This window comes from Crinia signifera, chromosome 7 (genome assembly GCF_055691185.1).
Source record: "Crinia signifera chromosome 7, ASM5569118v1, whole genome shotgun sequence".
In the NCBI taxonomy this organism is placed as follows: domain Eukaryota; kingdom Metazoa; phylum Chordata; class Amphibia; order Anura; family Myobatrachidae; genus Crinia; species Crinia signifera.
The window spans coordinates 192,114,658-192,231,661 of record NC_139223.1 but is presented as its reverse complement, the minus strand read 5'-3'; the positions used below and the strand labels follow the sequence as shown (position 1 = coordinate 192,231,661).

Below are 117,004 nucleotides of genomic sequence, written 5' to 3'. Positions count from 1 at the left end.
CGAGCCACCGTGCCCAAAGCATTGCGAGCGAAGCGAGGGGCCGATTCTCATTGCCAACTGTGTCCATGTCGACTGTGTCGACATTCGGGTAAAAAAACAGTGAAAAACCCATGTCGACCTTATGACCAGTCGCCCTTCCTCATGTTGACCTTTATGCAAATTCGACCTTAAGTCATGTCGACCTTGGCCCATGTTGACCTTAAGTCAGGTCGACCTTCCAGCCAGTCGACCTAGTGGGGTCGACCTAATGACTGTAGACCTATGTGTGGTCTGACAGATGTACCGATTCCATACATACAGTATAATGTGTTCCTAATTCAGAAAGTATTTGAGTCTACTATACCCAGGTGAAAAAGCCCTGTATTATACAGGCTACGTGACCTCATTATGGGGGAATTTACTAAGATGTGTATTCTACTTCACATGTGATGTTGCTATGGGCAACCAATCCGATCCTGTCAACTATAGCAGGGATGGGGAACCTTCGGCCCTCCGGCTGTTGTTGAACTACATATATCAGCATGCCCTGCAACAGTTGTAGCATGGCCACATAGCAAACCTGTAACAAGGCATGCTTAGATGTGTAGTCCCACAACAGCTGGAGGGCCGAAGGTTCCCCATCCCTGTTCTAGAGGGTGCTAAATAAGAAGTAGATTCTGATTGGTTGCCCATAGCAACATCACATGTGAAGTAGAATACACATCTTAGTAAATTTCCCCCTAAACCTTTTATAATTTATGGTTTCACTGGAAGTAATAAACTCAGTCGATCCTGTATTAAATGACACTACCCAGCCCCGGCATTTACAAGGACTATGGGGCAGTTGTGTACTGCTGACCCTTAATTGAACTTATATTGTCCCAAGCATGGTTAGGAAACATGTCCCCCTACCTGGCAATGTCACTAGCGACTAGGCTGTTCATAAGCTAAAGATTGGTTCTGTCCGCAGAATCTTCACCACCACTGTGTGTAGAAGGCAATGCCGGGACTTTCATATTTATAAGAAAAGGGGTTAAATCCAATCATGCAGGCAGCAATGTCATTATCAGTACTTGCTAAATTTCCCATAATATAGTTCACAATGTTATCTACAAATATCGCACAATAAGCATATACGCCTATATCTGTAACTAGCCACGCCCATAGGGTGGAGCATGACACGCCCCCTTAACATCATGACTTTTTCACATTTTTATGGTGTCAATGTCAGCACATGAGCACATGGACCCCCATATAGTGTACCACTTAGCTTGCCATGTACAGATCCTGATGGGACAAATGGATGCACTGTCCAATAGGAGAGGATGAGTAGAGCAGGGGCTGTCCTTGCTAATAAGGGAATTTTTCACATAGGGTTTTACTCCGTGAGGAGTTGGTGTGTGTTCGCACAACCTAATGGATTAATGGATCCCTGATTCGAAACAGGGTAAGGAGACCCCAAAAAATAATTTTTTAATCAAGAACGGGGGTGCTGTTCCCTACAGCATGGATGTATACATTTTACAGGAAAAGAAGGAAGGGGCTGTTTGTGGGAACGCCCACGAAATTTTTCTTTAAAATATAACTTTTAATGGTTTTTATTCTAATATTCCCTATATCAGGGTATGGGAACTTTACATAAACAGCTGAGATTTTGAAGAAGTTAAAATCACATACAATACATACACAAATACAGATATTGTGTTCAAAGAGAAGAAAATAAATGTGTTTTAAAAATTTACACGAGTGTCCGTTTTATGTGGCCCTGATGGAAAAATGAGTTTTGTTGTTGCTGTTATTCAGCAGTAAGGACTCTGATGTTACACCCTGTTGTCACACTATTCCAGTTTATAGTATAATGCTGTTTAGCCTCTTGACACAGGGCACAGTGATCAGTAGGAGTTACACATTGTCATAATTAATTTCGGGCTTTGGAGTGGTATTTCGCAGATGTATAGTTGGTTCTGCGCCCTCTCCTGGTCGATCTGAGTATATCAGTCTAAATATATCACTTTGCCCACAATTGCTGGGTTATATATATTGGAGCCCTCTCCTAGAGATCTGATCACACAGTGTACTGCAGTGTGCTATTTATATATATTTTATGCACCACTGATTCACAGAGTCAGATCTGGGTATAGTATAATGCTAACCCATCTAAATTCTAACAAACATTTTACAAAACATTTTTCTACTACAAGCTATCTGGGCTAATGGACATCTCTAGGACAGACAAGGTTGTTAGGGAATTGCAATAGATCAGCCTGGGCGTCAGCATGTGTTACCCCACTGCAATAAGACAGACTTTATGCAGTGAGTTACAGGTTTATGTGTGACAGTAATCATAGGGGTATGCATCAGGGAGACTGTGGCTGAGTGACTCATGTCTTCGCCCACCCAATAGGAAACATTAGGTAGCCATCTGTATTTGTTGGGGGGGGGCAGTCTGTGTGGTATGAAGTCACGGGCAGAGCATGATGAGCAAAGCGAGCCATGTGAGGGTACGCGTTACACTATTTGAGGGTCCATGTCGACAGGTGTCAACATCGATACACAAAAAATTTGAAAAATGTCAACCTTTTCAACCTTTTGAACTTGTCAATCTTTTGTTGTCGACCTAGTGACTGTCCATCTAGATGCTGTAGATTTATGAATCCACAACCAGCGTTGAAACCCCGTGTACACTGTCTATCAAACTCCCACTGCCAGTGGCGCAGCCACCTTGAAAGGGGGTGTGGCATCGGGGGACTCTTTTGCTTCTTTTTCCATCACTTTTGGGGAATACCCAGCCTCTCTGGAGATGGTGAATGGGTAGTATTAGCAGACTATTCTTCTATGACAGGAGTCGGGTGCTGCAGGAGAATATCACCCGGCAGCACCCATCTCCTGTAACTACAGAAGAGCTGGCACTTTGGTGTAACCCCCTGGGAGCGTGACAACCGGCAGCAGGGTGCACTGCCTGCGTTCAGCTTCTCTCGTCACTGACATCGAAATGTAAACAAATAAAGAGGGACTCCTAAAAGAGGGTGGTGCCTCTGCAAAGGGGGCAGGACCTCATGGGAAAGCCACAATTGAGAGCCACACCCCCATTTTTGTCACTATGGGGCACACTGTGAGTTGCTGGCCATGTCTCCAGTCCCTCTGTCACCCGTGAATAGATGCGCACAGCATCTATGCACTGCTGTTTTGAGAGAGCAGCGAGTGACAGGGGCCCTCCCACACCCTTTGCCGCAGGACACTGCAGCCAGCCCAAAAAAGGAATGGTCTCACAAAAATCAGGACAGTTGGGAGGATACGCATACTGAATCTGTCCGCATTTAAGGGGCATTCCAATTAGGCACAGGTTTTACCATGTATAGAATACTCCACATTATGGCCCTTATTCTGGTTCATTCGCAGCGGCCGCTCGTTCCCAGAGGGACCGATGTTTTGCTTATGCGCAGCAGCATTTCTGCACATGTGTATACACTGGGTGCGTGCGAACGCAGCACAAAGTTTGTTTGCTGGGTGCACGCACCCAGCCTTGCAGGCGTGGGGTGGAGAGGGGCGTGAGGTTCCGGGCTGGGGGATTAGCATATGGATATGCTGAGCGTACACATGCTAATTTGTCCCTGACGCACATGCGCGGGGGGGGGGGGGTTTCGGGCGGACAACTGACATAACCAGATGTCAGCTGCCCGCCCAATTCCCTACAATTCTGCGCACATATGTAAGGGTGGTCTGGACCACCCTGACATATACTTGCGCCTTCGCCATCATTCGATGCTCAGCGACGATCAAAAGATGGGGGAGGTTCCCACTGGCATGCGGATGTATGTTCATGTGAAACTCGCAAGGATGCAAATTCGCACCTGAGCGCGTCCACCAGAATAAGTGCTGGAATCTATCGATTTCCCCATCTGATAAAAGCCACAGTGTGCATTTTTGCCGCCGATTTTATCGAAGCTCATGAGACTGCAAGTAAAAATCCTCGCTACATTCTTCGGCTGGACCTAATTGATAAAGTCCTAGTGGACAAATAGCTAAAGAGTTTACTGATATGACCCTTAAGCTGTGTGCAAAGATCTCATTGCAATGCCCTTGCAATTTGACTGACAGGAAGTCAGCGTTTGTGGGTAGTAACTGGCAATGTCAGAAAAAAAGGCAGACATGTCCTGGCGTTTAAAGGTAGGTTGTATGATGTCAGCGCCGGCACTGATCAGCCTGTCTCTGTCGCAGAGTTGTGGAAGGGTCAGACTTGCACAGACTGGGGAAATCATTGCATGGTGAGTGAATTGTATATGGATGTGCGACAGGAGAGCAAATAGTGATATTTCCCGCAAATCACTTGCAGACTTGCACAGGGGTTCTCACTGTGTCTGGGCTGCGTCTATCTAGTCTCAGTCATCGGCAAATTTGCAGATGTTCAACCAGATCTGTGTCAGTCCTAATATATATTAACAGTAAAAATCAGCAGGTGTAGGGCAGTTAAGCAGCCAATGAGTGAGCCAGCGCTCACCCTTCATTGGGCGCAGAGTCTGAAGGGAAGAAGCTTGACTGCAAGGATAGTGCGGAGAATAAACAAGAGGACGGAGGGCCCTGCACCTTAGGGCTTACATATTAAAGATATAGGGGTATATGTATGAAGCGGTGATTCCAATTCTGGAATATTTATATCCTCTTTTGTCTCCAATAATTCTGCTGGGCATACATGCCAGTGTAGGGACTTGCAGAGAATTGGAATCCCTTGATGTGTGCTGAAAGCTTAAATGTTTTTATTAAAATACAGCTGGTGCCATGTAAGATGGGTAAAACAGATCGGGGGCATTCGTTGTGGCATTCATTATTGATTGGTGCTGTTACATTTATCTCACATGCATAAACTCACGCATGCAATGTGGTTTTTGTTGCATTATCTCAACATATATATATATATATATGCGCATTGTGACTCATTATAATAAAATGTTTATTTTGCTACTAACACAAACCCACCTTCATTTCAACTCATCTGTAGTGCAGACCCCCCCCCCCCCCACCCCTCCCTTCTTCCCTTAATGTGCTAAATTGTCAGTAATAGGCAATTGGGATCACCTTTAGGGTCTGGCTGCGTCTAATCCTTGTTACCCTAATTGTTCTGTCTTGGGTATATCTACCCACTGAGCCTCCAATAGAAAAGAAGCATATCAATACATTTTAGCTAAATTAGGGATACAACAAGCAGTGGGTAACATCAGTCTATTACCATGGTGGCGTGTAATCGATTTGACGATCTACACGATTGACTATAATAGAAAATAGTAATAGTTCTGGTATGGAGAAAAAAAAACTTGTCACCTTCCCTACTCTTGCCATGGCCTGCTTCAGCCAGTAGAGGGAGCTCTATGCCCCCTCATTAGATGCGTAAACTATTAAGAGCACGCCACTCTCCTACGGTCTGCTTCCACCTAATCCACAAATGATAGAATTTAGGGGTAAGTGTACTAAGCAGTGTTTGAGAAATCCCTTTGGTTTTGCAGATAATAGTATTGTAACGTGCAGATTTACCAAACGCTAAGGGTGCGTACACACAGGGCGATATATCAATGCCCCCTTTTCATCGGCGACCAGAGATGGTCGCTGAAGAAAAGAAACCTCTGCCGGTGGTTGCGATTACAACGGGGCTGAAAATGGGAGTGCGCACCCGGCGATTTATCGCTGGGGCACACTCCCATCACTGGCAATATGGTTACCCAACTCCCAAAGTAGGAGACTGTGGAAAGTGATTCACTTGTACTGTTAAACAGGGCAAGGGACAGTGGGGCTGGGAAAGTGAGCTACTTTGAGCTCAAGAACGCTTAGTGCACTTCCTCCAACAGGGATCAAGGCGCTTGTGGAATCATGTCGGCCTCCCCTCTATGGTTCCTAGTGCTGGTAATGGAAACATTAATAGGGCTCTTACTTTATTTTAATGTGGTGTGGGTCACACTTGAATGCTGGTAATGTCTGTCATCCTTACCTACCACACATCACTGGAAGGTTGCCGACTTGCAACCTAATACAGGGAGAGAAAAGAGAAAGTACTCTCTGTTTTTGGGGGCACACTTTTAAATTTAAAACTTAACGTTTATTTATTTATTCATTAAAATTGATTTAGACATGACAAGACAGACATACAAAAAACATGTACAGATTCCTGAGACTCCAATTCACAGAGTTCTCTGTTAATTGTTGAGGTACCACAATATATGGAGTGGACCGCGAATATTTGTTATTATGGTAATATACCTTATTTTACACCAGAAATTCTTGGTTTTTCAGGCCGTTATAATTTTCTATTGACAGGAAAATTTGTGATAAAAGGAGAAAAGAGAGAAGAAGAAAGAAAAAAGAAAAATAAAAGAGAGAGAGGGAGAAAAGGAAGGGGAGGAGAGAAAAAAAGGAAGGAGCGGAGAAGAAAGGGAGTTTCCAAGGGAGGGTTGGGGTGAATAGAAGAGAAGAGAGGGAAAAAAGAGAGATGGGGAAGAACAAATTGAGTGTCAGTACACCCCTGCAGTTTGTTTGTAATCACGGTGACTGCTGCTGATTGCTCTGTATGCCTGGCTAAACCAGACTGTGCAATTGAGCGGGTCTTACCGTGCGACAGTTGCAGATGAGGGTGTTAAATAGTTGGGCTGTAAATTCCCTCTCTGTTAGAGAGGGCGACTCCCTGATTGGCTGGGCCCTTGCAGGGAAATCTACCCTCAATCAGTGAGGTTTTGAGCCCAGAAAGTGTATAGTTTTAGAGAACAAAGTTTATTGCCTTGTAGGGTGTATGTGCACGCTGCTTTCTCCCACTTGCTTTGCAGTATTGGTGGGCGATGAGCGGTGAACCCCACCTTTAAAGACAATTTTGGAAAATTCCCAGTAGTATAGAGAAAAATTTCTTAGAGAATAAATGAAACAAGATAACAGGTGGAAGTAGTAATATATGGAATGTATGATATCAAGAAGGATCAAGAGAGTGGTCCTTTGGTCACAGTATCATAGTATATCCATTTGCAACTATCATCAGGTTAATCACCTGTATTTACAGTCGTAGGAAATATTCCTGTCACTATCTATATGATTTTCACTAAGAAAAAGTAATAATAAATCTCATTCCTAAACATGAAAAAATATCACTCAGGGTGATCTTAGTGGTTCTAGACCACTCAGAGCAGATAAAAGCAAAACAAAGGGAAAACAATGAAGCCCTTTTCCCAAAATGATAGCAGGTCAAAACAATCTCTGTGGGGTCGTATTCACAATTGTATCAAATGGTTATAATGTTAACAGCCCCTTAATAGGGGTCTTACCACCACCCGGATAGTTGCCTGCTATGGTCTATGGCAGTGGTTCCCAAACTGTGTGCCGTGGCTCCCTGGGGTGCCTCGGGACACATGCAGGGGTGCCGCGGCTTGGTGGTCCAGGACCAACTCAAATTATTAATGGTTAATTATTTATGAGCAAAACCAGTGCTGGTGGCTGCCAATCATAGAATGTGTACAAACAGCAGCAAATCCTGCCCTTTACCACATAACTAAACCTAAGAATTGCATATAAACCCAATCGAATTAATTATTTTTGGACCTAGGGGTGCCGTGAAAAAAATTCTGATTCTCTAGGGTGCCGTGAATCAAAAAAGATTGGGAACCCCTGGTCTAAGGGACAGTCAATCTGCTGCAGAAGGAAAGAGATTTTTCTTAGGTCTGGACCTGATTGCAGTGATGGGGAGTCTGGTATCTCCTCAGTAGCTCAAGGTGCAAAAGTAGTTGTGGGATAGACAGCTGTTTCGCGGAGGTCCCGCTTCCTCAGTACTTTCTCTTTTCTCTTTTTGCATCATTCCTTACTCTCAGGGGAGCACCTCCACATCATCTATCAATGCATAAGCATTTTTTGATACTATAAAATAGTGGACTTTTTCACACAAGTATATTATATATACACTCAATACAATCAAAAAGTGGTACTGGTGCACAGGTTCTTTTCCCCAATTTACCTTTCCCCATGTTGTAGCAAACCTAATACAGGGGTAGATTTATTAACATTCGATCAGGGGCATATGCTCTATCCCCGTGCGCTAAGACAGGGGATAGCGCTTCTCCTGATCTATCACACCCGCGATGTCGGTGTTTAGCGTGCGGCGCTATGGGGGAGGAGGGCTAACGCATATTCGGTATTTTAAATGAGGCTCATACCTTATTTATGAAGGGTCCGGGTTGCCGCGTGCTCTTCCATTAACGTGCAGTGCATAGCGCCAGAATTTTCTGGCGCTGTGTAATCCAAAGGCTCCTTTTTTTTTTTTCATTTCAATTAACTTTATTGGTCCTCTCCCCGGCTGACAGTGTTCTGTCTCCCCGGCACCTGCTGGGCCCCGCCGTCAGATGGATGTATCTGAGCATGTGTCGGTAAACATAGCAAGACCAGGTAACCGGCGCATGCGCAGAACTTGGCAGCAGGTGGAGCGCACATCCGTTATGGGGATAACGCACTCCCATAACGTATGCAAGACACACAGTAAATTCAGGAGAAGAGAGGCGCCGCTTCACCACGATAAAGTGGTGAAGCGAAAGGGGGCACACAAGGAACGGTATGGTCACATAAATAAATCTACCCCACAGTCGGCAAGCTTCATATCAAACGTGCCTTGACCTTGAACGTGCCAGATACCCATTAACTATTACGTTTTTGACAATATATTAAAACTTATAAGACAGCCCTGCAACCCATCTTCCATTATTCAGGCACTGAGAAAACGTACAAAATGACACGAATATGTTTTCTAAAACCTAGGTTTAATAAATTAATAGGTGCATGCCAGATGAAAATACAAAAATACATTTAAAAACTGAACATTGCAGCATGAACTGCATCACACAAAAGTGTCGGTAAACATTATAAAAACTCAGGCTCTTGTTTTAAAAAAAAAAACTTGCAAAATTAAAAAAAAAAAAAAAAAGGTGGACGACAATAGAAAATGATCAAAGGAAAACTGCAATGCAAATGTCATCAAAGAGCAACCGTTTCACAAACTCATTATCCTAATCGGATTATGCGGAACATAAAAGCCAGGATCACAATAATCTTGCACTAGGGGGAAAACATGCTGCTTTACAGTCACGACCCGTGTAGTTAGAGGATATCTCTGTAAGGAAAGCTCCGACAAAAACGGAGGCGTACATGCAGCCATTTACAATTCTTGTTACTCTGTAAACACTGAGCAGTAAAGCAGAGCAGACATTACTGCACAATGGCACTGATTGCCACAGTTTAAACAATTCTAAAAATTTGCTTCATTTCTGTTCTGCGAATACAAGAAAAATGCGCTTTTAATGTCCAGGTCCGGCAACAGAAATCTTGGGGCCCTGTACAATGATATTTCTGGGGCCCCCCACCTAATCCCAAATCCACACAACGCTCTTCTGCATGAGCCTCATTTATCCTTTCTCCAGATTCTGCTTTCAGGTGCGGACTTCTCTCGTTCTCAGTCCTGCTGGCCTGGCTCCTGGCTGCTGCTTCCTGCTGGCTCCCGGATGCTGCTGGCCTGTCACTTTCACAAAAGAACACCGAGCACTACGTGCAGGCAGGGCAGGTCTTTCGCAGAGTGCGGAACAGACGACCAGCGCATGTGCAGTAAAAGTACAGGAGCCAGAGACTGAGGCCACAGCACCAGTGGCGGGTACGGCTGTGCGCCTGTGGCCCCAGGCTGTGCGCACACACAGAGTAGCTGGCTCTGCGCGCCAAGTGGCAGGGCGCACACACAGTAGATGGCAGTGGCATCAGTTGCTATGTACGGCGCTGCGGACACTTTGCGGCGCCTTATAAATAAACGTACTACTACTACTACTACTACTACTAGTGGCATACAGTGAGTCTGTCAGACTCAGCCAAAAACAGATGGTGCACAGTAATGGCCGAGCCCCAAAGGTCACTGACAGGCCAGCTAGTACAGGCAGTGGCCATGCTGGGGCATGGAAACTCTGGGGCCCTTCAGATCTCTGGGGCCCGTCACACTTGTCCCCCTTGACCCCCCCTGTCGCCTGCCCTGTTAATGTCCCTCAAGCCTCAGTTATGTGGATAGCTTCTAATGGACTCCATGATCGTGGATATTGGTCCAGGCCACGAATATGTCAATCTCTGGGAAGCAACTTCTACCTCAGAGATTACTTTATTGAACGGACAGGCTGCCAGAAAATAAATACGGAGTTATCCTAGAAAATGGCGGCCTCCACAAACTGCTTCATGCTTTAGTGATGTTTCCAGTTGAAATAATTAATTCTCGTAAATGTTGGCTCACTCCACAAAATGGCCGCCCCACCGCGCTTTAATATGACAAAGTTGGCTGTAACAGATCACTTTCTATGCAATAGAACAATCCTTCATTTCTATGCAACGGAACAATCCTTCATTCTCCGGAAATACAGTTTTTTTTTTTATTTCTTTTATCTTGATATCTCGTTCAAAATAAAATGTCTTCGTTTTTGATGAGCATTTCCACCACTATCCTCTGATAGCGGATGTCATTGAGCGCTGCCATGGCATCCAGCTCTGGGGCGCGCATGAGAGTCGGCCCGAACACGATGCCAAGGTTCTCCGCGTTCATTAAGTTGTCCTTCTCTTGAAGAGTTACCCTGCGGGCAGTAGTGCCTAGACTGGAAGCTGAGGGTCCCCTCTTTCCATGGGTACAAGAATTTAAAAAATCGGCCCTTGGGAACCGGAGATATCAGACTTCAAAGTAGTGGTCCCCATCCAAGCCTGTTAATTGTTTTTCCCAGTCAGATATTTCAGGTTTTGTCTGACTTAAGGGCCCTACATACGCAGAGATGTGTGCCAGAGATACATAACGGGAGATTCAGCACAAGAGATTTCACTCTTGTGGCTCATTTCAGACAATGAGCCACATACAGAGAGATTTGTGTCAGAGATTCAAATTGGGAGATTCAGCACGGGAGATTTCAAATCTGTCACGACTGTCACAGCCGTACATGCCATCAAACTACACTTTGTATGTGTGTATATATATATATATATATATATATATATATATATATATATATATATAATGTGGAATAGGGGTCCCCATCCCCATTCCTAAACATAGGCGTCTAGTGCAAACACACAAACTGTACATATAAACACACACACACACACACACACACACACTGTATTATTCTTTATTATTGACTTTTTTATTTGTAAGGTGACAAAGTTTCCGCAGCACCATATAAGTAGCTATACAACTACAAGTCCCAGCACATGTACTCTGACTAGCCTGACATTAGCCAGGGAACATTCACATTATTGACATCTGCAGCCACCTCACCCCATATATATGGGGCAACCAGACATTTGCACCAATGTGGGAGAGCATTTCATCACCAGACAATTCTGCCTCCATTGATTGCATTGCTTACTAGAACACAATGGTCCCTGGTATTTACAAGCCAACAAACCAACAAGGCTTGCAATGGCAGCCAATAACAGAACTTCTCTCATGCACGGCAGCCCTGTATGCCCCTCTGAGCTGAGCAGGGATTGGCTGAGCCCTCTTGCTGTGTTGCCATGTGAGGTGCTGTAGGTAAGGGCCGGGCTGAATCTCCAGGGCACTCTACTGACCCAGGGAAGGAGCCCTGTGGCTATGCTGGCTGATGTCTGTGATGGGGCAGGGCAGGCTGCTCCCGCCTATCATAGCAGCAGCTTCCCGGCGGCGGTGCTCCCCGCAGACACTGCCAGCTCCCCCAAGCATCAAGGTCCCGCCATTAGGGTACCTGTAATAAGCACCGGCTGAAGTGGGTGCCTGTCACAAATGGCAGTGGGTCCAGTCATTAGCGCCGGCTGCCGCAGGTCCCGACTCCCTACATTATTGTCAGTGACAGTGGACCCTGTAATCACCTCGGCAGCAGGGGTGCCTGTCATTAGTGCTGCGGCAGCGCCAGCGGAAGTAGTAGATACAAGGACAGCCTATAGCGGGAGTAAGCTATATGACACTGCTGTGTGCTGGGTGTCAGACCCGGGGGTGCATTGCAGGGAGCTGTGAGTGCAGTGAGAGAAGCCAATACTTGCTTGGACTGACGCAGGAATGTTTCCGGGCGGCAGCGGCTTCAGTGGGCGGTGAGTGACAGCAGGGCTTCTTGTTGGCAGCGTCTTCAGTGACGGTCGCTCAGATGGCCCTGCTCATCCCCGCGCCACACATGCGGGAGATGAGCAGGACCATCTCAGCGACTGCTCTGAATTGACAGACAGGTCCGTTCTGAATCTTGTGCAGATTCAGAACGGCGGGGGCGCGCATGTAAATTTCTGTGTGGGCTATATACACAGCGATTTACATGCATTTTCAGGCATTTTCTGAGCGATTTGTTAAAATCGCTCAGAAAATGCCTGAATATTGTGCTGTGTGTGGGGCCCTTTAGAGTTTTTCTGAGGATATGTTCCAAAAGCTGGGACTCTCCCCCTTTGATGGACATTAGTAGCTTGTCTCTACTGTTCCCAGAACCAGAGATATCAGCCTTCCAGCAGCTGGTTACTGCTCCAGCTCCACACACCTGTTATGTAGTTTTATAAACTCGTTGGCAGATTGCTCTGCCTCCTGAACTCTGATCCCCTAGTCCCCAATACCATTTGGTAGGTGGGATTCTCTAGTTTTTAATTCCATTAAAATCTAAGAAATCTATTTTCGGGAACTGGAGATATCTGCAGTCAAGCAAGCTGTCTTCCCACCAGAAAATTATGAATAATAAGCCCACTCCACTATATATGTTTATTATTATTATTATTTATATACATTTGAACTATCTATAATACTTTAACTGACCCGGCATATACTGGGTCACCTAAGTGTCCATCTCCGTGCTTTGCTCCGCCCCTCTGGAAACCCCCTTCTGAAAATCCTGCGTTTGCCCCTGTGACCAGTGTGGTTTTTTTTTTTTCATATGGGAGCCAATGGTTTTTTTTTCTCCCTTGTGGGGTCCAATGTATTTTTCTCTGTGGGGGTCTGACGGTGTGCCTTGACAATTTTAGAATCTTGTCTGGTGTGCCGGGAGGTAAAAAGGTTGAAAATCACTTATATAGTCAGATCGCTAGTTAGAAATAGCCATGGAATCACTACGTGTGTATGGGCTTTAAGCGGTAAATTTTACTAAAGCTTCTAAAAATTAATAGAAGTTGCCCATGGCAACCAATCAGGTTCCCTATCACAAATATTGATATACAGTACAAGCCACCTGCGCTCAGAAAAAATGGGGTACCAAACCCAACAGAAATATTTAGACACAGAATAGTCTATACCGGCTTTACATCGTTTAAGTAAAAAATAGAGTACTTGTGTAGTTTCACGGTGGCAGGCTATGCTACGTTTTCAGTGGAGGCTAAGCTACATTATTAGCGTAGCCCAACAGCTGCCTAGCGCAGTCAGCATAGTGACTCCGTGGCAGCCCTGCGTAGTCAGCGTAGTGTCCCCGTCAGGCGGCGTAGTCACGTACTGTCCCCGGAAGCTGCAGCTCTGTCCCCGGCGTCCCTGGCAAGCCTAGTGAGCGCCTTTCACAAAGCGCCAGTAACTGCTAGATCCCCTGCGCTGGCGGATGCCATCTGTCTGAGACGCAGGAGCATCTCAGACGCTTGTGTGTCTCAGTAATTATTGCGGCAGGGTTCGGCAACCCTGTATGAACGTCTCCTGCACAAAGGGGGGGGGGGTGCTGTGCACAAGTGCGTCTCATGCACAATAAAGGACGCATAGTGCTCCATGTTACATATTGGCATATGCCTCCATTTCAAACCCCCACTATCCATGCCAGCCCGAAGCGTGGCGAGCGTAGCGAGCCCTGCGAAGGGACACGGTACGCTTCCTCCCAACTTGTATATATCCACGTTGGCGTGGAGTTGATTTTATAAAGTGTGGCGAGCACAGCGAGTCACCGAGCCCAAAGCGTGGATAGTGGGGGTATGAACAAGTCGGGAGGATGCGTACCTTGTCCCCTCGTGGGACTTACTACGCTCGCCATGCTTCAGGCTGCCGTGGATAGTGGAGGTGTTTCAGGAACACATTCACACCTGTCATGTCAGGCAGGTTAAAATGGTCAATGGTTCCCACACAATGTAATAAGCGCTGACTGACTACACTAACTATGTAAGCTCCGGCTGGCCGCCAACGGGCAGGAAAATGACGCTGATACTGACAGGGATGCTGACTACGCTGGCTGCGGGAAAACTACGCTGATTCGGAAAGGGACGCTACACTAACTACGTAACTGCCACCATGAAACTACACAAGTACCAAAAAAGTTTTGGGATCCACCATAAGACTGTTAGGACCCGGGGACCCGTGGGTACACGGACTGACGCAGGTCTGGTGACCGCACTGGATCCCCGGCGTCCGTTACCTGATTTGGGAGATCCCCAGGCGGCACCTAGCAGAGGGGCAGGCAGGCTGGTGTCCAGTTCTGCGGCGCCTGGTCGCCGGACAGGCCTGGGTTGCTTAGCAACCAGTCCGGCGCGCAGCTTCCGGGAGTTCTCAGGAACTCCCGGCCGGTTGCTGTGCAACCGTTTGACGCTGAGCAGCGCAGCAATTTGTCCTGGCTGTTGCTAAGTGGCCAGGACACTTCCTTACTCGTGCTCAGCCAGCTGCCGGCATGTTCATCATTAGGGGCTGGTCAGCTGACTGCCCTGCCATTAATCCAGATCCTCCTCCTAAGGGGGCTGGACAGGATGTCTGATGCCGGTCATAATCATCCTGTGCCACATGCAGGATTGTTCCTGGGACGTGCTGCTGATACATTTCTGCATGAGCCTGCTTCACTTGCAAACATCTTGGGACAACTATCTTCCTGCTGCGGTAAGGTTGCTCTTTTGTGCATGTCAGTTGCCTGAGCGGAGGGTTGGCATTATTCCTCCTTTTGGTTGGTGTAGGGTTGAACCCCTTAAAGTTGTGCTAGGAACAACTTTACGGTGTGCGACAAGGTCGCTTGGTTTTGGTTGCGACAGGGTCGCTTGGCTTTGGTTTTGGTTGAGACAGAGTCTCTGTATTTACTTTATCATTATTTCGGTACTCCTATGTTTATTTATCCTTTTTAGTCGGGGTTATTAGTTTAGTCAGATTTCCTCTTGGACCTATCTCTGGCGGTCACCACAGGCTTGTCTCCCCTTAACACCTGGCTGCACCGGAGCTAGGGCGGGATTAACCCGTCCTTTCAGACGTGGCGGTTATAGGCGAAGCCTAGCATCCTGCAGTCGGTGGTCACCAGTCAGAGAAGGCCAATAGAGCCAGTGTTGAGGTTAATGGGACCGTCCAGTCTGGGCGGCAGTTTGGTATGATCCAGGGAGTAACTACTAAGACATAGTTGCCTACTCTCCTGGGAAGGCTGGGAGTCTCCTGAAAATGCCTGAACCTTCCCACAATCCCCCTGTCATTGCATACAAGCTGGGTGGGAAATTCATGTCATTGTGGCCCTGCCCCCTGTGCCACTCTGTTGGGATTGTGCTCACAGGTATCCTGCTGTCGGTCTTCTGTGGCAGAATCTGAGTATCATCCCATTCACACTAATGTCCTCCACATAATGATTTGTGATTTGTTAACTGTCTTTATATATAGACATAATGGGGGAAATTTACCAATACGAAAAACCTAGTTTTTCGTATTGGTATTTCCCCTACGACTGCATACGACTGTTTCAGTCGTATGCAAAGTCATGTTCCGGAGGGGAATGTACAAAGCAGTCAGATACGACTGCTTTGTAACCCTCCGATGTCGTAGGAATTCGTATTAGTGGCACTTATATACGGCCGCTAATACGAATTCGTACAGGCAGTCTGTCGTATATGCGTGGGTGTTTTACACCAATTAGCAGCCGTATTATCAGTACGGCTGCTTAGTAAATCAGGAACCACCATTCTTTGTCGTATTCTATCGATGGTGTAGACATTCGTATTTGTAAATACAAATACGAATGTTCCATCTTTAGGAATACGAATAAATCCCGAAAATACAAATGTGTAAAAAATAGGTGTATTTCTGCCAACGAATACACCTATTTTTTACGAATCCATTTTGGTAAATTTCCCCCAATATGTACTGTATATACACTACTTAAAAGCCTATTAAAATGATGGTTTATGCAATGTACTTTCACATTGAGCTGTGACAGTTCTTACTTTCACTTTGAGCTGTGACCTTTTTTAGCCCAGAAATGCTCCACCCTACCCCCAGACCCTATCTGCTCCTACCTCCAATCTCCGTCTTCACAGCTCACTCTCTCCATATCCAGCAAGTGTCCTAGAAAGTGTCCTTGCAAAAATGGCTTTAATTTTTTTTGTTATGAAATCTTTTAGCACACAAAGGAGTAATTGGGTCCGTTGAGTGGCCTCTAGTGGCCACTGGCAGTACTTCACCTTATAGAGGTGAGGAGAGTTTGCCTTTTAGATAGATGATCAGAAATGGGTTCTTGTTAATTATGTTTTATTATTTGGTTGTGAACAACAAAGCATTGTATATGTCAGGAATTTGGCCCAGAGATGACTATAGGGCCCTACATACGCAGAGATGTGTGCTAGAGATACATAACGGGAGATTCAGCACAAGAGATTTCACTCTTTCAGAAAATGGGCAGTATTCAACGTGAAAATTCTCCGTGCATGGCGAGAGATTTTTTCTCTCGCCATGCACTGCCCTGTTCCGGAAGGCTCGCTGCCACTCCTGCTCCCACTATTCAATGTGGTTAAGACTCGCCACCACTCGCGGCGAGTCTTAACCCCTGCAGCGGACGAGCGTCCGCGGCAGGGAGCCGGGGGACGGTGGCAGCCAGGGAGATTAAAGTCTCCCTGGCTCCCCCAGAACATATGTGGAGGGGAGGTGGGCTCCCCGGGACCCAGTATTCACTGCACCCGATCGTGCATATGTAATGATCGGATGCAGTGAATATATGAATATCTAATGAGCGGCTCGAGAGTTCCAGACCCCTGCCGGCTGCTCTGTGTAAAAAAAAAAAAAAAAAAAAAAAGTGATTTTTTTTTTTTATTAATATTAAATATATATTCATGTGCTATAAGCACATTAATAAAAATAACATGCCCCTTCACAGAAAAAAGTCCAGATTTTTTTACACCAAAATTTAAAAAAAAAAAAACCTTTTAGTTTAAAAGTTCACATTCCAGTTCTCCATGAAAAGATGGAGAATTGCTACACGGAGAGACACGGCGAAAATCACTTAAAAAGACGGCGAAAATATCACATTGAATAGGGTGGTTCACTTTTGGAGAGCAAAATGCTCCTTCCAACGCGAAAACAGCACAAACTCGCCATAAAACAAGGCAAATTTTTCTCATTGAATACTGGCCAATGAGCCACATACAGAGAGATTTGTGTCAGAGATTCATAATGGGAGATTCAGCACGGGAGATTTCAAATCTGTCACAACTGTCACAGAAAGTGAAGTAAAACAATGCACTTCATCACAAAAATAATGTTATATGGTATAGACATCTACCACATAAATAATGTATTCTTTAAAAAGTGTTCTTTCACCTCCCCGCCAAAAAGTGGAAGACCATGTAAAATCACAGAGCGGGATGAACGACTGCTAAGTCACATGATGTGTACAAGTGGACATCTCTGTGCTGATTCATAAAGCTGAAGGGTTCCGATATTCCACTAGTATTAATGTAAGCACAAAAACTGCAGTGGGAGCTTAATGGAATGGGTTCCCATGGCCGAGCAGCTGCATACAAGCCTCACATCGCCAAGTCCAGATGGAGTGGAGTAAAGTGCACTGACGCTAGACTGGAGCAGGGGAAACATGTTCTGTGGAGTGACAAATCACTCTTCTCCATTTGCCAGTCAGGTGGCTGAGGGATAGATTTATTAAAGCAGCGCTAAACGCGCCGCTAAAACAGTTCCTGCTTCATCTTATTAGCGAGGCGAAGCAGGAGGGGACACCGACAAGATATGTCAACATCTTGCCGGCCGAAGCGGGGGAGTGCTAACTCCCCCCTCCGACGATGTCCCCTCCTGGAGACAGCGCATCATATAATACTGATGCACCGTCTCCGTCCCCCCGGGCCGGCTGACTGGGCATGCGCGGGATCTCGCTACTCTCGCGAGATCCCCAGCGCAGCTCAGAGCCAGCAGCTCTGAGCATAGGGCATCGCCGCCTGCAGCTGTCGAAGTCGATAGCTGCAGGCGGCGGAACGGTCAGCGATGCTGACCGTTCATAAATCAGGCAGGAGCGCACTATGAAATATCGTAGCTGCGCTATGCCTCCTGCCCCACACAGCCGCCAAAGTACCCGCTCAGCGGGTTTCATAGATCAGGGGAAGCTCTATCCCCTGCCATTAGGCACAGGGATAGCACATATCCCCCTGATCATCAGTTCATAAATCTACCCCTGAGTTTGGCGGATGCTGGGAGAATGCTACCTGTTAGGGTAGTGGAGGCCCACGTGCAGACTCCGGGCCAGAAACACGAAGTTTCAAAAGTGATCAAATGGAGAGTGATAAGCAACGAGACAATCAGCTCCTAACTTCCATGTCACAGAATGTCAGGTAGGAGCTGATTGGTTGGTTGTTTATCACTCTCCATTTTATCACTTTTGAAGTTTAGTGCATCTGGCCCTATATCTGGACCCCCTCCTCTCTAGCCAGCAGCGCTGTAGCTGCTGGGCATTAGGGTCTGGGCCTTATCCCAGGGATTTGCTTACTGCTCATGTGGAAAAAAAATGGCGGGAAAATGGTCCTAGGGATTTCTGCAGCATCGCTGCTGCTGACGCGGGACTCCAGATGGTATGTATCGAAAAAAATAGGTGCATTGTGCGCGGCATGGGCCCCCTGGACCACGGGGCCGTTTTGTGCACTGCACCCATTATAAATACTCCGAGAGAGGTGGAAGCTGTCACAGCTGCAAAAGGGGGAACCAATTTCATATATGGGCATTTTAATACAATATCATTACAATCCTTGTTAGTGTAATGGCCAGGCGTCCGAATACTTTGTCCATATGAAGTCCCCTCTTAAAATGATACAAAGACTAATTTCACTAATAACGTGATAATATTGTACATCGTTAGATTATAGATTTGTAAATGTTTAGGGACAATCCACTGGGAGTTTGGTACACTAAAATAAATATTACTGATTTCCTACGGTAAATGTATAATTAACCCTTTGAGTGCCAACGTTGCTGTGAGCGAGCCTCAAAATATCCACTAGAAATACCAGCGCTGCTCAATTGCAACGGTTCTTTTAGTATAAATAAATACAAATACAGCCAAGTCAATTCATTGAAGTTTAGTTATATATTGCACCCAAAGAACAGTCATGAGCGGCGCTGGCATTTTTCATGGATATTTTGAGGCTCGCTCACAGCAATGTTGGCACTCAAAGGGTTAATTATACATTTACCGTAGGAAATCAGTAATATTTATGCCGGACCAGCAGATCTGCTTGCCTGCAGTCCCGACTCCCGGCGCTCCTCCTGCTGCTGCTAATGAAAAATAGCCCTAACAAAATGTCCACCCCCTTACAGCAGACAGGAGGAGCCATTTTGTTGTAGGCAAGTAGATTTGCAGGCCCTGTAGACCTGGCAGCGTCAAGCGGATGGATGAGTGAGGGTAAACTTTACTGGGGAAGATGGGGTGGGGGACGATGAGGGGGTTGGGATCGCTGCCTAAATTTTCCGGTACGAGGGGCATATTTTGTTGTTATACTAGTGATTATACAAGATACACTGAAGACATGCAATTCAAAGTCTTTGCCTTATACATATTATAATTTATTGGTTCACTGCCAACTGCACTTTACAAAGAATGTTTAATCATACATTTAGGGCCAGGCCTAGGGTATTAATCAAAAATCCACGGGGTAAATTTGCTAAGAATGGAGTTCTATTGAAGATAGGAAGTTGCCCATAGCAACCAAAGAGATGCTATATATTTATATTCTAGAAGGTGCTAAATTATAGCTTTAGTAGTAATAACAAAGTAGAATATGATTGGTTGCTATAGGCAACATACCATCTTCAATAGAATTCCCATCTTAGTAAATGTATCCCTAGGTTTGGAATGGAATTCTAGCTCTGATTTTATTGTAATTCTATAAAAAAAATATCATTTCCTTTCTGTTCACAAATGTTTCTGTATTTATCCAATATTAAAGTTAGTCAGCGGGATCAGCGGTAGAAGATCAGTACGGCAGCCTCAATCATTTCCTTGCTACTACTCCATATAGTGTGCGTGCCAACTCCATCCCAGTCAAATGCTGTGAAGTCTCCGCACTGCCTGGGGTCCGCCTCAGGAATGTAGCCACCTCCACCAATGCAGTACTGTAACATAACACACAGATTCATATTTAGAACGTTAAGGTAGAAAAAAAAAAAAGTGCTGCACTACCGTCTAGCAGCATTAAGCAGGATCTAAGGGCACCCTGAGTGCTCCTCCTCCGCTATTCCATTCAGTAAATACCTGTGAGCAGGGTATGGGCGGGATGTTGTAACATCCGCGGCCCCCTTCGCCGGCTACCGCATTATTAATAACGGCATATGCTATAACATATGCCGTTATTCATGCAAGGGACAGCTCTTGCGGTAAGCGCTGTCCCTTGCGATGCGGTGCCGGCGCTGGACTTCCGGGTCTGTGACCCGGGAGTCCATCTGCGCATGCGCAGACCCCGGCGCCGGCCGCAGGGCACGCTGGGAGGGATCCGTGACGGATCCCTCAAACAGCGCTGCGGTAAGAAGCCCATAGGCTTCTGCAGGGATTCGCCAGCTTTAGCTGGCGATTCCCTCCGCAGCGCTGACACTGCGGAGGGGGCATATAGCATATAGAAATGCGGTAGAAACCCCGAAAACGGGGTTTTTACCGCATTTCTGCTATATAGCATCCCGCCCTATGTGTGGTAGCATCTGGGTAGAAAATTTGGTGACTAGGGACGGGATGCTCTAAACCAGAAGTCCGGTAAGAAAACCATTATCGGGGTTTTTACTGCATTTCTGTATTCTCTCACCCTCCTCAGCAGTGTCAGCGCTGCGGAATGAATCACCAGCAAAAGCCTATGGGCTTCTTACCACAGCGCTGTGTTGTGAGGGATCCGTCACAGATCCCTCCCAGCATGCCCCCTGCCATCCCCTTCGCTCTGCACATGCGCAGATGGACTCCCAGGTCTCAGACCCAGAAGTCCAGTGCCGGAGCCGCATTGCAAGGGACCGCAAGACCTGTACTTTGCGTTAATGATCGTATGTGTTACAGCATATGCGATCATTAACAATGCGAAGCCCGGTGGAGGGGGACGAGAAATGTTAAAGCATCCCGCCCCAGATCCTGTATGTGAGGGAAAGAAATCTGTTCTACAGAGGGGCATGTGAAGAAAAAACTGACAGGAAGTAGGGGCAAAAAATTGGTGGACATATAATGGCATGCTGGAGAAAATGTAATGTGTAGGGGTGCTGCATGTGAGGTGGCATGCAAGAGAAAAGCTAGCAGGCAAAACAAGGCAAGCTAGAGAAAAGCTGGTGGGAAGATGGCATGTGAGGAAATAGCTGGGCAGCAGGCATGTGAAGTAAAAGCTGGTGTCCAGTTGGTGCATGTGAGGGAAAAGCTGGTGGGCAGGTGGCATGTGAGGGAAAAGCTGGTGGGCAGGTGGCATGTGAGGGAAAAGCTGGTGGGCAGGTGGCATGTGAGGGAAAAGCTGGTGGGCAGGTGGCATGTGAGGGAAAAGCTGGTGGGCAGGTGGCATGTGAGGGAAAAGCTGGTGGGCAGGTGGCATGTGAGGGAAAAGCTGGTGGGCAGGTGGCATGTGAGGGAAAAGCTGGTGGGCAGGTGGCATGTGAGGGAAAAGCTGGTGGGCAGGTGGCATGTGAGGGAAAAGCTGGTGGGCAGGTGGCATGTGAGGGAAAAGCTGGTGGGCAGGTGGCATGTGAGGGAAAAGCTGGTGGGCAGGTGGCATGTGAGGGAAAAGCTGGTGGGCAGGTGGCATGTGAGGGAAAAGCTGGTGGGCAGGTGGCATGTGAGGGAAAAGCTGGTGGGCAGGTGGCATGTGAGGGAAAAGCTGGTGGGCAGGTGGCATGTGAGGGAAAAGCTGGTGGGCAGGTGGCATGTGAGGGAAAAGCTGGTGGGCAGGTGGCATGTGAGGGAAAAGCTGGTGGGCAGGTGGCATGTGAGGGAAAAGCTGGTGGGCAGGTGGCATGTGAGGGAAAAGCTGGTGGGCAGGTGGCATGTGAGGGAAAAGCTGGTGGGCAGGTGGCATGTGAGGGAAAAGCTGGTGGGCAGGTGGCATGTGAGGGAAAAGCTGGTGGGCAGGTGGCATGTGAGGGAAAAGCTGGTGGGCAGGTGGCATGTGAGGGAAAAGCTGGTGGGCAGGTGACATGTGAGGGAAAAGCTGGTGGGCAGGTGACATGTGAGGGAATAGTCACACTGAGGGCCTGGTTCTTGTTCACCCGCAAAAACAAATTATTTCTCTAATGGACCAAACCATGCTGCACTGCAGGTGGGGCAGATGTAACATGTGCAGAGAGAGTTATATTTGGGTGGGGTTTGTACTTCAAACTGATCTCTATATCGCAGTGTAAAAATAATGCAGCCAGTATTTACCCTGCACAGAAACAAAATAACACCCAAATCTAACTCTCTCTGTACATGTTACATCTACCCCACCTGCAGTGCACATGGTTTTGTCCATTAGAGAGAGAATTTGCATTTGCGAGTGCACCAAAATCAAGCCCTGAATGTAGTGTCCACCAACTGGACATCACCACAAGCAACGTTATTAGTAAGGGGTGTCAAGAGATGAGGTTGTGTAGTTAAGGGCCACACTGCACGGCTTTGCCCGAGGGCCCCTAATGCTATTACGCATACCTCATACTGGGTGACCCAAAATCATATAAAGGCATCCATTCTCAACTGGCAGGGAAGCCTGGCTACATGCCCACAACACTCCACCTGCCACTAGGAATGCTCATTAATTGCACAAAAATTAGGCCAGATGTATCAAGCTTCGAAAGAGATAAAATGGAGAGTGATAAACAGTTAGCTAATAAGCTTCTACCTGCCATGTCACAGACTGTTTGAAAATGGTCAGACAGGAGCTGATTGGTTGGTTGTTTATCACTCTCCCATTTTATCACTTTTGAAGCTTGATACATCTGGCCTAAAGAGAGATCTGGCTCCACACCGGCATCCTCCACCATACACCTCAGAACTGGGCCCTTACGGTTCTATATGCCCCTTTAAGACCGCACATATTAACCGGTATATTACCGTTTTTTTACCGTTTCAAAACAGTTATATGTGCAGTGTGAAAGATCCAGAGCGAATTTACTGTTTTAGAATAACTGTTATTTTAAAACGGTAAAAAAGCAGGGTCGTACCCGTTTCAGACCCGGTTTTTTTTGCTGTCTGAAACGGTACCCAGTGAGCACTATTGGTCCCCAGCGCCATGCATATTAATGATCCGGACGCTCATTTCATGTGCGCATGTGTAATGAGCGGCCGGCTCATTAAATATGCACGGCGCTGGCTCAGAGGGGACCAGCTAATGCTCAGTGTACCCTGCCTCAGGTACCGGTGGTTGGGTACCTGTGATGTGTGCCCAGAAGCAGCGAAGTATGCAGTGTGCGACATTGCACAGCCCTCCTTACAGCAGCCCATACGCCTCCCTCCTGCCCGCCCCGGAAACTGCATTCTCGTTGCACACGATGTTCGCAGGCTGCGCTTCCCAGCTGGAAAACATGAGGAGAGGCTGCCGCGGTTCGTGTGGTTAGTGCTGGGGGACAGACAGCGGAGGAAACATGTGCTGCTGACACCGGGGATGGGAATAGGAGGATGGCCGATATTACTGTGCTGCTTCCCCGATTCTACCTGGATCGGAGAGACCTTCGGGACTACGGGTGTCTGCTGACCCGCAGAGCTGACACTCAGACCACCGGGAGCCATTCTAGTAGCAGGGGAGCCAGATTATATATATATCCAGGTGTGACATGTATTATATAACGCTGCCTGACTTCTGTAGTAACCTTTATTTACTAACCACTTCCATGTGCCAATGCCAGCTGATGCTGCCTTCACACCGCAAACCTGCTTTAGACCAGGTATTTACATGCGATGTGACAGGGGTTACACTTGCTCTGACCCGTTTTAAAAAAAACTTTTAAATACCTGGTCTAAGCAGGTTTTGCGGTGTGAAAGCAGCATAATGTTATATTCACTCATAGGTCTATGTAATGTAAATCCTAACTTACAGTATTCACATGGTTAGTTATAACTGGGAAAGTATCACAGGTGGTGAATGGCAGCAACTTACATGTTCCGAGTTACAACCATTGGTCACTTTCACTCCGGCACATAACGCCAGCGCTGCTTTCTCAGCGTTAAACACACGGAATTGGATAAAACCAGCAGTGATTTCATCTGCAAAACAGGGTTTAAGGTTAGATTATACAGTGTGAGAAATGCAGCTCACTAATATTTATACAATACCATTGTAACATTCATAACAGCCACAACACACGGGAGGTTTACTGACAGTTCCAAATAGTAATAAAATATATATATATGCTTAATGAAAACTCCTTCGGCAAATGCAGGACCACAACAACAATAGTATATAATGGTGATCATACATCTCATCTTTCAGAGGTTCCAAGTCAGGAGTTTCCGTGCCATCAGTGTGTCCACAAAGTGGGTGGGGCCTTGTGTGGAGGGGCGGAGCATCAGGCGGAGGGGAATGGCATCATCATTATGTGCGCGTGCCCAGCACTCCCTGAGCAGCCCTACATGACCTTATGGGGGATGTGATACTGCCCGATTTACCAATATCCAGATCTGTGGGCTACAGATCAGGTATATAGTTCCGGCAGGATTTATGCACCCCATAAAATGTTTAATAGAAATATTTTTTTAATATATATATATATATATATATATATATATATATATATATATATATATATATATATATATATATATATATATATATATATATATATATATATATATATATATATATATATATATATATATATATATATATATATACATATATACATATATACATACATACACACATACATATACACTCCTTATATGCCGGCACTCCAAGACAGCTTTATCCGGTGCACTCTCCAAGCATAAGATACAGTTCCACAAGAGAAAAGGCACACGGAAACCAGTCATCAGTTTCAAATAGATATATTGGGCATAGATATAGATATATGAAGCAGGAGAATCGGCACGCTCACAAATATTAAGCAGATGCCCCGGGTGCCATCACTGATATAAAACAGGTAGGTAATGATGAGCGTCACTCCAGAGGACTTTGATGTATAAATACTTTTTATCTCAGAAGATCAATTAGGATACATGTACAGCAAGTCGACGTTTCAATACATAAATGTATTTTTATCAAGACCACATGCTCCTACGAACTGAACAACCACTGGTGTGGTACAACAAGAATATATGCATTTACTTACCGGACTGCGGCTGAGTGCAGACGTCGCTCCGTCTCCTGCAGGAGATCGGGCGCACTCTGCTGACGTGATCACTCCCTAGTTGCCAGGCAACCTGTGGGGTAGTGACGCGTCCTCAGCCGCACGGACCCGTCACATGCCGGGCTCATGGAAACAATCAACTGAATAAAAGACAGCATGAGCAAATATAGGACTAAGAAAAAAATGCTATGTAAATGCCACAATATATGTACATAAAATGATGACAGATACAACGCTGTAACACAATACAATGCGCTGCACCACAATGAATAGCAGGTAAATGGGAGTGATCACAAAAGGATGCGAGTGATCACAAAAAGATACCCCAGTTCAAACGATCATTAAGTCCCAGCGGTTTCACAGTCTGAAGTTTGTGAATCCATTTAGATTCCATTTTCAACAGTGTGTGATCTCTGTCTCCGCCCCTTGTGTTTGTGGGGACATGATCAATAATAATGAATTTGAGGTCCATCACGTTATGACTGGCCTCACAGTGGCGGGCCACCGGTTGGTCAGATCCCTTGGATATAAATGCCTTGTTTATGGCTGAGCGATGAAGAGCCATACGCTCACGAACTGTGCGGATGGTTTTGCCAACATAAAACAATGGACAGGGGCAGAAAAGTAAATAAACAACGTGAGTGGTCAGACAGGATAGCACACGTCGAATGGGGAACGTGATATCCTTATGAGGGTGAAAGACCTGCAGACCACAAAATTCTTGCAAGTGGTGCACTTCAGGCATCTGTAGCATCCAGGTGCTTTTTGCAAAAAATTGCTGGGTTGGACAATGCCAAAGCCGGTGATGTCAGTTTTCATGACCTGGTCTTTAATGTTACGCCCTCGGGTATAACAGTGCATGGGTTTGATGGAATGAAAACATGGTAGCGTTCTGTCCGATTTAACTATGGGCCCAGTAGCGCACGCAGGGGGGGTTTCTGAGTACCCAGAAACCCCCCCAGGAGTCTAAGGACCCTAGCCTGAAAGCTGAAGGTCCCCTCTTTCCATGGGTACAAGAATTTTAAAAATCGGCCCTTGGGAACTGGAGATATCTGACTTCAAAGCAGTGGTCCCCATTCAAGCCTTTTAATTGCTTTTCCCAGTGAGATATTTCAGGTTCTGTCTGACTTAGAGTTTTTCTGAGGGTATATTCCAAAAGCTGGGACTCTCCCCCTTTGAGGGACACTAGTAGCTTGTCTCTGCTGTGCCCAGAACCAGAGATATCAGCCTTCCAGCAGATGGTTACTGCTCCAGCTCCACACACCTGGTATGTAGTTTTATATTCTCGTTGGCAGATTGCTCTGCCTCCTGAACTCTGATCCCCTAGTCCCCAGTATCATTCAGGAGGTGGGATTCTCTAGTTTTTAATTCCATTAAAATCTTAGAAATCTATTTCTGGGAACTGGAGATATCTGCAGTCAAGCAAGCTGTCCTCCCACCAGAAAATTATGAATAATAAGCCCACTCCACTATACACCCCTCCTCTGCATATTAAACATCCTCTACCACCCTGGAAGTTATGTATCAGGGCCCCTTCATTCAGCCCAATGCCCCCTTCTCCCACCCTATCTCCCACCATCTGTGCAGTAAAGGGGTAATTAGTGGAAATTACTGATCCAGGCCCTACATGCTGAGTGGTTGATATAATACCCCCTACCACCCGGGGGACATTAAAGCTTCCCCCTCCCCTACCGCTGGAGGATCGGTAGGGGCCCCAATACATTGCTATGCCCAGGGGTCTACACTGCTGTTGACGCCCCTGTATGTAATATATATATATATATATATAATTAATATACATTTGGTCTATCTATAATACTTTAACTGACCCGGCATATACTGGGTCACCTAAGTGTCCATCTCCGTGCTTTGCTCCGCCCCTCTGGAAACCCCCTTCTGAAAATCCTGCGTTTGCCACTGGGGCCACAGTGCAGAGGTGGCTCTTTGGACTACCGGGCTTGAAGTGGTGTACTGCTGTTTCCATGGCAACACCTTGCTGTTACCTGCTGTATGGGTGGTTAATAGTTGGGATCTAGGTATGGCCAAAACTTCAGCTTGCTGTTGTTTAAGTTGACGCATGTCGTATCTCCTTTCAGCAAACCGCTGTACTACTGCATCAGTACTGGCGATTGCTGCTTCAAGACTGTTGGATATTCTGGCCACTCGCATAAGTTGCGACTTTGGTAGGCCACGTATCAGGGGCTTGGGATGGTGGCTGAAGGCCAACAATAGTGTCTTCCGGTCGGTAGGTTTGTTATAAACCTCTGTAACGATGATTGAGTTTCTAATGGTGACCAGGACGTCAAGGAAATTTATGCTCTAAGTCTGTATGTTGATAGTCCTATTTAATAGGTGACATGCTGGCATTGATGGGCGCAATGTATCTTTCCAGGTGGTCCACCGGACCTGTCCATACCATGAACAGGTCGTCAAGGAATCTAACGAATAATTTAAGATGTCTGCTAAATTCATCTCAGGTCAAAAACTTTTCTTGTTCTTCGCCAAACATGTATATGTTGGCGAAGCTTGGTGCCACGGGGCTACCCATGGCACACCCGCTGGTCTGCTGGTAGAAGCACCCGTCAAATAGAAAATAAACGACTTGCTGTACATGTATCCTAATTGATTTTCTGAGATAAAAAGTATTTATACATCAAAGTCCTCTGGAGTGACGTATATGTATACACTTACCTCTTCCCCGTGGTGAGTAGTAATTAGCTGTCTTCTCTGCATCTCCAAAATCATACACAACAGGTGGTGCGGGTCCATTGTTTGTAGGGCAGCTGCCAGTATTGTATATTAGTGGGTATTTCTGAAAGCAGATAATGAAGGTAGCGTTATACTCTGGAATGTGTACAGCATTGTTCTAATCACCAGGTGCATTCTTATCACTTGTTGGGGATGCACATAATTCATCAGTGCCGGATTATTCACGGGGCAACAGGGGCCCCCACACATCCGGTGCCCCCACACCGGCACTGCTGCGGCAGTGTCGGGTGGGTGGCAGGCAGAGGGGTCAGGCAGCGCGGGCGGGCAGGGGGTCCCTGCGGCAGATGGGAACTAGTAGCGCTACTAGTTTCCATCAGCTGCAAGGACCCCGCGCTGCATGGACCCTGCTGCGGTGCTGCACGGATCCCCGCTACCTGGACCCCACGTAATCCGGCCCTGTAATTCATATTATAAGGTCATTTGAATACCCATCGCCTCGTGTGTACGGGGCTTTACTCTTACTATGCTTAGTAATACTATTAATATTGAAAAGTGATATCCACCTCATCCCCAGTGCTAATAATCTTCCTAACCTAGAGCATAACTGGGTGAGAGAAAGGTCTTCACGCTCCTCGTGCTTTCGTATGGGGATCGATGTTTTGCTACTGCACATGTGCATAAGCATTTATGTCAATGTGCTGGCTCCCTTTGTGAATTTTGTATAGTCTCTGGCCAGTTCGCACAGAGCAGTGCGGGAAAGGGGCGTGGTGGGGCCGGCATGGGTTATGTCAATGGGAACGATCAGCATTTCTTGGTCGTCGCCATGAAAACGCTGGGCGTTCCAATGGTGATTCGTCAGTGTAGCGGGTGCTGGGCGGGCAGCAGATGCCATCGGATGTCAGCTGCCTGCCTTGTTCATGTACCAGGGTGCCGCAAATCTGAGTCACCAGAGAGTGACTTAGATTTGCAAGTGCTTTAGAAATCATTTGATGGTCGGCGGCCTTCAAATGATTTCTGCCCCGCACGCAAGCTGCGAATGGATGGGATTGGTATGTAATCCCGGCGGTCGGAATCCTGGCTGTCGAAATCCCGACGCCGGAATCCCGACAAGGGTGGGATGTGGATCGCCCCCCCTTGCGGGCTCGCTACGCTCGGCACACTAATTTATTCTCCATCTATGGGTGTCGTGAACACCCACAGAGGGACAAAGTGCCAGGATTTCGGCGGTCGGGATTCCAGTGTCGGGATTTTGACCGCCGGGATTGTGACTGCATCCTGAATGGATGTCTATGCAAAACATCTATTCGCATGCGTGCGGGGATATTCGACTTGTGAGGGTAGGGCGGACGTTCACGCGGGCTGCGTTTAGTTGGCTTGCAAAGGTGCGAAATTTGCAGCTTTGAGAGTCAACCATAATGACCTCCATACTTTCTAATATGTTATCCCTCAAAGGTCAAATAATTTGAAAGCCAAATGCAGTAAATTGTTCATAATGTGAGGTCATCACTATGGGCCTTATTCTGATTGGTGCGGTCCGTTCCGTCTTCTTTCGGAGGGCGCTTTTTAGCTATCTGCGCATGCGTAGCCAACGCAATACGCATGTGCAACGCAGCATCTGCGCACTCGTTCTCACCAATACCATCTACAAATGTGCACCGAACTCCCTCGGAAAATATTGGCGTAACATGGGCGTACACAAGGATACGGTTTCAAAGTGGGCAAAACTGGGCGTACACGAACAGTGGTAGGTGTGCATTCGGACCGGACACCGAGTGCAAGCAAACCAACACAGCAGAAATCTGCGGAGTCCATAAGCAAGTTTCAGTTCTCGGAGAGCACTGGTTCATGCGCTAGGCATTCGGATCGCCCAATTAGTACGCACCCCCCCTGAAGCACTCTCAGCTGACCACAATACAATCCATTCCTCTACTCATTAGAGATTACACTCTTTTCACAGGTTCAATTGGAAGCATTGCTTCCCGATTGACTCTTGAGGGGTCCGGGATAAAATTCTTTACACCTGAGGCAAATATAGCTAAATAAAATTACATCACTGAGCCTAGATATAATCAATATATTTTTCAGATGCAAATATATGGAAAAGGCTCCTGTGATCTTATCTAAAATACCATTGTCTCTGCAAGGGTATTAGTGACCTGTCTATTAACTAGTTTAAGATATATGTTTTAAACTGTTTAATACTATGACCACTAATTGTGAATAAATTCATTATTATTAATTAACAGATATCATAGTACTACTGGTGCGCTCTCTTATTGGGCCAGATTCTCTAAGCTTCAAAAGTGATAATTTGGAGAGTGATAACCAACCAACCAATCAGCTCCTACTGTACCTCACATTTTTCAAACACAGTCTGTGACATGGCAGGCAGTAGCTGATTGGCTGGCTGTTTATCACTCTACATTTTATCACTTTTGAAGCTTAGAGAATCTGGCCCATTATCTTTTTGGTAATTTGCATTCTGATTGTTTCTGTGGGGTTCACAGAAGTCCCCAATTGAGAGCTGCAATTGTTAATTGGAGGGACATATATTGTGTATTTTACCGTTTTATTCTATAGCGGCTGGATTTAAAGTGCGCCTGATTTTTTGGCCACTTCTTTGCATACCCCTGTGTGTCTGGAAACAAATAACTTTTGAAGCTTAGAGAATCTGGCCCATTATCTTTCTGGTAATTTGCATTCTGATTGTTTCTGTGGGGTTCACAGAAGTCCCCAATTGAGAGCTGCAATTGTTAATTGGAGGGACATATATTGATGTGTGTGTATTTTACGGTTTTATTCTATAGCTGCTGGATTTAAAGTGCGCCCGATTTTTTGGCCACTTCTTTGCATACCCCTGTGTGTCTGGAAACAAATACATCACACAGGTGCCCAAGACATACCTGTGGTTTTGCCATCAAGTGCTCAAATTTTATCTGTAGCGTTAAACTTATTTCCATATACAGTACTATGGCTAGATTTTCTAGATGATAGGGTCCCCAAAAGTGGAAAGTGAACTTGTCTAGGACGGGTCCCCTAGAGATCCCCCATCTTTCAGTAACCAGAAAGTAGAACATGGTTGTGTTGGATGTCCTAAGGCAGGTCTGGCCAACCTGTGGCTCTCCAGCTGTTGTGGAACTACAAGTTCTAGCATGCTTTGCTATTGTTTTACTATAAGGGAATGCTAAAACTGTAGCAAGGCATGATGGGATTTGTAGTTTTACCACATCTGGATGCCACAGGTTGGCCTGGCCTGTCCTAAAGAAATCACTTTTTTTTTTAAAGAAAGGAGATACTGTATACTGTCCGTATCTACATCTGTCGCTATAGTGTTATATTGCTTAGTCTTTTAAAATAAATATATACTTCTGATTCATACTTTACCTTGTACAGATTAAAGAGGTTTCCACCTTCATCAGGCAAAAAGCCATTATCTGTCCGATATCGGAGAATGGCGGAATTCCTCCATTTGGATAGTGGTGTCTTGTTTGGAACATGCCATATCCCCACATCATTAGCCGATATATCGTAATAACCAGGGTTCTGACCATATAGGAGAAATAATATTAGTAAGTAGCTGTAGGCTGGACAGCACTCTGTAGGCTTACAATAAATTGACAATGAATCAAATTTCATTGTTTAACGTTTCAGGCTACAATGCCCTTTATCAAGAAAAGCAAAAAGAGAAATAATATTGATACGCAACGTGTGTCAGAGAAACATTTATACCTACAGATAACAGGGTAACAACCTCACCTAGCACAATAGACGCTGAATGGGATATAACATAGCAGGAATCCTGACACGAATGGTCCTTCTTACCTTGTAGTCATCACTGGTGGCCCCATCAGGTGACCCAAATGTGTTATAGTTTGCCCAGTTGCCGTCTCCTTCCAGGTTATTTATGTTGTTCCCCTGTTGGCTGGACCAGCGATCTCCAGTAGTGCACTTCCCAAGTAAAAAGTTTTCATGGACGCTGGCCACCAAAGTCCAACCTCCTCCACCGGTGGTCATGTCACAGAAGGTTTCATAAGAAATCCCATCATCAGTGGTAAGAGTGTAGATTCCATCTGTATTAAAAGCACAAAAATATTCAAATAAAGTGAATTGTGTGTGCGGATAGAGACTTTTTTTCTTTACAATATATCTATATACTGCCAGAACTAAATAAACTACAGTATATATACCTATGCAACAAAATAACAGCTCTTTGGTAGAGATGAGCTTGGAGAGAGATCAAGCACCAATCAGCTCCTAATGGACATTTTTTAAACACAGCCTGAAAAGAATCAATCAGCATGACATAAGTTGATTGGTTAGTACCAAGGTTGTAGCTACCATAGGTGCAGGGAGAGCAGCTGCTATGGGGCCCAGAGGTGAGAGGGGCCACTTTAACATATACATGTGTTCTGTACAAAGGAATAGCTACCATAGGTGCAGCTGCTTTATAGTCCCAGAGCTGCAGCTGTTATGGGACCCTGGGGTAGATTTATTAAGCTTGGTTAAGTGATAAACTGTCTGGTTTTTATCACCGGCCAATCAGCTCTTACCTGCCATTTCTCAAACCAAGCCTGTAGCTTTACAGGTAGCAGCTGATTGGACGGTGATAAAAAAACAGACAGTTTATCACTTCACCGAGCTTAATCAATCTACCCCCCCAGAGCTAAGACAGGCCACCTTCCATGTCACAGATGCATGTGTCAAATACATAAACCATCATTGGGTGATACTTAAGGGTGCTTACAAACTTTTGCATTGGGTCCTACAGTATATCCCTTCTCATTAGAATTTAGTATGAAATTATCTGGAGGGCATTAAAATGTGACATAATATGATCTAGGGCACTGTTATGCGACAAAAAATGATGTGGAAGCACTAAAGTGTGGAATAATATTGATTAAGGCTCTGTCTTGTGGCATAATAGGAACTGGGGATACTGTAGGTCATAGTGGGCCAAGTGATAACAAGTGATAGAGGGTGATAAAGGAACAGCCAATAGGCTCCGTCATTTTTCAAACTGTCTGTAGCATGACAGAAGATGATTGGCTGTTACTTTATCAACCTCTACTTTATCACTTGCTAAGGCTTAATACATTTGTCCTAATGTGAATTGGGGTACTGTGTTGCATAATGTGCACTGGCAGCCCTACAGTGTAACATAGTATGAATCATACCTTGCTATGGTTCTTAAAATAAACTAGGGCAGAGCTATGGGGCATAACATTAACTAAGGCACTACTGTGGTCTAGAAAATTAACTAGGGCACTATTATGGGGAATAACATTAATAACTGCTGTGGAAAGGGGTCTCTTTAGAAGCATTGGGAAAGGGGCTGTGTGTGTGTGTGTGTGTGTGTGCGCGTTTTCTTTTGGTGTGGACAAATTGAGTTTGTTTATTCAGTTTATGTGTACTGGTGGTGTTCGTTCGTACAGAGTTGCATTACAGATTTGGATTAACAGTAAACTGCTAGTCAGGCACTATTTTTTATATAGAAAATAGTCTACTACAACCATAATGTTGTATCTTGGCATACCTTTCTTTATTTCTTTTTTTTTTTTTTTTAAAACACACTTTATTGGGAAAAACACATATAGAGACATGTAGAAGTAACAGAGAATCTTTTGTAAACATGGAATGATAAAATTATGCGGATTTCTAAGAGATTCTGTTATATCATTGTGCTTTTTAACTTTTTGGTATAACAGGGGTCAGGGGACCCTGACAGAAGAGGAAAGAAAGGAGAGTAAGAGGCGGGGGGTGGGGGACGGGCCATCTTGCTTATAGCTCATACGGGGGGGGGAGAGTCTTGAGAATCTAGCCATGGTGACCAAACCTTATGGAAGGATTTTAATGAGTTGCGTATTAATGCCGTCATATATTCCATTTTATAGACGTACCAGACACGGAAAAGTATCGCCTGGAATGGGGCCGGGTTGGGTTTTTTCCAGTCTACTGCAATTTGGCATGTCATTGCTGAGGAGACATGTCGGAGTAACTTATTCTGGTGTCTAGAAAGTGTAGGGATGTTTAGCGGGAGGAGAAGGTATTTGGGATCTAAGGGGACGTCTATACCGAACATTTTTGAGAGTAGGGCTCCTACCTCTTTCCAAATGATTGTTAGCCTCGGACATGTCCACCAGATGTGGAGGAAGCTGCCCTCTAGCGTGCAGCCTCTCCAGCATCTATCTGAAGAATCGGGGAACATCTTATGCAGTCGTGAGGGTACATAGTACCAGCGGAATAGGAGTTTATATATGTTTTCTTTGATCCGAACGCACATTGAACTTTTGGCGGCGTTATCGCGGATCTCTTCCCAGTCTTCGTCATCTAGGGATTGGTTTAGGTCTCTTTCCCAGGCGAGTTCGTGTGGGGCTCGGGGAGAGGGGGAACCGGGGTCCAGAAGGGAGTAAATTGCGGATATCAAACCTCTGGAGGTGGTGCGTTTCCAGCAAATATACTCAAATGAGGAGAGTGGTCTGGAGGTAATAATGGCCACAGTTTTTGAATGGAAGTGCCTAATTTGTAAGTAGCGGAAGAAGTCTATGTTCGGAATTGTTGTGCCCTCCCGGACATCTGAGAATTGGGGAAAGCTGGACTGAAATGTCATTTAAATAGTATATCTTGTTTTTTAGCCAGTTTGTGAGAGTGGATTTACCCATCCCTGGGGGGAATTCTGGGTTGTGGAATAATGGTATTAGAGGGGACGGAGGGGGGGCTAAGCTATAGGTTTTATTGAGTCTGTCCCAGGTGGTTAGTGCATGTGAAATTATTGGCTGTGAGAGGATTGCGCATGGGCGGTTGGCTTTAGGAATCCATAGCAGAGAGGACAACGTGGATAGTCCCAGTTCCGCTGTTTCAATAGCTACCCATACTTTGCTTGCCCCCCATGGGTTGCACCATTGGACCATCTGTGAAAGTTGAGCGGCTTGGTAGTATTTCTTGAAGTCTGGGATGCCCAACCCTCCCCGAGTGGTGGAGCATTGAAGTAATTTGAGTCTTACTCTGGGGCGTTTTTTGTCCCAAATAAATTGTAAGCTTTGGTGTTGTAGGGATTTAAATAAGTATTGGGGGATGTAGATAGGAAGGGTTTGAAATAGATAGAGGAGACGTGGGAGGATATTCATCTTAATAGAGTTTATCTTTCCAATCCAAGAAATGAAATATGTGGACCACTGGGTTAAGTCATTTTTAATGGCGTCTAATAGTCGCGGAAAGTTAGCTTGAAAGAGTTGGTGATGGTGGTGTGTGAGGTATATCCCGAGGTATTTAATCTTTTTCCTGTTCCAGTTACATGGAAGCAGGCTTTGTAACTCGGATCTGAGGGGGCCTGGGATGTGAAAGTCAAGCACCTCTGTCTTCTCCACGTTTATCTTGTAGCCTGAATGTTGGGAGTAGGTGTGGATTTCAGAGAGGAGGGCGGGGATAGAAGTTGACGGGTTGGCTAGAGTGAGTAATACATCGTCAGCGTAAAGTGCAATTTTGTGTTCGGTGGGGCCGATACGGGTACCGTGAATAGAGGGGTTATCCCTAATTCTAATCGCTAGGGGCTCCATAACTAGTGCAAAAATCAGTGGGGAGAGGGGGCATCCTTGGCGGGTGCCATTGGCAATTCCAAAACGTTCGGACATGGCTCCATTGACAAAGACCCGAGCTGAAGGTGTTTGATAGAGAGCCTTGATTCCATCTAGGAAGGCTCCAGTAAACCCCATTTTCTCCAGGACCGCGAAGGCAAAAGGCCAAGAGATGCGGTCGAAGGCCTTCTCCGCATCTAGCGCCAGAACCAAGGAGGGGTTTTTTTGTTTCTGGATTGCGTGAATAAGATCGATCACTCTCCTTGTATTATCTGACGCCTGACGTCCGAGAATGAATCCTACCTGATCTGGGTGGATCAGGAGAGGGAGTATTGGGGCTAACCGATTTTCTAGGATCTTTGCATAGATTTTAAGGTCTACGTTAAGTAGCGAGATGGGTCTGTAGTTCGCACACCTGGTCGGGTCTCTGTCTGGTTTTGGAATTACCACTATGTCTGCTTCTGAAGCTTCCGGGGGGATGGGGTCGCCCTCTAGTATGTTGTTAAATAAGTTTGCCAACTGTGGGGCCAGTTCCTTTGCGAACAGTTTATAATATTGGGCTGTAAAGCCGTCGGGTCCTGGGGCAGCTGTGGATCGCAGTGTACGAATAGCTGTGATAACTTCCTCTGCAGAGATTTCCCCATTTAGGAGTGAAATGTGAGATTCTGTGAGCGAGGGCAATGGGGTATCTAGTAGGTATGAGGGGATATCATTATTAGTACCGGAGGAGGTTTGGGGGGGTTCCGGCAGGTTGTAAAGGGACCTGTAGTATGAGCGAAACTCCTCGGCCATCTCTCTGGGGTCGTATGTGAGCGTGTTTAATTGTGATGAGTGGAGTTTGTCTATGTTCCTGGAGGCTTGTTGCTTACGTAATTTATTGGCCAGAAGCGAGTCTATTTTGTCTGCCTTGTCATAAAAGCGTTGTTGAAGCTTTTTAAGTATGACCGCAGCTCGTTGGGAGAGGAGAGTGTTTAATTGACCTCTGATGGTCTCTATCTGAGCCAATAGGAGGGGGGAGGGTGATTGCTTGTGTTGGTCGAGTAAAGTCGAGAGTTGTGATTCTAAAGACTGGATCTGAAGGTTTGCTTTTTTCCGCATGGAGGAAGTCTTGGCGATAAGTTGACCTCTGATCGTTGCTTTATGAGCTTCCCATAAAGTACTCTGGGAAATCTCGGGAGAGGAATTTTCTTTAAAGTAATTTTCTATTGCCTCTTTATTTCTTTTTTAAATAATTTTATTGTGTTTTACAGTGGAAAACATAACATACAGAGCAGAAAATACATTGTCAAGAACATATATTCAGGTATTTCAAAAAATACGTGAGGAGAATTGATGAAATCGAACGGAGAAGCATCATTAAGAGACATTTCAAACTATGTATTATGTGAACAACACAGTTCCGTTGTCAGCAGTTTGTTACATTCAAAGTCTAATAAATGTCAGTTTAACTGTTCTATGTTCCAGTGTCTCTTTTTAGACTCTGTTTCCTAGTTATTATGAATAAGCAAGGTAGCTGACCCAACGTCAACATTCTGAATAAAAAAAATATAGATCTAGACACTTCTCCGTGGACTATGTGTCCAGATATGGTAGCATTCAGACAAAGCATTATAACACTTGTAATCATAAAACAAGAAAAAGGGAGTGGGGTTGGGTAGAGGGGGGAGACAAAAGAAAGAACCATTTACTTCAATACATTTTATATATCTCCTTCTGTGTACCGTGTCAATACAAATGCAATTTTGACCTGAAACCGTCAATTACATCATGCGTAGGTAACAAGACTCCACACATTAGACGGTATATAAAACTTTTTATAAAAGCGAGGAGCGCCTTTCTCTAGGTCTGCCCTCAAGGCATGTCGTTCGTAAAATAGTGTACTCAAGATGGCTTTCCTTAACTCCATGATGGAAGGGGAACTTCTGTGTATCCAGTGTGTAAGGAAGGATTAGCTTTTTGGCAATTAAGATATTGGTCAAGACTGGTAAAGTCTGTGGTTTCTTAGGACCAAGATCCCACACTTGAAAATCTAAAAATAGGCATGCAGCCGGGTGCTTCTGGAGTTTCAGGGCGTAAGTACTATTTATAAAATTATTCAACTTATCCCAAAAGAATCTGATTTTCTTGCACTCCCAGTTATGGTAGTAGGAGGCATTGGATTTTTGGCATTTGTAACAAGATCCAGTGTCACTGAGGACAAAATGTGCCCTCTGCACTGGCGCTATGTATGCCCTATTTAGGAATTTCATGTGAGTCTCCTGTAAAGCAGCCGACTGCAAGTATCTCATGGTAAATGGGAATTTTTTTTTAATAGACCAGCCGGCGCAGGGAGATCAGGGATATCCGCAAACCACCTGGTATGGAGTTTCTGATGTTGAGATTCTTTCCCTGCTGCAATAAGATCCGAGTACAAATATCTAATCCTATATCCCAAAACACATTCAGGTCTCAACAAGGTTTCTATGGGGTCTGTCTCCGTAACCTTTTCCATGGGGGGGTAATTGAGATTGTGTGAAGTGTCCCGACTGGAGATGCATATAAAATTGGCGACTGGGCACATCGAATTTCTCTACCAGTGCGGAGAATGGGAGTATAGTTCCTCCTGGGTCGAATATTTTGCGTATATTAGAGATACCATTATCTCTCCAGCCAAGAAACTCTGCGTTCTCAAGACCCGGGACAAACTGGGGGTTTCCCCACAGAGTGGTGAATGAGGAGGAGGAAAACCTTCTGCGCAAAGTCTTATTAATTTGTTTCCAAGACCTGTAAGTAAATAGAATATAAATTCCCTGATCAGTTTAGGTATCAGTTTAAGTGGGGAATGTAGGAGGGCAGCTTGGGAGTACGGGTGGAATAGCTGTTTTTCAAGGGAGGGGAGGTATATTCTGATCTGATTGTAAACCAGTCTATGATATATCTAAAGTGCGCTGCTTGAGAGAATGCTTGTATGTCAGGCATGCCAAATCCCTCATCAGTCTTATTGAGTTTTAGTCAGTTGTATGGTATACGGGCCTTTTTCCTCACCCAGGTAAATTTAAGAAATAGTGACCTAAATCTTTGTAAGTCTATATTGTGGAGCTGCAGTGGCAACATCTGCAAGAGGTAGGATAATTTAGGGAAGGCTATAGCCTTAATCACTGCCACTCTGCCCGTCAAAGACAAATCCATCCATCCAGTCAACAGCTTATCAATCGATGTATAGGAAGGGGGAATATTTGCATTGTAGAGGTCATTTAGTTTTTTAGGAATCAAGACTCCCAGATATGTAAGTGTGTGTGAACAGACAGTAAACTGCGAAGTAAAAGAGGATGAATTTAAATATATAGAGGAGGCAGACAGGGGCAGTAGGCAGGATTCATCATAGTTTACCCGAAAACCTGAAAAATGTGAGAAGTGCAGCAAAATCTGTTGTATGGCAGGGATCAAGACGTGAGGATTAGATATAAATAAAAGTAGATCGTCTGCAAATAAGCTTAATTTGACCTCGGAGGTGTTCACTCGTATTCCAGTAAAGACCTGCGAGGCTCTCAAGGTTATCACCAGGGGCTCTACTGCTAGAGCGAACAGCAGAGGTGACAAAGGGCACCCCTGTCTAGTTCCTCTGAACAGTGATTTTGGGCTGGACAAATTATTCATCAGGATTTGGGATGATGATCCTGAATATAGTAGTTTAATGGTACGGATGAAGTCCACCGGGAGCCCAAACCTCTCGATAGTGTAAAATAGGTGATCCCATGTGACCAGATCAAAAGCCTTCTCGGCATCTAGTGAAAGTAGTGCTTAAGGCCCAGGACTCCCAGTAGACTCCACCCATTGCATAACCGTCAAGGCCTTACATACATTAAGGACGGAATGGCGTCCCAAACGAAGCCCGTTTGGTCAGAGTGAACCAGGGAGGGAAGTTTAAATTTAAGTCTGCCAGGATTTTAGTGAAGATCTTGTAATCTGTATTTAAAAGGGAGATAGGTCGGTAGGAACCAGGGACCAGGGAGGAACCAGGGAGGAGAGGGTCTCTACCAGGTTTGTGGATAATGTTAAGAATGGCCACGGGTGGCTTGGGGGTGCATTTAACATTGTAAGCACCCATTAGGGTGCTTATAGAAGTTATAATCGCATCCCATCGCATTGTATGCCATATACAGTGACATACAATTTTAAAATTCTATAACATTGGTGAACATCGCGCAATATCGCATCGCATGCCAAATGGTCTGCGATGCGATGGGCGCCGTGATACTAGACAAGTACCAAAATCGGGTCTGATCGCATCGCATGCGATGCGACCCGATATGATAGACCCGATGCCATAAGATAAAAGTCGGTGGCGCCGTGCTAGGAAACAAGTACCCAAAAATGTTATTGTACAGTAGGTGTTTCTGCACAGAAACATAAAATACAATTACAGATTTGGATACACACACAAAAAAAGTGTATTAGAATGTGATGGGGGTTCTTTAGTTGCTGAATGTGGTGGTATACAGAGACAATGAATCGCTCATTTGCTGTGGGATGATCTGCATCTAGCATAGGGTTGGTGCAAGTTTCAATGGTGCAACTGATGGTAAAGACACACAAAGCAAGATTGCAGCACCTGTAGACACTGAAGGTGGGTGTCTCAGTCGTTGCACAAATGTTCCCTCCTTTAGCACCAGCATAAGCATAACTACATAGATGGGCCTGACTAAAGGATCCAGGTGCCCTAGGCTAATACACATGTAGCTCCCCTTGTAATGCTGCCAAACACACGTGTATGGGCGCTCAGGGACTCGCCAGTCATACTGCCCATGTGCATGTAATGATGGTTATACAACTGGCATGTAGGATCTAATGCTTGTGGCGTGTGAAGGAGACTTTGGCTTTAGGCTGCCCAGCTGGCGCTGTAGCACAATGTACATAAAGTAATGGTTCCATCAGTCACCTTAAGAACTTTATCCATCACAGTACATCAGGACGGGTGATAGCTGGGAAGCATGGAATAAATTAGTGCATTAATTTTATTCCTTAGCAGTCACCTGCAACACACACACCACCACCCCCCCCCCCCCCCCCCGCAGTCCTGGCGCCCTATTTATAGGTTATTAAGGCCCTGTTTGCAGATACATTTGAAGCAAAAGATTCAAGGAAGGCTGTGACTGCATCAAAGTCACTCTGGTACCTATGAGGAGGAAGTATCCCACCCCCTTCATCATACCCCGGTTTTCCCTCTCAATCTGCCCCTGCACATTACTCACCTTTGGCACCACAGTGAGCCTGCTTAATTTCTTTGCAGCTCCGATACTTATTAATGTTTGATTTGCTGAAACAATCAGAATCCTCATTCCAGCAGGCCAGTAGATTGAGGATGCTCAGCTTCTTCTCATGAAGGGCGGGGTTATCTAATAATATATGATAAATGTTAGATGTTACAGAAAGTTGGGGAGCAAGGCTCCGGCCTGCATGACTGGTTGTAAAAGACTGAAATCACATATAAAGGACCAGGATGTACTTCTAAAAGGATTCCCAACAATATGTGGATGTATGGCCCTACACATGAATCATTTTTATTAAGATTAAATATTTACTAAAACCCCTAAAAACTGAACATTTCCTACAACAGTCTGTACTACTCCCTTCAGAGAATAGATATTTTGTGGGTACCATTTAATGAAGCGGCCAGTTGAGGACCTGTGAAGCATCTATTTCTCAAACAAAAGACTCTAATGTACTTGTATTATTGCTCAGTTGTTCACCGGGGCCTCCCACTTCTCTTTCTGCTCTGATTAGAGCCTGTTTGTGCTGTTCACTGAAGGGAGTAGTACACACTGTTGTAGCAAATGTTTAGTTTCTTGGCAATTTCTCGCATGGAATAGCCTTCATTTCTAAGAACAAGAATAGCCTTTTGAATTTCACATGAGAGTTCTCCTTTTCTGGACATTTTGAGAGTATAATCCAACCCACAAATGTGATACTCAACTAGCTTAAAGGAATAATAAGCAATCCCATTTACAGCTATGCTAAGATAATTGCACAAGGGTTTTCTAATCATCCATTGGTCTTCTAAGTTCTAACACAATTAGCAAACACAATGAACCATTAGAACACTGGAGTGATGGTTTCTAGAAATGTGCCTCTATTCACCTATATAGATATTCCTTTATAAGTCAGACATTTGCAGCTAGTATAGTCATTGTATAGAGTGTATTTCTATTTAATTCAATGTTAACTTCATTGAAAAAAAAAAAAAAAAAAGTGCTTTTCTTTAAAAAAAACAAGTGACCGCAAACTTTTGAACGGTAGTGTAAGCCAGTGGTGTCAAACTCATGGCCCTCCAGCTGTTGTGGAACTACAGTGTAGTTTAACAACAGTTGGAGGGCCATGAGTTTGACACCACTGGAGTAAGCAAAGTTATTGAAGTAAAATAATTTGGACAAACTGTAATTCTCATCTAGTAGAAATGTACACCTCATGATCATCCTGGGGCTAGGTCCACAGGAATGACCATGATCACTGCAGGCTAGAGTACCGTTTGAGCTGTTGACAAATCTGTATTTTCCACAAAAGAACAGTTCATGAGACTCTACATGAACCCCACACTAACTTTTGAGGTATTGTTTTGCCCCTGTATGACCGCCACTCATTGATAACTTGATACCAATCTTTTGGGGAATGAATTGGCAAATCTGGGATTACAACATACTGGATTTTCAGGATCTCCTGACCCGGGCATCAGTAGAATGGGGAATTACCCCAATAGCTGTTTGATGTATGGGCCCTATTATCTTGAACCTCTCATACTTCATTTGGGGGTTGAGTCTTTAGTTTAGCAGCTCCAATTCTTTGGAACTCGCTTCCTTAAGCAGTAAACTCCAGACACCTTCAAGTACAAGCTCAAGACTTATCTTTTTAATCAGGTATTTCATTAGTGACACAGTAGTTTGAAACAGATTACTCTTTTCTGTAGCCTATCAATACTTTAGCCATACTTGCGTGCTCTCCCGGAATGGCCAAGAGGCTCCCGAAAAACAGGGATAAAATTGGAGAGAAAGAAAAGCATACTTACCTACCCACCCGGAATAGCTGGGAGGCTCAAAATCAGGTCAGCCTACTGGTCCCCCAGGAAGGTGTGCAAGTCCCCTGCAATCCCGCCAGCCTCCCACAATCCCCTCAGCAGGGGGTCCACAGGGACTTGATGCTGCGAATCACATCATCTTGACCCCGCCCCCACTGTGCAATGCCTGCACCCACGTTTCACAGCGGGGGCATGGCCACACCCCTAAACAAGGCTCAGTTTTTGATCACTGCCTCCTGTCCCACAAAAGTGTAGCTACGGTGGAGCTCAAGCTCCAGGTGATGTCACCTCGCATTGCGCCATGAAAGGGCTCACCCCCCCACCGCAGATCGGATCTGTGTTACCGATCTGTAGTGCTGCACTCCTGGTCCCCTCTGACCTGTCCAACTGACTGCCGCGGTGCCAACGCCACCGTACAGCAATACCTTTGTGCTGCCATGTAGCGCTGACACAGGCTGTAGGCGGGCTCGGTGGCAGCAGCACGTTATCACAGTGCGGTATGTGTGTGCCTGTGTACAGCAGCACCCGCCTCCTTCCTCTCTTCCTCCGAGTCGGATAGCAGTGTGAGTGGAGGAGGGGACGCTGCTGCTGCACATAATACACATGGCGGCCGGCGGGAGCTGATAACAAGCAGCCTGCCTCTTGCTCTCCATGATCTGTACGGTACTTGCGGAAAACGGCTCCGTGCAAACGCTGTGACATTCCCCGCCGGTGAACAAGACACCCGGAATATTATCACGCATCAGACAGCTGGTCACTGAGGTGCAGGGTTCTGTAGCCCACAGGGTCACCTGGAGGAGATTGAAAGCTGGGCCACTACAAAAAACAGTGTTGGTACTTGTAGGACTAAGAAGACCCCAGGAGCACTGCTGGCAGACATGGGGCACCTGGCTGTGTGGGTGCTGGGTGTCCTCCTGGGTGGGGGGGTTGCACGCCTCCTACTCTTCCAAACTCAACATCCCCAAACTGCTGCTTTTCACCCGGGGGACCCGGATCAACTTTATGTTGGAGGTGACAGAGGGGTGCTACAAGTGGTGAGTGACCCTCTTCCTATCCCCCTCCCCCCATGGGTGCAAATTAACCCACCTCCAACACCCACCTGTGTGGTCCTCTTATTGCTGCTTCATTCATTCATTTATTTTGTCCACCTAATTTGACACCATGGTTCCATAGATGTGTCAGAATGCACCGTGACTAGTATTGTGCCAAACAGATCGGTATAGTGCCACAGACTGATGGGTGAAGGAGGGATGAAGGCTGCCACCATAGGGTGCCGGGTACAGGAGGACAGATCTGTGAAACCTGTGCAGGTATGTGGGAGAGATGGGGAGCCCAGGACCTGAAAAACTAGAGGCCTGTGAGGAAGCCTGAAACTCTGAGGAGAACCAGGTCCCTGCACAGCACTGACGGATTATAGTCTACTGTTACTGACCCCCCTCCCTATCCCATCCACAGTGTCCCAGTGTCTCCCTGTCTCCCCTAACCAACCAGCCCACTACACCCATTTCACCACCCCTGCAACTAGAAACCACCAACTTGCCTGTCACAGTAATACCCCCCTCCCATCCTGCCTAGAGTCCTCTATTCCCTCAGTGTCCTCCATTCTAGCCTAGCGTTCCCCACCATCTCACCGACTGCCCTAGCCCAGTATCCCCTTCATCCCTCGCACAATTCCTCTCCCTGCCACACTGTGCTTCTCCATCCGACACTGCATCTACCCACTATTGTGTGTGTAGGAGGGGGGTGAAGGGTGCAGCAGGCTGAATTGTATTAAGAAACCTTGCACCTTATGTGTAATGGGCATTACAGCATGTGGCGTTATGTGTTACATAGTAGGTAAGGCTGAAAAAAGACTTGCGTCCATCTAGTTCAACCTGGTATAGATATCCATTGCTGATTTGGTAGGTTCTGGTATTTTACAGACAAATAATATTTCTTATTTTTACCCATGGATGTTTTTCTCCAGTAAATGTTTGTCCAACTTTGCCTTGAACGCATTTAATGAGCCAGCCGTTACCACCTCTCTGGGAAGAGAGTTCCAGAGTTTGACTTTCTGACCGTAGAGAAATTCTTTCTACTAGCTGAATGAAATCTTTTTTTCTTCTAATCTATACTCATGCCCTCGCGTCCTAGATTCCTTTCTAGTAGAAAAGAGGGTGCGTGACCGTTCCTTATATTGGCCCTTGATATACTTGTACATGTTGAGCATGTCCCCCATTAAACGTCTCTTTTCTAATGTAAATAGTCCCAAATTGCTTAATCTCTCCCCGTAGCTTAAATTCTCCATTCCCCTAATAAGCTTTGTTGCTCGCCTTTGGACTTTTCTAATTCTATGATGTCCTTTTTATAGTGTGGGGCCCAGAACTGTACTCCGTACTCGAGGTGAGGTCTCACCAATGCTTTATATAGTGGCATAATTACCCTTGAGTCCCTAGTTTCCATTCCCCTCTTAATACATACCCAAATTTTGTTGGCCTTTTTTGTAGCTACATTACAATGGGCACTACATCCTAGTTTGCTGTCTATTTGGACTCCTAGATCCTTGTCAAGTATGGAATTACCCAGTTCCTCTCCGCTAAGTTTGTAACTTGCACACTGGTTGTGTCTCCCAAGGTGCATAACCTTGCATTTATCTACATTGAACCTCATCTTCCATTTTTTTGCCCACTCATCTAGAATTGCAAGATCATTTTGAAGCATGGTGACATCTTCTGATGATTTGATGACTTTGCTAAGTTTTGTATCGTCCGCAAAGATTGATACATTGCTGAGTAACTGTTTCCCAATATCCTTAATAAAAATGTTAAACAAAATGGGCCCCAAAACCGAACCCTGGGGCACTCCACTTACACTCCATGTGTAATGGGTATTACAACGTTCGCCCCGTTAAAATGTTCAATGTGCATTATGGTGTGTGGTATAAGGTTAGGCTGCGCCCCGCTTACTACAAATTGGGGGGGGGGCGCAAAACATGCCTTTGTTCCGGGCACCGTGGCACCTAGCTACACCACTGCTTTCACAGCACGCATTACGGCCGTGCTCCCTTCTGGTTGCCCTCTCCCTGAGAGGACAGGCTAAATGTAGGCAACCCTGAAGTAAAGAGAAAGTGGTATAGGGACATATTCATTATTATGTGAGCCCAGCCCACCGAAATAAAGAATCCTTTAGAAAACCTTCAGAATATGTATTTGCCCTGATGTATTATTCCTGATTGCTGGGACAGTGACTCTGACGGGAGCTCATCCCGGTCATCAGCGAGAAGCAGACTGATCGCATTATGATCATTTTACTGTACTTCCTGTGTTGAGTTTTAGGAATCATATATCTCTTATCCCAATAATAGTTATTGAGATATTATATAAAATATATATTATTATATCTTGTATTGATATACTGTAATAACATATTTGACAGCTGCAATTATATTCTAATAGACTTTACAATATGCAGAGTACTTTTCACAAGAGTTCAAGTCTGATATTTATTTACAGGCAACACAAACCATTACAGAATACATGAACACAGTAATTGATTATATATATATATATATATACATACCTCCTTGCTTATATTACATAAAACAATTGACAGACTTAGACTGCTACGATACTGACATAAATTATACCTATACCCATAAACGAACATTCATAGCTACCATGTTTACCGTCAGCCTCTCACTCCAGCCCATTCCTTGGTCCATCTCGCTTCTGATGTCTTCTCTCACTGCATATGCAGGAGTACTCGGGGCATTATGTGTAGCACAATGTGTGTCAATGTCATATGGGCATTATAGTGCATGGCATATTATGTAAGGGGAATTACAGTGTGTGGCATAATGTGTAATGAGCATTATGGTGTTCTGCATATTGTGCAAGGGGCATCATGATGTGTGGCATTACGAATAATGTGCATTACTGTGTGTGGTTACTATAATGTGTTATGGGCTTTGAGGTGTGAAGCATAATGTGTTATGGGGATTATGGTGTTATTGGTACTTTTAGGTGACCACGCCAATTCCCCATGAAGCCACGCTTCTACAATTTTGCGCTTTTCACACATGGCACCAAAATGGCTAGTTACGGCACCTGAATAAGATTGTGCTACTGTGTAGTGTAATTTGGAGTGGGAGCATTGTGTGGCCACACCCCTCCCTTTGTAAAGTTTGGGTGGGCGCAAATTTATAGTTTGGGTGGGCGCCGAACCCCCTAGCACCGGCCCTGGTTCTGTTATTTGCATCCTGGGGTGGTAAGTACATTACTTTGTTTATACTTGGTTAATAAGGATGTATGGAACTGGGGGAATCAACATATCTCTATCTGCTAATTAGCATGCCTTAGATATTTTGTCTCCTAAATTAAGAATAACGTAATGTCTGCAATAGGCATGGAGTGGGTTAAACATCCAAGACTGTTGTGTGACCTAGGGAAGCATGTGACTCGGTGGTCCAATAAGGACTTAGGGAAGGGCAGTGTTAGCTGGGATATCAGGGCAGGAAAGGGAGGAGTATTTCTCTTTCCTGAAAGTTTTCTGGTGAGTGGATCTGTGCCCCTGAGCTCCCCAGTTAGGGTATAACTGTACTCAGTTGAGTGCTGATACATTGCTTTGCTGCCTCAGTAGTGCTTTCCCTGACTATTACCATGCCATGCATACCTCCCAATTTCTGAAGATTGCAAATAGGGACTCTCACAGCACCCGCAAGGGGCATGGCCTATGCTAATTAGGTCGCGGTGTATGCTAATTAGGTCGCGGTATATGCTAATTAGGTCACGGCATATGCTAATTAGGTCGCAGCATATGCTAATTAGGTCGCGGCATATGCTAATTAGGTCGCGGTATATGCTAATTAGGTCGCGGCATATGCTAATTAGCCGCGATTAGGCCCCACCCCTCTGCGATGCTGAGTAGATGCTGTGCGAAGTCAGGGAGGCCTGAACAGACGCTGTGGCATCATCCCTGTCTCTGGCCCCCGTTCGCGGATGGGCTTGTGGTAGACGCCCGGCTGCAGGTGAAGCCTTGGAGGCTCCTGCGCTGCGGCCTGCTTCCGGCCTCAGGCCCCGGGGCGACTAGAGCCAAGGGGCGGGACATCGTGGGGCAGTAAGGCCCGGTGTTGTAGGTGAGCGCTACAGTAGCTGCGAACATTAGGGGTCGGGCAGTGTGGGCCAGGTTAGTGCGGGCAGCATTTACATGCCCTCATCGGCCCGCTGTGAGGCGCTTCCACCTAGCGGACATACTATTGCACGGGCTTCTGGGGGGTGGAGTCAGGGGGGATGGCAGGCTTCCACCGGTGGGGTGCGCTCTGGATCCAAGGCAGGGTCTGGGGGTGCAACCACGGCTAGAGTCTCCACTACCTCCTGTGACCCCTCTCTGCTGTCCGCAGCAGTGTCCTCAGTTGCTGTGGCTCTGGTGCCCATTGTTAATACTCTGCCCCGGGAGACGGTGGGGTCCCAGACAGTTAGAGGATTGGTCTCAGGGGGCACAAAGGAGGCCCATTCCAGGGTGCTCAGAATTCTGCAGGCTTTCAGGGATATGGGGTCATCTGTTGTCATGATGGAGAGGGAGACACTCTGAGGTGATGGTTCTGCACAGAGCCGCATACGTGACCGAGGCCTACAGTCCTCGGGGTCCCCCCCCCCCCCTTTTGCATGTTCCCACAGATGTTGAGGCACAGCTGGACTACAGCGAAGAGGATTCGTTCGCTGCTGGCGAAGTCGGGGAGGACGATGCAGATGATGACACATGGGCTGCTCAGCCTGAATCTTCAGACGTCAAGTCCCCACGGATTTTCGGGCAGTGGAGCCGGCTATGGAAGCGGGCATGGATAGTGATGCTGATGTTGGTACATGGGCGGCGCAGCCTGGATTTTTAGGTGAGGGGGCTGAGCCTGTGTCGGGCGGCTTATCTGGCATTTCTCACTCGTCCCCCCCATGGGGTTGACATTGGTTGGGCTCTGCGAATGCACAGCAGTCCTTCAGGTATCGAGGCATTAAGTGAGAGCCGTAGGGGGTAAATTTAGAAGGATGACTTTATGTACTTGTTCAGCTTAACCGACGAGTCCATGTAAGCCTCCCAGGCTCGGTGTTCCTATGTCTCAATTAGATCAGCCCCAACCCCTAGATCAGTGGTTCCCAAATTATGGGCCTAGGCTCCCTGGGGTGCCTCGGGACACTTGCAGGGGTGCCTCGGGTTGGTGGTCCGGGACCAATTCAAACTATTTACGTTCAATTATTTCTGGACAAAACCAGTGCTGGTGGCTGCCAATCATAAAATGTGTACAATCGGAAGCAAATCCTGCCCTTTACCACATAACTGACCCTAAGAAAAATATATCAACAGAATCTACTTGATTTGATATATTTTTGGGGCCTGGGGGTGCCTTGGAAAAATTCTGATACTCTAGGGTGTCGCAATTAGAAAAGATACAGCGTTCCTTATAAAGTAGTTCAGCTCAGGGACCATCCTTCTCCAGGGTATTTCTCCAGAAGGGTGTGATTATTACTGCAGAATAAATAGATTACATAACATGGCGGTGTAAGCGCAGCACCAGCTAATGAGTTATTTAGGAGCATCAGCCTCTAAAGCTTGGATTAGCTGTATTCTAAGGTACAAGACCTGTCATTTGCTTTGCAATGCTAAAATTACAATGAGTGAGGGAAAGGTGACATGATTGGCGGTAGAACACATCAGGTAAGCGTATGGGCAACTCTGTGTTCTCGCACAGTAATATTCCCTTCTAAAAATTTCCAGCGCTCCAGGCTATGCTACGGACGCATATCTGGATTAGGGGCAGTGTTCCCTCTAAGCTGTGCGCACGTGCGCGCGCACACACCTTGAGGAGCGTGCGCACAGACATTACAACTGAGCGCACAAAGCAGAAGTGGTCTCTTTTTGCAGTTGTGGACTCAATTAATATGTGTTTCACCCATTAACTACATTGTGTACTGTATTTTGAATGTTTAAATGTTTAATATCATTTTGAAGTAAAGTTAACACAAATGCTGAATGTCATTTTCCAGTTATATATGTGACGCACAAAAATTTGAATTTCATTCCAAAGTTGCACAGCCAAAATCTTTAGCCGCACACAGCCTTCGTAAAATTAGAGGGAACATTGATTAGGGGTCGTTCAAATCAAAATATTTGCTTCTCGAATGTGTCACAAGCAGCAAAATAAAGAAAGGCAAAATCTCTAGCATTGCAGTAATAATCATTATTTTCGATAATAATATTCCACAATAATACTTCTAAAAATTTATTGGATGCCAAGAACGAAATGAGTTTTGGTGGGCATACGTGTCCAGGTGAATTAAAATATAGACTTTAAGTTCAAGGCAGCAATCTATGGGTGTATATGTCCCCTGTAACGCACTACGTAGTATGGGAACAATGCACATCACCACTACCAATTAAATAGCAGCAATGCCATGAATAAATAAATCAGGATTATAACACCTTTAGCCTGTTATTCACTAGCCTTAGCGAACGGATCTGCTGTGGAGAGGCGAGGAGTACTTCATCGTCAAGTGTTGCCGATGGGGTGTTCCATTTCTCGCGCATAATTTAAGGGGTTACACACCTTTACACTGGGGCGTTGAAGTGTCCCCGTGTCAGGGCTGTATCTCTCACTACCTTTAGGAATTGCTTTTTGTTGGCCCTGCTTATACTTTACGCTGCGCTAGGCTCCTGGGGGGGTTTCCGTTCGCTATTCGGACATTTTGGTGTGCTAATTGCTGAGGTTGGAATGGAGGAGTGGTTACTTACCTGTCCTTTCTGGGAATCCAGATTGCCGCTGTGTATGACCTCTGTTACCTGAAGTCATTTGTACCCATGGGTCACTTGTCTGCCGCTCACTAATAAGGGCCGCTGCGGGTGTGGCCAGATCCCATCATCTGGTTCGCTTGTCTACCATAATTGGGCAGAATGGGATCCAGCTGGCTCTAGTAGTTGTCAATGCAGGGCTGCAGCCATCTACCCAGTAGGCCGGGTCTTCTTAGTTGCGTGGGCTAGGGGCAGCTCGCCCTGCAATGTTTGCACTTCGCAATTCTATTTAGGGAACGTATGTTCCGGGCGTTGGGTTGGCTGATCTGCGCAGTCAGGTTGGCAGGGGTTGGGGTTAATGTTGTCTATTCTAGGAGATGTTTAGTGCCGGGAACTTCAGGGTGGTACTGGCGCATTACCTAATGGGTATTTTCTTTTAGATTTTTCCAAAAAATGCCCTCCCCTCCCCACCACCCCATCACCTTTTGCTTGCTGCTGGTTTAGGTTTAGGGTTGCGCAGACTCTGCTTACGATACACTATTGTCCGCGAGGAGTCTTTCCTTGCTGTTTTGCTACAGCTGCATGTGCCCCTCCGGTGTCTTATCTGGTAGTGCTTTCTAGGACCCGCGCTGCGTTTTTTGCTGGCATCAGATATCAGACTAGTCCCCGGGGTTCGGGGGTTTAAGATTAGGCGGCCGAGATGGATCTGACGGCTGGGGGTGGAAGTGTGTCCTTGGTTCCTGCGGTGCCCTAGGTCATCCTCCCAGTGGCCTTGGCAAACATTTATACACTGGTCAGGCTTTCCTTTGCAGGCTCTGGCTCCTGCAGTTTGGTGGCTCTCTGATGACCTGATGTCAGTTTGCTGGGTCGAGGTGGCGTTGTCCAGCGAGTTTCCATTGGGAATTTGGAATCCATTACCACTGCCTTGGGGCTGCCACATCGGCTATAGCCGCTCAATTGGCCTTGTTAAGCTTTAAATCGCTAGGAAGATGGCGCTCCGCAATTTAAATAGTACATTAGGCCTCACCTACTGCGCTGTAGGTCCTTGCGCTTTGTATGTATGTGTTTGATTGAGGTCATTTGTTTATTCCCCCATCCTTGTCCATCCTACTCGGGGATTAGCTACGCTCTGCTGTTGGGCCAGCGTCCGGAGTTTTCTCGCTTTTTGCCTGAACTGACGGACTGAATTTGATCACTCTGATTCGGCTATAGTCTCAATTAAGAGTCCCTCAGCAGGTCCAGTCGTTTTTTCTCCGGCCGAGTACACCCGTTTTTTCCTTATACCCTTCCATTACCTTGCCCTCCCCCTGTTTGTCTCTTTCCATCTTTGTTTCCTGGTATGGCTTCAATTGGTATTGGAGCATGTCTTAAGCACCTAAAATTGTGCTTCAACAGAACAAATTTATTTTCTTTTTGGCAGATCCTCCTATTATACTTAGGTCAACCCTTTAATATAAATACTACTAGTCTCCTCTTATAGCTTCTCCTTTAGAGGTATGGGGAAGGATAGGCTCAGAGTGTGCATAGTTGAACATTCATTTGTGTATTAGGCAGTCGGCTGGGCCTCATCTGGGGATAGGCCGGTTGCGAATTCTCTGTTAGTCTGGTGGCTTGGAGTTCGAGGGCCGTACTGGCTTGAGTTTAGAGGCGTTCCTTGAGGTGAACGTCCGCCAGTGTCTGAGGTCTTTGGTACTTCAGCTGGAGGCAACAATTTGGGAAAATGTCCCGATTGAAGCTGTCGGCCTTGATCTTGAGTGATCTTGCAGCCATTAATACAGCTTGGTTTTTCTGCACCTTGGTTGATCTCCAATTGTTTCCCCGACTCCGTTTTGAGAGATGCTAGAAATGGTAAGGCTTCAAATGAGGCTCGGAAGCAGCTATATCGGCGGTGGCACAGTGGGTTCTAACTGCCAGAGGTGCTGTTGACCCACAGGAGAGGATTAGGTTTTGGTGCCATCAGGTCTTCCTGCCTAACGGGGTGCATTTGGTTAGGGATGGTTCATTAATTTTGGAGGATCTATCTCTGGTTGTAGCTCAGTGCGTTAGGTTGGTGGCCGGGCGGGGATTCTGAGCTCAGAGTCCCCGCTTTGGCGGGAAAGAACGGCAGGTGAATAGAATTAGTTCTTATTCAAATGATGATGCTACGTATATGTTTGCTTTTCGGTGCGCTCGCCTCTCATTGGCTTAGGCCTTCGCTCGATCTCCCGCTCGGGGGGCAGCGAACCCATCAGATGGGTGGGTAGTCAATGCAGTAGGTCGAGCGGATACCGCTTGTTAGGGTAGGCTTGATTACGTATGCAGATTGTGTGGGTGGAGCTTAGTTAATTAGCCGTTCTTTCTGGGCCACCATTAATTAATTATTAATAAATTAATCTAGCTTAAAAGTGCTAAAATAAATCAGCTAACAATTTCTGCCAAACCTAAGTCTCCGAGTCTTTATTTCAGGTTTAGTTTGTAAGTTTTGAAATGTGATGTATATACATGCTAGAGGTCACACACATCAGGTGCTAGGATGTTTAGAATAACGTAATGTCTGCAATAGGCATGGAGTGGGTTAAACATCCAAGACTGTTGTGTGACCTAGGGAAGCATGTGACTCGGTGGTCCAATAAGGACTTAGGGAAGGGCAGTGTTAGCTGGGATATCAGGGCAGGAAAGGGAGGAGTATTTCTCTTTCCTGAAAGTTTTCCCGCCCTCCCTCCCTTGTGTTATTATGGTTGGGTGGGTGTTAATCGCGTTGGCTGATAGGCGGGAAAGAACGGCAGGTGAATAGAATTAGTTCTTATTCAAATGATGCTACGTATATGTTTGCTTTTCGGTGCGCTCGCCTCTCATTGGCTTAGGCCTTCGCTCGATCTCCCGCTCGGGGGGCAGCGAACCCATCAGATGGGTGGGTAGTCAATGCAGTAGGTCGAGCGGATACCGCTTGTTAGGGTAGGCTTGATTACGTATGCAGATTGTGTGGGTGGAGCTTAGTTAATTAGCCGTTCTTTCTGGGCCACCATTAATTAATTATTAATAAATTAATCTAGCTTAAAAGTGCTAAAATAAATCAGCTAACAATTTCTGCCAAACCTAAGTCTCCGAGTCTTTATTTCAGGTTTAGTTTGTAAGTTTTGAAATGTGATGTATATACATGCTAGAGGTCACACACATCAGGTGCTAGGATGTTTATTCAGTTGCATTTGATATGTTACAAAGTGGTCATTCATATTATTTAGTAAAACACAAGCTATACTACAATGTCTAAACATTAAACTATGATATCCTAATTATTAAGCTATTCCTACTTTTATATATACACACATACATAATATATACACTATGGTTAAAATCACATTACATTAAAGATGGTATAAAATAATATCTATATTTCTATGCAAGCCACTTGCCTATATGGTAACACCTGCTGTGCCGAAATCACAGGCGAGGTCAGATCCCTCACCCAAAATATCATGTGAAGGTAGCCCATATGACATTAGATGTGGCTGATGCTGGAAAAGTAGGGACTGCATTGTTACATTTTGGGGATACTTAGGGGTAAATTTACACAGATGTGAGTCACTCAAGATGGGATGTTGCTATGGGCAAACATCTATGGGATACAATCTATTATCTTCAATAGAACTCCAATTTTAGGAAATTTACCCCTTATTTATTTATTTACAGTTTCTTATATAGCGCATACATATTCCACAGCGCTTTACAGAGTATAGTTATTAGCAAAAACACATAACGAATTACAGCACAAGACAGTTTAGGACAAGTACATGGTTAATACGGATAGTTGCATCAGGGGACAGGACACTGAAGCAATCATCAGGGTGGCAGAGGTTTATATATTCTAAGAAAGGCACATGAGGAGAGAGGGCCCTGCTCGTGAGAGCTTACATTCTAAAAAGGGAGGGTTAGACAGACAGGGGTGACACAGAAGGGAAAGAGGTGAGCATAAACAGTAGGTTAGGATGAGAGATGGTCGGGTTTTATGCAGGAGGGTGGAAAGAGGTCAGCTTAGTCCTTGATATTTTAAGTCTGAAAATGAGCTGGGTCATCCAAGAGTAGACAGCAGAGAGACAGTTGGAGATATGAGAGAGGATAGAGGGAGAGCGGTCAGGAAAGGAGCGGTAGATTTCAGTGTTATCAGCATAGATGTGATCACCCATAGAGGACGTATAGAGATAGAGAAGAAGAGGGCCAAGAATAAAATTTTGGGGGACACCTAAAATCAATGGAAGAGCAGGACAGGTGAAGTCATTAGAGGTACAGCTGGGCATTTTCAAAACTGACAGTGCAAATACAATTATTAACATTGATAGTAAAAGTTGTTTGCAGATGTAAAAATGATGATATTATGGTTGAGTAGCCAGATTAAGCAGCCAGGAGTAGTATGTCGTGAGAATAAATTGAACTCACTCAAAGCAGTCTTTGTTTTTTTCAGTTGTTGCTTCTGTCCTTCTGTTTCACTTCAGTGTAACGCCAGTATAACGCCACAGTTATATTTTTATTATGCTGCACTTTAAAAATGATGCACTCAGCTAACCCATGCACACAGCCTATGTAATGATCTTTAAATGCATCTGCACTCATTAATTGGACTCACCCCACCCAATCCCACCCCCCCCCCTACTACAATGAATGGTAATAAAAGTTGCCTACATAAACATCCATGTATTCCAAGATAGCATGTGTCATTAAGAGTTATAAGATATTCCTCCCTTCACATAGGCAACTGAGATTTGCTTTTTAACTTGCAAAATTAAGTTTGTCAATAACACATTTCTGATATCTAAAGCAGTGTGCAGAATGATCAATTACCAAAGCATTTAAATACATCCAGCACCTGAGGTGTAATCATCTGCAGCCCAGCCAGACCAAGTAAAGCTGGTTACCTATGACAATATCAAATCAATCTAGGACAGAGGGTAGAATCATCTGCAGCCCAGCCAGACCAAGTATGTAGAATGCTGGTTACCTATGACAATATCAAATCAATCTAGGACAGAGGGTAGAATCATCTGCAGCCCAGCCAGACCAAGTATGTAGAACCCCTTAATATTTGCTGGTACCAAGATGAGAACGTTACAATTTAGGGATCAATACAATGTAGAAACATCTTCATATCTGACAGAATAACAGATTATGCGCTATATATGTAAATATTAATAGATTTGACTCACCACATGAGTCCGGAGCAGTGACTAGGCCGGCCAGCATGGCCACCAGCAGAATGTACACGGACACCTCCTATAGCAGAACATTTATTAATACATGTATAATACAGATATAAGTGTTCCATCACTCAGCAGTAAGTAGACTCTTACCATTCCTTTACTCGCTGTCCTGGGGAATGATGCTGTGGAATCACATTCCCTTTTATGCTGTAGTGTAGAACCGCCCACATTCCTCTTCCAAATGTCCAAATCTCTGGCCACACATCAGACCAACTTTCCTCCAACCATCCAACTAGTTGGTTGGATGGAATAAAAACCTGGTACTGGATGGGAGCAAATGTAATTTGTAATTAAGTCATTTGTTTCCCAAATCTGAAAATGGACAACAACTGTCACTCAGACAATGTACTATAGTTGGACCTATTTGATTTAAAAATTTCCCTGAATGTTTTTGTCCATTCTCCTGAGTTTGTGAGCAAATAGCTTATTGGCATTTGCTTCCATACAGTACCAGATTTTCAGTCCAACCAACCAACTAGTTGGATGGTTGGAGGAAAGTTGGTCTGATGTGTGGCCAGTATTATTAGGTTGGTAAATAATGGGCATATATCAGTTAGTACATTATCCATTCATCTCATGGGGAAATCCTGTTCGCTAATCCGGTGTTGCTTTTGAGCAAGTAGGCAAAGCACTCTCTTTATATTGTAATTTTTATTGTAATAAATGGCGCAAGTAACGATATGTGAAACTATTAACACTTAGGGACCCAGAAATTAGGCAGATTGATCAGTTTCTTGGTTTTAGTGAAGGGGTTAATTCCTTCCGGGAGTTGAGTTAATACTTAACCTTTAATAATAAAAAAAAAAAAAAAGAAAAGGTTTAACACACATAAACACATATATATTTCTTGACACACAGACAGATAGATATATACATACGGGAAGCGGTCATCTATTAGAATGAACTTAGGTCTACAGTCATTAGGTCGATCCCACTAGGTCGACTGGCAGGAAGGTCGACCTGACTTAAGGTCGACATGGGCCAAGGTCGACATGACTTAAGGTCGAATTTGCATAAAGGTCGACATGAGGAAGGTCGACTGGTCATAAGGTCGACATGGGGTTTCTCACTGATTTTTGAGCCGACATGTGCCGACAGGCGGTATTTCATGCCCTACCATCCACTAGGGTGTGGAGGAGGTTATTAAAGCTGTGGCGAGCGAAGCGAGCCACCGTGCCCGAAGCATTGCGAGCGAAGCGAGCGTTGCGAGGGGCCGATTCTCATTGCCAACTGTGTCCATGTCGACTGTGTCGGCATCCGGGTCAAAAAACAGTGAAAAACCCATGTCGACCTTATGACCAGTCGCCCTTCCTCATGTCGACCTTTATGCAAATTCGACCTTAAGTCATGTCGACCTTGGCCCATGTTGACCTTCCTGCCAGTCGACCTAGTGGGGTCGACCTAATGACTGTAGACCTAAGTGTGGTCTGACAGATGTACCGATTCCATACATACAGTATAATGTGTTCCTAATTCAGAAAGTATTTGAGTCTACTATACCCAGGTGAGAAAGCCCTGTATTATACAGGCTACGTGACCTCATTATGGGGGAATTTACTAAGATGTGTATTCTACTTCACATGTGATCAACCAATCCGATCCTGTCCACTATCTTCTAGAGCAGGGATGGGGATCCTTCAGCCCTCCGGCTGTTGTTGAACTACATATCCCAGCATGCCCTGCAACAGTTGTAGCATGGCCACATAGCAAACCTGTAACAAGGCATGCTTAGATGTGTAGTCCCACAACAGCTGGAGGGCCGAAGGTTCCCCATCCCTGTTCTAGAGGGTGCTAAATAAGAAGTAGATTCTGATTGGTTGCCCATAGCAACATCACATGTGAAGTAGAATACACATCTTAGTAAATTTCCCCCTAAACCTTTTATAATTTATGGTTTCACTGGAAGTAATAAACTCAGTCGATACTGTATTAAATGACACTACCCAGCCCCGGCATTTACAAGGACTATGGGGCAGTTGTGTATTGCTGACCCTTAATTGAACTTATATTGTCCCAAGCATGGTTAGGAAACATGTCCCCCTACCTGGCAATGTCACTAGCGGCTAGGCTGTTCATAAGCTAAAGATTGGTTCTGTCCGCAGAATCTTCACCACCACTGTGTGTAGAAGGCAATGCCGGGACTTTCATATTTATAAGAAAAGGGGTTAAATCCAATCATGCAGGCAGCAATGTTATTATTAGTACTTGCTAAATTTCCCATAATATAGTTCACAATGTTATCTACAAATATCGCACAATAAGCATATACGCCCATATCTGTAACTAGCCACGCCCCTAGGGTGGAGCATGACACGCCCCCTTTAACATCATGACTTTTTCACATTTTTATGGTGTCCATGTCAGCACAGGAGCACATGGACCCCCATAGAGTGCACCACTTAGCTTGCCATGCTTTTTATGTGTTGGCCAATGCAATATCAACCTGTTGGTTGTGTCAACCTTTTGATCATGTCAACTACTGTATATGCACAGATCCTGATGGGACAAATGGTTGCACTGTCCAATAGGAGGTGATGAGTAGAGCAGGGGCTGTCCTTGCTAATAAGGGAATTTTTCACATGGGGTTTTACTCCGTGAGGAGTTGGTGTGTGTTCGCACAACCTAATGGATTAATGGATCCCTGATTCGAAACAGGGTAAGGAGACCCCAAAAAATAATTTTTTAATCAAGAACGGGGGTGCTGTTCCCTACAGCATGGATGTATACATTTTACAGGAAAAGAAGGAAGGGGCTGTTTGTGGGAACGCACATGAAATTTTTCTTTAAAATATAACTTTTAATGGTTTTTATTCTAATATTCCCTATATCAGGGTATGGGAACTTTACATAAACAGCTGAGATTTTGAAGAAGTTAAAATCACATACAATACATACACAAATACAGATAGTGTGTTCTAAGAGAAGAAAATAAATGTGTTTTAAAAATTTACACGAGTGTCCGTTTTATGTGGCCCTGATGGAAAAATGAGTTTTGTTGTTGCTGTTATTCAGCAGTAAGGACTCTGATGTTACACCCTGTTGTCACACTATTCCAGTTTATAGTATAATGCTGTTTAGCCTATTGACACAGGGCACAGTGATCAGCAGGAGTTACACATTGTTATAATTAATTTCGGGCTTTGGAGTGGTATTTCGCAGATGTATAGTTTGTTCTGCGCCCTCTCCTGGTCGATCGAGTATATCAGTCTAAATATATCCCTTTGCCCACAATTGCTGGGTTATATATATTGGAGCCCTCTCCTAGAGATCTGATCAGACAGTGTACTGCAGTGTGCTATTTATATATATTTTATGCACCACTGATTCACAGAGTCAGATCTGGGTATAGTATAATGCTAACCCATCTAAATTCTAACAAACATTTTACAAAACATTTTTCTACTACAAGCTATCTGGGCTAATGGACATCTCTAGGACAGACAAGGTTGTTAGGGAATTGCAATAGATCAGCCTGGGCGTCAGCATGTGTTACCCCACTGCAATAAGACAGACTTTATGCAGTGAGTTACAGGTTTATGTGTGACAGTAATCATAGGGGTATGCATCAGGGAGACTGTGGCTGAGTGCCTCTTGTCTTCGCCCACCCAATAGGAAACATTAGGTAGCCATCTGTATTTGTTGGGGGGGGGGGGGGGGGCAGTCTGTGTGGTATGAAGTCACGGGCAGAGCATGATGAGCAAAGCGAGCCATGTGAGGGTACGCGTTACACTATTTGAGGGTCCAGGTCGACAGGTGTCAACATCGATACACAAGAAATTTGAAAAATGTTGACCTTTTCAACCTTTTGAACTTGTCAATCTTTTGTTGTCGACCTAGTGACTGTCCATCTAGATGCTGTAGATTTATGAATCCACAACCAGCGTTGAAACCCCGTGTACACTGTCTATCAAACTCCCACTGCCAGAGGTGCAGCCACCTTGAAAGGGGGTGTGGCATCGGGGGACTCTTTTGCTTCTTTTTCCATCACTTTTGGGGAATACCCAGCCTCTCTGGAGATGGTGAATGGGCAGTATTAGCAGACTATTCTTCTATGACAGGAGTCGGGTGCTGCAGGAGAATATCACCCGGCAGCACCCATCTCCTGTAACTACAGAAGAGCTGGCACTTTGGTGTAACCCCCTGGGAGCGTGACAACCGGGGGCAGGGTGCACTGCCTGCGTCCAGCTTCTCTCGTCACTGACATCGAAATGTAAACAAATAAAGAGGGACTCCTAAAAGAGGGTGGTGCCTCTGCAAAGGGGGCAGAACCTCATGGGAAAGCCACAATTGAGAGCCACACCCCCATTTTTGTCACTATGGGGCACACTGTGAGTTGCTGGCCATGTCTCCAGTCCCTCTGTCACCCGTGAATAGATGCGCACAGCATCTATGCACTGCTGTTTTGAGAGAGCAGCGAGTGACAGGGGCCCTCCCACACCCTTTGCCGCAGGACACTGCAGCCAGCCCAAAAAAGGAATGGTCTCACAAAAATCAGGACAGTTGGGAGGATATGCATACTGAATCTGTCCGCATTTAAGGGGCATTCCAATTAGGCACAGGTTTTACCATGTATAGAATACTCCACATTATGGCCCTTATTCTGGTTCATTCGCAGCGGCCGCTCGTTCCCACAGGGACCGATGTTTTGCTTATGCGCAGCAGCATTTCTGCACATGTGTATACACTGGGTGCGTGCGAACGCAGCACAAAGTTTGTTCGCTGGGTGCACGCACCCAGCCTTGCAGGCGTGGGGTGGAGAGGGGCGTGAGGTTCCGGGCTGGGGGATTAGCATATGGATATGCTGAGCGTACACATGCTAATTTGTCCCTGACGCACATGCGGGGGGGGGGGGGGTTTCGGGCGGACAACTGACATAACCAGATGCCAGCTGCCCGCCCAATTCCCTACAATTCTGCGCACATATGTAAGGGTGGTCTGGACCACCCTGACATATACTTGCGCCTTCGCCATCATTCGATGCTCAGCGACGATCAAAAGATGGGGGAGGTTCCCACTGGCATGCGCATGTATGTTCATGTGAAACTCGCAAGGATGCAAATTCGCACCTGAGTGCGTCCACCAGAATAAGTGCTGGAATCTATCGATTTCCCCATCTGATAAAAGCCACAGTGTGCATTTTTGCCGCCGATTTTATTGAAGCTCATGAGACTGCAAGTAAAAATCCTCGCTACATTTTGCGGCTGGACCTAATTGATAAAGTCCTAGTGGACAAATAGATGCAGAGTTTACTGATATGACCCTTAAGCTGTGTGCAAAGATCTCATTGCAATGCCCTTGCAATTTGACTGACAGGAAGTCAGCGTTTGTGGGTAGTAACTGGCAATGTCAGAAAAAAAGGCAGACATGTTCTGGCGTTTAAAGGTAGGTTGTATGATGTCAGCGCCGGCACTGATCAGCCTGTCTCTGTCGCAGAGTTGTGGAAGGGTCAGACTTGCACAGACTGGGGAAATCATTGCATGGTGAGTGAATTGCATATGGACAGGAGACAGGAGAGCAAATAGTGATATTTCCCACAAATCACTTGCAGACTTGCACAGGGGTTCTCACTGTGTCTGGGCTGCGTCTATCTAGTCTCAGTCATCGGCAAATTTGCAGATGTTCAACCAGATCTGTGTCAGTCCTAATATACTGTATATTAACAGTAAAAATCGGCAGGTGTAGGGCAGTTAAGCAGCCAATGAGTGAGCCAGCGCTCACCCTTCATTGGGCGCATAGTCTGAAGGGAAGAAGCTTGACTGCAAGGATAGTGCGGAGAATAAACAAGAGGACGGAGGGCCCTGCACCTTAGGGCTTACATATTAAAGATATAGGGGTACATGTATGAAGCGGTGAGTAGAGTCAGTGCCAATTCTGGAATATTTATATCCTCTTTTGTCTCCAATAATTCTGCTGGGCATACATGCCAGTGTAGGGGACTTGCAGAGAATTGGGATCCCGTGATGTGTGCTGAAAGCTTAAATGTTTTTATTAAAATACAGCTGGTGCCATGTAAGATGGGTAAAACAGATCGGGGGCATTCGTTGTGGCATTCATTATTGATTGGTGCTGTTACATTTATCTCACATGCATAAACTCACGCATGCAATGTGGTTTTTGTTGCATTATCTCAACATATATATATATATTTGCGCATTGTGACTCATTATAATAAAATGTTTATTTTGCTACTAACACAAACCCACCTTCATTTCAACTCATCTGTAGTGCAGACCCCCCCCCCCCCTCCCTTCTTCCCTTAATGTGCTAAATTGTCAGTAATAGGCAATTGGGATCACCTTTAGGGTCTGGCTGCGTCTAATCCTTGTTACCCTAATTGTTCTGTCTTGGGTATATCTACCCACTGAGCCTCCAATAGAAAAGAAGCATATCAATACATTTTAGCTAAATTAGGGATACAACAAGCAGTGGGTAACATCAGTCTATTACCATGGTGGCGTGTAATCGATTTGACGATCTACACGATTGACTATAATAGAAAATAGTAATAGTTCTGGTATGGAGAAAAAAAAACTTGTCACCTTCCCTACTCTTGCCATGGCCTGCTTCAGCCAGTAGAGGGAGCTCTATGCCCCCTCATTAGATGCGTAAACTATTAAGAGCACGCCACTCTCCTACGGTCTGCTTCCACCTAATCCACAAATGATAGAATTTAGGGGTAAGTGTACTAAGCAGTGTTTGAGAAATCCCTTTGGTTTTGCAGATGATAGTATTGTAACGTGCAGATTTACCAAACGCTAAGGTTGCGTACACACAGGGCGATATATCAATGCCCCCTTTTCATCGGCGACCAGAGATGGTCGCTGAAGAAAAGAAACATCTGCCGGTGGTTGCGATTACAACGGGGCTGAAAATGGGAGTGCGCACCCGGCGATTTATCGCTGGGGCACACTCCCATCACTGGCAATATGGTTACCCAACTCCCAAAGTAGGAGACTGTGGAAAGTGATTCACTTGTACTGTTAAACAGGGCAAGGGACAGCGGGGCTGGGAAAGTGAGCTACTTTGATCTCAAGAACGCTTAGTGCACTTCCTCCAACAGGGATCAAGGCGCTTGTGGAATCATGTCGGCCTCCCCTCTATGGTTCCTAATGCTGGTAATGGAAACATTAATAGGGCTCTTACTTTATTTTAATGTGGTGTGGGTCACACTTGAATGCTGGTAATGTCTGTCATCCTTACATACCACACATCACTGGACGGTTGCCGACTTGCAACCTAATACAGGGAGAGAAAAGAGAAAGTACTCTCTGTTTTTGGGGGCACACTTTTAAATTTAAAGCTTAACGTTTATTTATTTATTCATTAAAATTGATTTAGACATGACAAGACAGACATACAAAAAACATGTACAGATTCCTGAGACTCCAATTCACAGAGTTCTCTGTTAATTGTTGAGGTACCACAATATATGGAGTGGCCTGCGAATATTTGTTTTTATGGTAATATACCTTATTTTACACCAGAAATTCTTGGTTTTTCAGGCCGTTATAATTTTCTATTGACAGGAAAATTTGTGATAAAAGGAGAAAAGAGAGAAGAAGAAAGAAAAAAGAAAAGAGAGAGAGGGAGAAAAGGAAGGGGAGGAGAAAAAAAAAGGAAGGAGCGGAGAAGAAAGGGAGTTTCCAAGGGAGGGTTGGGGTGAATAGAAGAGAAGAGAGGGAAAAAAGAGAGATGGGGAAGAACAAATTGAGTGTCAGTACACCCCTGCAGTTTGTTTGTAATCACGGTGACTGCTGCTGATTGCTCTGTATGCCTGGCTAAACCAGACTGTGCAATTGAGCGGGTCTTACCGTGCGACAGTTGCAGATGAGGGTGTTAAATAGTTGGGCTGTAAATTCCCTCTCTGTTAGAGTGGGCGACTCCCTGATTGGCTGGGCCCTTGCAGGGAAATCTACCCTCAATCAGTGAGGCTTTGAGCCCAGAAAGTGTATAGTTTTAGAGAACAAAGTTTATTGCCTTGTAGGGTGTATGTGCACGCTGCTTTCTCCCACTTGCTTTGCAGTATTGGTGGGCGATGAGCGGTGAACCCCACCTTTAAAGACAATTTTGGAAAATTCCCAGTTGTATAGAGAAAAATTTCTTAGAGAATAAATGAAACAAGATAACAGGTGGAAGTAGTAATATATGGAATGTATGATATCAAGAAGGATCAAGAGAGTGGTCCTTTGGTCACAGTATCATAGTATATCCATTTGCAACTATCATCAGGTTAATCACCTGTATTTACAGTCGTAGGAAATATTCCTGTCACTATCTATATGATTTTCACTAAGAAAAAGTAATAATAAATCTCATTCCTAAACATGAAAAAATATCACTCAGGGTGATCTTAGTGGTTCTAGACCACTCAGAGCAGATAAAAGCAAAACAAAGGGAAAACAATGAAGCCCTTTTCCCAAAATGATAGCAGGACAAAACAATCTCTGTGGGGTCGTATTCACAATTGTATCAAATGGTTATAATGTTAACAGCCCCCTAATAGGGGTCTTACCACCACCCGGATAGTTTCCTGCTATGGTCTAGGGACAGTCAATCTGCTGCAGAAGGAAAGAGATTTTTCTTAGATCTGGACCTGATTGCAGTGATGGGGAGTCTGGTATCTCCTCAGTAGCTCAAGGTGCAAAAGTAGTTGTGGGATGGACAGCTGTTTCGCGGAGGTCCCGCTTCCTCAGTACTTTCTCTTTTCGCATCATTCCTTACTCTCAGGGGAGCACCTCCACATCATCTATCAATGCATAAGCTTTTTTTGATACTATAAAATAGTGGACTTTTTCACACAAGTATATTATATATACACCCAATACAATCAAAAAGTGGTACTGGTGCACAGGTTCTTTTCCCCAATTTACCTTTCCCCATGTTGTAGCAAACCTAATACAGGGGTAGATTTATTAACATTCGATCAGGGGCATATGCTCTATCCCCGTGCGCTAAGACAGGGGATAGCGCTTCCCCTGATCTATCACACCCGCGATGTCGGTGTTTAGCGTGCGGCGCTATGGGGGAGGAGGGCTAACGCATATTCGGTATTTTAAATGAGGCTCATACCTTATTTATGAAGGGTCCGGGTTGCCGCGTGCTCTTCCATTAACGTGCAGTGCATAGCGCCAGAATTTTCTGGCGCTGTGTAATCCAAAGGCTCCTTTTTTTTTTTTCATTTCAATTAACTTTATTGGTCCTCTCCCCGGCTGACAGTGTTCTGTCTCCCCGGCACCTGCTGGGCCCCGCCGTCAGATGGATGTATCTGAGCATGTGTCGGTAAACATAGCAAGACCAGGTAACCGGCGCATGCGCAGAACTTGGCAGCAGGTGGAGCGCACATCCGTTATGGGGATAACGCACTCCCATAACGTATGCAAGACACACAGTAAATTCAGGAGAAGAGAGGCGCCGCTTCACCACGATAAAGTGGTGAAGCGAAAGGGGGCACACAAGGAACGGTATGGCCACATAAATAAATCTACCCCACAGTCGGCAAGCTTCATATCAAACGTGCCTTGACCTTCAGCGTGCCAGATACCCATTAACTATTACGTTTTTGACAATATATTAAAACTTATAAGACAGCCCTGCAACCCATCTTCCATTATTCAGGCACTGAGAAAACGTACAAAATGACACGAATATGTTTTCTAAAACCTAGGTTTAATAAATGAATAGGTGCATGCCAGATGAAAAATACAAAAATACATTTAAAAACTGAACATTGCAGCATGAACTGCGTCACACAAAAGTGTCGGTAAACATTATAAAAACTCAGGCTCTTGTTTTAAAAAAAAAAACTTGCAAAATTAAAAAAAAAAAAAAAAAAGGTGGACGACAATAGAAAATGATCAAAGGAAAACTGCAATGCAAATGTCATCAAAGAGCAACCGTTTCACAAACTCATTATCCTAATCGGATTATGCGGAACATAAAAACCGGGATCACAATAATCTTGCACTGGGGGAAAACATGCTGCTTTACAGTCACGACCCGTGTAGTTAGAGGATATCTCTGTAAGGAAAGCTCAGACAAAAACGGAGGCGTACATGCAGCCATTTACAATTCTTGTTACTCTGTAAACACTGAGCAGTAACAGCAGAGCAGACATTACTGCACAATGGCACTGATTGCCACAGTTTAAACAATTCTAAAAATTTGCTTCATTTCTGTTCTGCGAATACAAGAAAAATGCGCTTTTAATGTCCCTCAAGCCTCAGTTATGTGGATAGCTTCTAATGGACTCCATGATCATGGATATTGGTCCAGGCCACGAATATGTCAATCCAGAGCCGGCCCTAGCCTAAATGATGCCCTAGGCAAGATTTTGGCTGGTACCCCCTAGCACCGCCACTAGTTCCGCCTCTGACACTGCTCCCCTTTCCCAGCACCATCAACCCTCATCATAGCAGTCATCATTTTGGTGCTCCTACCTGCAATATTTTAAATAGAAACAGTGCACACATTTGGTGCGCAGCCCAAACAGGGGTGCGTTCTTGCTGGGAAGGGGCATGGCCACACAATTTTACCCCAAATTCAAATTATGCCACACAGTAGTGCAACTTTATTCACATTATATCATGTGAGAGTGTCCCTTATTCATGTTACATCACATTGTAGTACCACTTTACCTTATATACATTACTCATCAAATTATACCCTTAGAAAAAAATCCTGAGAAAATATTGTATTTTAACCACCTCCATGGCCACACTGCAACCCAGCACAAAGCAGTGTGTGCTGGGCAGAGGAGAAGAGCTGCAGCTGCTGCTGTCACTTAAGGGGAGGGGGCCCAGGGCCCCCACTGGGCCCTCCCATCAGGCTTTGGCCTTGGTAATTTGTACCCCCTACCCCTTTCTCTCGGCACCCCTGATAATACCACACAGTAATGCCCCTTACACATGACACACATTATTTATGTCCTTATAACCGTAATGCCCCTTACACATTATGCCAACCTTTATTAATGCCCTTCATACACATGACACACATAATGCCCCTTACACATATGTTTCACATTATTAATGCCCTTATACACATGACACACAAAATGCCCATTACACATGTCGCACATTATTAATGCCCTTATACACATGACACACATAATGCTTGTTACACATATGTCGCACATTATTAATGCATTTATACATGACACACATAATGCCCCTTACACATATGCCGAACACTATTGCACAACCAACCCACCCGCAGACCGCACTCGCACAGCCGCTAACACTGTGACCTCTGCCTCTGCTTGGATACAGATGTTTCCTCACACATCTTGCCTCAATAGGCCATGCAGCTCCTGGCCCTTCTGCTAACGTTGGGTGCCTTTTTTGCTGAAAATTCGTCTTATTTGCATTGTTATGACCAGCACACACAAGGAGCTTCCGATGATTAAAATGATATGCGGCATGCCTATATTTTGTGTGCGACTGTGGCTGTACCTGCATACGGAATGCTATGTTACATTGATTTCCATGAATACACTATTTCATATGCAGATACAGCCTCACTCACACAGAATATAGGCATGCTGCATATCATTTTAATCAGCAGAAGCTGCTGATGCCCCTAGGAATTCCAAATGCCCTAGGCAATTGCCTAGTGTGCCTATGCCTAAGGCCGGTCCTGTGTCAATCTCTGGGAAGCAACTGCTACCTCAGAGATTACTTTATTGAACGGACAGGCTGCCAGAAAATAAATACGGAGTTATCCTAGAAAATGGCGGCCTCCACAAACTGCTTCATGCTTTAGTGATGTTTCCAGTTGAAATAATTAATTCTCGTAAATGTTGGCTCACTCCACAAAATGGCCGCCCCACCGCGCTTTAATATGACAAAGTTGGCTGTAACAGATCACTTTCTATGCAATAGAACAATCCTTCATTTCTACGCAACGGAACAATCCTTCATTCTCCGGAAATACTGTTTTTTTAATTTCTTTTATCTTGATATCTCGTTCAAAATAAAATGTCTTCGTTTTTGATGAGCATTTCCACCACGAGCCTCTGATAGCGGATGTCATTGAGCGCTGCCATGGTGTCTAGCTCTGGGGCGCGCATGAGAGTCGGCCCGAACACGATGCCAAGGTTCTCCGCGTTCATTAATTTGTCCTGCTCTTGAAGAGTTACCCTGCGGGCAGTAGCGCACGCAGGGGGGGTTTCTGAGTACCCAGAAAGCTGAGGGTGCCCTCTTTCCATGGGTACAAGAATTAAAAAAATCGGCCCTTGGGAACCGGAGATATCAGACTTCAAAGCAGTGGTCCCCATCCAAGCCTGTTAATTGTTTTTCCCAGTCAGATATTTCAGGTTTTGTCTGACTTAGAGTTTTTCTGAGGATAAGTTCCAAAAGCTGGGACTCTCCCCCTTTGATGGACACTAGTAGCTTGTCTCTACTGTTCCCAGAACCAGAGATATCAGCCTTCCAGCAGCTGGTTACTGCTCCAGCTCCACACACCTGTTATGTAGTTTTATAAACTCGTTGGCAGATTGCTCTGCCTCCTGAACGCTGATCCCCTAGTCCCCAATACCATTTGGTAGGTGGGATTCTCTAGTTTTTAATTCCATTAAAATCTAAGAAATCTATTTTCGGGAACTGGAGATATCTGCAGTCAAGCAAGCTGTCCTCCCACCAGAAAATTATGAATAATAAGCCCACTCCACTATATATGTTTATTATTATTATTATTTATATACATTTGAACTATCTATAATACTTTAACTGACCCGGCATATACTGGGTCACCTAAGGCTGGTTTCACACAATGCGGCGCCTGCCGGACGGTGAAATCCCGCACGGCCAGGGAGCCGTGCCGCACACATTAGTTGTGAATGGACACTATTGTGTCCATTCACACGGGACGGCCATGGCCCGGCCGCACGGTTGCAGCCGGATCCCGCCACTGGGAGGGATGGCTGCCAGGCTGTGGCCATCCCTTCCATGATAAACTAGTGTGTGCGGCACGTCTCTCTGGCCGTGCGGGATTTCACCGTCCGGCAGGAGCCGGAGTGTGTGAAACCAGCCTAAGTGTCCATCTCCGTGCTTTGCTCCGCCCCTCTGGAAACCCCCTTCTGAAAATCCTGCGTTTGCCCCTGTGACCAGTGTGATTTTTTTTTTTCATATGGGAGCCAATGGTTTATTTTCTCCCTTGTGGGGTCCAATGTGTTTTTCTCTGTGGGGGTCTGACGGTGTGCCTTGGCAATTTTAGAATCTTGTCTGGTGTGCCGGGAGGTAAAAAGGTTGAAAATCACTTATATAGTCAGATCGCTAGTTAGAAATAGCCATGGAATCACTACGTGTGTATGGGCTTTAAGCGGTAAATTTTACTAAAGCTTCTAAAAATTAATAGAAGTTGCCCATGGCAACCAATCAGGTTCCCTATCACAAATATTGATATACAGTACAAGCCACCTGCGCTCAGAAAAAATGGGGTACCAAACCCAACAGAAATATTTAGACACAGAATAGTCTATACCGGCTTTACATCGTTTAAGTAAAAAATAGAGTACTTGTGTAGTTTCACGGTGGCAGGCTATGCTACGTTTTCAGTGTAGGCTAAGCTACATTATTAGCGTAGCTGCCTAGCGTAGTCAGCATAGTGACTCCGTGGCAGCCCTGCGTAGTCAGCGTAGTGTCCCCGTCAGGCGGCGTAGTCACGTACTGTCCCCGGAGTCCCTGGCAAGCCTAGTGAGCGCCTTTCACAAAGCGCCAGTAACTGCTAGATCCCCTGCGCTGGCGGATGCCATCTGTCTGAGACGCAGGAGCATCTCAGACGCTTGTGTGTCTCAGTAATTATTGCGGCAGGGTTCGGCAACCCTGTATGAACGTCTCCTGCACAAAGGGGGGGGCGGGGTGCTGTGCACAAGTGCGTCTCATGCACAATAAAGGACGCATAGTGCTCCATGTTACATATTGGCAAATGCCTCCATTTCAAACCCCCGCTATCCATGCCAGCCCGAAGCGTGGCGAGCGTAGCGAGCCCTGCGAAGGGACACGGTACGCTTCCTCCCAACTTGTATATATCCACGTTGGCGTGGAGTTGATTTTATAAAGTGTGGCGAGCACAGCGAGTCACCGAGCCCAAAGCGTGGCGAGCGGACACTAATTACTTGCCGTGTTCCCGCGTCCCCTCACAGGGCTCACTGCGCTCACCACACTTTATAAAATCAACTCCACGCCGACGTGGATAGTGGGGGTATGAACAAGTCGGGAGGATGCGTACCGTGTCCCCTCATGGGACTTACTACACTCGCCACGCTTTGGGCTGCCGTGGATAGTGGGGGTGTTTCAGGAACACATTCACACCTGTCATGTCAGGCAGGTTAAAATGGTCATTGGTTCCCACACAATGTAATAAGCGCTGACTGACTACACTAACTATGTAAGCTCCGGCTGGCCGCCAACGGGCAGGAAAACGATGCTGATACTGACAGGGATGCTGACTACGCTGGCTGCGGGAAAACTACGCTGATTCGGAAAGGGACGCTACACTAACTACGTAACTGCCACCATGAAACTACACAAGCACCAAAGTTTTGGGATCCACCATAAGACTGTTAGGACCCGGGGACCCGTGGGTACACGGACTGACGCAGGTCTGGTGACCGCATGGGATCCCCGGCGTCCGTTACCTGATTTGGGAGATCCCCAGGCGGCACCTAGCAGAGGGGCAGGCAGGCTGGTGTCCAGTTCTGCGGCGCCCGGTCGCCGGACAGGCCTGGGTTGCTTAGCAACCAGTCCGGCGCGCAGCTTCCGGGAGTTCTCAGGAACTCCCGGCCGGTTGCTGTGCAACCGTTTGACGCTGAGCAGCGCAGCAATTTGTCCTGGCTGTTGCTAAGTGGCCAGGACACTTCCTTACTCGTGCTCAGCCAGCTGCCGGCATGTTCATCATTAGGGGCTGGTCAGCTGACTGCCCTGCCATTAATCCAGATCCTCCTCCTAAGGGGGCTGGACAGGATGTCTGATGCCGGTCATAATCATCCTGTGCCGCATGCAGGATTGTTCCTGGGACGTGCTGCTGATACATTTCTGCATGAGCCTGCTTCACTTGCAAACATCTTGGGACAACTATCTTCCTGCTGCGGTTAGGTTGCTCTTTTGTGCATGTCAGTTGCAGAGCGGAGGTTGGGCATTATTCCTCCTTTTGGTTGGTGTAGGGTTGAACCCCTTAAAGTTGTGCTAGGAACAACTTTACGGTGTGCGACAAGGTCGCTTGGTTTTGGTTGCGACAGGGTCGCTTGGCTTTGGTTTTGGTTGAGACAGAGTCGCTGTATTTACTTTATCATTATTTCGGTACTCCTATGTTTATTTATCCTTTTTAGTTGGGGTTATTAGTTTAGTCAGATTTCCTCTTGGACCTATCTCTGGCGGTCACCACAGGCTTGTCTTCCCTTAACACCTGGCTGCACCGGAGCTAGTGCGGGATTAACTCATCCTTTCAGACGTGGCGGTTATAGGCGAAGCCTAGCGTCCTGCAGTCGGTGGTCACCAGTCAGAGAAGGCCAATAGAGCCAGTGTTGAGGTTAACGGGACCGTCCAGTCTGGGCGGCAGTTTGGTATGATCCAGGGAGTAACTACTAAGACATAGTTGCCTACTCTCCTGGGAAGGCTGGGAGTCTCCTGAAAATGCCTGAACCTTCCCACAATCCCCCTGTCATTGCATACAAGCTGGGTGGGAAATTCATGTCATTGTGGCCCTGCCCCCTGCGCCACTCTGTTGGGATTGTGCTCACAGGTATCCTGCTGTCAGTCTTCTGTGCCAGAATATCAGTATCATCCCATTCACACTAATGTCCTCCACATAATGATTTGTGATTTGTTAACTGTCTTTATATATAGACATAATGGGGGAAATTTACCAATATGAAAAACCTAGTTTTTCGTATTGGTATTTCCCCTACGACTGCATACGACTGTTTCAGTCGTATGCAAAGTCGTGTTCCGGAGGGGAATGTACAAAGCAGTCAGATACGACTGCTTTGTAACCCTCCGATGTCGTAGGAATTCGTATTAGTGGCACTTATATACGGCCGCTAATACGAATTCGTACAGGCAGTCTGTCGTATTTGCGTGGGTGTTTTACACCAATTAGCAGCCGTATTATCAGTACGGCTGCTTAGTAAATCAGGAACCACCATTCTTTTGAATGGTGATTCCTGTCGTATTCTATCGATGGTGTAGACCAGGGGTCTTCAACCTTTAAGACAGCGTGGGCCACCTAAAAAAATCCAGTGAAGCCCGAGGGCCACTAAAATCGCCTACGGAATTTCGGACAGCCCCATAGAATCACAGCTCCCCTATAACGTCAGCACAGTCCTTCATAGATAGTTGGCACAGCCGCCCATACTCAGCACAGAACCCCACACACACACACCCTAATAGTTATCAGCAGCCAATTTGGGTTCCAGTGCAAACAGTAAAATATGTGCCCCCCCCCCCCCCTTATATAATTTGATATTGAATAAATTGCACACGCCGTAGGCGCGCTCCCAAAAACGGGAGTGACCTAATTATAAGGGGCGTGGTCTAATTATAATGAGTGTGATCTAGCAGGAAAACAATTACCTGACACCTCTTTTGCAACCTGCATGACCAGACAATGGTTACCGCAGGAATGGTCGTTGTCCTCACACGCTTAAGTTGACTGAAGGCTGCACAATGTCATATAAACATGAAGGCCCACACAGTGAAATAGTATGCCTCACAGATCAAACCCAAACAATGAAAGGCTACTTAAATCAATATACACTGTTACACTGTTTATCCGTAATGCCCATTACACATTGCGCATCACACCATAGTGTCCATTAGACATTATGCCACATACCGTAATACCTGTTGTACATTATGTCATACACCATAATGCCCATTACACATTATGCCGCACCGTGAAGACCATTACACATTAATCCACGCAAAATTATGCCCATTGCACATTATGCCCCACACTGCTGGCCATTATGCCACAGACCATAATGCCAGCAGTACTCCTGCTTATACATATGATGCCCCAGCAGTGCCCCTCACACACAATGCCCCAGCAGTGCCCCTCACACACAATGCCCCAGCAGTGCCCCTCACACACAATGCCCCAGCAGTGCCCCTCACACACAATGCCCCAGCAGTGCCCCTCACACACAATGCCCCAGCAGTGCCTCTCACACACAATGCCCCAGCAGTGCCCCTCACACAATGCTCCAGCAGTGCCCCTCACACACAATGCCCCAGCAGTGCCCCTCACACACAATGCCCCAGCAGTGCCCCTCACACACAATGCCCCAGCAGTGCCCCTCACACACAATGCTCCCAGTAATGCCCCCAGTAATGCCTGCAGCTTTGCCAGGTCCCCTGATCCCGCCAGATGTACCTCCTCATCCTGCAGCTTTGACGGGTCACCTGCTTCCACCATCCATGCCTCCTCCTGCAGTTTTGCCGGGTCCCCACCGCCAGCTGTGCCTCCTCCTCCTGCAGTTCCAGTGCCGGGTCCCCTGCTCCCGCCAGCTGCGTCTCCTCCTCCCGCAGCTTCGCCAGGTCCCAACTCCCCAGCTCGTGACCAGACGTGCCTCCTCCTCCCTCAGCCGCGCTGGATCCACTCCTCTGCCCTGCCTGCAGCCAATAGAAATCGGGTAGATGGCACCCAAGGGGACTCCATTACACTGCCTCCCTCGGCAGCATTTTCTTTTACTTAAAAAAAAAAAAATCCTATGCATGGTGGGCCGGCAGGCAGGGGGCCACTGAGATCAGCTTCGCGGGCCACGAGTGGCCCGCGGGCCATGGGTTGAAGACCCCTGGTGTAGACATTTGTATTTGTAAATACAAATACGAATGTTCCATCTTTAGGAATACGAATTGTTGTATTTTCGGGATTGTAAATCCCGAAAATACAAATGTGTAAAAAATAGGTGTATTTCTGCCTACGAATACACCTATTTTTTACGAATCCATTTTGGTAAATTTCCCCCAATATGTATATACACTACTTAAAAGCCTATTAAAATGATGGTTTATGCAATGTACTTTCACTTTGAGCTGTGACCTTTTTTAGCCCAGAAATGCTCCACCCTACCCCCAGACCCTATCTGCTCCTACCTCCAATCTCTGTCTTCACAGCTCCCTCTCTCCTTATCCAGCAAGTGTCCTAGAAAGTGTCCTTGCAAAAATGTCTTTAATTTTTTTTGTTATGAAATCTTTTAGCACACAAAGGAGTAATTGGGTCCGTTGAGTGGCCTCTAGTGGCCACTGGCAGTATTTCACCTTATAGAGGTGAGGAGAGTTAACCTTTTAGATAGATATTTTATGATCAGAAATGGGTTCTTGTTAATTATGTTTTATTATTTGGTTGTGAACAACAAAGCATTGTATATGTCAGGAATTTGGCCCAGAGATTGGCCAGTATTCAATGAGAAAAATTTGCCTTGTTTTATGGCGAGTTTGTGCTGTTTTCGCGTTGGAAGGCGCATTTTGCTCTCCAAAATTGAACCACCCTATTCAATGTGATATTTTCGCCGTCTTTTTAAGTGATTTTCGCCGTGTCTCTCCGTGTAGCAATTCTCCATCTTTTCATGGAGAACTGGAATGTGAACTTTTAAACTAAAAGTTTTTTTTTTTTATTTTGGTGTCAAAGAATCAGGATTTTTTTCTGTGAAGGGGCATGTTATTTTTATTAATGTGCTTATAGTACATGAATATATATTTAATAATAATAAAAAAAAAAATATTCACTTTTTATTTTATTTTTTATACACAGACCGGGCCGCTCATTAGATATTCATATATTCACTGCATCCGATCATTACATATGCACGATCGGGTGCAGTGAATACTGGGTCCCGGGTAGCCCACCTCCCCTCCACATATGTTCTGGGGCAGCCAGGGAGACTTTAATCTCCCTGGCTGCCACCATCCCCCGGCTCCCTGCCGCGGACGCTCGTCCGCTGCAGGGGTTAAGACTCGCCGCGAGTGGCGGCGAGTCTTAACCACATTGAATAGTGGGAGCAGGAGTGCCAGCGAGCCCTCCGGAACAGGGCGAGTGCATGGAGAGAGAAAAAATCTCTCGCCATGCACAGAGAATTTTCACGTTGAATACTGCCCATTTTCTGAAAGAGTGAAATCTCTTGTGCTGAATCTCCCGTTATGTATCTCTGGCACACATCTCTGCGTATGTAGGACCCTATAATGAGCCACATACAGAGAGATTTGTGTCAGAGATTCATAATGGGAGATTCAGCACGGGAGATTTCAAATCTGTCACAACTGCCACAGAAAGTGAAGTAAAACAATGCACTTCATCACAAAAATAATGTTATATGGTATAGACGTCTACCACATAAATAATGTATTCTTTAATAAGTGTTTTTTCACCTCCCCGCCAAAAAGTGGAAGACCATGTAAAATCACAGAGCGGGATGAATGACTGCTAAGTCACATGATGTGTACAAGTGGACATCTCTGTGCTGATTCATAAAGCTGAAGGGTTCCGATATTCCACTAGTATTAATGTAAGCACAAAAACTGCAGTGGGAGCTTAATGGAATGGGTTCCCATGGCCGAGCAGCTGCATACAAGCCTCACATCGCCAAGTCCAGATGGAGTGGAGTAAAGTGCACTGACGCTGGACTGTGGAGCAGGGGAAACATGTTCTGTGGAGTGACAAATCACTCTTCTCCGTTTGCCAGTCAGGTGGCTGAGGGATAGATTAATGCAGCGCTAAACGCGCCGCTAAAACAGTTCCTGCTTCATCTTATTAGCGAGGCGAAGCAGGAGGGGACACCGACAAGATATGTCAACATCTTGCCGGCCGAAGCGGGGGGAGTGCTAACTCCCCCCTCCGACGATGTCCCCTCCTGGAGACAGCGCATCATTTAATACTGATGCACCGTCTCCTTCCCCCCAGGCTGGCTGACTGGGCATGCGCGGGATCTCGCTACTCTCGCGAGACCCCCAGCGCAGCTCAGAGCCAGCAGCAGGGACAGCGCTGTCCCTGCTGAAGGCATAGGGCATCGCCGCCTGCAGCTGTCGAAGTCGATAGCTGCAGGCGGCTGAACGGTCAGCGATGCTGACCGTTCATAAATCAGGCAGGAGCGCACTACGAAATATCGTAGCTGCGCTATGCCTCCTGCCCCACCCAGCCGCCAAAGTACCCGCTCAGCGGGTGTCATAGATCAGGGGAAGCTCTATCCCCTGCCATTAGGCATGGGGATAGCACATATCCCCCTGATTATCAGTTCATAAATCTACCCCTGAGTTTGGCGGATGCTGGGAGAATGCTACCTGTTAGGGTAGTGGAGGCCCACGTGCAGACTCCAGGCCAGAAACACGAAGTTTCAAAAGTGATCAAATGGAGAGTGATAAGCAACGAGACAATCAGCTCCTAACTTCCATGTCACAGAATGTCAGGTAGGAGCCGATTGGTTGGTTGTTTATCACTATCCATTTTATCACTTTTGAAGTTTAGTGCATCTGGCCCTATATCTGGACCCCCTCCTCTCTAGCCAGCAGCGCTGTAGATGCTGGGCATTAGGGTCTGGGCCTTATCCCATGGATTTGCTTACTGCTCATGTGGAAAAAAAAATGGCGGGAAAATTGTCCTAGGGATTTCTGCAGCATCGCTGCTGCTGACACGGGACTCCAGATGGTATGTATCAAAAAAAAAATAGGTGCATTGTGCGCGGGCATGGGCCCCCTGGACCACGGGGGCCATTTTGTGCACTGCACCCATTATAAATACTCTGGAGAGAGGTGGAAGCTGTCACAGCTGCAAAAGGGGGGGACCAATTTCATATATGGGCATTTGAATACAACATCATTACAGTCCTTGTTGGTGTAATGGCCAGGCGTCCGAATACTTTTGTCCATATGAAGTCCCCTGTTAAAATGATACAAAGACTAATTTCACTAATAATAACGTGATAATATTGTACATCGTTAGATTATAGATTTGTATTTTTTTAGTGACGATCCACTGGGTGTTTGGTACACTAAAATAAATATTACTGATTTCCTACGGTAAATGTATAATTAACCCTTTGAGTGCCAACGTTGCTGTGAGCGAGCCTCAAAATATCCACTAGAAATACCAGCGCTGCTCAATTGCGACGGTTCTTTTAGTATAAATAAATACAAATACAGCCAAGTCAATTCATTGAAGTTTAGTTATATATTGCACCCAAAGAACAGTCGTGCGCGGCGCTGGCATTTTTCATGGATATTTTGAGGCTCGCTCACAGCAATGTTGGCACTCAAAGGGTTAATTATACATTTACCGTAGGAAATCAGTAATATTTATGCAGGACCAGTAGATCTGCTTGCCTGCAGTCCCGACTCCCGGCGCTCCGCCTGCTGCTGCTAATGAAAAGTAGCCCTAACAAAATGTCCACCCCCTTACAGCAGACAGGAGGAGCCATTTTGTTGTAGGCAAGTAGATTTGCAGGCCCTGTAGACCTGGCAGCGTCAAGCGGATGGATGAGTGAGGGTAAACTTTACTGGGGAAGATGGGTTGGGGGACGATGAGGGGGTTGGGATCGCTGCCTAAATTTTCCGGTACGAGGGGCATATTTTGTTGTTATACTAGTGATTATACAAGATACACTGAAGACATGCAATTCAAAGTCTTTGCCTTATACATATTATAATTTATTGGTTCACTGCCAACTGCACTTTACAAAGAATGTTTAATCATACATTTAGGGCCAGGCCTAGGGTATTAATCAAAAATCCACGGGGTAAATTTGCTAAGAATGGAGTTCTATTGAAGATAGGAAGTTGCCCATAGCAACCAAAGAGATGCTATATATTTATCTTCTAGAAGGTGCTAAATTATAGCTTTAGTAGTAATAACAAAGTAGACTATGATTGGTTGCTATGGGCAACATACCATCTTCAATAGAATTCCCATCTTAGTAAATGTATCCCTAGGTTTGGAATGGAATTCTAGCTCTGATTTTATTGTAATTCTATAAAAAAAAATATCATTTCCTTTCTGTTCACAAATGTTTCAGTATTTATCCAATATTAAAGTTAGTCAGCGGGATCAGTGGTAGAAGATCAGTACGGCAGCCTCAATCATTTCCTTGCTACTACTCCATGCAGTGTGCGTGCCAACTCCATTCCAGTCAAATGCTGTGAAGTCTCCGCACTGCCTGGGGTCCGCCTCAGGAATGTAGCCACCTCCACCAATGCAGTGCTGTAACATAACACACAGATTCATATTTAGAAAGTTAAAGGTAGAAAAAAAAAAAAGTGCTGCACTACCGTCTAGCAGCATTAAGCAGGATCTAAGGGCACCCTGAGTGCTCCTCCTCCGCTATTCCATTCAGTAAATACCTGTGAGCAGGGTATGTGTGATAGCATCTGGGTAGAAAATATGGTGACTAGGGACGGGATGCTCTAAACCAGAAATCCGGTAAAAAAACCATTATCGGGGTTTTTACTGCATTTCTGTATTCGCTCACCCTCCTCAGCAGTGTCAGCGCTGCGGAATGAATCACCAGCAAAAGCTGGCGATTCCCTGCAGAAGCCTATGGGCTTCTTACCGCAGTGCTGTGTTGTGAGGGATCCGTCACAGATCCCTCCCAGCATGCCCCCCGCCATCCCCGTCGCTCTGCACATGCGCAGATGGACTCCCAGGTCTCAGACCCAGAAGTCCAGTGCCGGAGCCGCATTGCAAGGGACCGCAAGACCTGTACTTTTGCGTTAATGATCGTATGTGTTACAGCATATGCGATCATTAACAATGTGAAGCCCGGCGGAGGGGGACGAGAAATGTTAAAGCATCCCGCCCCAGATCCTGTATGTGAGGGAAAAAAATCTGTTCTACAGAGGGGCATGTGAAGAAAAAACTGACAGGAAGTAGGGGCAAAAAAATGGTGGACATATAATGGCATGCTGGAGAAAATGTAATGTGTAGGGGTGCTGCATGTGAGGTGGCATGCAAGAGAAAAGCTAGCAGGCAAAACAAGGCAAGCTAGAGAAAAGCTGGTGGGAAGATGGCATGTGAGGAAATAGCTGGGCAGCAGGCATGTGAGGTAAAAGCTGGTGGCATGTGAGGGAAAAGCTGGTGGGCAGGTGGCATGCGAGGGAAAAGACACACTGAGGGCCTGATTCTTGTTCACCCGCAAAAACAAATTATTTCTCTAATGGACCAAACCATGTGCACTGCAGGTGGGGCAGATGTAACATGTGCAGAGAGAGTTATATTTGGGTGGGGTTCAAACTGACATCTATATCGCAGTATAAAAATAATGCAGCCAGTATTTACCCTGCACAGAAACAAAATAACACCCAAATCTAACTCTCTGTACATGTTACATCTACCCCACCTGCAGTGCACATGGTTTTGTCCATTAGAGAGAGAGAATTTGCATTTGCGAGTGTACCAGAATGAAGCCCTGAATGTAGAGATGTCCACCAACTGGACATCATCACAAGCAACGTTATTAGTAAGGGGTGTCGAGAGATGAGGTTGTGTAGTTAAGGGCCACACTGCACTGCTTTGCCCGAGGGCCCCTAATGCTATTACACATACCTCATACTGGGTGACCCAAAATCATATAAAGGCATCCACTCTCAACTGGCAGGGAAGCCTGGCTACATGCCCACGACACTCCACCTGCCACTAGGAATGCTCATTGATTGCACAAAAATTAGGCCAGATGTATCAAGCTTCGAAAGTGATAAAATGGAGAGTGATAAACAGTTAGCTAATAAGCTTCTACCTGCCATGTCACAGACTGTGTTTGAAAATTGTCAGACAGGAGCTGATTGGTTGGTTGTTTATCACTCTCCATTTTATCACTTTTGAAGCTTGATACATCTGGCCTTTTAAAGATCTGGCTCCACCACGGCATCCTCCACCATACACCTCAGAACAGGGCCCTTACGGTTCTATATGCCCCTTTCAGACCGCACATATAAACCGGTATATTGCCGTTTTTTTTACGGTTTCAAAACAGTTATATGTGCAGTCTGACAGATCCAGAGCGAATTTACCGTTTTAGAATAACTGGTATTTTAAAACGGTAAAAAAGCAGGGTCGTACCCGTTTCAGACCCGTTTTTTTTGCTGTCTGAACGGGTCTGAAACGGTACCCAGGCAGCAGTGAGCATATTGGTCCCCAGCGTCGTGCATATTTAATGAGCCGGACGCTCATTTCATGTGAACATGTGTAATGAGCGTCCGGCTCATTAAATATGCACGGCGCTGGCTCAGAGGGGACCAGCTAATGCTCAGTGTACCCTGCCCCTGCCTCAGGTACTGGTGGTTGGGTACCTGTAATGTGTGCCCAGAAGCAGCGAGGTATGCAGTGTGTGACATTGCACAGCCCTCCTTACAGCAGCCCATACGCCTCCCTCCTGCCCGCCCCGGAAACTGCATTCTCGTTGCACACGATGTTCGCAGGCTGCGCTTCCCAGCTGGAAAACATGAGGAGAGGCTGCCGCGGTTCGTGTGGTTAGTGCTGGGGGACAGACAGCAGAGGAAACATGTGCTGCTGACACCGGGGATGGGAATAGGAGGATGGCCGATATTACTGTGCTGCTTCCCCGATTCTACCTGGATCGGAGAGAGACCTTCGGGACTACGGGTGTCTGCTGACCCGCAGAGCTGACACTCAGACCACCGGGAGCCATTCTAGTAGCAGGGGAGCCAGATTATATATATACCCAGGTGTGACATGTATTATATAACGCTGCCTGACTTCTGTAGTAACCTTTATTTACTAACCACTTCCATGTGCCAGCTGATGCTGCCTTCACACCGCAAACCTGCTTTAGACCAGGTATTTACATGCGATGTGAAAGGGGTTAAACTTGCTCTGACCCGTTTAAAAAAAAAAAAAAAACTTTTAAATACCTGGTCTAAGCAGGTTTTGCGGAGTGAAAGCAGCATAATGTTATATTCACTCATAAGTCTATGTTATGTAAATCCTAACTTACAGTATTCACATGGTTAGTTATAACTGGGAAAGTATCACAGGTGGTGAATGGCAGCAACTTACATGTTCCGAGTTACAACCATTGGTCACTTTCACTCCGGCACATAACGCCAGCGCTGCTTTCTCAGCGTTAAACACACGGAATTGGATAAAACCAGCAGTGATTTCATCTGCAAAACAGGGTTTAAGGTTAGATTATACAGTGTGAGAAATGCAGCTCACTTTTATACAATACCATTGTAACAGTACATAACAGCCACAACACACGGGAGGTTTACTGACAGTTCCAAATAGTAATAAAATATATATTAGATTTTATACAGTATGCCTGTAATGAAAACTCCTTCGGCAAATGCAGGACCACAACAACAATAGTATATAATGGTGATCATACATCTCATCTTTCAGAGGTTCCAAGTCAGGAGTTTCCGTGCCATCAGTGTGTCCACAAAGCGGGTGGGGCCTTGTGTGGAGGGGCGGAGCATCAGGCGGAGGGGAATGGCATCATCATTATGTGCGCGTGCCCAGCACTCCCTGAGCAGCCCTACATGACCTTATGGGGGATGTGATACTGCCCGATTTACCAATATCCAGATCTGTGGGCTACAGATCAGGTATATAGTTCCGGCAGGATATATGCACCCCATAAAATGTTTAATAGAAATATATATATATATATATATATATATATATATATATATATATATATATATATATATATATATATATATATATATATATATATATATATATATATATATATATCTTATATGCCGGCACTCCAAGACAGCTTTATCCGGTGCACTCTCCAAGCATAAGATAGTTCCACAAGAGAAGGCGCACACGGAAACCAGTCATCAGTTTCAAATAGATATATTGGGCATAGATATAGATATATGAAGCAGGAGAATCGGCACGCTCACAAATATTAAGCAGATGCCCCGGGTGCCATCACTGATATAAAACAGGTAGGTAATGATGAGCGTCACTCCAGAGGACTTTGATGTATAAATACTTTTTATCTCAGAAGATCAATTAGGATACATGTACAGCAAGTCGACGTTTCAATACATAAATGTATTTTTATCAAGACCACATGCTCCTACGAACTGAACAACCACTGGTGTGGTACAACAAGAATATATGCATTTACTTACCGGACTGCGGCTGAGTGCAGACGTCGCTCCGTCTCCTGCAGGAGATCGGGCGCACTCTGCTGACATGATCACTCCCTCGTTGCCAGGCAACCTGTGGGGTAGTGACGCGTCCTCAGCCGCACGGACCCGTCACACATGCCGGGCTCATGGAAACAATCAACTGAATAAAAGACAGCATGAGCAAATATAGGACTAAGAAAAAAATGCAATGTAAATGCCACAATATATGTACACAAAATGATGACAGATACAACGCTGTAACACAATACAATGCGCTGCACCACAATGAATAGCAGGTAAATGGGAGTGATCACAAAAGGATGCGAGTGATCACAAAAAGATACCCCAGTTCAAACGATCATTAAGTCCCAGCGGTTTCACAGTCTGAAGTTTGTGAATCCATTTAGATTCCATTTTCAACAGTGTGTGATCTCTGTCTCCGCCCCTTGTGTTTGTGGGGGCATGATCAATAATAATGAATTTGAGGTGGTAGGGGATTCCATCATTAGGAGAACAGACAGGGCAATCTGCTATCGGGACCGCGATCGCCGCACGGTCTGTTGCCTCCCGGGTGCTCGGGTACGGCACATCGCGGACCGAGTCGACAGATTGTTGGGAGGGGCTGGGAGCAACCCGGCGGTCTTGGTGCACATCGGCACCAACGACAAAGTCAATGGTAGGTGGGATGTCCTCAAGAAAGAGTATAGGGAATTAGGTGAGAAATTAAAGGCGAGGACATCTAGGGTAATTTTCTCGGAAATATTACCAGTGCCACGCGCTAGCTCAGGGAGGCAGAGGGAGATCAGGGAGGTAAATGTGTGGCTTAAGGATTGGTGTAGGAAAGAGGGATTCGTGTTCATGGAACACTGGGCGGACTTCTCGGTCAGGCGCCATCTTTTTTGCCGTGATGGATTGCACCTGAACGAGGAGGGGGCTGCGGTGCTGGGGGGGGGAAGGATGGTTAGAGGGTTGGAGGAGATTTTAAACTAGGCGACGGGGGGGTGGGGGCAGCAAGACATTATGGGACCATCAGGGAGAGAAGCCGGACTGGGATCAGGAATCATATGGGGGAAGGAGATGGGGGGGGGGGGACGGAGACATAGACAAAGCCCTGGGACATAACAAGGGTATAATCGGGGGTAACTCTCAGGGTGCATCAGGAATGTCATGTAATAAAATGTTATGTTGTAACAGTCACGTTACCCCATTACAGTTCTTAGGTACAGATGATCTTAGTATACGGGAAGGAGGGAATGACAGGAAGAATTCCCGGAACTATGGAGAGGGCAGGCAGTGTGCATGGTGGGGAGGCCTGTAGAGAGTCTATTGAAGGGGAGAGGGGAAAGAGGAAGCTAGTAAAGAATTCAAATGGGTCCTGGGGTGAAACTAATCACAATATTAGAGCCATATCTAAAAATAAACATAAATTAAAATGCTTACTGGCTAATGCAAGAAGCTTAGTGAGTAAAATCGGGGAGCTTGAAACGGTGATCAGTAGGGATGACTACGACATCATTGGTATTACAGAAACATGGTGTAATGAGTCGCATGACTGGGCATTAAACATGGAGGGATATACACTCTACAGGAAAGACAGGGAAAATAGAAGGGGCGGGGGTGTGTGCCTATATGTAAATAATAACTTAACATCATGTGAGAAAAATATGAGCACAGACCTGGAAGACGACAACTCAGAGACAGTGTGGGCAGAGATAACCGACAATAATAAGAAACCAAAAAACAAATTTATAATAGGGGTATGCTATAGACCACCAAATATAAATGAAAGGGAAGAGTCTCTTCTTTTAAACCAAATCAAACAAGCATCAAATCAGGGTCAGGTATTAATTATGGGGGATTTTAATTTACCCGACATTGATTGGGAAAACGAAACAGGTAAATCAGCAAGAAGCAATGGTTCTTAAGCTTACTTAAAGACCAGTTTATTACACAAACGGTAGAAACTCGTGATGAGGCGCTCTTGGACTTAGTATTAACAAATAACACAGACTTAGTTTCAAACACAAAAGTAATTGAACAATTAGGGAATAGTGATCACAATATGGTTTCAAAGGAAATTAACTTCAGTAAATTACATCAAAAAGGATCTGCAAAAATACTAAACTTCAGAAAAGCGAACTTTGAATTATTCAGGGAAGCCCTTACAGGAATTGGGTGGGAAACGGTTATGGAGGGAAAAAATGCAGAGGAAATGTGGGATACTCTAAAAAAGGTGCTTGATTCACTAACTATTGAATACATTCCTAAAGTAATTAAAGGTAAATTCAACAAAAAAAAAGCCACCATGGTTGGACAAAGAAGTAAGGTCAGCTATCAACAATAAAACCAGAGCCTTTAAATTCTATAAAAATAACTTGAATGAGGAGGCGTTCGCAAAATACAAAAAATCAAACAAAACTTGTAAAGGGGTAATCAAAGCAGCTAAAATATTATATGAAGAGTGCATAGCCACTGAAAGCAAAACCAACCCAAAGAAGTTTTTTAAATACATAAATAGTAAACGTTTAATTAAGGAAAACATAGGCCCACTAACTGATACTAGTGGAAAAAGTGTTACTGAGGACAAGGGAAAAGCAAAACTGTTAAATGATTTCTTCTCATCAGTATTTACTAAGGGAGAGCAGACTGTGGAACGAACATTTACCACAAACGGGACAAATAAGCCAGATCTCATTGTGGATTTCACGCCGAAGGAAATAATACTGAGGCTAAGCAAACTCAAAACAAATAAGTCACCAGGGCCAGATGGGATTCATCCGAGGGTATTAATGGAATTAAGGGATGAACTAGCTACCCCCCTACATTATATTTTTAGCAAGTCACTATCGTCAGGTATAGTACCAAAAGATTGGAGAATAGCAGAGGTAGTGCCAATATTCAAAAAAGGAAAAAAGGAAGATCCCGCTAATTACAGACCCGTTAGTTTAACATCAATTGTGGGTAAACTATTTGAAGGATTTTTAAGGGATGGTATCCAGGAATATTTAGATAATCACCGTCTACTCAGTACTAACCAACATGGGTTCGTGAAAAATCGTTCATGCCAAACTAATCTACTAGGGTTCTATGAAGAGGTTAGCAAAAACCTCGATAATGGAAATGCTGTAGATGTGATTTTCCTAGATTTCGCTAAAGCATTTGATACTGTCCCACACAAGAGATTGATTAATAAAATGGAGAACCTAGGATTGGGTGAAAATATCTGCAGATGGGTAGGGAATTGGCTATGTAATAGAGAACAAAGAGTGGTTGTGAATGGTGCCGTATCAGATATGATACCGGTACTAAGTGGAGTGCCCCAGGGCTCGGTTTTGGGGCCCATTTTGTTTAACATTTTTATTAACGATATTGGGATAGGGTTACTCAGCAATGTATCCATCTTTGCGGACGATACAAAACTTAGCAAAGTCATCAAATCACCAGAAGATGTCACCATGCTTCAAAATGATCTTGCAATTCTAGATGAGTGGGCTAAAAAATGGAAGATGAGGTTCAATGTAGATAAATGTAAGGTTATGCACCTTGGGAGACACAACCAGTGTGCAAGTTACAACCTTAGCGGAGAGGAACTGGGTAATTCCATACTTAGGATCTAGGAGTCCAAATAGACAGCAAACTAGGATGTAGTGCCCATTGTAATGTAGCTACAAAAAAGGCCAACAAAATTCTGGCATGTATTAAGAGGGGAATGGAAACTAGGGACTCAAGGGTAATTATGCCACTATATAAAGCATTGGTGCGACCTCACCTAGAGTACGGAGTACAGTTCTGGGCCCCACACTATAAAAAGGACATCATAGAATTAGAAAAAGTCCAAAGGCGAGCAACAAAGCTTATTAGGGGAATGGAGAATTTAAGCTACGGGGAGAGATTAAGCAATTTGGGACTATTTACATTAGAAAAGAGACGTTTAAGGGGGGGACATGCTCAACATGTACAAGTATATCAAGGGCCAATATAAGGAACTGTCACACACCCTATTTTCTACTAGAAAGGAATCTAGGACGCGAGGGCATGAGTATAGATTAGAAGAAAAAAGATTTCATTCAGCTAGTAGAAAGAATTTCTTTCCGGTCAGAACAGTCAAACTCTGGAACTCTCTTCCCAGAGAGGTGGTAATGGCTGGCTCATTAAATGCGTTCAAGGCAAAGTTGGACAAACATTTACTGGAGAAAAACATCCATGGGTACAAATAAGAAATATAATTTGTCTGTAAAATACCAGAACCTACCAAATCAGCAATGGATATCTATACCAGGTTGAACTAGATGGACGCAAGTCTTTTTTCAGCCTTACCTACTATGTAACTATGTAACTTACTTCTTCCATTTGGTGAGTAGTAATTAGCTGTCTTCTCTGCATCTCCAAAATCATACACAACAGGTGGTGCGGGTCCATTGTTTGTAGGGCAGCTGCCAGTTTTGTATATTAGTGGGTATTTCTGAAAGCAGATAATGAAGGTAGCGTTATACTCTGGAATGTGTACAGCACTGTTCTAATCACCAGGTGCTTTCTTATCATTTCTTATAACTTGTTGGGGATGCACATAATTCATCAGTGCCGGATTATTCACGGGGCAACAGGGGCCCCCACACATCCGGTGCCCCCACACCAGCACTGCTGCGGCAGTGTCGGGTGGGTGGCAGGCAGAGGGGTCAGGCAGCGCGGGGCGGGCAGGGGGTCCCTGCGGCAGATGGGAACTAGTAGCGCTACTAGTTCCCATCAGCTGCAGGGACCCCGTTGCTGACTGCCCATCCGCCGCAGGGACCCCGCTGCCTCCCCAGCGCAGCATGGACCCTGCTGTGCGGAGCCCCGCTACCTGGACCCCACGTAATCCGACCCTGTAATTCATATTGTAAGGTCATTTCAATCCCCATCGCCTCGTGTGTACGGGGCTTTACTCTTACTATGCTTAGTAATACTATTATTAATATTGAAAAGTGATATCCACCTCATCCCCAGTGCTAATAATCTTCCTAACCTAGAGCATAACTGGGTGAGAGAAAGGTCTTCACGCTCCTCGTGCTTTCGTATGGGGATCGATGTTTTGCTACTGCACATGTGCATAAGCATTTATGTCAATGTGCTGGCTCCCTTTGTGAATTTTGTATAGTCTCTGGCCAGTTTGCACAGAGCAGTGCGGGAAAGGGGCGTGGTGGGGCCGGCGTGGGTTATGTCAATGGGAACGATCAGCATTTCTTGGTCGTCGCCATGAAAACGCTGGGCGTTCCAATGGTGATTCGTCAGTGTAGCGGGTGTTGGGCGGGCAGCAGATGCCATCGGATGTCAGCTGCCTGCCTTGTTCATGTACCAGGGTGCCGCAAATCTGAGTCACCAGAGAGTGACTTAGATTTGCAAGTGCTTTAGAAATCATTTGATGGTCGGCGGCCTTCAAATGATTTCTGCCCCGCACGCAAGCTGCGAATGGATGGGATTGGTATGTAATCCCGGCGGTCGGAATCCCGACAAGGGTGGGATGTGGATCGCCCCCCTGCGGGCTCGCTACGCTCGGCACACTAATTTATTCTCCATCTATGGGTGTCGTGGACACCCACAGAGGGACAAAGTGCCAGGATTTCGGCGGTCGGGATTCCAGTGTCGGGATTTTGACCGCCGGGATTGTGACTGCATCCTGAATGGAGGTCTATGCAAAACATCTATTCGCATGCGTGCTGGGATATTCAACTTGTGAGGGTAGGGCGGACGTTCACGCGGGCTGCGTTTAGTTGGCTTGCAAAGGTGCGAAATTTGCAGCTTTGAGAGTCAACCATAATGACCTCCATACTTCCGAATATGTTATCCCTCAAAGGTCAAAAAATTTGAAAGCCAAATGCAGTAAATTGTTCATAATGTGAGGTCATCACTATGGGCCTTATTCTGATTGGTGCGGTCCGTTCAGACTTCTTTTGGAGGGCGCTTTTTAGCTATCTGCGCATGCGTAGGAAACGCAATACGCATTTGCAACGCAGCGTCTGCGCACTCGTTCTCACCAATACCGTCTACAAATGTGCACCGAACTCACTCGGAAAATATTGGCGTAACATGGGCATCATATGGGCGTACACAAGGATACGGTTTCAAAGGGGGCAAAACTGGGCGTAAATCTGGGCGTACACGAACAGTGGTAGGTGTGCATTCGGACCGGACACCGAGTGCAAGCGAACCAACACAGCAGAAATCTGCGGAGTCCATGAGCAAGTTTCAGTTCTCGGAGTGCACTGGTTCATGCGCTAGGCATTCAGATCGCCCAATTAGTACGCCCGCACCTGAAGCACTCTCAGCTGACCACAATACAATCCATTCCTCTACTCATTAGAGATTACACTCTTTTCACAGGTTCAATTGGAAGCATTGCTTCCCGATTGACTCTTGAGGGGTCTGGGATAAAATTCTTTACACCTGAGGCAAATATAGCTAAATAAATCACATCACTGAGCCTAGATATAATCAATATATTTTTCAGATGCAAATATATGGAAAAGGCTCCTGTGATCTTATCTAAAATACCATTGTCTCTGCAAGGGTATTAGTGACCTGTCTATTTAACTAGTTTTTTTAAGATATATGTTTTAAACTGTTTAATACTATGACCACTAATTGTGAATAAATTGATTATTAATTAACAGACATCATAGTAATACTGGTGCGCTCTCTTATTGGGCCAGATTCTCTAAGCTTCAAAAGTGATAATTTGGAGAGTGATAACCAATCAGCTCCTACCTCACATTTTTCAAACACAGTCTGTGACATGGCAGGCAGTAGCTGATTGGCTGGCTGTTTATCACTTTTGAAGCTTAGAGAATCTGGCCCATTATCTTTTTGGTAATTTGCATTCTGATTGCACAGAAGTCCCCAATTGAGAGCTGCAATTGTTAATTGGAGGGACATATATTGATGTGTGTGTATTTTACGGTTTTATTCTATAGAGGCTGGATTTAAAGTGCGCCCAATGTTTTGGCCACTTCTTTGCATACCCCTGTGTGTCTGGAAACAAATACATCACACAGGTGCCCAAGACATACCTGTGGTTTTGCCATCAAGTGCTCAAATTTTATCTGTAGCGTTAAACTTATTTCCATATACAGTACTATGGCTAGATTTTCTAGATGATAGGGTCCCCAAAAGTGGAAAGTAAACTTGTCTAGGACGGGTCCCCTAGAGATCCCCCATCTTACAGTACCCAGAAAGTAGAACATGGTAGTGTTGGATGTCCTAAGGCAGGTCTGGCCAACCTGTGGCTCTCCAGCTGTTGTGGAACTACAAGTTCTAGCATGCCTTGCTATTGTTTTACTATAAGGGAATGCTAAAACTGTAGCAAGGCATGATGGGATTTGTAGTTTTACCACATCTGGATGCCACAGGTTGGCCTGGCCGAAAGAAATCACATTTTTTTTTAAAGAAAGGAGATACTGTATACTGTCTGTATCTACATCTGTCGCTATAGTGTTATATTGATTAGTCTTGTAAAATAAATATATACTTCTGATTCATACTTTACCTTGTACAGATTCAAGAGGTTTCCACCTTCCATCAGGCAAAAAGCCATTATCTGTGCGATATCGGAGAATGGCGGAATCCCTCCATTTGGATAGTGGTGTCTTGTTTGGAACATGCCATATCCCCACATCATTAGCCGATATATCGTAATAACCAGGGTTCTGACCATATAGGAGAAATAATATTAGTAAGTAGCTGTAGGCTGGACGGCACTCTGTAGGCTTACAATAAATTGACAATGAATCAAATTTCATTGTATAACGTTTCAGGCTACAATACCCTTTATCAAGACAAGCAAAAAGAGAAATAATATTGATACGTAACGTGTCAGAGAAACATTTATACCTCCAGATAACAGGGTAACCACCTCACCTACCGCAATAGACGCTGAATGGGATATAAAATAGCAGGAATCCTGACACGAATGGTCCTTCTTACCTTGTAGTCATCACTGGTGGCCCCATCAGGTGACCCAAATGTGTTATAGTTTGCCCAGTTGCCGTCTCCTTCCAGGTTATTTATGTTGTTCCCCTGTTGGCTGGACCAGCGATCTCCAGTAGTGCACTTCCCAAGTAAAAAGTTTTCATGGACGCTGGCCACCAAAGTCCAACCTCCTCCACCGGTGGTCATGTCACAGAAGGTTTCATAAGAAATCCCATCATCAGTGGTAAGAGTGTAGATTCCATCTGTATTAAAAGAACAAAAATATTCAAATAAAGTGAATTGTGTGTGCGGATAGAGACTTTTTTTCTTTACAATATATCTATATACTGCCAGAACTTTATAAACTACAGTATATATACACCTATGCAACAAAATAACAGCTCTTTGGTAGAGATGAGCTTGGAGAGAGATCAAGCACCAATCAGCTCCTAATGGACATTTTTAAACACAGCCCGAAAAGAATCAATCAGCATGACATAAGTTGATTGGTTAGTACCAAGGTTGTAGCTACCATAGGTGCAGGGAGAGCAGCTGCTATGGGGCCCAGAGGGGAGAGGGGCCACTTTCACATATACATGTGTTCTGTACAAAGGAATAGCTACCATAGGTGCAGCTGCTTTATAGTCCCAGAGCTGCAGCTGTTATGGGACCCTGGGGTAGATTTATTAAGCTTGGTGAAGTGATAAACTGTCTGGTTTTTATCACCGGCCAATCAGCTCTTACCTGTCATTTCTCAAACCAAGCCTGTAGCTTTACAGGTAGCAGCTGATTGGACGGTGATAAAAAACAGACAGTTTATCACTTCACCGAGCTTAATAAATCTACCCCCCCCCCCCCCCCCAGAGCTAAGACAGGCCACCTTCCATGTCACAGATGCATGTGTCAAATACATAAACCATCATTGGGTGATACTTAAGGGTCCTCACAAACATTTGCATTGGGTCCTACAGTATATCTAGATATATCCCTTCTCATTAGAATTTAGTATGAAATTATCTGGAGGGCATTAAAATGTGACATAATATAATCTAGGGCACTGTAATGCAACACAAAATGATGTCGAGGCACTAAAGTGTGGCATAATATTGATTAAGGCTCTGTATTGTGGCATAATAGGAACTGGGGATAATGTATGTCATAGTGGGCCAAGTGATAGAGGGTGATAAAGGACCAGCCAATAGGCTCCAGTCATTTTTCAAACTGTCTGTAGCATGACAGAAGATGATTGGCTGTTGTTATCAACCTCTACTTTATTCACTTGTTAAGGCTTAATACATTTGTCCTAATGTGAATTGGGTACTGTGTTGCATAATGTGCACTGGCAGCCCTACAGTGTAACATTGTATGAATCATACCTTGCTATGGTTCTTAAAATAAACTAAGGCAGAGCTATGGGGCATAACATTAACTAAGGCACTACTGTGGTCTAGAAAATTAACTAGGGCACTATTATGGGGAATAACATTATTAACTGCTGTGGAAAGGGGTCTCTTTAGAAGCATTGGGAAAGGGGCCGTGTGTGTGTGTGTGTGTGTTTTCCTTTGGGGACAAATGTGATTGTTTTTTTTTTTGGTGTGGACAAATTGAGTTTGTTTATTCAGTTTATGTGTACTGGTGGTGTTCGTTCGTACAGAGTTGCATTACAGATTTGGATTAACAGTAAACTGCTAGTCAGGCACTATTTTTTATATAGAAAATAGTCTACTACAACCATAATGTTGTATCTTGGCATACCTTTCTTTATTTCTTTTTTAAATAAATAATTTTATTGTGTTTTACAGTGGAAAACATCATAACATACAGAGCAGAAAATACATTGTCAGGAACGTATTAACATATAATCAGGTATTTCAAAAAATACGTGAGGAGAAAAATTATTGATGAAATCGAACGGAGAAGCATCATTAAGAGACATTTCAAACTATGTATTATTCCGTTGTCAGCAGTTTGTTTTGTCTAATAAAGGTCAGTTTAACTGTTCTATGTTCCAGTGTCTCTTTTTAGACTCGGTTTCCTAGTTATTATGAATAAGCAAGGTAGCTGACCCAACGTCAACATTCTGAATAAAAAAAATATAGATCTAGACACTTCTCCGTGGACTATTGTAGCATTCCAACAAAGCATTATAACACTTGGGTACTTATGTAGTATCTGGGCGCCCGATTTTGAAATCGGGTCCATCGCATCGCATACGACCATATCGCATGATGGACCCGATTTTTCCATAGGATTCAATGTTAAAATGGACCGAGTCCATTTTAACATGGAATTCAAATGGGAAAAAGGGGTCCTTTTCATACCCCTACTATCCAAGTGGGCATGGAGTTGGATATAAACCTGGGGCTCGCTACGCTTCGGGCTCGGTGGCTCGCTACAGGTTTATATCCAACTCCATGCCCACTTGGATAGTAGGGGTATGAAAAGGACCCCTTTTTCCCCATTGAATTCCATGTTAAAATGGACTCAGTCCATTTTAACATTGAATCCTATGGAAAAAAAATCGGGTCATCGCATGCGATATGGTCGTATGCGATATTGCATCTGATTGTATGCCTTAAGTTAAGGCATACAATCACAAAATCGGGCGCCCAGATACTACATAAGTACCAACACTTGTAATCATAAAACAAGAAAAAGGGGGGGGGGGGGGGGGGACAAAAGACAGAACCACTTACTTCAATACATTTTATATATCTCCTTCTGTGTACCGTGTCAATACAAATGCAATTTTGACCTGAAACAGTCAATTACATCATGCGTAGGTAACAAGACTCCACACATTAGACGGTATATAAAACAGTGTTAAGCTGAAATCTGGTCGGAGAAGGAACCAGGTAGTGGATTCAAATACTTTTTTTGTATTCGTCCCTGGTCCTGTTGATCAAGACTAAGAATGTACAACTCCCACTTTTTATAAAAGCGAGGAGCTCCTCTAGGTCTGCCCTCAAGGCATGTCGTTCGTAAAATAGTGTACTCAAGATGGCTTTCCTTAACTCCATGATGGAAGGGGAACTTCTGTGTATCCAGTGTGTAAGGATTAGCTTTTTGCTAATTGTTAAGATATTGGTCAAGACTGGTAAAGTCTGTGGTTTCTTAGGACCAAGGTCCCACACTTGAAAATATAAAAATAGGCATGCAGCCGGGTGCTTCTGGAGTTTCAGGGCGTAAGTACTATTTATAAAATTAATCACCTTATCACAAAAGAATCTGATTTTCCTGCACTCCCAGTTATGGTAGTAGGAGGCATTGGATTTTTGGCATATGTAGCAAGATCCAGTGTCACTGAGGACAAAATGTGCCCTCTTCACTGGCGCCATGTATGCCCTATTTAGGAATTTTATGTGAGTCTCCTGTAAAGCAGCCAACTGCAAGTAGCTCATGGTAAATGGGAACTTTTTAAAAAGACCAGCCGGCGCAGGGAGATCAGGGATATCCACCTGGTATGGAGTTTCTGATGTTGAGATTCTTTCCCTGCTGCAATAAGATCCGAGTACAAATATCTAATCAGGTATCAGTTTAAGTGGGGAATGTAGGAGGGCAGCTTGGGAGTATGGGTGGAATAGCTGTTTTTCAAGGGAGGGGAGGTATATTCTGATCTGATTGTAAACCAGTCTATGATATATCTAAAGTGCGCTGCTTGAGAGAATGCTTGTATGTCAGGCATGCCAAATCCCCCATCAGTCTTATTGAGTTTTAGTCAGTTGTATGGTATACAGGCCTTTTTCCCCGCCCAGGTAAATTTAAGAAATAGTGACCTAAATCTTTGTAAGTCTATATTGTGGAGCTGCAGTGGCAACATCTGCAAGAGGTAGGATAATTTAGGGAAGGCTATAGCCTTAATCACTGCCACTCTGCCCGTCAAAGCGTCAGACAAATCCATCCATCCAGTCAACAGCTTATCAATCGATGTATAGGAAGGGGGAATATTTGCATTGTAGAGGTCATTTAGTTTTTTAGGAATCAAGACTCCCAGATATGTAAGTGTGTGTGAACAGACAGTAAACTGTGAAGTGAAAGAGGATGAATTGAAAGATATAGAGGAGGCAGACAGGGGCAGTAGGCAGGATTCATCATAGTTTACCCGAAAACCTGAAAAATGTGAGAAGTGCAGCAAAATCTGTTGTATGGCAGGGATCGAGACGTGAGGATTAGATATAAAAGTATATCGTCTGCAAATAAGCTTAATTTGACCTCGGAGGTGTTCACTCGTATTCCAGTAAAGACCTGCGAGGCTCTCAAGGTTATCACCAGGGGCTCTACTGCTAGAGCGAACAGCAGAGGCGACAAAGGGCACCTCTGTCTAGTTCCTCTGAACAGTGATTTTGGGCTGGACAAATAAGTATTCATCAGGATTTGGGATGATGATCCTGAATATAGTAGTTTAATGGTACGGATGAAGTCCACCGGGAGGCCCAAACCTCTCAATAGTGTAAAATAGGTGATCCCATGTGACCAGATCAAAAGCCTTCTCGGCATCTAGTGAAAGTAGTGCTTAAGGCCCAGGACTCCCAGTAGACTCCACCCATTGCATAACCGTCAAGGCCTTACGTACATTAAGGACGGAATGGCGTCCCAAACGAAGCCCGTTTGGTCAGAGTGAACCAGGGAGGGAAGTTTAAATTTAAGTCTGTCTGCCAGGATTTTAGTGAAGATCTTGTAATCTGTATTTAAAAGGGAGATAGGTCGGTAGGAACCAGGGAGGAGAGGGTCTCTACCAGGTTTGTGGATAATTTTAAGAATGGCCAAATTAAAATGTAACGGGGGAGAGGTGCCTTGTAGTATTGAGTTATAGAGGGCAGACAGGGGTTTAGTTAGTTTGGGAGCAAGAAGTTTACACTATTCATTTGAGAGGCCATCCGGGCCTGGGGGATTTGCCTAATTTAAGTGACTTTATCGTGGCCAAGACCTCCTCCTCAGTTATGGGCATCAGCAGAGAACTTGAGGAGTCTGCGTCTAGTGTGGGATGGGAGAGGGACTCCCAGAAGGTCTCCCTTTGCTGATCATTGTTAAGGGGTGGGGAGTAGAGTGCCTCGTAGAAGTTACAGAGCGTGTCAGTAATCTGTGGCCCAATATGGACCACTGTGCCGTCTGCCCTCTGGAGGCCACGCAACAAATTAGTTAGCAGTCGACTAGACCTATTCCCAGATTTGTGAAATCTGGCCTGTCACAAAAAATATGATTTTAGATTCTAGTTGTGATAATAAAGCATCAAAAAGGTTTTTTTGCTCATTATATTTAGCTTTATTGGCCAATGTGGGGGAATTTTGGAATGCCTAATAAGCCTCAGTCAGTCCAGCCTGGGCCTTAAGATTTAATCTCTGGGAGTCTTTTTTATGTTTTGAGGTATAAGAGATAATATTACCCCGTAGTACTGGTTTGGACGCCTGCCAGAATAAAAGTGGGGATTCGTTCTCTGTCTGGAGATTGTTATGCTTATAGTCCATCCAGGACGCTTCCAGCATATTACGAAAGGATTGAGTGTCTGTCAGCTGGGATGGGAATCTCCACTGTCGAATCTGACCTTTATATACAGATGTCGCCAAAGCCACCCAACTTACCCCATGATCTGACAAAGTAATGGGTTCCAGTGCAGTTTCCATGACCTTAGGGAACAACGAAGAGGACATAAGAACGTAATCAATTCTAGAGAGGGAGCCATGTGTATTCCCTCTCGATGGGGTGGCATGCCCTCCACACGTCTATTAAATGTAGCTGGTTAAGGAGGTATTTAATACCATACTTTGGGTTGGAACGCCTAGTGGAAGTCGTGTCATTTCGGTCTAGGATAGTAGATGCCGTAAGTTTAACGTCACCTGCCAAAACTATATTTTGATGAGCGTAAGTGAGTCATTTAGTGGCTATGGTTATGAAAAACTGACTTTATTGGCATTTGACGCATACGCCAGGATATATCGGGTCTTATGGATAGTTATATTGACTATACAGAAACGTCCCTCGGGGTCAGTTTGAAGAGAGTGGGTCGTGACGGGGATGTGTCTTCTAATCAGTGTAACCACCCCTCTAGCCTTTGAATTATATGGGGCAGATGATAAGACCGACCATCCCAAAGTATTTAATTTTAGGATTTCTGCGGGAACCAAATGGGCCTCCTGTATAAATGCGATGTCTAAGCCTAACTTAAATAAATATAGAAGTATTTTTTTACGCTTATCAGGGGAATGAAAACCCCCCACACTGCTTCCCGCCTCTGTGTCCGGTGTCAAGACTCAGAGATCAGGTAAAACTGTTCAGGGGGAGCAGCCTGTGGGGTCCTGTTATTATATACAGGGGGAGCAGCCTGGAGGTGCATATATAATAATGTAATGGGGGGGGGGGGCTGTTCCTGATCACGTTTCTCTGCTGTGCTGCTAGATTCTTAAAGATATACTAACTCATCTATCCAATGCACATAAACTATCTTTATAGATAGTACACAAATATTAAAAATGAGCTGCAAAAGCGTGTATCTGTGGGCAAAACACAAAGATATCTGCACAAGAACCAACCAAAAATGAGTACTGGTTTACTCACCACGCTTCGGGATGGCGTTGATAGTGGGGGTGGCATTAACAATGGGGGTGCATTATCACCCATCAGGGTGGCTGTACAATTAAAAATCAGGTCTGGGGGTGCATTTAACATACTAATCACCCATCAGGGTGACTGTACCAAAAAAAAAAAAAATGGGGTACTTGTGTATTATCACGGCGCCCCCGATATTGATCGCACTATTTTTTGATCGCGTCGCATGCCATACACCCGATTCAATGCGATTTTATACGATGAAAAATTGTATAAGCACCCTAATGGGTGCTTACAATGTTAAATGCACCCCCACGCCACCCCCCACTATAAACGTGAACTCGAAGCGTGGCGAGCGCAGCGAGACCGGCGGTACGCGTCCTCCGACCTTTTCATACCCCCACTATCCACGTTGGCGTGGAGTTGACTTTACAAAGTGTGGCGAGCCCCGCATAACTTCAGGTATACACGTCCGCTCGCCACGCTTCGGGCTCGGTGGCTCGCCACACTTTATAAGATAAACTCCACGCCGACGTGGATAGTGGGGGTATGAAAAGGTCAGAGGACGCGTCGCTCCCCACGCTTCGGGTTCACGGTTATAGTGGGGGGGGTGGATTTAACATTGTAAGCACCCATTAGGGTGCTTATAGAAGTTATCGCATCCCATTGCATTGTATGCCATATACAATGACATACAATTTTTAAATTGTATAACATTGGTGAACATCGTGCAATATCGCATACCAAATGGTCTGCAATGCGATGGGCGCCGTGATGCTAGACAAGTACCAAAATCGGGTCTGATCGCATCGCATGCGATGCGACCCGATATGATAGACCCGATGCCATAAGATAAAGTCGGTGGCGCCGTGCTAGGAAACAAGTACCCAAAAATGTTATTGTACAGTAGGTGGTGTTTCTGCACAGAAACATATAAAATACAATTACAGATTTGGATACACACACAAAAAAAGTGTATTAGAATGTGATGGGCGCTCTTTAGTTGCTGAATGTGGTGGCATACAGAGACAATGAATCGCTCATTTGCTGTCGGATGATCTGAATCTAGCATAGGGTTGGTGCAAGTTTCAATGGTGTAACTGATGGTAAAGACACACAAAGCAAGATTGCAGCACCTGTAGACACTGAAGGTGGGTGTCTCAGTCGTTGCACAAATGTTCCCTCCTTTAGCACCAGCATAAGCATAACTACATAGATGGGCCCGACTAAAGGATCCAGGTGCCCTAGGCTAATACACATGTAGCTCCCCTTGTAATGCTGCCAAACACACGTGTATGGGCGCTCAGGGACTCGCCAGTCATACTGCCCATGTGCATGTAATGAAGGTTATACAACTGGCATGTATGATCTAAAGCTTGTGGTGTGTGAAGGAGACTTTGGCTTTAGGCTGCCCAGCTGGCGCTGTAGCACAAAGTACATAAAGTAATGGTTCCATCAGTCACCTTAAGAACTTTAACCATCACAGTACATCAGGACGGGTGATAGCTGGCAAGCATGGAATAAATTAGTGCATTAATTTTATTCCCTAGCTGTCACCTGCAACACCCCCCCCCCCCCCCCCTCCCCGCAGTCCTGGCGCCCTATTTATTGGTTATTAAGGCCCTGTTTGCAGATACATTTGAAGCAAAAGATTCAAGGAAGGCTGTGACTGCATCAAAGTCACTCTGGTACCTATGAGGAGGAAGTATCCCACCCCCTTCATCATACCCCGGTTTTCCCTCTCAATCTGCCCCTGCACATTACTCACCTTTGGCACCACAGTGAGCCTGCTTGATTTCTTTGCAGCTCCGATACTTATTAATGTTTGATTTGCTGAAACAATCAGAATCCTCATTCCAGCAGGCCAGTAGATTGAGGATGCTCAGCTTCTTCTCATGAAGGGCGGGGTTATCTAATAATATATAATAAATGTTAGATGTTACAGAAAGTTGGGGAGCAAGGCTCCGGCCTTCATGACTGGTTGTAAAAGACTGAAATCACATATAAAAAGGACCAGGATGTACTTCTAAAGGGATTCCCAACAGTATGTGGATGTATGGCCCTACACATGAATCATTTTTATTAAGATTAAATATTTCCTAAAACCCCTAAAAACTGAACATTTCCTACAACAGTCTGTACTACTCCCTTCAGAGAATAGATATTTTGTGGGTACCATTTAATGAAGCGGCCAGTTGAGGACCTGTGAAGCATCTATTTCTCAAACAAAAGACTCTAATGTACTTGTATTATTGCTCAGTTGTTCACCGGGGTCTCCCACTTCTCTTTCTGCTCTGATTAGAGCCTGTTTGTGCTGTTCACTGAAGGGAGTAGTACACACTGTTGTAGCAAATGTTTCGTTTCTTGGCAATTTCTCGCATGGAATAGCCTTTATTTCTAAGAACAAGAATAGCCTTTTTGAATTTCACATGAGTTCTCCTTTTCTGGACATTTTGAGAGTATAATCCAACCCACAATGATACTCAACTAGCTTAAAGGAATAACAAGCAAACCCATTTTCAGCTATGCTAACATAATTGCACAAGGGTTTTCTAATCATCCAATGGTCTTCTAAGTTCTAACACAATGAACCATTAGAACACTGGAATGATGGTTTCTAGAAATGTGCCTCTATACACCTATATAGATATTCCTTTAAAAGTCAGACATTTGCAGCTAGTATAGTCATTTATCACATTAACATTGTATAGAGTGTATTTCTATTTAATTCAATGTTAACTTCATTGAAAAAAAAAGTGCTTTTATTTAAAAAACAAGTGACCTCAAACTTTTGAACGGTAGTGTAAGCCAGTGGTGTCAAACTCAGGGACCTCCAGCTGTTGTGGAACTACACATCCCTGCATGTTTTAGCAATCCATTATATAACACCTGTGGTAGGGCATGCTGGGAAGTGTAGTTTCACAACAGTTGGAGGGCCATGAGTTTGACACCACTGGAGTAAGCAAAGTTATTGAAGTAAAATAATTTGGACAAACTGTAATTCTCATCTAGTAGAAATGTACACCTCATGATCATCCTGGGGCTAGGTCCATAGGAATGACCATGATCACTGCAGGCTAGAGTACCGTTTGAGCTGTTGACAAATCTGTATTTTCCACAAAACTCTACATGAACCCCACACTGTAACTTTTGAGGTATTGTTTTGCCCCTGTATGACCGCCACGCATTGATAACTTTATACCAATCTTTTGGGGAATGCATTGATAACTTTATACCAATCTTTTGGGGAATGAATTGGCCAATCTGGGATTACAACATACTGGATTTTCAGGATCTCCTGACCCGGGCATCAGCAGAATGGGGAATTACCCCAATAGCTGTTTGATGTATGGGCCCCATTATCTTGAACCTCTCATACTTCATTTGGGGGTTGAGTCTTTATTTTAGCACCTCCAATTCTTTGGAACTCGCTTCCTTAAGCAGTAAACTCCAGACACCTTCAAGTACAGGCTCAAGACTTATCTTTTTAATCAGGTATTTCATTAGTGACAGTAGTTTGAAACAGATTACTCTTTTCTGTAGCCTATCAATACTTTAGCCATACTTGCGTGCTCTCCCGGAATGGCCAAGAGGCTCCCGAAAAACAGGGATAAAATTGGAGAGAAAGAAAAGCATACTTACCTACCCACCCGGAATTGCTGGGAGGCTCAAAATCAGGTCAGCCTACTGGTCCCCCGGGAAGGTGTGCAAGTCCCCTGCAATCCCGCCAGCCTCCCACAATCCCCCCTTGGCAGGGGGTCCACAGGGACTTGATGCTGCGAATCACATCATTGTGGCCCCGCCCCACTGTGCAATGCCTGCACCCACGTTTCACAGTGGGGGCATGGCCACACCCCTAAACAAGGCTCGGTTTTTGAGCACTGCCTCCTGTCTCCCCCCCCTTTCACACAAAAGTGTAGCTACGGTGGAGCTCAAGCTCCAGGCGACGTCCCCTCGCATTGCGCCATGAAAGGGCTCACCCTCCCACCGCAGATCGGATCTGTGTTACCGATCTGTAGTGCTGCACTCCTGGTCCCCTCTGACCTGTCCTGTCATGACTGCCGCGGTGCCAACGCCGCTGTACAGCAATACCTTTGTGCTGCCATGTAGCGCTGACACAGGCTGTAGCCGGGCTCGGTAGCAGCACGTTATCACAGTGCGGTATGTGTGTGCCTGTGTACAGCAGCACCCGCCTCCTCCCTCTCTTCCTCCGAGTCGGATAGCAGTGTGAGTGGAGGAGGGGACGCTGCTGCTGCACATAATACACATGGCGGCCGGCGGGAGCTGATAACAAGCAGCCTGCCTCCTGCTCACCATGATCTGTACGGTACTTGCGGAAAACGGCTCCGTGCAAACGCTGTGACATTCCCCGCCGGTGAACAAGACACCCGGAATATTATCACGCATCAGACAGCTGGTCAATGAGGTGCAGGGTGCTGTAGCCCACAGGGTCACCTGGAGGAGATTGAAAGCTGGGCCACTACATGAAAGCTGGGCCACTACAAAAAACAGTGTTGGTACTTGTAGGACTAAGAAGACCCCAGGAGCACTGCTGGCAGACATGGGGCACCTGGCTGTGTGGGTGCTGGGTGTCCTCCTGGGTGGGGGGTTGCACGCCTCCTACTCTTCCAAACTCAACATCCCCAAACTCCTGCTGCTTTTCACCCGGGGGACCCGGATCAACTTTATATTGGAGGTGACAGAGGGGTGCTACAAGTGGTGAGTGACCCTCTTCCTACCCCCCCTCCCCCCATGGGTGCAAATTAACCCACCTCCAACACCCACCTGTGTGGTCCTCTTATTGCTGCTTCATTCATTTATTTTGTCCACCTAATTTGACACCATGGTTCCATAGATGTGTCAGCATGCACCGTGACTAGTATTGTGCCAAACAGATCGGTATAGTGCCACAGACTGATGGGTGAAGGAGGGATGAAGGCTGCCACCATAGGGAGCCGGGTACAGGAGGACAGATCTGTGAAACCTGTGCAGGTATGTGGGGAGAGATGGGGAGCCCAGGACCTGAAAAACTAGAGGCCTGTGAGGAAGCCTGAAACTCTGAGGAGAACCAGGTCCCTGCACAGCACTGACGGATTATAGTCTGTTACTGACCCCCTCCCCATCCCATTCTCAGTGTCCCAGTGTCTCCCCTAACCAACCAGCCCACTACACCCATTTCACCACCCCTGCAACTAGAAACCACCAACTTGCCTGTCACAGTAATACCCCCCTCCCATCCTGCCTAGAGTCCCCTATTCCCTCAGTGTCCTCCATTCTAGCCTAGCGTTCCCCACCATCTCACCGACTGCCCTAGCCCAGTATCCCCTTCATCCCTCGCACAATTCCTCTCCCTGCCACACTGTGCTTCTCCATCCTACACTGCATCTACCCACTATTGTGTGTGTGTGTAGGAGGGGGGTGAAGGGTGCAGCAGGCTGAATTGTATTAAGAAACCTTGCACCTTATGTGTAATGGGCATTACAGCATGTGGCGTTATGTGTAATGGGTATTACAACATTCGCCCCGTTAAAATGTTCAATGTGAATTATGGTGTGTGGTATAAGGTTAGGCTGCGCCCCCTTTTAGCTGTGCAAGAGCCCCTCTTACTACAAATTGGGGGGGTGCAAAACATGCCTTTGCTCCGGGCACCTAGCTACACCACTGCTTTCACAGCACGCATGCCGGTGATATAGGGACATATTCATTATTATGTGAGCCAGCCCCCAGAAATAAAGAATCCTTTAGAAAACCTTCAGAATATGTATTTGCCCTGATGTATCATTCCTGATTGCTGGGACAGTGACTCTGACGGGAGCTCATCCCGGTCATCAGCGAGAAGTAGACTGATCGCATTATGATCATTTTACTGTACTTCCTGTGTTGAGTTTTAGGAATCATATATCTCTTATCCCAATAATAGTTATTGAGATATTATTATCTTGTATTGATATAATAACATAATATATACACACATATTTGACATCTGCAATTATATTCTAATAGACTTTACAATACAATATGCAGAGTACTTTTCACAAGAGTTCAAGTCTGATATTTACAGGCAACACAAACCATTACAGAATACATTAACACAGTAATTGATGTGTGTGTATGTGTATAATATATATATATATATATATATATATATATATATATATATATATATATATATATATATATATATACACACACACACCTCCTTGCTTATATTACATAAAACATTAAACAATTGACAGACTTAGACTGCTACGACACTGACATAAATTATACCGTCCGCCTCTCACTCCAGCCCATTCCTTGGTTCATCTCGCTTCTGATGTCTTCTCTCACTGCCTCACATCTCTCTGGATAGGGTGAGTGTGTCAGTCTACCTACCTCTTTCTTTTCTTATATCACAAATTAGTCCCTTTGAAGTACCCCAGTTTAAACGGTTGTATCCTGTCCCGCAGTATAACTGGACAATAGCTAGTTTGCATTTGCTAAACATATACAGTCTGTGCTAACTAGTATATGCTTAAATACCCTTTTGTCTTATTGTTCTGTTCAGGGCCGGCGCTTCCCACTCAGCAGAGGATGCAAAGCAGGTAGGCACCGTGCAGGAGAGGCGCTGTCCCTGCTGTGCATCCTCTGCTGTCCTCCGTGCCTGCCGGCTGCTGCTGCTGCGCCTGTCACACTTCATCACAGGCAGCAGCGCCGGAGGCACAGAGATCCCTCCTAGCTCATTATCAGCAGGGTCCGAAAGGGGGCGGAGCTACACTGGCGGAGGGGGCATGGCTACATGGGGCAGAAGGGGCGGAGCTACAAGGGAGCAAGGCTGAATGAAGACACCAGGAAACAGGAGAGGATGAGCTGCCAGTGCCACCATTGTAAAGTGTGAGTGTACTAATGTCGGTAACTAATGTGGGCACTTGTATAGGCAGCACTACTAATGTCAGCAACTGGTGTGGGCACATGTGTAGGCAGCACTACTAATGTCGGCAACTGGTGTGTGGGCACATGTGTATGCAGCACTACTAATTTCAGCAACTGGTGTGGGCACGTTTGTAGGCAGCGCTGCTAATGTCAGCAACTGGTGTGGGCACGTCTATATGCAGCGCTACTAATGTCGGCAACTGGTGTGGGCACGTGTGTAGGCAGCGGTACTACTGTCGGCAACTGGTGTGGGCACGTGTAGAGGCAGCACTACTAATGTCGGCAACTGGTGTGGGCATGTGTACAGGCAGCGCTACTAATGTCGGCAACTGGTGTGGGCATATGGTTACACAGTGCTACTACTGTCGGCAACTGGTGTGGGCACTACGTATAAGCAGAGGCACTACTGTCAGCATCTGGAGTGGGTATATGGTTACGCAGTGCTACTAATGTCGGCAACTGGTGTGGGTATGTGTATAAGCAGAGGTACTACTGTCAGCATCTGGAGTGGGTATATGGTTACGCAGCGCTACTACTGTCGGCAACTCATGTGGGCACTACTTGTAAGCAGAGCAACTACTTTTCGCAACTGGTGTGGGTGTTATGAATAAGCAACGCTACAAATGTGGGCATATGCAGGAGTACTCGGGGCATTATGTGTAGCATAATGTGTGTCAATGTCATATGGGCATTATAGTGCATGGCATATTATGTAAGGGGAATTACAGTGTGTGGCATAATGTGTAATGGGCATTATGGTGTTCTGCATACTGTGCAAGGGGCATCATGATGTGTGGCATTACGAATAATGTGCATTACTGTGTGTGGTTACTATAATGTGTTATGGGCTTTGAGGTGTGAAGCATAATGTGTTATGGGGATTATGGTGTTATTGGTACTTTTATGTGACCACGCCAATTCCCCATGAAGCCACGCTGCTACAATTTTGCGCGCGCTGTCCCTATTTTTTCACACATGGCACCAAAATGGCTAGTTACGGCACCTGAATAAGATTGTGCTACTGTGTAGTGTAATTTGGAGTGGGAGCATTATTGTGTGGCCACACCCCTCCCTTTGTAAAGTTTGGTTGGGCACAAATTTATAGTTTGCAGGAGGGCGCCGAACCCCCTAGCACCGGCCCTGGTTCTGTTATTTGCATCCTGGGGTGGTAAGTACATTACTTTGTTTATACTTGGTTAATAAGGATGTATGGACCTGGGGGAATCAACATATCTCTATCTGCTAATTAGCATGCCTTAGATATTTTGTCTCCTAAATTAATTCAGTTGCATTTGATATGTTACAAAGTGGTCATTCATATTATTTAGTAAAACACAAGCTATACTACAATGTCTAAACATTAAACTATGATATCCTAATTATTAAGCTATTCCTACTTTTATATATACACATACATAATATATACACTATGGTTAAAATCACATTACATTAAAGATGGTATAAAATAATATCTATATTTCTATGCAAGCCACTTGCCTATATGGTAACACCTGCTGTGCCGAAATCACAGGCGAGGTCAGATCCCTCACCCAAAATATCATGTGAAGGTAGCCCATATGACATTAGATGTGGCTGATGCTGGAAAAGTAGGGACTGCATTGTTACATTTTGGGGATACTTAGGGGTAAATTTACACAGATGTGAGTCACTCAAGATGGGATGTTGCTATGGGCAAACATCTATGGGATACAATCTATTATCTTCAATAGAACTCCAATTTTAGGAAAATTTACCCCTTATTTATTTATAGTTTCTTATATAGCGCATACATATTCCACAGCGCTTTACAGAGTATAGTTATTAGCAAAAACACATAACGAATTACAGCACAAGACAGTTTAGGACAAGTACATGGTTAATACGGATAGTTGCATCAGGGGACAGGACACTGAAGCAATCATCAGGGTGGCAGAGGTTTATATATTCTAAGAAAGGCACATGAGGAGAGAGGGCCCTGCTCGTGAGAGCTTACATTCTAAAAAGGGAGGGTTAGACAGACAGGGGTGACACAGAAGGGAAAGAGGTGAGCATAAACAGTAGGTTAGGATGAGAGATGGTCGGGTTTTATGCAGGAGGGTGGAAAGAGGTCAGCTTAGTCCTTGATATTTTAAGTCTGAAAATGAGCTGGGTCATCCAAGAGTAGACAGCAGAGAGACAGTTGGAGATATGAGAGAGGATAGAGGGAGAGCGGTCAGGAAAGGAGCGGTAGATTTCAGTGTTATCAGCATAGATGTGATCGTGGAAGTCGAGTGAGCAAATAAGCTCACCCATAGAGGACGTATAGAGATAGAGAAGAAGAGGGCCAAGAATAAAATTTTGGGGGACACCTAAAATCAATGGAAGAGCAGGACAGGAGAAGTCATTAGAGGTACAGCTGGGCATTTACAAAACTGACAGTGCAAATACAATTATTAACATTGATAGTAAAAGTTGTTTGCAGATGTAAAAATGATGATATTATGGTTGAGTAGCCAGATTAAGCAGCCAGAGGTAGTATGTCGTGAGAATAAATTGAACTCACTCAAAGCAGTCTTTGGTTTTCTCGAGTTGTTGCTTCTGTCCTTCTGTTTCACTTCAGTGTAACGCCAGTATAACGCCACAGTTATATTTTTATTATGCCGCACTTTAAAAATGATGCACTCAGCTAACCCATGCACACAGCCTATGTAATGATCTTTAAATGCATCTGCACTCATTAATTGGACTCACCCCACCCAATCCCAACCCCCCCCCCCCCTACTACAATGAATGGTAATAAAAGTTGCCTACATAAACATCCATGTATTCCAAAATAGCATGTGTCATTAAGAGTTATAAGATATTCCTCCCTTCACATAGGCAACTGAGATTTGCTTTTTAACTTGCAAAATTAAGTGTGTCAAAAACACATTTCTGATATCTAAAGCAGTGTGCAGAATGATCAATTACCAAAGCTTTTAAATACATCCAGCACCTGAGGTGTAATCATCTGCAGCCCAGCCAGACCAAGTATGTAGAATGCTGGTTACCTATGACAATATCATATCAATCTAGGACAGAGGGTAGAATCATCTGCAGCCCAGCCAGACCAAGTATGTAGAACCCCTTAATATTTGCTGGTACCAAGATGAGAACGTTACAATTTAGGGATCAATACAATGTAGAAACATCTTCATATCTGACAGACAGAATAACAGATTATGCGCTATATATGTAAATATTAATAGAATTGACTTACCACACGAGTCCCGAGCAGTGACTAGGCCGGCCAGCATGGCCACCAGCAGAATGTACACGGACACCTCCTATAGCAGAACATTTATTAATACATGTATAATACAGATATAAGTGTTCCATCACTCAGCAGTAAGTAGACTCTTACCATTCCTTTACTCGCTGTCCTGGGGAATGATGCTGTGGAATCACATTCCCTTTTATGCTGTAGTGTAGAACCGCCCACATTCCTCTTCCAAATGTCCAAATCTCTGGCCACACATCAGACCAACTTTCCTCCAACCATCCAACTAGTTGGTTGGATGGAATAAAAACCTGGTACTGGATGGGAGCAAATGTAATTTGTAATTAAGTCATTTGTTTCCCAAATCTGAAAATGGACAACAACTGTCACTCAGACAATGTACTATAGTTGGACCTATTTGATTTAAAAATTTCCCTGAATGTTTTTGTCCATTCTCCTGAGTTTGTGAGCAAATAGCTTATTGGCATTTGCTTCCATACAGTACCAGATTTTCAGTCCAACCAACCAACTAGTTGGATGGTTGGAGGAAAGTTGGTCTGATGTGTGGCCAGCAAGGTTGGATAATAATGGGCAAATATCAGTTAGTACATTATCCATTCATCTCATGGGGAAATCCTGTTCGCTAATCCGGTGTTGCTTTTGAGCAAATAGGCAAAGCACTCTCTTTATATTGTAATTTTTATTGTAATAAATGGCGCAAGTAACGATATGTGAAACTATTAACACTTAGGGACCCAGAAATTAGGCAGATTGATCAGTTTCTTGGTTTTAGTGAAGGGGTTAATTCCCTCCGGGAGTTGAGTTAATACTTAACCTTTAATAATGAAAAAAAAAAAAAAGAAAAGGTTTAACACATATAAACACATATATATTTCTTAGACAGACAGATAGATATATACATACGGGAAGCGGTCATCTATTAGAATGAACTTAGGTCTACAGTCATTAGGTCGACCCCACTAGGTCGACTGGCAGGAAGGTCGACCTGACTTAAGGTCGACATGGGCCAAGGTCGACATGACTTAAGGTCGAATTTGCATAAAGGTCGACATGAGGAAGGTCGACTGGTCATAAGGTCGACATGGGGTTTTTCACTGATTTTTGAGCCGACATGTGCCGACAGGCGGTATTTCATGCCCTACCATCCACTAGGGTGTGGAGGAGGTTATTAAAGCTGTGGCGAGCGAAGCGAGCCACCGTGCCCGAAGCATTGCGAGCGAAGCGAGCGTTGCGAGGGGCCGATTCTCATTGCCAACTGTGTCCATGTCGACTGTGTCGACATCCGGGTCAAAAAACAGTGAAAAACCCATGTCGACCTTATGACCAGTCGCCCTTCCTCATGTCGACCTTTATGCAAATTCGACCTTAAGTCATGTCGACCTTGGCCCATGTTGACCTTCCTGCCAGTCAACCTAGTGGGGTCGACCTAATGACTGTAGACCTAAGTGTGGTCTGACAGATGTACCGATTCCATACATACAGTATAATGTGTTCCTAATTCAGAAAGTATTTGAGTCTACTATACCCAGGTGAGAAAGCCCTGTATTATACAGGCTACGTGACCTCATTATGGGGGAAATTTACTAAGATGTGTATTCTACTTCACATGTGATCAACCAATCCGATCCTGTCCACTATCTTCTAGAGCAGGGATGGGGATCCTTCAGCCCTCCGGCTGTTGTTGAACTACATATCCCAGCATGCCCTGCAACAGTTGTAGCATGGCCACATAGCAAACCTGTAACAAGGCATGCTTAGATGTGTAGTCCCACAACAGCTGGAGGGCCGAAGGTTCCCCATCCCTGTTCTAGAGGGTGCTAAATAAGAAGTAGATTCTGATTGGTTGCCCATAGCAACATCACATGTGAAGTAAAATACACATCTTAGTAAATTTCCCCCTAAACCTTTTATAATTTATGGTTTCACTGGAAGTAATAAACTCAGTCGATACTGTATTAAATGACACTACCCAGCCCCGGCATTTACAAGGACTATGGGGCAGTTCTGTACTGCTGACCCTTAATTGAACTTATATTGTCCCAAGCATGGTTAGGAAACATGTCCCCCTACCTGGCAATGTCACTAGCGGCTAGGCTGTTCATAAGCTAAAGATTGGTTCTGTCCGCAGAATCTTCGCCACCACTGTGTGTAGAAGGCAATGCCGGGACTTTCATATTTATAAGAAAAGGGGTTAAATCCAATCATGCAGGCAGAAATGTTATTATCAGTACTTGCTAAATTTCCCATAATATAGTTCACAATGTTATCTAGAAATATCGCACAATAAGCATATACGCCCATATCTGTAACTAGCCACGCCCCTAGGGTGGAGCACGACACGCCCCCTTTAACATCATGACTTTTTCACATTTTTATGGTGTCAATGTCAGCACAGGAGCACATGGACCCCCATAGAGTGCACCACTTAGCTTGCCATGCTTTTTATGTGTTGGCCAATGCAATATCAACCTGTTGGTTGTGTCAACCTTTTGATCATGTCAACTACTGTATATGCACAGATCCTGATGGGACAAATGGTTGCACTGTCCAATAGGAGGTGATGAGTAGAGCAGGGGCTGTCCTTGCTAATAAGGGAATTTTTCACATGGGGTTTTACTCCGTGAGGAGTTGGTGTGTGTTCGCACAACCTAATGGATTAATGGATCCCTGATTCGAAACAGGGTAAGGAGACCCCAAAAAATAATTTTTTAATCAAGAACGGGGGTGCTGTTCCCTACAGCATGGATGTATACATTTTACAGGAAAAGAAGGAAGGGGCTGTTTGTGGGAACGCACATGAAATTTTTCTTTAAAATATAACTTTTAATGGTTTTTATTCTAATATTCCCTATATCAGGGTATGGGAACTTTACATAAACAGCTGAGATTTTGAAGAAGTTAAAATCACATACAATACATACACAAATACAGATAGTGTGTTCTAAGAGAAGAAAATAAATGTGTTTTAAAAATTTACACGAGTGTCCGTTTTATGTGGCCCTGATGGAAAAATGAGTTTTGTTGTTGCTGTTATTCAGCAGTAAGGACTCTGATGTTACACCCTGTTGTCACACTATTCCAGTTTATAGTATAATGCTGTTTAGCCTATTGACACAGGGCACAGTGATCAGCAGGAGTTACACATTGTTATAATTAATTTCGGGCTTTGGAGTGGTATTTCGCAGATGTATAGTTTGTTCTGCGCCCTCTCCTGGTCGATCTGAGTATATCAGTCTAAATATATCACTTTGCCCACAATTGCTGGGTTATATATATTGGAGCCCTCTCCTAGAGATCTGATCACACAGTGTACTGCAGTGTGCTATTTATATATATTTTATGCACCACTGATTCACAGAGTCAGATCTGGGTATAGTATAATGCTAACCCATCTAAATTCTAACAAACATTTTACAAAACATTTTTCTACTACAAGCTATCTGGGCTAATGGACATCTCTAGGACAGACAAGGTTGTTAGGGAATTGCAATAGATCAGCCTGGGCGTCAGCATGTGTTACCCCACTGCGATAAGACAGACTTTATGCAGTGAGTTACAGGTTTATGTGTGACAGTAATCATAGGGGTATGCATCAGGGTGACTGTGGCTGAGTGCCTCTTGTCTTCGCCCACCCAATAGGAAACATTAGGTAGCCATCTGTATTTGTTGGGGGGGGGGGGGGGGGGGCAGTCTGTGTGGTATGAAGTCACGGGCAGAGCATGATGAGCAAAGCGAGCCATGTGAGGGTACGCGTTACACTATTTGAGGGTCCAGGTCGACAGGTGTCAACATAGATACACAAAAAATTTGAAAAATGTTGACCTTTTCAACCTTTTGAACTTGTCAATCTTTTGTTGTCGACCTAGTGACTGTCCATCTAGATGCTGTAGATGTATGAATCCACAACCAGCGTTGAAACCCCGTGTACACTGTCTATCAAACTCCCACTGCCAGAGGTGCAGCCACCTTGAAAGGGGGTGTGGCATCGGGGGACTCTTTTGCTTCTTTTTGCATCACTTTTGGGGAATACCCAGCCTCTCTGGAGATGGTGAATGGGCAGTATTAGCAGACTATTCTTCTATGACAGGAGTCGGGTGCTGCAGGAGAATATCACCCGGCAGCACCCATCTCCTGTAACTACAGAAGAGCTGGCACTTTGGTGTAACCCCCTCCGAGCACGACAACCGGGGGCAGGGTGCACTGCCTGCGTCCAGCTTCTCTCGTCACTGACATCGAAATGTAAACAAATAAAGACTCCTAAAAGAGGGTGGTGCCTCTGCAAAGGGGGCAGGACCTCATGGGAAAACAACAATTGAGAGCCACACCCCCATTTTTGTCACTATGGGGCACACTGTGAGCTGCTGGCCATGTCTCCAGTCCCTCTGTCACCCGTGAATAGATGCGCACAGCATCTATGCACTGCTGTTTTGAGAGAGCAGCGAGTGACAGGGGCCCTACCACACCCTTTGCCGCAGGACACTGCAGCCAGCCCAAAAAAGGAATGGTCTCACAAAAATCAGGACAGTTGGGAGGATACGCATACTGAATCTGTCCGCATTTAAGGGGCATTCCAATTAGGCACAGGTTTTACCATGTATAGAATGCTCCACATTATGGCCCTTTTTCTGGTTCATTTGCAGTGGTCGCTCGCTCGCACAGGGACCGATGTTTTTCATATGCGCAGCAGCATTTCTGCACATGTGTATACACTGGGTGCGTGCGAACGCAGCACAAAGTTTGTTCGCCGGGTGCACGCACCCAGCCTTGCGAGCGGGGGGGGGTGGGGGGTGGAGAGGGGCGTGGGGTTCCGGGCTGGGCCATTAGCATATGGATATGCTGAGCGTACACATGCTAATTTGTCCCTGACGCACATGCGGGGGGGGTTTCGGGCGGACAACTGACATAACCAGATGCCAGCTGCCCGCCCAATTCCCTACAGTTCTACACACATATGTAAGGGTGGTCTGGACCACCCTGACATATACTTGCGCCTTCGCCATCATTCGATGCTCAGCGACGATCAAAAGATGGGAGAGATTCCCACTGGCATGCGGATGTATGTTCATGTGAAACTCGCAAGGATGCAAATTCGCACCTGAGCGCGTCCACCAGAATAAGTGCTGGAATCTATCGATTTCCCCATCTGATAAAAGCCACAGTGTGCATTTTTGCCGCCGATTTTATCGAAGCTCATGAGACTGCAAGTAAAAATCCTCGCTACATTTTGCGGCTGGACCTAATTGATAAAGTCCTAGTGGACAAATAGATGCAGAGTTTACTGATATGACCCTTAAGCTGTGTGCAAAGATCTCATTGCAATGCCCTTGCAATTTGACTGACAGGTCAGCGTTTGTGGGTAGTAACTGGCAATGTCAGAAAAAAAAAGGCAGACATGTTCTGGCGTTTAAAGGTAGGTTGTATGATGTCAGTGCCGGCACTGATCAGCCTGTCTCTGTCGCAGAGTTGTGGAAGGGTCAGACTTGCACAGACTGGGGAAATCATTGCATGGTGAGTGAATTGCATATGGACAGGAGACAGGAGAGCAAATAGTGATATTTCCCACAAATCACTTGCAGACTTGCACAGGGGTTCTCACTGTGTCTGGGCTGCGTCTATCTAGTCTCAGTCATCGGCAAATTTGCAGATGTTCCACCAGATCTGTGTCAGTCCTAATATACTGTATATTAACAGTAAAAATCAGCAGGTGTAGGGCAGTTAAGCAGCCAATGAGTGAGCCAGCGCTCACCCTTCATTGGGTGCAGTCACTGAAGGGAAGAAGCTTGACTGCAAGGATAGTGCGGAGAATAAACAAGAGGACAGAGGGCCCTGCACCTTAAGGCTTACATATTAAAGATATAGGGGTACATGTATGAAGCGGTGAGTAGAGTCAGTGTAAATTCTGGAATATTGATATCCTCTTTTGTCTCAATAATTCTGCTGGGCATAGTACATACATGCCAGTGTAGGGACTTGCAGAGAATTGGAATCCCGTGATGTGGGCTGCAAGCTTAAATGTTTTTATTAAAATACAGCTGGTGCCATGTAAGATGGATAAAACAGAGCCGGGGTATAAGTTGTGGCATTCATTATTGATTGGTGCTGTTACATTTATCTCACATGCATAAACTCATACATGCAATGTGGTTTTTGTTGCATTATCTCAACATATATATATATATTTGCGCATTGTGACTCATTATAATAAAATGTTTATTTTGCTACTAACACAAACCCACCTTCATTTCAACTCATCTGTAGTGCAGACCCCCCCCCCCTCCCTTCTTCCCTTAATGTGCTAAATTGTCAGTAATAGGCAATTGGGATCACCTTTAGGGTCTGGCTGCGTCCAATCCTTGTTACCCTAATTGTTCTGTCTTGGGTATATCTACCCACTGAGCCTCCTATAGAAAATAAGTATATCAATACATTTTAGGTAAATTAGGGATACAACAAGCAGTGGGTAACATCATTATATTACCATGGTGGCGTGTAATCGATTTGAAGATCTACACGATTGACTATAATAGAAAATACTGTAGTAATAGTTCTGGTATGGAGAAAAAAAAACTTGTCACCTTCCCTACTCTTGCCATGGCCTGCTTCAGCCAGTAGAGGGAGCTCTATGCCTCCTCATTAGATGCGTAAACTATTAAGAGCACGCCACTCTCCTAAGGTCTGCTTCCACCTAATCCACAAATGATAGAATTTAGGGGTAAGTGTACTAAGCAGTGTTTGAGAAATCCCTTTGGTTTTGCAGATGATAGTATTGTAACGTGCAGATTTACCAAACGCTAAGGGTGCGTACACACAGGGCGATATATCAATGCCCCCTTTTCATCGGCGACCAGAGATGGTCGCTGAAGAAAAGAAACCTCTGCCGGTGGTTGCGATTACAACGGGGCTGAAAATGGGAGTGCGCACCCGGCGATTTATCGCTGGGGCACACTCCCATCACTGGCAATATGGTTACCCAAGTAGGAGACTGTGGAAAGTGATTCACTTGTACTGTTAAACAGGGCAAGGGACAGCGGTGCCGGCAAAGTGAGCTACTTTGAGCTCAAGAACGCTTAGTGCACTTCCTCCAACAGGGATCAAGGCGCTTGTGGAATCATGTCGGCCTCCCCTCTATGGTTCCTAGTGCTGGTAATGGAAACATTAATAGGGCTCTTACTTTATTTTAATGTGGTGTGGGTCACACTTGAATGCTGGTAATGTCCGTCATCCTTACCTACCACACATCACTGGGCGGTTTCCGACTCGTAACCTAATACAGGGGTAGATTTATTAACATTCGATCAGGGGCATATGCTCTATCCCCGTGCGCTAAGACAGGGGATAGCACTTCCCCTGATCTATCACACCCGCGATGTCGGTGTTTAGGGTGCGGCGCTATGGGGGAGGAGGGCTAACGCATATTCGGTATTTTAAATGAGGCTCATACCTTATTTATGAAGGGTCCGGGTTGCCGCGTGCTCTTCCATTAACGTGCAGTGCATAGCGCCAGAATTTTCTGAGTGTTCTGTCTCCCCGGCGCCTGCTGGTCCCCGCCGTCAAATGGATGTATGTGCTGGTACACATCGCAAGACCAGGTAACCGGCGCATGCGCAGAACTTGGCAGCAGGGGAAGCGCACATCCGTTATGGGAGGAAGCGTATCCCCGTCGGCTGGGGATAACGCACTCCCATAACAGATGCAAGACACATAGTAAATTCAGGAGAAGAGCGGCGCCGCTTAGCCACGATAAAGTGGTGAAGCGAAAGGGGGCACACAAGGAACGGTATGGCCACATTAAGAAATCTACACCACAGTCGGCAAGCTTCATATCAAACGAGCCTTGACCGTCAACTCGCCAGATACTAGTTAACTATTACGTTTTCCCCAATATATAAAAACTTATAAGACAGCCCTGCAACCCATCTTCCATTATTCAGGCACTGAGAAAATGTACAAAATGACACGAATATGTTTTCTAAAACCTAGGTTTAATAAATTAATAGGTGCATGCCAGATGAAAAATACAAAAATACATTTAAAAACTGAACATTGCAGCATGAACTGCGTCACACAAAAGTGTCGGTAAACATTATAAAAACTCAGGCTCTTGTTTTTTTTTTTAAACTTGCAAAATTAAAAAAACAAAAAAAGGTGGACGACAATAGAAAATGATCAAAGGAAAACTCCAATGCAAATGTCATCAAAGAGCAACCGTTTCACAAACTCATTATCCTAATCGGATTATGCGGAACATAAAAGCCAGAATCACAATAATCTTGCACTAGGGGGAAAACATGCTGCTTTACAGTCACGACCCGTGTAGTTAGAGGATATCTCTGTAAGGAAAGCTCCGACAAAAACGGAGGCGTACATGCAGCCATTTACAATTCTTGTTACTCTGTAAACACTGAGCAGTAACAGCAGAGCAGACATTACTGCACAATGGCACTGATTGCCACAGTTTAAACAATTCTAAAACATTTGCTTCATTTCTGTTCTGCGAATACAAGAAAAATGCGCTTTTAATGTCCCTCAAGCCTCAGTTATGTGGCTAGCTTCTAATGGACTCCACGATCGTGGATATTGGTCCAGGCCACGAATATGTCAATCTCTGGGAAGCAACTGCTACCTCAGAGATTACTTTATTGAACGGACAGGCTGCAAGATAATAAATACGGCCTCCGCAAACTGCTTCATGCTTCAGTGATGTTTCCAGTTGAAATAATTCATTCTCGTAAATGTTGGCTCACTCCACAAAATGGCCGCCCCACCGCGCTTTAATATGACAAAGTTGGCTGTAACAGATCACTTTCTATGCAATAGAACAATCCTTCATTTCTACGCAACGGAACAATCCTTCATTCTCCGGAAATACTGTTTTTTTTATTTCTTTTATCTTGATATCTCGTTCAAAATAAAATGTCTTCGTTTTTGATGAGCATTTCCACCACTAGCCTCTGATAGCGGATGTCATTGAGCGCTGCCATGGCGTCTAGCTCTGGGGCGCGCATGAGAGTCGGCCCGAACACGATGCCAAGGTTCTCCGCGTTAATTAAGTTGTCCTTCTCTTGAAGAGTTACCCTGCGGGCAGTAGCGCACGCAGGGGGGGTTTCTGAGTACCCAGAAAACCTCCAGGAGTCTAAGGGCCCTAGACTGAAAGCTGAGGGTCCCCTCTTTCCATGGGTACAAGAATTAAAAAAATCGGCCCTTGGGAACCGGAGATATCAGACTTCAAACCAGTGGTCCCCATCCAAGCCTGTTAATTGTTTTTCCCAGTCAGATATTTCAGGTTTTGTCTGACTTAGAGTTTTTCTGAGGATATGTTCCAAAAGCTGGGACTCTCCCCCTTTGATGGACATTAGTAGCTTGTCTCTACTGTTCCCAGAACCAGAGATATCAGCCTTCCAGCAGCTGGTTACTGCTCCAGCTCCACACACCTGGTATGTAGTTTTATAAACTCGTTGGCAGATTGCTCTGCCTCCTGAACTCTGATCCCCTAGTCCCCAATACCATTAAAATCTAAGAAATCTATTTTCGGGAACTGGAGATATCTGCAGTCAAGCAAGCTGTCTTCCCACCAGAAAATTATGAATAATAAGCCCACTCCACTATATATGTTTATTATTATTATTATTATTATTATTTATATACATTTGAACTATCTATAATACTTTAACTGACCCGGCATATACTGGGTCACCTAAGTGTCCATCTCCGTGCTTTGCTCCGCCCCTCTGGAAACCCCCTTCTGAAAATCCTGCGTTTGCCCCTGTGACCAGTGTGATTTTTTTTTTTCATATGGGAGCCAATGGGTTTTTTTTCTCCCTTGTGGGGTCCAATGTGTTTTTCTCTGTGGGGGTCTGACGGTGTGCCTTGGCAATTTTAGAATCTTGTCTGGTGTGCCGGGAGGTAAAAAGGTTGAAAATCACTTATATAGTCAGATCGCTAGTTAGAAGTAGCCATGGAATCACTACGTGTGTATGGGCTTTAAGCGGTAAATTTTACTAAAGCTTCTAAAAACTAAAAGAAGTTGCCCATGGCAACCAATCAGGTTCCCTATCACAAATATTGATATACAGTACAAGCCACCTGCGCTCAGAAAAAATGGGGTACCAAACCCAACAGAAATATTTAGACACAAAATAGTCTATACCGGCTTTACATCGTTTAAGTAAAAAATAGAGTACTTGTGTAGTTTCACGGTGGCAGGCTATGCTACGTTTTCAGTGGAGGCTAAGCTACATTATTAGCGTAGCCCAACAGCTGCCTAGCGTAGTCAGCATAGTGACTCCGTGGCAGCCCTGCGTAGTCAACGTAGTGTCCCCGTCAGGCGGCGTAGTCATGTACTGTCCCCGGAAGCTGCAGCTCTGTCCCCGGCGTCCCTGGCAAGCCTAGTGAGCGCCTTTCACAAAGCGCCAGTAACTGCTAGATCCCCTGCGCTGGCGGATGCCATCTGTCTGAGACGCAGGAGCATCTCAGACGCTTGTGTGTCTCAGTAATTATTGCGGCAGGGTTCGGCAACCCTGTATGA

At 45.2% G+C, this 117,004-nt stretch overlaps 3 protein-coding genes across 3 annotated transcripts; all 3 read right to left on the bottom strand.

The window, feature by feature from the left end:
- Positions 1-19,680: 19,680 nt before the first annotated feature.
- On the bottom strand, positions 19,681-55,924 carry LOC146020995 (intelectin-1-like). The gene is made up of 8 exons (XM_083154748.1): positions 55,825-55,924; positions 55,681-55,747; positions 40,932-41,075; positions 31,952-32,199; positions 31,514-31,672; positions 28,112-28,232; positions 24,232-24,338; positions 19,681-20,260 (listed from the first exon to the last, which is right to left on the bottom strand). Exons 1-8 carry the CDS (start codon positions 55,825-55,827, stop codon positions 20,108-20,110), a joined length of 1,002 nt encoding a protein of 333 aa, XP_083010874.1. The 5' UTR covers positions 55,828-55,924; the 3' UTR covers positions 19,681-20,107.
- Positions 55,925-77,338: 21,414 nt separating this feature from the next.
- Positions 77,339-88,924, bottom strand: LOC146021323 (intelectin-like protein). Its single transcript, XM_083155115.1, has 4 exons — positions 88,868-88,924; positions 86,166-86,286; positions 80,731-80,837; positions 77,339-77,919 (listed from the first exon to the last, which is right to left on the bottom strand). Exons 1-4 carry the CDS (start codon positions 88,922-88,924, stop codon positions 77,767-77,769), a joined length of 438 nt encoding a protein of 145 aa, XP_083011241.1. The 3' UTR covers positions 77,339-77,766.
- A 408-nt stretch (positions 88,925-89,332) lies between these two features.
- On the bottom strand, positions 89,333-106,702 carry LOC146021321 (intelectin-1-like). Its single transcript, XM_083155114.1, has 5 exons — positions 106,603-106,702; positions 106,459-106,525; positions 98,077-98,220; positions 89,781-90,028; positions 89,333-89,503 (listed from the first exon to the last, which is right to left on the bottom strand). The coding sequence occupies exons 1-5, from the start codon at positions 106,603-106,605 to the stop codon at positions 89,333-89,335; spliced, it is 633 nt and encodes a 210-aa protein (XP_083011240.1). The 5' UTR covers positions 106,606-106,702.
- Between the last annotated feature and the right edge of the window lie 10,302 nt (positions 106,703-117,004).

What these genes read in the sequence shown, in the direction of transcription:
- LOC146020995 (XM_083154748.1), bottom strand. An exon ending in CCACCAGTGATGACTACAAG is followed by an intron (nt 31,673 to 31,951) that starts GTAAGAAGGACC and finishes CTATATGGTCAG; the next exon opens with AACCCTGGTTATTACGATAT. An exon ending in CTACTCACCACGGGGAAGAG is followed by an intron (nt 24,339 to 28,111) that starts GTAAGTGTATAC and finishes CCTGTTTTGCAG; the next exon opens with ATGAAATCACTGCTGGTTTT.
- LOC146021323 (XM_083155115.1), bottom strand. Translation starts at nt 88,924, where the DNA reads ATGGAAATAAGTTTAACGCTACAGATAAAATTTGAGCACTTGATGGCA. An exon ending in ACTTGATGGCAAAACCACAG is followed by an intron (nt 86,287 to 88,867) that starts GTATGTCTTGGG and finishes ATCTGCTTTCAG; the next exon opens with AAATACCCACTAATATACAA. An exon ending in ATGGTTGTAACTCGGAACAT is followed by an intron (nt 77,920 to 80,730) that starts GTAAGTTGCTGC and finishes GTTATGTTACAG; the next exon opens with CACTGCATTGGTGGAGGTGG.
- LOC146021321 (XM_083155114.1), bottom strand. An exon ending in CACTGCTCGGGACTCGTGTG is followed by an intron (nt 98,221 to 106,458) that starts GTAAGTCAATTC and finishes ATATATTATTAG; the next exon opens with ATAACCCCGCCCTTCATGAG. An exon ending in CCACCAGTGATGACTACAAG is followed by an intron (nt 89,504 to 89,780) that starts GTAAGAAGGACC and finishes CTATATGGTCAG; the next exon opens with AACCCTGGTTATTACGATAT.